The sequence below is a fragment of the Phaenicophaeus curvirostris genome, chromosome 3, assembly GCF_032191515.1.
Source record: "Phaenicophaeus curvirostris isolate KB17595 chromosome 3, BPBGC_Pcur_1.0, whole genome shotgun sequence".
NCBI lineage: Eukaryota > Metazoa > Chordata > Aves > Cuculiformes > Cuculidae > Phaenicophaeus > Phaenicophaeus curvirostris.
In genome coordinates, this window is record NC_091394.1 from 80,465,742 (window position 1) to 80,609,920 (window position 144,179).

Here is a 144,179-nt window from a genome sequence, read left to right on the forward strand (position 1 = left end):
TTATTACTTCATTGTGGTGTGCGTAAATAGTTCTGTGTTTCAAAAAGTGTTTCCCCTTTGCATTCCAGATAAGGTTATTACCAGCTTTTTATACAACCGTAATTTTGAGTCTAGATGGAATGTATTTCAGTCAATTCAAACTGAAAGAAGGAGTGAAACCATCTTCTCAACGTAGTATTTTTCCAGCCAGAGCTGTCTCCTTGGAGTCTTCCTTTTAACCACCACCTCAGCTGGCCTTGCTCTTTTCCAATATGCTGAATATTCAAATATTAGCTGTACTGCCCTTGCCACCTGGCATATCTGCCAGAAGGGCTGGGAGATTTAAAAAGGGTATTTCTTTTTTTTCTGCTTGTACCCTGAGGCTCAGTGGACAAACCTTGTCATAATGTAGTCTTCCAGAAATGCATTAACTTCACTTAAATGCCTCTGTAATGGCCCTGAAGAAGACGACTCTTTTCCCCAGAAGCAGTTGCCTAGCATGCATCATTCTTGGCAGTATCTGCAAATAAACTTCTTGTAATTGATTTAATAATTTTCAAATAAAAAAATTATGATAGCTGCAGATAGCTATAAATAACAGAAATGAAACACATTATTTGCACTGTGCCTTCACATGCACTTGTTTAGCTCTTTTTACTGTTAAGTCAAAACATCTGTTTCTATGGAAGTGGAGCATTCCATGCAACAAACACAGCACTGGAAGTGACCCACATATTAAATGACAACATTTGACAAATTCTAGCAGTTGATTACTGGGGAGGAGTAGACTGTGGTTATAATCAGAGAAAACCAAAAAAATGTGTACCTTTATAAACCTAAAGTTTAAATGAAACATCTGTACTAAATCATGTTTGTAGAACAGCACTGTAGCCAGCTACCAGACCGTATGATAATGGGGTGTTTTGAACAATCCTTGTTTCCATTGCCATCCTCCAAATCAGATCCAGACTGTGCCCACTGGCACGAATTCTGCTGGAAACCAATTGGGATAGTGTCAGGCTACAGTGGATGCTGTCAGCTTACATAGAGATACTCATAAATGTTAGTGATTCTAACACATAATAGAGATTATAAGCACGGGTAGAAACTCAGGTGAATATCTGTAGAAGATAGAAAGCTATCTGTGAAGCTTTGTAGGCTACAGTCTTTTCTATGCATGTTTTATCTAAGGCTTACTCCCTGGAAAAGGTAGATATGCTGTAGGGACTGTGAAAACTTAAGTAAATGTGACTGCATAGCAAGAAAGCGGGTATTAGAATAGCAGCAGCAGGTCAGCTGGCGATAAACTAAGAGTGCTCAGGCTGGCACCAAACCAAGGTCTGGCAGCTCAATAAACACAATTTTCTGGGTCCGTGATATAACAATGTGCACTTGCATTGGTCCAGAAGGCCAACTGCATCCTGGACTGTGTCAAAGTAAGAGTGACAAATAGGTTGAGGGAGGTAATTCTGGGACTGGTACTGTTCAATATGTTCATCGATGATATTGACAGCGAGGTTGAGTGCATCCTCAGCAAGTTTGCAGATGACACCAAGCTGAGTGGTGCACTTGCCACACCGGGAGGACAGGGTATCATCAAGATGGATCTGACAGGCTGGACAAGTGGGTCTATGTGAACCTCATGAGGATCAACAGGGCCAAGTGCAAGGTCCTACACCTGGATTGGGGCAATCTGCAATTTCGATACAAGGTGGGGGATGATGCAATTGAGAGCAGCCCTGCGGAGAGGAACTCGGGGTGCTGGTTGATGAGAAGCTTGACATGAGCCAGCAGTGTGTGCTTGCAGCCCAGAAAGCCAACCATATCCTGGACTGCATCAAGAGAAGTGTGGCCAGCAGGTTGAGGGAGGTGATTCTGCCCCTCTGTTCCTCTCTTGTGAGACCTAATCTGGAGTACTGTGCCTAGTTCTGGAATCCTCAACACAAGAAAGATAAGGATCTGTTGGAACAGGTCCAGAGGAGGGTTACAAAGATGATCTGAGGGCTGGAGTACCTCCCATACGAGGACAGGTGGAGTTGGGCTTGTTCAGCCTGGAGAAGAGAAAGCTCTGAGGAAACCTTATAGTGACCTTCCAGTACCTGAACGGGGCCTACAAGAAAGCTGGAGAGGGACTATTCATAAAGGCTTGTGGTGATAGGACGGGGGGGAATGGGTATAATCTGGAAAGGGGCAGATTTAGGCTTGTTATAAGGGAAAACTTCTTCACTATGAGAGTGGTGGGACACTGGCACAGCTTGCCCAGGGAAGCTCTGGATGCCTCATCCGTGGAGGCGTTCAAGGCCAGGTTGGATGGGGCCTTGGGCAGCCTGATCTACTGGGAGGTGTCTCTGCCCATGGCAGGGGGTTGGAACTAGATGGTCTACAAGGTCCCTTCCAACCAAACTGTTGTATGATTCGATGATTCTATGATTCTGCTACTGTACTCAGCTGTGGTGAGACCTCACCTGGAGTACTGCATCCAGCTCTGGAGCCCTCAGCACAAGGAGGATATGGATCTGTTGGAGTGGGACCAGAGGAGGGCCACAAAAGTGGTCCAAGGGATGGAGCACCTGTCCTACGAAGATAAGCTGAGAGACTTGGGGTTGTTCAGCCTGGAGAAGAGAAGGCTCTGGGGAGACCTTCCAGTACTTAAAGGGGACCTATAGGAAAGGTGGAGACAGACTTTTTATCAAAAGGCCTGTTGTGACAGGACAAGGCATAATTCTTTTCAACTAAGGGAGAGTAGATTTGGACTGCATATAAAGAAGAATTTTTTTACAATAAGGGTGGTGAAATACTGGAACAGATTGCCCAGGGAGGTAGTGGAGGCCCCATCCCTTGAAACATTCAAGGTCAGGTTAGACAGAGCTCTGAGCAACATGATCTAGTTAAAGGTGTTCTCTGTAGAGACCTTGGACTAGATGGCCTGTAAAGGTTCCTTCTGACCCAAAGGATTCTATAATTCTATGATTTTATGATTCTAGATTGGCATAGAAAAGTCAAGTAGGTGCAGTTTTGTTGGAGAGCTTCCTGTTGCTGAGTGGATACAAAGCAGAAGAAAACTAGTTTACTCCAGGTCTTTACATAGATTCTTAAACAGACAATCATTAGCAGCATCTGAAAATGCAAATGTTCTTGTTACTGTGGAATGTTTCCTGAATTAATTTTAAAAAACTAAACAAATGCCCAGACTTTGCATTAGCTTTACATAGTCACTACAATCTTTCCAAAAATAAGAAAAAAAAGGCAGACCAACCCTGCAACTGCATTATTAGTTTTGGATGGCCTATAATAAAAAAGTTGCCTACATATTAGGAAAATCTGTTCAGAATTCCTTGAACAACATGGGTGATACTCAATTAAAACTGAAATATGGAAAGAGTGAAATATTTCTTGAGGGACAGTCAAGAAACAGTAATTAATTGGCACATGGGAAGTTCTCACTCTGAACAAGTAGATGAGTGCTGATTGGCAGGAATAAAAGGACAGGCTACGTTAACAGGGAACAAAGAATATAATGAGTTGTGCTGTCTAAACATACATTTATCAGTTAGCAGGACATGCCCAAAATACTATAACAGTCAAATTATCTTATTACTCAGAGCTGATGTGGCATGGCATTATGCTGATGCAATATGTTGTTTTAAACATTATGTTTAAGTTTGAAAATAATGTGTAAGAAATTTAAATATTTAGACCACAGCCATAGTACAAATTTTGACTGGTAGGTCACTGAATTCAAGAATAACAGGAAAATGGGCAACCAGTGCAAGCATTATACTTGAACATGCAAGAAAATCTCAAAAAAAAAAAAACTGAATTACTTTGAGATAAACAAAAAATAGGAGGGCTGGGGAAGACTTAGAAATACAAGACCATTTTTTGTCTCATATTTTATTTAAACTTTTTCCTAGATTTATTAATGTTATTGCCATGAGGGACTATTAGATCATCCGGCCTGACTCAATCTTGTATAAAAGCAACACCAAGAGAGTCCTGTGAGAGGGCTTTTCCTCAATTTATTTGATACGGTATAACTAGTAACATACAGTGCTCTTATGCAAAATGAAACACTTCGTCATATAGATATATAATGACATAATTCTCACAATATATTTCTTGAATACCCATTTTTATGGTGATGTTTATTTCAAAATCCAACACAAGACTTAATTCCTAGTGTTTATCTGAGTTTCAGTTTAGGCTGGTTGCTTCTTCTGTCAGACCATCTGACAAAACCACTTAATCAGGGCCACCTAAATTTTCCTTATTCTTTGACCTCTCTCAGTGTCAAGCCATCAGTATATACTTGAGTATGGTACTTTTGGAGTAGTTTATAATGGCACGGATGAACTGTTGTATAAAGTTGAAAAACTATCTCTGAACTTGTGAACATCAGTGTCTAGTTTCTTAAGACTAACATTTTGGTTTGGAGGATTTTTACAATGGTTGCAAGTCTGACTAATGACAGTTGTAAGCTTAATCTCCCTCATCAAATACACCGCTAACTAAAATTCTACTTATAGTGAGGAAAAGTGTTAGTAATTGATGAAATAATTCCAAATTCTATATAAAGGCAATTTCAGAGGTTTTTTTACACCACAATATGAAGGCCCTAAGTTACATGCTCTGCCTCATTACTTACGATCAGAAGAGCTTTACATGCACAGTAAATAGCAGATAAATTATATGGAATGGGTATTTTGAGCAAGTTAGCAGTTCAGATAGATTTTGGAACATCTTTCTTAAAATACATTAGGCAGGTAGAGTTACTCTTTTCTCAGCAAATGCGGCTGCATCTTAACCGCATGATTTAATATTAAGTCACACTAGCAGAGAAATTTTTGTAAAGACAGTGAGCATGACCACTACAATTTTGTAACTATTGCATTTTTTCTTCTTGAATCATGTAACATTATTTAATTCTATCTTGCCATGTGTATGTCATGTGGAATCCTGCCTGTATGGCATGACAGTTGAAAGTCTGGCACATATTCCTGACAGATTTTTTGAAGTGAAGACTGTGATGTGTGCTGCATCTGGAGGTGCTGAGGTTTGAGTGCAGACAGTGGAAAAGTCCAATTTCTCTTTAGGGATGACTGGGATAAATTTACAATATCTAAGCTCTCATCCAGGAAGGGGACTCCATAAGGATCTACTCAGACAAATTCTGTGGCAAAATCAAAGCCAAAGGATCTATGACACATTTTGTGATACAACAGTATGTGTTAAATAAAAACAAGTTAAATATTCAGTTAGGGGATGTATGAATGTTGCCTATACTATTATGAAATAACAGCCAAAAAGTATAAGTTTTCTGTCTAATTTTCTTTTAATTTTTAAGATACGTTTTGTTTACGTATTGTGTATCAGTGTAAAATTGGATCTAGTCTTCATAGCAGAATTTATGGATGATGGGAGAATTGTTGAAATGGAAATAATATCAATCTCAAGAAATTAAGACCTAATTAATTAAGATGCAGTGTGTCTTAAAGAAGTGGAGTGGAAAGGAAGGAGGTTGGCAATTTATTTTTTTAAACTTGTTCTGTTGACATTTTTGTCCTGGAAAAAGGATAATCCTTTATTAATGATTTCATGTCCTGTCCAGTCAAAACCTCTTAATTCACACATTTGTGTCACATAAAAGCTGTACATTTTTATAGTTTGTTCTGGTTTTGTCTGGTATAGAGTTAATTTTCTTTCTGATAGCTGGTGTAATGCTATGTTTTGGATTTGAGATGAAAATAATGTTGATAATACACTGATGCTTTTAGTTGTTGCTAAGCAATCAAGGTCTTTCCAGCTTCTCAACCTGACCTACCGGTGAGAAGGCAAGGGGTGCATGGGAAGCTGAGAGGGGACACATCCAGGACAGCTGACCCCAACTAGCCAAAGGGATATTTCATACCATACGACATGTATGTATGTAAATTGGGGAGTTGGCTGTGGGCCAGAAATCACTGTTTGGGGATGGAATAGGCATTGGTCATTGGATGGTGTGCAATTGTATTGTGCATCTCTTGTTTTGTATATTCTAGTAGTAGCATCATCATCATCATCATCACCATCATCATCATCATTCCCTTTTGCTGTCCTATTAAACTATCTTTATCTCAATCCACAAGTTTTACTTTTTTTTTCATTCTCCTCCACATCTCACTGCTGGTGGGAAAATGAGGAAGCAGCTGCATGGCACTTGCTAGCTGGAGTTAAACCATGACATGTTACAAGAAATATTAAATTTTTAGTGCAATATAAAAATACAATCAATTTTGCTTAATTTCATAGCAAAATAGAAATCCACTTTATACACTTGCATATTTAAAAAACAGCCAAGGTCTTCTATACACTGTAGCATTGAAGGAGTAACGCATTTTTATTCCAAATAAAAATATTTTCCAAATATTTCAAATTTCTATTTATCAATCCAGAATGTTCCTTCTAAACGACAAGTATTCTGGGTGTTTTATAATGCATAAGGAGAGGACAGGATTGGCTGGGACAGTGACTGGTTTGATTACTGGAATTTTCTTGACTTTTTCCTAAACATTTTCATCCTCCTGTCTTTTGGAGACATAGTGGTTCCAATGAACTGAGAGCCAGCTGTGGATACTGGATACATCCCTGAAGTCACTTGGGAGCTGAGAATCTCTTTTGTCCACATCATATGCCTCTTCAAGGCTGTGTTGTGCCATGTAGCAACAGTTTGGCTTCACCGTACCTCATTGAGGTCTGGGTGGAGCATTCCCCTCGTCTGCCCAGTTCCACCAATCCCCTTTGCAGCAGAGGAGCTGGCAAGGTGTTGAAATACTGCTTTTTTTCTCCAGCACAGGTACATCAGTGCCCAGGACAGTGAAGTTTCACGTGGTCTGGAAACAAGAACAGAATATTTGATAAAACCAATTGGGGATGCACTTGGGGTGCACTTAGTCACTTTGGTGATCGTTATTACTGAAAATAGACTTATCTTCACCCTTGTGCTTAAAATCATGATTCCTGCTGAGTGCTTCATTGTGGCTGCACCAGAGCATCTTCTTGTTCAAGCACAGTATTGTACTTACTCTTGTCAAATCCTTGCCAAAATCAGCCAACTAAGAATAAGGCAATCATCAAAATAAACTTCTACTCTGGTCTCATTTTAAAAAAAATTCAGGAGTCTAAGACGGCCTGACAGCATGACAGCCCCTTGCTGAAGGCCCTGTAGCACATAGAAGTACAAAATGTATGTAAGTGTCAGATTTTGCGGATGAAATTTCATCCAAATAATTCCAGTACATACAAATCTGCAGCCCCAACAGAAAGACCTTCTCCATCTGAAATAAAATATTAGCATCACTGTTGATGTGCTTACTTTCCCCGAGCAAGCTTTGTCACCAGATGGTCTTAATTGAGTTCTGACAGTCTCATCAATCTGTATTGAAGAAATAGGAAAAGAACTTGACTTTAGTTTTGGGAAAACTACATATTTAAAGTATTCGAGTATCAGCCACAGAGTGTTTTTACATTAAGTAAAAGCTGCTGTTAGGAAAAGAAAGTTGAGGAAATCTCAAAGCTACGCAGTCAGCTCCATTGACTGCATCTTCTAAGAAGGGAAACCTTGTTGATCATAAATAAGCTACTGTTTGTTAAATGAGAGATCTGTATATTCCTGATTGATGTATTATTTTTAAGAAACTTTGTTTCTAATCCACATAAATATCAGGGAAAAATCAAGTTCCTATTTTTCCTCTATGAAATGTTCATTTTCTGCTTTCCCCAGTCCAGAATAACTTTAGAAGACTGTGTAGTTCTTCAGACTCCTAGAAGCTGGGAGGTTTACTTGCAGAACAAATGGCCAAATGATGGCTGAGCAGTCTAAAGTTTACCCAGCACCTAGATGTTACATGTTTTCCAGAACTTCTGTGGTTGAATTTGGATATTTAATTTTTTTATTCTGTGCACTAAATCATTAATGCGTACTATTCAGGGTGTAATGGAAAACTGTTGGCTTCAACATGATATAAAAAATACATTGAAAGCCTGATTTATAATTTCTTTAACATTTAAAATGTTACTGTGTGCATTTTAAATTATTTATATATTATGGATTCATCAATACGTACACTCGTTTGGGGTAACCAGGAGGTTTCAAAATGACCAGTTAAACATCATGGATGCACACATGAACCTCCTGCATCCTCACAGAAAAGTCAGTCTTTTGTCCTTTACTGTTTTCCATCAATGGGCTTTTTCAGTGGGTTTTTTTTGTCTGCTTTTAAGCATTTTTTTACAGATTTATTTTTTGTACAACTTAGCTTCATGTTGCCTAAACCTATCCATCTATATGAACATTTAAAATTATCAATGGTAGATTGCAAAGAAAAAGCTAAATGCTAAATTCTGAGCTAAACTGCCAATTCTCACTGGTTGAAATTATGCAGTTTCAAGAGGTCTTGAGGGCCCCAACAGTGGAAGCCATCTGCTACAGAGGCTTTAATGTCTCAGGGACTCAGAGTAAAAGTTTCAAAACATACGAAGATTTCTTTCTACATGATGTTGTTAATTTTTAACTTGCTGTTACTTCTCTTCCTATGCAGGAAAAACAATGCCATAGAAAGAGCATTCTAGTCCTTTTTAGTTTTAATTATCTGGTAGCAAAATTAGTGAATTGCAATGAAATTTTCTGTAGTTAGTAAATCTGGCCAAGATACATTCCACTCACTATCTTACCTAGCCATTTGTCCAAGGTTACTGACTGGCGTTGGCCAAACTTTTGAAAGATCACATTGACTGTAGTATTAACAATCCTAACCATACCATCTGTCTTACCTGAGTTTAATACACAGAAGCATTAAGAGCCTATGAAATTATTTATAGCAATCAGGAAAGCCAACGAGAAACTCCAGTGCCAAGACGTATCTCAAGTTTTTGTTGTTACCCTAGACTTAGTTGTCTAACTGGTTGGATGGCCGGGCCCAGAGAGTGGTGGTAAATGGTGTGAAATCCAGCTGGAGGCCAGTGACAAGTGGGGTTCCCCAGGGCTCAGTGCTGGGTCCAGCCCTGTTCAATGTCTTTATCAATGACCTGGATGAAGGCATTGAGTGCACCCTTAGCAAGTTTGCGGATGACACTAAGCTGGGTGGAAGTGTCGATCTGCTGGAGGGCAGGGAGGCTCTGCAAAAGGATCTGAACAGGCTGGACCGCTGGGCTGAGTCCAATGGCATGAGGTTTAACAAGGCCAAATGCCGGGTCCTGCACTTGGGGCACAACAACCCCATGCAGTGAAACAGACTAGGAGAAGTCTGTCTAGAAAGCTGCCTGGAGGAGAGGGACCTGGGGGTGTTGGTTGACAGTGACTGAACATGAGCCAGCAGTGTGCCCAGGTGGCCAAGAAGGCCAATGGCATCTTGGCTTGTGTCAGAAATGGTGTGACCAGCAGGTCCAGGGAGGTTATTCTCCCTCTGTACTCGGCACCGGTGAGACCGCTCCTCGAATCCTGTGTTCAGTTCTGGGCCCCTCACCACAAGAACGATGTTGAGGCTCTGGAGCGAGTCCAGAGAAAAGCAATGAAGCTGGTCAAGGGGCTGGAGAACAGGCCTTATGAGGAGCGGCTGAGAGAGCTGGGGTTGTTTAGCCTGGAGAAGAGGAGGCTGAGGGGTGACCTCATTGCTCTCTATAACTACCTGAAAGGAGGTTGTAGAGAGGAGGGTGCTGGCCTCTTCTCCCAAGTGACAGGGGACAGGACAAGAGGGAATGGCCTCAAGCTCCGCCAGGGGAGATTTAGGCTGGACATTAGGAAAAAATTCTTCACAGAAAGAGTCATTGGGCACTGGAACAGGCTGCCCAGGGAGGTGGTTGAGTCACCTTCCCTGGAGGTGTTTAATGCACGGGTGGATGAGGTGCTAAGGAGCATGGTTTAGTGTTTGATAGGAATGGTTGGACTTGATGATCCGGTGGGTCTCTTCCAACCTGGTTATTATATGATTCTATGATTCTATTCTATGATTCTAACTTGCTGCTCTGAAGAGCAGAGTCACAGTCTAAACGCACCTAGTAAGGCAACGCTTATGTTCTGACAAACAGCTTGCTTTGTTAAAGCACAACAAAAAAAGGATGTCTTTACATATACTAGGTTGGCAGTTGGGATGCCTGTAGGAAACCTAAGTGCAGGTCCATCCTCTATCTATTGATGTTGAGTCTATATCTCATATCTCCAAAGATTACCTGGGTTGGGTTGAAAGGTCTAAGCTTTTCTTCTCTTCTCCTGACAAAGATGGACTACCATGCAGCAAATTGCAAAATAAAGGCTATGAGAATTTGGTAGACAAAGGGTAAATTAAAGCAGAAAGAGGTAATGTTTTTCTAAGGATTACATACCTCTGGATCAGGGATGGGTTTGAAACATACTGCTCCTAGTAGGTGTTGTTACTATCTTCTATACATATCTCTTGGTCTTGTCTTGAGACTTCTTTTTTGGAGGCAACAAATCACTATAATTTGGATTTATTTATTTTTTTATTATGAATGTACTCATTTGCTTACTCATGAAACCAAATGACTGAAGCACAATTGAAAAAAATTCCTCAGTTCTCATCTGACACATTTCCAGCCTTCTCAGTTGCTCTCATGATCTTATGTGTACCAAAATTAAGCCTTTAGAAAAGTCTGCCATTTTAACCTTAATTTGAAAGGGAAATTTGTGTCTGAATTAACAGATGGCCCTATGATGATATCTCAAGCTTAAGTCCGAAGACATCATCTTCTGGTTGTGAGTACCCATCTATAGTGAAATTCTCATATCTAAACGGTCATCTGGAATCAGTTCAGGAACCCAGAGTACCATCACTGCCTCTGGCACTCTATTGCACAGTCTGACACCTACATCTGTTTATAAAAAAAATAAAAGGAAAAAAGAAACATCCTTTCATAGACTCAATGTCAGTCTCTTCTGTTGCTAGTTTAGTCTTTCTGCCTAAGGACAACTTTTCTCTTGGTAAAACAACAGGATTAGGAGAAAAGCAGATCAGTGCAGACATCCAGATCACCCACATTTACACACATACACACACCAAAATCAACTGTGAAAAATAGTCAGATCTGGAGGTAATCAGAGATAACGCTGCTCACCTAGCTGTTATACTCAAAACTTGCTAAAGCACATTATTTGTGATTTAACTCTCTTTTACTTGGTGCTGTCTCCAACATTAGCACACCACCAACAGTCCCTTGATTATTCATTGCAGCTTCCAGGAGGCCAGCTGCCACTTTTGCCACTGACTCATAGGTATTAGACTTTATTAGGATTGAGTACACATGATGCCTCTCTTGGCATAGTCACATCTGTGTCATGAAAATGAAAAAATATGTTTAGATCATTTATTGATTCACTGATATAACTCATTCACTCATTTAAGGATCTCTCTTCTTTCACATTCTATGTCATTCTTCCTCGTTACAAAGAATAAACCAGCCTTGTAGAAATACTCACATCAATCTTTGGCTCTGATTTTACAGGAGTATCTGTATGGAAAGGTATGGTAGTTTTGTCTGGGATAGAGTTGATTTTCTTCATAGTAGCTAGCACGCAGCTAGGTTTTGGATTTGTGCTGAAAAATGCACAGATAATACAGAGATGTTTTAGTTATTGCTGAGCAGTTCTTTCACAGAATCAAAGTCTTTTGTGCCTGTCACGCTGCCCCACCAGCGAGTATGTTAGGGGTGCACAACAAGTTGGGAGGGGACACAACTGGGACAGCTGACCCAAAGGACGAGTGGGGTGTTCCATACCATATGACATCATGCTCAGCAATAAAAAGCTGTGAGAAGAAGGAAGGGAGAACATTCAGAGTTATGGCATTTGTCTTCTCAAATAACCATTACACATGATGGAGCCTGGCTTTGCTGGAGCCAGCTGAACACCGGCCTGCCAATGGGAAACAGTGAATGAATTCCTTATTTTGTGTTGCTTCCTTGTGTGGCTTTTGCTTTACCTATTAAACTGTTTTTATCCCAGCCCATAAGTTTTCTCACTTTTCATCTCCCTGTTCGCTTCCCCACCCCACTGAGGCAGAGTGAGTGAGGGGCCACATGGTGCTCAGATGCCAGCTGGGGTTAAACCATGACAGCAGATTGTTACAGAGTCTCTTTACTGAATAAGGGCCTTAGATACTGTAAAACCCTCCCAGCAGTCCTGAAAGAGAAATTGTAGTTTTCCACCATACTTTTCCACTCCAGCTGCACCAGATGTAGCACACATCATATTTGTAGTTTCAAAACAGTTGTCAACAGTGTGTGCCAGAATTCAACTAGTATTGTGCATGGCATTCAAGTAGTATTTCACATGGTATAGAAGTGGCAACATCAAATTAAAAGAATAATAGCACACAATACTACAGAAATAACTAATGGATTGATGGAACAGTAAACCAGATTGCAGGCATCTTCAGTGGTACTCTTTTCCATTTGCCAACTCAGCTGGAGCACTTACATCTAGGACCTTTCCCACTAATGTCTCTTTTTATAATTTTGGTATTGGTATATACTCCTTTTCTCTCAGTGCTGGTGTCGGATTATGTTTATTCCTTCAATTCCTGTTGCAGAAATCTTATCTATGTTAGGATTATTTCTTTAGTTATCTACTGAAATTGGCTTCTTCCTGCCTTCCCAGAAACTTATCACATTGGTCGAAATATTGAGATAACTTAGCTGTTTGTTACACATCTGGAGGAAGGCATTTACTATCAACCATATGAAGTTCCAGAACAGCCTCCCAGGAGAAGTGGAAGCCAAAAACCATATCAGGTCTAATGTAGGTTTTGCTCCTGAACAGGAGTTATTCCCAGCAGAAAGAGGCAGAAGGATTGTTTGAAGCGTGTTTGCTACGTTTTGCTGCTATTCCTATATGTGTAGGAGTAGAATCTATCTCCGTGGAAGAGTCTATTTTTGTGAAGCATGTGGATATGGACTAGCTCATCCGATGCACACCTGAGTAGCCCAACTTACCAGCAAGCATCTATATCAAAGAGCTGCACTTATGTCATATCTATACAGATACTGTAGAATGGGCCCCGGCACATCTTGCTGAATATCCTGCCTATCCTGCATGATATAAATTGAAAATTGCTTGGTAGCCTCAGGTCATGGAAACATGAATCAAGAATCTGGTGATGATCATGCTAGTGTTGAAAGTGCTTCAGAGAGCAGTGCCTCATACAGCTCTCTTTGGTCCTCCTACTTCATGATTCTTATGTGTTGTGAGTAGTGTTTTCAGTCTGCTGTCCCTCTCCCCCTCATCACTCTTCTAGTGGCAACCAGAATCCAGCTGCCTGGTCCATCCTCCTTCAATTCATCGCTATTTTTGTGAGTACCAGGATAACACGGTACTCCCTTCAAGAGGCCATGGGACTGCCTTCCTCCATCTAGGCTTAAAAGCCTGGCCAAAGAATGTCAAGAACATCTTATTTTACAACTACAGAAAGCAATACAGGAAGTTTTTCCCTTTTATATGCTAGAGCTAATACTTTTTATCTACAAAGCCTCTAAAACATGGCACAACCATCTCCCTTTTGCCTTCCCCTGTTGGATCTTTGCTGTGTGAACATCGCACAGGGTAAAGTTTGTACAGGTCTGTGCAATACCATTTTACCGTACTACACTTCAGCCAGATGCTCCACGAGGCAGAGACTGAGCCCAGGAACTGAGATTTGGCAAAGTTGCCCTGGGATCAGCAGTTGGGAAGCCAGGCCCTAAACTGTAGATGCAGGAACTGCTCGTGTTTCTGAGTAGTTCACTGTGGCTCTAGTGGGCAGAGGCAGGTTCAGTGGTGGCTTTGCAGTGAAGCTCTTAAGAACAAAGAAAATGCTATTCTCAACAGAAGGATCAAGCATCTCCTTGTCAGGGAATTCAAGACTAGTCTAAGAACAGCTGAAAAAGCGTATTCACAAAGAAAGAATGAAGATGTCTTGTATGATGCATTCCAGCTTTTCTTCTGGATGCTTTTTTCTCTAGCAACATTCTCATGACTGAAGCAGCAACAGGTTCAGGCTAACCCACTGACCAGTTTCCCATATTGCTTAACATGATCTTTGAACTGGACTAGTATATAAACTAGTACAGTTCAGTACGGCTGCAGTGCCCAGAAAGGCCAGGTCCTTACCCACACAATATTTCATTCCTATATCCAGTATATAATATAACACTGTTGTGTTAATGCTGCATATGAGAGCTGTTACTTTATGATAAATGGTTGTATTTACATTGAAAAAAGGTATTTTAAGAAGACAAATGTCTAAGATAGTTGTGCTGCAGCTGAGGCAGGTTTGATGTGGATTTTAAGAAAAGAGAGAGAGCACCATTCTTAGCCAAAAGCTGTGGGACAGAAAAATCTTCATCCCCAAAACTCAAGACAAGGATGAACAGCAGCAGGAGATTAAATGAGAGCACACAGAAAAGTGCTTTAAAACACCTTCTGCAATGAATTGTTTTCTCAGGCCTACTGTGAAAAATTCAGATTTCTTCCTCCTTTCTTCCCCTGAGAAAAGCTTTACAGAGGTTTTAAGCAGTGATAAATAACATGATTGCCATAATACCTTAGTCTTGATTGATTGTTAAGTGTATTGTACATGGAATGTTATATGCTTTTTCCTTGACACTGGTTTCCTGTCATTAGTCAAATGTGATTTCATCTGAAACAATGTGTGAACTTCTAGATGAAAGGTGAGGGCTCCAAAAAAAGGACAGGCCAATCATGTTTTAACATTGGTGAAAATCAGGAGGAAATTAATTTCAATGTAGTCGCTCTGCATTTACAACAGTGTTAAAGTATAATGCAATGCTGCACACATTTTGAGTTAGAAATAGTTGTTCAAATACAGTGCTTCTTGCCATATATCATGACTGTCATATACATGGAAATGTGAGTGCTTGCTTGAAGGACACTAGGGTGATGACACTGAAAGACTTGTTTTACCTTCCCATCTGGCACAGGGCTCAGAAGGGTTAAATGCATTTCTCTCCTAAGCCCAAATCTACCCAGTCTGTGACAGTAACACCTTTGGTCTGATCACTGTCAGTGGTTGTGCTGTCAGTCACAGTCCAGTGCATAAGAGCAAACAGTTCACAGAAGTCATAGGAGGAAACAAGTATGAGAGGCTTGTGTCTGACTTGACTGTAGGGAGTTCTTTGTATTTGGTTGATTTTTTATCCTATTTTAAAACATTCTGTGTTATAAAAATGATGTTGAAAAGCAAAATAGTAAATCAGATTCCATGCACTAACTATTTATTGGAGAGACTAAAACGCTTATGCTGGGATTACCTGTTACAACAGATTAAGATACTGCAGTAAGGCTTTTCAAAGATTCCTTGAGCACAGGCATCTCGGAGGGCATGGCAGCATATGCGTTTAGTAAGGGTAAATATAGTTTGGCAGAGCTATAACGATAACTGAAGGAGACACTATAGGCTATGGCTGATGATGAGTTAGTTCTTTTCTGGGGTGTACTGGAAGTCACAAGGCCAAAGGCCAGGTGACTTCATGTTTCTCAGAAGAGGCCATGACACACATCCTGGAATGGCACAGGGAAATTTCAAAAACATATTACATGGGCAGAGGCCTCTTACAAACACCAGTGTGAGCCCCAGGACATTTTTCACTTATGACTGTTAATTTAATAAATTGGCACATCTCTCTGAACAATTAGGAACAGATATTCAGCTACTGCTTGTAGATCACCCTGACACAATCGCACAGTTCCATGCTTGTCTGTCTACAGCCTTTTGAGGTCACAAACCCATTTAGAGAATTCTAAGTGCCAGCCTGTGGAAGCTCAGTCTGATTCTCAATAACCTTGATAAACATGCACACCTCTCTTAGATGAAGGAAGAACCTTTCTTAGAACCAGTTTCTTAAGAATTTTAAGTCACAGAAAAACTGCAGTCCACATTGGCAGCACAAAGTAGGCAAAAACAAACACAGCCCTAAGTGTAATACTATCAGAAATGCAATAATTTGAAATAAGGTGTCTTGTTAGAAAGCAAACCTATGTGGAACAGAAGTCCTATCCAATGTCTTTCTCCTTAGCCCTGGAAGTGTCGAGGCTCGTTTAGTTACACTCTGTACAATGCTGTGAGATCCTCAGGTAGTGCTCCGTAAAAAAGCAACTCTCACATTTTCTGTCGGAAAATGATATAGTAATGCTTGTCTGAAGCATAGAATCTAGGAGCCAATGGCAAAGGTGAGAAGGACATCTAGGAGCTTGGATAACAGTTAAGGTCAACAAGCAATCATTGTATAATTACTTCTTTCAGTACATACCTCGACTTTCAATGAGAACAAGGTATAGTAGCAAATCATTAACACCAGCTGAGTTATGCCACTTTGTACCAAGAGAGGATGATGGCCATCCTATCTTCTTAAGAAAAAGACACTTCCTTGTAAATTCGATATGTGATGATTGCTAGGAAAAACAAATGCATTTGGTTTTTCAAAGCTTTTCTGTCAGTAATATGACAATCACAGTACTCAAAAAAAATTATCTAAACAGTATGTTGTTAGAATGTATTTTTTAATACATCTACATGAGCACGGAGGAAATAAAGAAAAAGAGAAAGCAGAAGAGTACAAGGGTCCATCAAGTTCCATGAGGATCTTCATTAAAATAACTGATTAGCTTTGGAAAGCACTGCAGTCTATGCAAACGAAAATGCCTCTGTTGACTAAGTTGCTGCGGTTTTTTTCAAAGCTTTATAAAAAAGATGCAGCCTAAATTCTCTTCTGATTAGTAGTCAGCTAATGACGAGTTTGTATGATCTCATGCACTGTTCTACCAGTGCCAAGTGTACTCATTCGCTGGTGAGTATCCTGAAGCTATAGTCCATGTGGTTTGAAGAGGCTCCCCTTTTGGAGGACAGGCAGCTTCAAAGTGGGAGACATCTCTGTGAAGGTTCACTGCAGAACTCAGAGCCCCTCTGGGTCATTGGTCTGGAAAGAGTTTAACCCATTCGGAGCTCAGCATCAGGGTGCGTCACAGCAGGGAGCCAGGCACCAGCCGTGTGGGATTAGAGACTCATTTTCCTGGCTGAATGATACAAGGAAATCAAACTCTCACTGTGAAAGTATTTCTTAGCACTGGAGAGCCTGCTTTTTGTTTATTCAGCTGGTTTCATGTTACATTCTTCAGAACTGCAATCACATCTAAGCAGAAAAAGCATTGTCTTCCTGCATTATCCAGATTTCAATGCTGTATGAGACTTGCAATAAAGATGGGAAAATAGGTTGGGAAAATTACCTGCAAGTATGTGCTTACCTAGAAGAATAGTATTGGCAAAGCTTCCAGAAACACAAAAGGCATTTGCTTTGCTTTGCTACTGGAGCAGAAGCCCAGGAGTGAAGAGCTAAGGAGAATCCTCAACTACTGTAAGCTGTTATGCTTCAGTGCCTTCAGTAGCAATATAAGACAGCTGAGGGTTTCCCCAGAAGGGTTCTCGCTCTCTGCTCTGCTACTGACTTTTGATACTGACAGTCTCAATTTACTAATTTGTGAAGAAATGGCTGCAGCAATGTTGACCAACTTGCCACGCTTTTTTCATGATTAATCAGCAGTTTGGAAAATATTTGAACGTTGTACTGGAAAAAAAGCACAAAGAGTTTAGGGCAGTTTTTATGTGCTATGAAAATCAGTATGTTATTGCTTCTGTTTCAGATCAGTCTTGGAATTAAAATGAGAAGAATGTGTACTACCATCCTTCCTCTTAGGATAGTCAAATGTATTCACCTCTACTTAGAGAAAAAAGCAATGAAATGACCATAAATTGCTTCAGCAAATTTCAGTCTAGACTTGATGATTTGTTTTAACTACATGAGATATCAAACCCATATGCAAGGATTATTATAACCTGCTGTTCCTAAATGCCTGTAAACGCATTGTCCTGTAGACTAAGTATCACTGTAGCCAAGTAATTACTTAGATTTAATGTGGAATTTGTAACAGGAAAGGAGTATTCACTGTGTCGCTTGTAGTAGTCTGGTTTTCCTCTTCCCTTGACATCTTTAGACGGAGTGGCTGGGTCATCACTATTATTTGACAGCAATGCAGCTTGCAGAAGATGAGAAGGCTGTTTGTGGTTAGGTAACACTGACACAGACAGTGAGCTGTGTACCTCTGAAAGGAAAATGAAACAAGAGTCAGGCTGCATTTAATTTTTAATGCTTTTTTGTGGTTGTCCAAATTTGTCTTTATAATTCATAGAACCCACAAGATGTACTCATTTCCTTCAGAACTACAGCTGTGGAACGCATGGAGGATTACCTTTGTGGCTTCCCCACAACTGAGCTTTGTCTCCTTCTAGAAAGTCATGAAAGCTACCACTGACCACAGTGGTCTCTTTTTCCTTTGATAGGCTGTGGTGTTCAGCGAAGTGCATACACATCAAGTACAGGGCAGTTACAAATTCATAATAATTCCCTATGAAAACAAAATGTGTATGAAACCTTTGCTTTTCATCAGCCAAGGTTTTTTACAAACTATTCATTATAAAACAGATTGGTACAGCTCTTCAAGATTTACAAACATAGGAATCTAAAGCTGAGGGCAAAGCCAACCAATTCTATTGTACCTGTGACAGTGGCTTCTTGGGCTGAGACTCACTGGTTGCATCACTGGCTTGTTAATTTTGGAAACTGGAGCTGTTAAATGCACGAAGTAATTGAGATACTGAATTTCTGTAGTAAGTTAGTGGCCTTTGGATTTCAAAATTAAATGGAAAATCTTACAAATGAGAAAACATTGAGTAAATCTGCTCCCTACAGTAAAATTCGGCAGAGGTGCATTGTAAACATGGAGTCACTCAAACTGAAACTCCCCCTCCACCGCGGTGTTGATTTTGTGGTATGTGTTCATTCCCTTGTGTTCCGCACGCAGTGCTCTCACAAAATACACAGGCAGAATGAGGAGGCCAAGGTGATATTGTAACCACACTGCTTCTTATACACTCTAACCTTTTAAAATATTCACTGTGTAGTACAACATCCAACTAACTGCATTTAGTTCCTGCAGGATTTTCCACCCACTCCCTCAGGATAAGGCAACAATTTGCGGGAGAATAGATTGTTCTGAACATAGCAACGAGGCATTTGTAGTCTTCCTTATACAATTGCTTTTTTGGTCTCAGCTTTATCAAACTCAGCAGATAAATAATATATGCCCTTCCCATTTCCTATGTGAGATCATGAGTGAGGGGGTGCTTCTTGACAGATGACCAATAAGTATTTTCAGAAGTGATTTCTCAGTCAAATGTAAGTGTTATAGCTGTCTAGTCAAGTTACCAGTGACATCTCAGTTTTCAAACTTCAGCCAAGTTTTCTCATAGCTGTGACTAAAGAAGTTCAGATAGAACTTCCTAACAGGACAATAGAGCTCTTTTTCTCTGCTTAAAATTACTTCAACACATTTTTTTTTTACCTTCATAAAACTGAAAGGTGATGTGTCTCAACCGGGAAGGAAAATAACAAGGTATTATGATAGTCTGAAGAATGTAAAATTAAAGTAAGTATGGCAAAAATCCTAGTCTTTGCTTAGAATTACTATGGATATTTAGGTAAAATTGTAAAAAGACATTGGTTAAATATCAATGCATACTAAGTTTGACCTAGATTATTAAAGTTTCAGTTACATTTGCTAAGAACTCATATTGACTGTATGTAAAAATAAAAGGAGTAAATCCACATAAACTACAAATTAAGAGTTACAAACAGCTCTTATACTATCTCTAGCACCCGAAGGTGTAATTTCTAATGAATGTAGACATTCCTTGATTATTACAGTTATGAAAACATTAATTTTCTTGCTTACTAGCAGGAAGCATTGATATCTCAAAGCACGTTCTATCTAAAAGTGCCCTCTCTAATACGTCCTGGACCATTTGGTGTGAACTCCCTACAAATGCCCAAATATGTGATTCCATCATTTTATTAGTACATATACTGTGCTTGAAGCATAAGGATCAGAGCAGAACAAAATGTGACCAACAGAATGACCTAAGAAACTATTTGTGCTGGTAATATACCATGTTCTCTCTTCATAACAAGAACATGGAATACAAACTGATGACTTAACGTTAACACTTTGGGTATATATTGCTTCTGATTTACTGGAAAAATACATTGCATTATATTGTAATCTCTTAACATTTATAGAAATAGAAATCAAGTATATTGAGTCAGACAAAGTCCAGTAAATTCAGGACCAAATAAATCCCACGCATTGTCTGTGGATCTCTTCAACAAGCTGGTGAACATCAACTGTTTCATGAGATCGTACTTACTAGTTTGTCATCAGATTGTAAAGCATTTTACCTGAACTGTCAGTAGGTGTAAACTAAAATAAATGCTGAACGATGATACTGAAGCTAATGATAAATTCCTTTCATTAGCAAAGACTTTTTCTTTCATTCTGATTTTTGAGCAACAGCCTGAACTGCTCAGCCAAGAAGCAAACCAGTGACAACACTTAATATATCGTGAGGTTCACAGTAGCTACTTTTTTGACAACTTTTGCACATTTTTAGTTCAGAAATAGTTTGCGGTTTATGTAGCGAAATAAGTTCTTTTTCCTTTGCATTTAATAACCCTGGGGTTTCTAGCAGTGATACCTTTGAGAAGAATGTTGTGGTTGAAACTTTCAGTTGCTGTACTAATGCATCTCTGGTACTCATTGCAGAACTACTGTGCAATAGAGGGGAAGAGAGTAACAACTATTATTTTTAGCAGTCATTTATTTGCCAGGCAAAGTGCTGATGACTAAATAATTTATTACATATGTACTGGTCCAAATTCTGCTTGTCTTTTGCAATCAAAACTCTCCTCATGCGTCTAGGAGAACTGAGACTGCAAGCATGGCCAATTCATTATCCTAAATATTGAAGGATGTGTTTTTCTACTTTTCTGCCCAGTGAGTATGCACATACCCTGCAAATAATATTTGTAGGATCAGTCACAGAAAGTGAAAAATTCTCCCTTAGATTTATAACATGCTAGTACTGGCAGAAAAAAATATTAAGCCCAAACCCATTGACAGTCCATATTATCGTGTAAAAGGAAGCATATCACAAGTCCATTGCCACTCACCAGTCAGTATCCGAGCTCAGTAACTGATTGCCATTCCTTTGATCTCCACCATATCTCTTAATTTACATGTGCTGGTGGTCTCATTCACTCTTTTAGATGGTATCCAGTGACTACAACTGGGTTAGTAACTCAAACAGTGTCCCCAGGAGCAGGAAATCAACTGCCTGCACTATTAAACTGCCTGGCAGCCCCTGGGATGGCTGTGTCCAAGGCCAGCTAGCAATTTTCCACCTAATTCCTCGGTGCAGTTCAATAAGAGGCATAGGCCAAAGACTATTGCACTTGAGATGGGGCCGTCATGTTTTGGAGGACAAGAGAGTTTAACAGTAGAGATGCAGACCATTCAATGACAGTTTGCTTCAGTACCAATGAATGGTCCTCTGCACACGGATTTACTTGTATGGGCGTAACCAGAGAGGACCACATCAGAGCCCAGCCTCTGAGACCTCACACATGGTAAATTCAGTTCTTTCACCAAGAATTTCAGGATACAGAATATCACAGTCCAAACAGCAACACCCAAAAGCATGAGCTTTTCGGCATTACCGGAGAAGTACATAAAGTTTCAAAAATCCTCTTCATTCTCAGTATGATCTCTTGCACCCTCATATCTGTGTTTGAGTTCAGATCTTATGATTCATTCACTAAAAGCAACTCTATTGTAGGAGTTTCATGAAGATTTTCTCTCCTAACCTCCAGATGGTTGTCATTACAGTTAGGGGTGATCATCCATCAGCTCTCACTTCTGTTTCTTTGATGCCAGTTCTTCAAGAGATGTTATGAGTGTAAAAGACAACACAGTATGTTTTCTCACGCTTGAAAGGGGCTGTTAAAATGTATATATTCACCATTTTTATCTTCTTGCCTGTGGAATGAGGCTAAAGACATATGCACACATTTTTTGGGTTTCCACATTAAGCAATTTCAGCGCATAAGCTGTGTTCCTCCCTGGCCAAAGTTTCCATCTGCACCTTACTTTCAGAAGCTGGAAGACAAGAAGTTGTTTTGCAAGGAAGGGCTGTTGACGTCAAAGCTGTGTTTGATGAAAGTCTGGAGTGCAGCTTGAGATTATAACTTCCCTTAAACTTTGGTGTTTTCAAGAAAAGCTGTAGTTAGACAAAAGGAAGTTGATTATTTTATGTGGTTATAGAAGCTTTTACGTTCCCTGGTAAGTCTGGATGTGTAGCTGCTCACAATTACCTGTAGATATTAAGATTTAAGACCTGGAGATGAGTGAAGCAGAATTTAAAAAACACTACCACATGCAATTCATTTTGGTGTCCTTCAGAGATGTTACTTTTTACATATCTTGCAGCAGAGTTTTACTTACCCATCTCTAAAGACACATCATGCATTTTTATGTTCACTCCTGCCTTTTCAAAGAAATTGCAGTTCCATGGAACAGCAAAAGAGTAATAAAAAAGAAAATATCTGATCAGACACTATGCCCTTGAATTTCCTGGAAGCTGGATGTCTGCTTATGACAGCTTTGGAAAGGCATAATATTCAATTCAACTAGTTGCTATTGACCTTTACCAAAAACTAGTGAGATGTGACAGAAGACCAAAGAGTTGCCTGCAGATAAAGTAGCTTGTTAGGAAATTTAAGAAATACTTCCAAATACTTCCTTATGCTTATCAACCTGTGTATGTAAAATGAAATAATACACATTGTACAGTGGCTTGTTAAGAAGTATATACTCAAGTATATATATCAGCACCTAATACAATTTGTTGTCATTTCAGTTGGGCTGTCATGAAGCTGGGGCTACTTATGCATGGTGTGAAGTATAAAGAGGATAGATACCCCTCTGATTTCTGGCTGTGCATACATATTAAGCAATGAAAAAGCTAATCGGTCCACATTTGTGTAGCATACAGGATCTCCTCCATAGGTGCACAGAGGATTGATCAACTGCCCTCAGGATTTACTGCAGGCAGACTCTCTGTTGGACACCTTAGTAGACCCTGATAGAAAGAAGTTTCTTCTTTGTAATAATAGGGCTTCGTCACAGAACAAGCAGGAAATTCCAGTGGTCCATTTTCATCCCCAGCTGGAATGGTCATCACTCTTAATGCTTTTGTGGAAGGAAAAGCTCTGCAACTTTTATATTTGCCATTGTCAAATGTTCTATTTCCAAAGCGAAACATTTATTTTGAACCAACGGCACTTAAAACTTAATGTGTCAATACATGAACCCTTTAACTAAGGACAACAGCTGGCAGGCAAGAGAAGGAGGGAAAGGTGGGTTGGGCTCTAGTTTTTGGGATTGTTGTAGTGGGTTTTTTTACAAGCAATACAAAGAAGAGAAGGCTGTAGCTGCTGAAGTAGTGGAATAGATCTGGAAAAATTGCAAGGATAAGGAAGATTATCTTCACACAACAGCTAAGGTTTGACCATTACCACTGAACATTCAACAGGAGTTTATGCCACATCAGGTAATAGGCTACAGGGAAGAGAAGATCCAGAAATGTATCTGCAGTTCATAGTGAAGTCCAAAGAGGCACATAATGAAAAAAAGGAGAAGTAAAACAAGATTTGCAGATATGTATTGATGAGAAAACCTGAAAAACTGATCTGTGAGTGGTAACAGTAACCCATCTTATGACAAGGGGGACAACACAGAATAAAAAGGAGAATTATTAGAATTCTTTCATGGTATAATAAAAGAGAGAAACAAAAGATTGGATAGAAAAGAGATTCTGTAACAAGAAGTAGAGAAGAAATATGGTGGACATATTCGATGGTGACAGCTTAAGCAGAAATCACCATGATACTTAGAAGATCATCAGAAAGAACAAAAGGCAGGATGATACTCAGAAAGCTGTGAGAAAAGAAAAAATGGAGCCTAATATCCATGCTAAGAAAAGGCGGGTCTGCCTTCCAGAGGAACCCTTGTTAAAGATTAATAGGTTTGCAACAGCAGAGAGCAGAAGTGAAGAACTTAAAGGTGAGTGCAGTGTTAGTTTCAAGTCTTGTAGGAGTAGGTCAGCAGGCAAAAGGATCCTTATGGGACCAGAAGAAGTCCACAACCCATACTTCACTTCAGGAGTGCCATGGAAAAGTTCTCGTTACAATAGATGTGAAATGATTGTATCATCTTATAGAACATATTCACAGACGTGCTTTAAATCAAAGGACAAAAACTAGCCATGTGGTATGAAGCAACAACCACGCATCCATCAGAAGAATTTCCTAGAATGTGAACCAAATGTTTGTGAGGCAGGCAGATGGTCAGAGAGAAGCCAAATGACTTTGGTGAATATTCCAATATGTTCAAGGCCAGAAGATCTGGAACACAGTGACAAAATGTGAGAGATTTGGACAATTCGTTGCTCCAAATGATCTTCTATCCCTCAGTCAACCTACAAAGTCTATCCATCATCCTACTATTGAAGCACACAAGTTAGACTTATAGCAGCAGAAGAAAGCCAGTCAAGATCACTGGTTGTACCTGAAAACCCCTTGCATGCATTAATACTTATTTGTGATGGTGTTTTAAAAGTTTTTAACCTCTAAGTAATAAATAGTGGAGTCTGGCTTTCAGAGAGCAGAACTTACAAACTTGTTATTTGCCCTTTCACTGAAGAAGCCAGTGAACCATAAGAGGTTATTTAAGAGCCCTGAGGAACACAGAGCAAACTTATAAGCACCAGTCTGGGAGGAATTGGCAAGGTATACAACGTCTGTGTTTGAACAGATAAGACACACATACCCTTGGACAAGCTGAGATCTTTATTCTCTCCCACTAATAACATTCTCAATAGGGTGCAGGTGCCTCCTGTTATTTTGAGGAATTCCATCTAGCTTCTCCTGCCAGTTCTTAAGAAGCCAAATATACACAAAGTGCATCCACTCAGTGCATACTCTTACAGCCTGTAATGGTTGCAGAATGGTGGTAGATTAATCACTAGGAAGGCTTGAAGCGAGAAGACATGGTTTCTAGTCACTTGAATGCTGATATTATAAATATACTTATGATGATGATGACTTGTTTTACCTTTTTGCAATATAGGGGACACTGGAGGTATTTTTTTTTCTGTTATTGGAATATCTCGATAGTGATGAACTCATTAGCTGATCTGAAACCCTGGAAAAGGCTCCAAAAGGCAACACAGGCCTTAGTTCAAGGGACTGGGGAAATTAGGAAAGTCACACTCAAAATTTAGTGTACAAGAATTACAAATTTTTCAGGATCACTTTATGGTCGATACCATTTTTATAGCAGCTTTTGTTATTGAAATTCTTCAAATTTTTTCCCTGCTTATTTTCTCTGCCTTCACCAAAAAGTATGAGAAGGACAAAAAGCGTTTTTCAAAAAAGCAACAACACCTGTTTTATTATACAAAATGTAACACATATACTTCTTTCTCCTGTGCATATATACACCAAATAAATACAGCCCATATGGCATTCTGAGTATGTATGTGTTCACATTCATGCCACACATAGTTATCCTTTCAAGAAGTCACCTGCTAACTCATGTACTATTCTGCAGACTGGGAGTGCTCCTACTGTTGCAATACTGCACTGAAGAAGATGCTGATCTGTAGGGCAGATGTTATCCCTGATAATTTCTAAGTCTGGTAGGGTATAAAACATTGATTTCTTTTCTGCCAGATGAAGTACTGGTTTAACTGGAGCTTTTTCTGCCTGCAATTTCGAGATCATGGAACACTACTTCTGAGGCTTGTACATATTTCTTCATGGTTTGTAATATTTCAGTAATGTCTTGAGGCTTTCTGTTTCATTGCAATTGCATTTACAGCAATAAATTGTTCAACAAACACTGAATTTTATTAAACTGGCGAAATATGTGATAAAGAAAGCTAAACAAGCCCACAGTCAGCTGTGCCAAAAGCAAACAAGTCTTTTCTTTTAAATGCTAAAATAATGTGCAAATGAGGCTTGGCAAAACTAAAATGCAGAATAATTCCAAAACTGAAGTGTGTATAAAATTAAAGTTCAAGAGAAGAACAGTCACATCATCCAGCTGCAGTTCCACCACAGGAGGAATTCATCATCCTACATGTAAGAAAATCCTTAGCCATTTTTTCCTATCTTTGGCCACAGTGTATTTCTCCTTCAATAAGGTTAACTTAACTGAGAGACTAGATCCCTGGCCCTGAGCTGGAGCAAATGATACTCCTATTCTAAAGCTCTTTTGGGGTCAATTTTCATCTGCCTACGTTTACTGCTTGAGAACCAGCAAACAGTTTGACACACGGAGGACACACTCTGTTTTCGAAGACGAGACAATAGGCCTGGACAAAAGAGGCCACTCTTCACACCAGCCTTTCTGCCTGATCTTACATACAGCATATCATAGAATCATAGAATCACCAGGTTGGAAAAGACCCACTGGATCATCGAGTCCAACCATCCCTATGTATGGGCCTGTCTAGAAGTGATGCCCTCTACCATCTTTTCCCTTTGCTTTCTACTTTCCCTTCCCATTTTTCTCCTGTCAATGAATGTGAAAAAAGAGGGGACAGCCTTGGCCGCACTGCTGAGCTTCTTGAGCACCCTTGGAATGACCACAAGGGTTCATCCTCTGGCCACGTGAAGCAGCAGTGCCATATTGATGTTCATAAGCAGTCAGCTCACCCCCCAAACCCCATGTGTTTTCAGTGTGAAATAGAAATACTTCATTCAGCATTTTGGCTTGAATTAAGTATACACAGTTTCTCCTCCTTTCATCTTGTACCCTGTCTTGAGTATTACAAAGCTAAGGTTTGCATTTTCTGGTTTTATCATGCCAACACATATCCAAGACAATAGGTAATTCAGAGGTGAACACTGCAAGGCAAAGCAACTGCAGTCATATAGTTGTTTTCTTCTTTTTTCATGCAAATAACACAAGAAGAAGCACAAAATCCATCACTTAGTGGTGATGGATTTCCTATTTTTCCTATTTTGCTTATTCTTAATAACTTTCAGTGACAAAGACTCCATAATCTGCCCCAGCAATCTTTTACAGCACCTAGTTATCTTCACCAATTTTTTTTCCTTGGTGTCCTATTTTAGCGCATTGCACCTTTCCTGTGCACAGTACACACTTACGGCTGATATAGAAGATATCGTCAGGGCTCCATTGCTCTCTTTCAAGCTAATCATCTTGTCAGGAGGATAAACATTTCACAGGTATCTGGCTGGAAAAGCATGGTGGCACTTCACACCAGTGAAGAACTTTTTTCAAAGACACTCTTTTACAAGTCTGGTGGCTGCAAAACATATACACAAACAAAGTGGGCGTTACTATTTCCTTAGCTCACCAATTAGTAGATGTATAAATACTTGCAAATGACACTTCATTACAAAGGCGAAAGAAAGGAAGAACATCACCCAGGCGAAGGAAGAAAACTCTCAGGAGCTTTGCACTGAGAATTTTATTCACTCATTCCCTACGAGAGAAAGATTTGCTAAAAGCATTGTTTTCTCTTTCCCATTTTCAGTGGCGTAGCAAGGCTCAAGCAAGGACAGGAGATACTCCTCTAGTGAGAATTCCTCTAACTAAACACAGATACTGTCAATGAAGACATCTGCAGCTGACCAAGTCCTCTAGATGTCCTTTATGGTTAATGGAAAGAAAACATTGCTTTTAGTTTGTGATTTAGCTTGTGCCTTGGGCACCTACTTTAGGATGAGATATACTGTATGAACGCATAGTTTGTTCCACTGACTATAAAATGAACCTGAGAGAAATAGCTTCTAAATAGACAACTAGAATGTATGCATTTGAAGTGAAGTAAGATGAATCCTTCTGCTGCTGACTTTCAACAGGAACAGTTTCCGTGGAAGAAAACATATTATTTGCAGGCAAAATCACAGCCTTGTTTTGATTATTTTTTTTTTGAAGCTGCAGTCCATTAGCACTCACTCATGCAGATTGTAATGATGTATTGTATATTCTTTTTAAATCCGATATAACAGCTCTAGTGTGTAACAATGTCGTGGTAATTAGAATCACAGTTTAGATTATTATAAGGCATTTTCTGCTTGGGTTGTGCTTTTAAAATGTTATTTCTCTCATTTGGCAGCAATACTGCCAAGGATGTGGTGAGGAGGGGGAGATGTGCACATCACCCACTAAACTTTCTATTACAAATCAAAGGTAGTGACACCCCAGGGAAGTCAGAATCCTCTTTAGCTCTGTTTTCATTATCATTCCATGAGAACACTTCCTCCCCTCCTTGAATTTTTCTTCCAAAACCAAGCAATGACAGGAAAAATTGAGAATGCCTGATAACTTGGGATGCAGCTGAGGCTGCACCACCAAAGGCATCTGCAGAGATCCTCCCCAGGTCACCGTGTGAGGAAGGTTCAGAGCATATCACTCTGCACTTGCTGAGGGATACTTGCTATTGCAATGCCCGTATTATGGCGTTGCTCTTCTACAGTCTGCTTCTGCCTCCAAAAAGAAACCTCAGGCTGAAGAAAAGCTGAATGAAGCAACCAGTAGAGTAGGGTTCAGAGAACCAGCAAATGTGTAATTCAGGTTTTTGTAGCAGGGTATGTAGTCAAGGCATTCTTGGTCCTTTAATTATTTTCTTTTGATTCCTGTTACCTGTTTCATATATTTGATGTGCTCATGGCTCTGGTAAAATAAAAACACAGCTGAGGAGGATGCTGCCAATGCTGATGTGTGTAACTACTGCCATGGAGGTGTTCACTGTAGCTACTCCAGACATGCCCTGTTGTTTGGGTAGAGACTCTACTTTTCTAACCAGTGACTTGGACTGTGAGACCAATTGGTTGGACTGGTAAAAATGCAGTCAGCTGGCAGTGCGGAAACTCATAAAGGCTGGCCAGGCACCTGGAACTGTTTGTAAGGAAAATAAGGAGTCCTGGCAGTCACGATAACCAGTCTCTGTTTCCACTTCAGTTTAGCATCTTTTAAAGGACAGAATCGCTGTATCCATGAATAAAACACACTGCCCCACAAGCAGATCATTTCCCCTCCAAGTCCAGCGGTTGTCTTGACAAAAGCATCTCAGAAACATAGCAAAAATAATGAGATGTAGCTGAACACAAGAATGAACCTGGAAAAAGGAACAAAGTTAATAAATAAGGATTGGGGGAAAGCACAGGAGAATTCTTTGTGAGACAGACACGTGGTTTAGAAATAAGAAGATTTTTAAATGATCAGGATGTCAGGAGGGTGTTAGAAAAGCATTGTGAGAGCAGACTTCAGCCTGGGGAGAGTGTTGTAATTCCCTTAGCTTCAGTACAATTTATTTCAAGTCAGTCAAAAAAGACCCCAAATGTATATGACACACTATGCTGCTATTAGGAGATGAGTAACCGGGCTGGGAGCTGGAGAGGGGAGTGCAGGAGGGAAGACTGAAATCCCTCTCGGACAAAGGCCTACAGGCATGCAGCTGCCTGTGATGTCCTCCACCACCTTTGGAGGCAGTTTGTGAGACCTGCTCAGCTGCACATCATTGGCCCCGAGCCCTCTCTGGGCTCTTCCCCATATGCTTGCCCTACAGCCAATGGTTTGGCAGCACTGTCTGCTGCCCCGGAGAGGGTCTCTCTCTGGTCCTGCTGCTTTTTGTCCTAATTTCTTGTTCAACAGAGAAGGACTTGTCCCGGGAAGCACATGGGCAAGACCTTTATTTCTTCTACTCTGCCCTTAAAGGGGTCTTGCTGCTTGCTATGAGCAAGTGCCAGACTGCCAAGCCCTGCAGGTTTGCTTAAGGAGAGCAGTGCATTCACGCTGCCCAGGGAGCAGACGAGAAATTGGATGAAAACTGTGGCATTAGGTCAGCTGGTAATCTGCACACATGGATCCCTCCCATGCCCAGCACTGCTCTCAAGGCCTCCGCCCATCTCCCAGCAGGGCTGGCCATGTTCTTGGCATCCGCCTGGAGAAGGAGGCGAGCAGGGAGTGGGGTGCCTGTGCCAGCCCCAGGCTGTGCTCACCCTGCTGCCCCCACCTCAGCTCCCCACCTGCACCCCAAAGATGGCTCCGTATTGTGAATCTGCTCACCTCTGCTGTAGGAAACAACAGCTTCCAGTGCCAAATTTAAAGCCTAACAACATATTACTATTAATGTGTTCCCATGTTTAATTAATGCCCACAGGATCTAGTTAAGACTCTACGAAAATTCTTAATTAAGCATGCAGAGAGCTGTCTTTGAGGCAGCAATTTTAAGCTTTTATACACTCAGCTAGTAAATGCTAGAACAGAAGCACGTACTATCTCTTCATACGAACTCAGAAACTTGGATCTGCAGTGTTTGTTCACTTCACTGCCATTTTAAAATGGATCTCAGGAGGCTCTCAGGATAGAGGTTAGAGTATCAAGTTGTAGAGGAAGTGCTGTTCAGCTTGCTTAAGGATTGTTAATATTGTCAATTCATCAAGTTGATTTACCTTTATTGTTTTCCCCAGTTTTCCAAATGTGTCTCCTCTTTGTCTTTTTTCATGGCATGCTGAATGATGTAATTCTGGCAGTTTTCTCCATTTGTGTCAATAACCAGGAAGATTTATAGCTCAAGGACAAAAACCTCCTCCAGCTATGATCCTTTCTTGTCCTTTAGTTTAGGAGTCAGAAAGAGAATTCATTTAAAATTGACTGTAAATACTAATGCTGAATTAGAAATTAAAAATGTGACTGGTTTGCTATGTGTGTCCCAATATATAACAGTTTGTGCTAGTCAGAATGATCAGGAAAAGCCCTTCAAACTTTTAAAGATTACTTTACAAAATACTTGGAATTTCTTATTTGTTGTGATGTCATGATAAACTTAAAAGCATGTTGAAACGTTCTCATCTACGTATTACCTTCCATAAAAATTCCCTTGAAGCAAATGCATTATTTGTTTTCTTGCCTATATTTCTGTCATGCTGGGAAATTTTAAACCTGATGTAAGAAAATACCTGAAGTTCCAACATTAATAAATGAATGCTGAGTAGGATCAAGCTCAAAGGCAGTGACATTAAAACACAGAGCCCTTAAGTTGTATGATTCAAAATTCTTGAATTTCCTGTATTTTTCATCCATTGATTTATGTTCTGGGACTAACCTTTACCATTGCTACATAAGTTAACAGTATCTATAGATGCTCCATACATAAAATGAAGTTTATCCATACCCTTGCACAGTGGGAAAGTGCATCTTAACAAAAAAATGAACCATTTGGTTCATGTAGAAGACAAGATACCACTTTATTAATTCATAGCACATGGATCCTACACAGGTATATTTTTCCTTGTGCCCTGGAGTTGTTTTCTCCTATGTCCTATGTACTTCAAGGATGCCACCCCATTGTTACATTACTAAACAAATTCCCCAACATTACTGAACTAAAATAGGTTCTAGATCCTTTTAGGTGGTGAGCCCAAATATCTCAATATGCCCCATATCTCATGCACAGGACACAGACCTCCATGCCTTGCTATATTGCCAAGTTGTAAATTAAATCAGAATGTTCTTCTTTTGTAGGTATCTCTTCTCTGAACTGTAACTCTGACTGAATTATTACTGAACTGACTGATCAGTTTTATCGTAAAAGAGAAAGGTCTTTTAATAAAAAACTGAGCAAACCAGGATATTTTGGTTTGGGGTTTTGGGTTTTTTGGGGTTTTTTTTGGTTGGTTTTTTGGTTGGTTTGTTTGTTTTAATTTGGTAATATGTAGAACTAGCTGTGCTACCTACAAAAAGCTTATGGTGAGTTTTTTTGACTTTTAAACTGTCCCCTCAAAGCACCTTCGTTTACCATTATTATGTGAGTTTTGGATCACTACCTCTTTGTGGTTGGTTCCTGCAGAGTGGCACCAGAGAAGAGCATGACAGATCCACAAAAAGAGATTTCACAAAACTATTCCTATTTTTAGAGCATTTTAAGCTTTATTGACAAAATACTTTAGACATTGGATTAAATGATGGAGTTGCCTGGCATTAGAAAACAACTTTCAAACCCACTGTTTTAATTTCCAAGAAGAAAAAGCTTAATACCAAAACCATTTCTGTTTCCAGTTATAACAGTATCTGGCATAATGGGACATTGTAACAATAATACCAGTCTCTTGGTGAGTGTGGATGGTTTTCTGCTCCATAGTGAGAGAGAGGAATGCAGTGGAAGGGTCAGTTTTGAGCTCAGCAGAACAGGGTGTATGTGATTTTAGGCAGTAGTTCAAGACTACGTCCAAAAAAAGGCAGCAGGCAACACTTACAGTGCATATCTTCAGGCTCCAGTCTCCTTTTACAGTGCAGGTGGAGGGCTGTGTGTCTTAGGAAGCAATCCAGCATAACCAGAGAACTGCCTAAATCTAGCTAGGAGAGCGATCAAAGTTATTGCTGAGAACAGTAACTGTACTGAGTGCCTGTGAGGTACAGTCTCCTGCTGCCTGCTGAGACCTAAAGTTGTGGGCAGGTGCAGAAGCACAGACCTAGATGTCCAGGGAACTGAAAGTCTGAACCCCTCCCAAACACTTCAAATGCACATTTCTCAGATTTCAGTTCCTGTAGCACTAGGTGGCAGCTGACAGGGCTTTTCAAAAGATCCAAATTTTGGATTTATATACTTATAAGTTCTGTCTGCATCCCACGTTAGCCATTACAGCTAGCTCAGTAATCCAGCAGCACTGAACTCTACCAACTAATTTCTCATTTTACCTCAGCTGTTTCAGTGTTACCCTGCAATATGTAGAGCAGGTGTGTGGTAAATCCTTTATGGATCTGACACATAACCAAACTGCATTCATTCCTTTACTTATAAACTAGGAGTAATAGTTCCCTACTTATAGGAGCAGTATGAGAACAAACACAAAAATGGTTTTGGAAGTTTTCAAGTAACGCAGACTCTGGTGTTGTAAAATCAGAAGGAAGTACAGGGGTGCCCTACAAGGTCTGACCAATTCAGTGACTTAGAAGGTCAAAACCCACTTTTGAGAGAAGAAAAATCAGGCATGCACAGTCTTGCTAGATCACCATCTGAATTCCACTTGAGGCTTTTAAGCTGTCGAAATTATTACTTGTAATGACACTGTAAATCGGACTAAGAATTAGTACTTTATTCTAGCTCAGAGGATGCAACACAATAATTACAGAAACAGTTCTCTTGACACTAGGGTAGGTACTAGGTAGGGGATTAATTTTGAGTATGGAGTCTAAGGCATTTCCCAGAGAGATCTTGTTGGAGTTAAATTTCATACAAGTAAATTTCAGGTGATATTTTCTAAAAAAAACATTCCTTTAGCACACATGAAGTTAAAAACCCATCACCATTTTTGAACACCCACAGTGGAGATACATTTATTTGTTAGCAAATACACAGGACTGAAATTGGAAGGCTTTTTTTATTAAGAAAGCCTTTATCTCTGTGACAGGTGGCCAGCAGAAGCCACGGTGTCAGAAAATAACTGGCAGAGAGGAGATAGAGGTGGGCATGGCTGGCAGTGGGCTACTGGCTTCTCTGACTCATCACCAGAAATTCATCAATGTGGTGGTTCACTGCACATGGGATGTCTGGAGCAAATGTCAAGGAATGGATAATACATCCTCGGTGGTTCAATCCTGCTTCAGGGGGGCTGCGCATCAGGCGTGCGTGTGTTGGGGGTGCTGGGTGTCGTGGGGCGGGCGACAGCGACACGGGGCATCAGGGACGCTGGGCGTCAGGGGAACCAGGGGTCTGGTGTCGGGGGCACGGGGTCAATAGGGCCAGGTGCCAGGCGGGTGGCACATAAGGGGTGCTGCGAGCCAGGGGAGCCCGGCATCAGTCTGGGCGGGTGCTGGGCAGAGTGGGTGTCGGGAGTCAGGGTCGGGGGGCGGGCACCAGGCAGGTGGCACATCAGGGACACTGGGCATCAGCTGTGCCGGGTGTCAGGGACACTGGGTGTCAGGCAAATGGCACAGCAGGGCCACGGGGCGTCAGGGACACTGGGTGTCAGGCAAATGGCACAGCAGGGCCACGGGGCGTCAGGGACGCCGGCTGTCAAGCAGGTGAGTGGCGCATCAGGGACACAGGGCGTCAGGGACACTAAGTGTCAGGCGGGTGGCACATCAGGGACACCGTCCATCAGTGGTGCCGGGTGTCAGACAAATGGCACTTCAGGGACATGGGGCATCAGTGGTGCGGGGCGTCAGGCGGGTGTCACTCCGGGCACAGCCGGCGCTGCGGGGCGAGGCGCGGGCGCAGGCGGGGGCCGCCCCCTCAGCCCAGAGGCCGGGTCGCCGCCCGGCGCCGCCAATGAGGGCCGGGGACGTCACGGCGCGCGTGACGCGGCCGCCGCCAAGATGGCGAAGGTGTCGGAGATGTACGACGTGACTTGGGAAGGTAACGCGGGCGGCGGGGCGGGGACGGGCGGCGCTCGGGCCTCGGGGAGCGGCGGCCCCGCCGCGGGGCCCGTGTCCCCCCGAGCCGCCAGAGCCCCGGGGCTCGGCCGGGGCCGCGGAGCCCGCGACTCACCCCATCGCACGGGGATGTTCGGAGATCCGGCTCCCCGGGCCTTTGTAGACTTCCTGTCTGATCGTAGCGATTATGGCCTTCCCTTAGAGCGATACTTTGTGAGGTTTACCTGACATTCCGAGCGGGCCTCTCTTAAGCAGGACAGGTTCAAATGTGAGTCCATACAGCACTCGAGCCCATTGCTGGCCGCGATCAGGAATAGATCAACGTTTGGGGCAGTGGATGTAAACTGGAGTTGGGCAGGTTTAGGCTAAGGAAGAATTTCTTCACCATGAGGGCGGTGAGGCGCTGGCACAGGTTGCCCAGGGAAGCTGTGGGTGCCCCATCCCTGGAGGTGTTCAAGGCGAGGTTGGATGGGGCCTTTGGTAACCTGATCTAGTGGGAGGTGCCCCTGCGCATGGGAGGGGTACTGGAACTAGATGATCTTTAAGGTCCCTTCCAACCCAAACTATTCTGTGATTCCATGCTTCTCCATGGTTTTGGTTACAGAGCAGTGATTCAATACGTTGCAAACATTGTACAGTAGAGAATATAATGCAGAGGGAAGTTGTGTTATCTTTGGGTTTTTTTATTTATTTACTGCTACTCTGTGAAGGAATAGTTGAGCGACAGAATAATTCCCTAAGCACAGGTTATCGGATAGTTTGGTTTTTTCAGGATGGCGATGAGAGGGGTAATGTTGCATGGGATGTGTTTTGGCAGATGTCAGTGACTTGCCCATCAGAAATAGTGCCCGTGCTGACTTCCCTGCACCTTTTTCTAGAGCACTCCGAAGGGAAACAAAGTGGAATTTTAAATCTTCTGTTTTCAGCTCAGATTGAACTAATCCCAGAAAATATTTTAGCTGGTATTGAAAAAAACTAGAGGTGTAACTGAGTGATTAAGGATGGAAAAGACTGTATCCTTGCCAGCATGTCTGGTTGTTGGCTTATAGGTAGTTTTGCTCTTATACTTGGTTGCATCACTGTGGTGTTGTTAGACTGATTTAGCCCTTTGGGAAAAGATCGATTGCCTGTTCTTTTACATCTCTTGTGAGAAGCTATGGCAGTTGTGAAGCTCAGCTTGTCTGAGCAGGCAGGCCACTGCATGGGCAGGGAAGTTAAATTTAGTGTTACTAGTTTTATTGTTAGGCTTTCCCAAAAGTTGCTTTAAAAACAGCTTGTGTAAAGAACTTTTCCAGTTTTTATTTTGCTTGACTATAAAATGTTATAAACATAGGTAAACATAGGATAGGTAACATGCACTGTGGATGTGTTCTCTCTTCATTTAGCTCTGTATTGTTTTGGCTGAAAGTATCGTAGACAGAGTTGGTGTGTTTATCTTCTAATGTTAAGGTCAGATATAGGATGCTCGAGCTTACTGCTCTAGGACTTTGCTAGTTCTCCATGAGGTGAGCATCTTTCTCTTGGAAATAACCTCGGTATTCTGTTTCCAAGAGTGTTGATTGACATTTGTTTGACATGGTCCTAGGTGCGTGGTTTTGCATATGGGTTTGCTGCACAGGAAATTTTTAGGGACAGTCAGGTTCTTTGGGATGGAGGTGGGAGTTTAACAATGATCAAATAAATGTTAGGTAAATGCATTACAGAGGTGCTTAGGATGAGGTCCAAAAGTAGCTTTGATTTTACTGTCTGTAACAGAAAAACAATCTACAAATGAACTCTACAAATATGATGATTATGGGGGTCCCCGAGTATCTGCTGGTGGTAGCAGTTTTTATATGTCAGGGTAACATTTTGGAGTATGCAACATATGTCTGCTAGTCAGAGTAACTTCCTTCATTTCATCAGATGTTCCTAGATTTTGAGGACTTGAAAACTATGATCAAACAAACAATCGAAGTATAAGTATATAAATAGTTATGGGATTATTTCATATCTGGCTGCCCAGACGGAATTAACTGATGCCTGAACAGAAACAATAATAAACACCAGGTTATTTCTTTTGGCTTCCTGTAGACTGCTCGCATGGTTTTAGGGAACAGCAAACTTTGTGGCAAGTGCATCTGCTCCTTTCAACTTGTAATATTTTGACTTCTGTGTGCAAAGCTTGCTAATTACAGAGAACCTACGACTAAAACAAATGTTGTAGTGGTTCAGGACCAGCCCGTATATATGACAGGAGTAATTGTAATTAAAACTAGACATTCCTTTAACTTTTTTTCTTTACTCCCCAGTTGCTACTGCCCAGCATTGCATTAGATGCTGTTTGTAGACAAGGCTTAAAATATTATTGGCAGACTCTTCAGATTGCTTTGTTAGTGAAATATTAATTATAAACTTTGACATTATAGAAAGCCTTGCATAATTTTTACAGCAGTTTTTAGCATTTTCGTTCTTCTACATTTAACTTAGAATTCAACATTTCTAAAACAAATGAGCTTTTTGATAGGTTCACATGAATAAGAACGTTTATTTTTACTTTGGTTTTTTCCATCCGTCAGCTGATTTACTGTTCTCTGTCCTGCAGTTTTTTCCATCTTTGTAAATGCTGTACTTGGGTGATGAATGGTGGATGTGCATTCTATTATACATAATTCAGACACTATTCCATTTGGAATTGCACTCAAATGGAGGCATTGATAATTTCCAAGTAAATGAGTAGGTAGAAATCAGACAGTTTATTTTTGTGGGTTTAGCTTGTCAGTTTTTGTGAGTGTTTGTATTCTTTCACATTCTGGCTGTCTAGCTTTGAATTTCCAGGGGCCATCATGTGTCTAGAACCATTTAACTTTACCCATGCATATGAAATGCAACCCTGTGGTGGTTTTGGTTCAATTTCAAAATATAAAATGTAGTACAATAACAGTCTTATGAACGATCCATGATCAGCTCAGGTAGATGGAAGAAAGTTCAAAGCTTAGTTTTTGCTGTCAGTTGCATTAGCAGTGTGTTTTGAACTGCAAGAAAAACTGACAGTGTTTAGATCTATGGTTGTGTTTGGTTTTCCAGCTGCAGTAAAGTTTAAAAAAAATATTGGCAACAGTTGTACTGGTACCTTTGTAAAGCCACTATCTAGTAATGAAAACTATTTTCCTTCAGTTTTCCTAAAATCTATTCTCGTATGTGGAACATCTATGTGTAAATAAATGTATATGTGTATATAAAATCATGCTCTTAGCAATATCCTGATCCAGAGAATAAATAAAAGTTAGGCTAGGTAGGGCTCTCTGGCTGACTTCATGAGTATGCCTGCTTTCTTGGAAATCTGATCCATAGTAAATGTACTCTCCAAACAAAAATCGTACTACTAAAATAAATCGTCTTTTGTCTTACTTAGTAGAGTGATAATTTTCATACCTTTAGGCACTTCCCTGGCACAGAAAGCCTTCACTTTCATGTCTTCTTTTATTGCCACTCCTTTCTGTAGGAGTGTGTAGATTCTTCTCAGAGTGGAAATTCACAGCGTTTTTGCTTATAACACAGTGATTGAGTTCTTACAGTTTTTCTAATACTTCCAAGTGAAAATTTAGTCACCTGGAGCAGAAATGCAACTTTAGTATTCTTTGGAAGTCTAAGTGTGAAACTACTTGGGAGAAGACTGTCATAGACTGTTTTTCCTAACCATGGGTAATATCCAATAAATAATAAAATTTAATGGGCAACTAGGTTTAAGGTTTTTTTTACTGCATATGTTACTCAACTGAGAAAGTGCAAACTTAGAAGTTGAATTGGTTATATTACAGCATGAGCACGCTTTGTGTGGTATGGTTGCAGAGGTCTGGTACACCTATCTGTTATCGAGTAGTTTTCTAATTAGTAGAAGTCACTTTTTTATAACTATTAGTTGCTAAACCCATTCTTTATGTGAATATTTTCCAGAAATAAAATTCAAATTCCATTACTACCTGGAAATCTCAGTGGTTTTGGTTGTGTTTTTTTTTCTCCTCTTTGCCCCAAGATATGCGTGATAAAATGAGGAAATGGAGGGAAGAAAACTACCGAAACAGTGAACAGATAGTGGATGTTGGAGAAGAGTTAATTAATGAATATGCATCTAAACTTGGAGATGATGGTAAGTAAACAATCATTATTTTTAAAACTTCCATTGCCTGATTTTGCTTCTATTTTCAGCTTCTCTTTTGTATGTTTGTGTTGCCTTTCTGTATCTTGATGAAATATATGTATATTACTTTCTTAGTCTAATAGACTGCCAGAATTCCTAAATTTTATTTCTGTCCCACATACAGGCTGCAGTGAAAACAAATGGAAAAATTACCTTCTAGAACTGTTAGTTTGCTATATTTGTAGGTAGACCATTATGTGAAAATTTAGCGTGAAACAGTTATCTCGCTGTTATTGGACTGATTTTCTGTTCTTCAGCACTGTGGCAAAAATCGAGAGGTATCTTTTTATAACAGAGAAAGCTATTCCTTAATGAGATTATACATACTGGAGGAATTAATATTAAGGCTGTTTTTATTATAGCATTGCATTTGTGATATTATAGTTGAAGGTAGTTCTAAGTTTCCACTATTCATGAAATTATTATTTTCAGGGGATTTTAACTACCTCATACAATTTTTGGTAGCCACAAGCTTGGACGTAGCGTTTCTTACTAAAAAGAGGACTGTTTAGAAACTTGTCATGATACAATAGCAGTCTTTAAGCATAAAATTAAACGAAGTGTGAAAGTACAGCAGGCTGCTATTTAAGATTGTATAGCTTTGCGTATTAATCTCACACGGGTTTTTATTTTAGTGCTCATTTTTCTTCTTTTTCCCCTTTTTGTAAGTCAGGTAATTTAATGTAGACACTCTTCAATATATTTCTCTTGTAGTTCTTTTATTTTATTAACTGTTTTTATATAGTCAGAAGTGGATTTTAGCAGCCACTGCAGTGCATTTTATTTACTAGTAAAAGTTACAGTATTCCATATGATTAACTTTATTCAGCTTTAGTAAGTTAGCTTTAATTTCAAATACCTAACTACATATAATGTTCCAGGAATTAAAATCCACATTCAGAAAGACGTTTTACCTCCCTTTCTTGTCAGATGAGGTATCTTTCAGTACTGGGTTTGGGGTACTGCAGATGGGATTTGTTTTATATCTCGGCTTAGCTCTGGTTGTCTTGCACGCTCCAAGCTCTAATTCTGTTCTGGGGTTCTTTCCATTATAAGGAATTTGGCTGCTGCAAATGCTATACTTTTTTTGGATGTAAGTACATGGATATTTTACCTAAAGTATCATGTACTGAAGACACTTGTATGCGTAGGAGTGAGTCATGAAGTGTGTTTGGGGAATCAGTGCCTGAAGAATGGACTGCACTGTGAGAGGGTCTTGCACTGAACTGTGGGGAACGTGCTTCTTTGTAGAGTGCATGGGCAAGCTTTATTAAGCCCATCAGCAAGAGAGTTTATTAACCCACCAGCAAGAGGGTTGTCACAGGTTCCCTCTGCTTTAGAAGAACTTTGAGAGGTAACATTTGTTTTACTTTCTTTTTACCGTATTCCTAGTAATTTATGAGAATTATATTTTGGTAAGAAAGTTTTGAGGAGCTTGATATTCCTCTCGGATTTTACCAAAGCCTTTCTGAAACACTCTTCTCAGTAATACAAACTGAGTCATTCCTTTCTTGTCAATGCTGTGTTTGTTCATCTTTTCAAGACACAGGTTCTTAGCAATTGCACAGAAGTATCTGAAATTTATTTACATATTGGCATTCTGTTTAATTTTTTGTTTAAAATGTAGTATCAGAATGGTAACTGTATGTAGTTTGAAAAACAAACAAAAAACAACCACCAAAAAAACACCAAACACGTATAGTTGACCTAGAATTCTTTTTTGTGTAGCCACAAAAGGTGAATGAGTTGTCTGTGATGGATGTTAAGTCTTGTTGCTTCGTGTGTTTTTAGAAAATACCTGGATATTACAACAGCTAAATTCAGAACGCATATAGAAGGGAAAATAATAAATGCAATGGGATAAGTTATTTCAGTATCTCTATAACTTCCCTCCTCAGACAGAAGATATACAATGTAATCGAGGGGAAAAAAAGATTTTGTCATTATTAGAGTTTTTTAAATAAAAATAACTTACTGAATATTCAGTCTAAAGGGCAGGGATACTATTATCTACATCATAACTGTAATGAAAATTTGGAATTTACCTATGGACAATTAGTAGTCCAAAGCTATAGGGTTGGACTTCAGAGTAACGGAATAAGATCTTTGGCTTTGTTTTGGCTTCTTTTTTAAGCTTGAACGAGAAAGCCCTATTACGGTTTAGAAAAACACATCTCAATGGACTGGTTACTTGATTGTTTTACAAGTGTTTGTATTGGGTTTATGTGGCAAGGTTTTAGTAGCAGGGGGGCTACGGGAGTGGCTTCTAAGAGAAGCTGCTAGAAGCCTTCCTCATGTCCGACAGAGCCAACACCAGCCACCTCATAGATGTTCTGCTGCTGGCCAAAGCTGAGCTTGTCAGTGGTGGTGGGGTGGCATATTTAAGAAGGGGAACCCCACCACCTCTGCCAGCAGCAGCCAGAATAGAGGAGTGAGAATATGTAACAGAAACAACTCTGCAGACACCACGGTGAGTGAAGGAAGAGGTTCTCTAGGCACTGGAGCAGAGGTTCCCCTGCAGCCTGTGGTGAAGACCATGGTGTGGCAGGCTGCCCTCCTAGAGCCCCTAGAGGTTAATGGTGGAGTAGATATCCACCTGCAGCCCGTGGAAGACCCCACAGTGGAGCAGGTGGATGCCTGAAAGAGGCTGTAATCTTGTGGGAAGCCCATGCTGGAGCAGGCTTCTGGCAGGACCTGTGGACTTGTGGAGAGAGAAGGCCAGGCTGGAGCAGGTTTGCTGGCAGAACTTGTGACCCCATGAGGGACCCACACTGGAGCAGGCTGTTCCTGAAGGACTCTATCCCATGGAAAGGACCCATACAGGAGTAGCTCGTGAAGAGCTGCAGCCTGTGCTCAGATACTCACACTGGAGAAGTTCATGGAGGACTGTCTCCAGTGGGAGGGATTCCACTCTAGAGCAGAGGAGGAGTATGATGAGTCTTCCTCCTGAGGAGAAAGGAGCAACAGAGACAATGTGTTGCACCCTTAGCAAGTTTGCGGACGACACTAAGCTGGGTGGAAGTGTCGATCTGCTGGAGGGTCGGGAGGCTCTGCAAAGGGATCTGAACAGGCTGGCCACTGGGCAGAGTCCAATGGCATGAGGTTTAACAAGGCCAAATGCCGGGTCCTGCACTTGGGGCACAACAACCCTATGCAGTGCTACAGACTGGGAGAAGTCTGTCTAGAAAGCTGCCTGGAGGAGAGGGACCTGGGTGTGTTGGTTGACAGCCGACTGAATATGAGCCAGCAGTGTGCCCAGGTGGCCAAGAAGGCCAATGGCATCTTGGCTTGTATCAGAAACGGCGTGACCAGCAGGTCCAGGGAGGTTATCCTCCCTCTGTACTCGGCACTGGTGAGACCGCTCCTCGAATACTGTGTTCAGTTCTGGGCCCCTCACCACAAGAAGGATGTTGAGGCTCTGGAGAGAGTCCAGAGAAGAGCAACAAAGCTGGTGAAAGGGCTGGAGAACAGGCCTTATGAGGAGCGGCTGAGAGAGCTGGGGTTGTTTAGCCTGGAGAAGAGGAGGCTGAGGGGAGACCTCATTGCTCTCTACAACTACCTGAAAGGACGTTGTAGAGAGGAGGGTGCTGGCCTCTTCTCCCAAGTGACAGGGGACAGGACAAGAGGGAATGGCCTCAAGCTCCGCCAGGGGAGATTTAGGCTAGACATGAGGAAAAAATTCTTTACAGAAAGGGTCATTGGGCACTGGAACAGGCTGCCCAGGGAGGTGGTTGAGTCACCTTCCCTGGAGGTGTTTAAGGCACGGGTGGACGAGGTGCTGAGGGATATGGTTTAGTGTTTGGTAGGAACGGTTGGACTCGGTGATCCGGTGGGTCTCTTCCAACCTGGTTATTCTGTGATTCTGAGCTGACCATAGCCCCTGTTCTGCATCCTCCTGTGCCACTCAGGGGGAGAAGTAGAGAATTCGTGAGTGAAGTTAAGCTGAGGAAGAAGGAAGGGATATAGGGGAGTTGTTTTTAAGATTTGGTTTTATTTTCTCATTATCCTACTCTGATTTCATTGGTAATAAATAAAACTAATTTCCTCAAGTTAGGACTGTTTTGCTCATGACAGTCATTACTGAGTGATCTCCATGTCTTGATCTTCACCTACAAGCATTTTATTGTATTTTCTCTCCCCTGTCCAGCTGAGGAGGGGAGTGACACAGCAGCTTTGGTGGGTTCCTGGTGTCAAGCCAAGGGCAACCCACCCCAGGGTTCTTTTGCCTAATATCTGACACTGATCTACAGTAGAGGTAGAGTATCGAAGAAGTGGTTTTATTGAATGGGGAGAGCCATTCCATAAACTTTAAAAGTATCTTATTCTTGTGTTTACAATTTTTAAAAAACCATATTATATATTTTATTTCGTGGATATGTTAGCAATATTTTGGTTTTCTATACAATAAAAATAGAAAATACTTTTTTATATGTATATATACACACACACCCCCCCCTTACCACCGTACAAATAGTTCCAATGGGACGTGGGTTTATGAGCGAATTAATGCCTGTTTCTCTTAATTTGTGTACTTGGCAAGAAAGAGCGTTTTTTTTTTAAAGTGGAATCATAGAAACTAATTTGAAAAATGAGAGGGTCTTGTTATTTTAATTTTATATTTTCTTTTTCTTTTATAGTAGTGGAAGATGTTCGCTTCTGTTCCAGTTCTGTGAAATATTGGGTGCAGCTAATGGGATATACATCAGTTCAAAATGCTTTGTACTTTAACACTGTGTTTCCCTCTAGCAAAACCTCTTTTTTATGCAGCTTGTGTAGGTACATTCATTATGTTCAAGATCTTGTTAGGCCTAGTACATAAATTATGTAATATGTCATTGATTTAAAGAAATTGTTCAACTCCAAGAAGAAGACAACATTTGTAGGATTTTCAGCAGTGAAACTGTTAAGGGAAATTTGGTTTTTTTCTAGCCCAAATTCTGGTTCTCCAGGTCTGATCAGAGAGCAAGCCCTAATGGGGATCTGTTTACAAGACCACAGCTATAATGTTAGGAAAAGGAGAGAATTAGAGCTTTTGTGCCTTTCAAGATGTCAAAAGGTACTTTTTACAAAAAGCAATAAAATTGCTTAAATGCATGTTTAATTAATTCCAGCAGTTTCTTAAAATGCTCCCATTTCAGTAGTGATCCGTGGGAGCAGAACGGGAAGAGTATCCAGACAGAATTCATTAATCTTATTTACATTCTAGGTGTTTCCCGTTATCTTAAAAAAATGAATTATCTACATTAAATGTCTCTTTTTTTTGTCCAGTTTGGATAATATATGAACAGGTGATGATTGCTGCCCTGGACTGCAGTCGAGATGATTTGGCATTGGTAAGTTTTTAAGTTGACTTTTCCCTCAAATATTAATTTTCTTCCTAGGTGTCTCTTTCAGATAGTTCTTTGGGCAGTTACAGGATTTTGTGAACTCCATAGCTTGGACTTGTCGAATATCTATCGAAAAATACACTGCTGGGAAGAAAGTGCCTCCACCCACCTCTCTAATATGTAACTTCTATTTAGACAGATCATGTCTCTTCCAATAGCCATGAAAATATTTACAGCTACTCTGGTATGGGATAAATGTCAAGAATAATATTGAAGTTACCATATTGTACAGAAGGTGTTTGTTTATTGAAAACCTCTCAAATTATTTTAGTTTTTTGAATGTTTTGAGGGAAAATGTCCTGTCATGCATATCATATTATATGTCATGTTGGCTATCATCAAAGAAAGTCATTGACTTACTGGAGCAAGTCTTCAAGATGAATAAGGAGCTGGGCTGCATAATCTATAAAGAAAGGTTGAGAGATCTGTGTTAAGTCTTCAGAAAACTAAGAAGGGTTTTTTTGCCATCTTTGAGTATTTACTAATGGGAAGGCATAAAGAAGACGGAGACAAATTTTTATAGATGTGTAGCAAAAGACAAATGTGAGAGACATATGCTGCAACAAATGAAATTCCCATCAGATTTTAGGAGAAGTTTTTTAACAACGGGATTAATGAACACTTAGGGGATTAATGGCACAGAGGAGCTGTTGAAATGTCCTTGATGATGCTCAGAAGGGAGTTGCCCTTGCACTCACTTGGAAGCTGGCTCTTATTTGAGTGGAGGATTTGAAGCAGATGGCCTCCAAATGTCCCTTGCAATCCAAATTATTCCATGATTTTTGATAAAACTGTTTTTAATGGATATTTGTGTTCGGTCAATTTGTATGCAGATTTCTTTGAATTATAACAATTTAGATAAAATGAGTTTATTTAGAACTGTAACACCTGTTTACTAGATTAAAAATGAAAAAAACCCCACTGAAATAAACAAAAAGCCCAACCAAGCTTAGCTAATATTTTAGAGGAAACAACTGAAAAAGGCAAAAAGTGTGTTTTACTGGCAAATGGTAATAATCTTTTCATCCATCTTTCACAAAATGCTGATGAGAAGAACATGAGCTTGTCTTGTGCCCTGAAAGCCAGCAAGCTTGACCTTATTCTAAGTAAAAAGAAAGGTATTTTCAGGAGTCTGGATCTTTTGTGAATATTATTCTTGTAGTCCCTTGTTTTCTGTCAGATGGCAAAATACACTATAAAATCTTCTAGCTTCATGTGATGCCATTTAGGAGAAGCTTAATGGCTTGGACATCAGACTAGAGGATGTAGTTGGGAGAAGGGCAATTTGAAGGTAGACAATCGACAAGTTTATCTCGCATCCCATACGTGTATGGGAAAATGGAGTACACTGGAAAGCACAGCACAACACACTGAACTTGTCATGAACCCACTGAACTTCCCTTTCTTTTGTTCCTCAGAAGAAAATACTGTTGTAGTGTAGCTGTCTATTTAAACAAAACTAAATAGACTTACTATTTAAATAAATATATTTCTCTGTTCTGATTTATATCTAAAACAGTTTTGGTCTTTATTTTCGGGTTTTTTTTAGGAAGACTCTCACAAAAGTGTTGAGGGACCCAGTGTTGAAAAATCAGTTGTGAAACAGTGTTTATTTTTACTAACCCTGGCAGGAATTTTGAATTTCAGTTTCTGTGCCTTCTAAGGGATGTTGCATGAGATGAGGAAGTGCAACATTTTATATACAGCTCAGGAAGGAGGTTAAAAGCTTAGAGGTAAACATAGTTGGGTTTTGTTGTTGTTTTTTTTTTTTTAAAAAGATTTATTTATAAAAAGAAGTAGTTAATTTAAGCGAGTCAACATATGTGGCTTTTTGCTATAGCTGTAGTCACAAAGTAGACAAACAGCTTTGGAACTTCTGTTTTTTTAGCAGTGAGCTTTTGACAGCTGTGATGCATTTTATTTAGAGGGATAGGTCTCATCTGCTGCAAATGAGGAGGCTGAGACGTTTTTCAGAATAATTTATCTGAGTTTTGTTTCTTCTTTTTCTTTCCTCTTTTTATTACCGTTGTCCTCTCTGTCCTGCAGAAAATGGCTCTGTGTAATGTGTGCCCCTGCTGCAGTCAGACAGTTCTTTCCCACACATGTTTTGGTGAAACGACCAACTGTTGGCAAGCACTTGCACTACCAATGTTTTACATGCCAAAGTCCAGGTTTATATGTCTTTGTTGTTGTCAGACATTTAAAATTAAAAACTGATACGATTAAAAAATCAGAAAGCACATTAAAGTTTCACATAGAAATGAGATTTGCCATTTTAACTGTTAGGTTTCTTAGAGAATCTCAAGTGTAGATGATTGGCATAGTGCAGAACCAGTCCTCAGTGACACCAGTGATTATGGGGACTGCAAGTTAATTCTTTTGTAAACAGACCATATTTATACAGTGCTGCTGAGTCCAGAACATTTTGAAGATCTAGCTAGTGTAGTTTATTCATGCACTTTTGCTTTCAAAAGTGTTGCAATGATGTTGCAATGAGTTGTTTGTGACTGTCTCACAACTTTTCACGTCACTTCATCTTGTCTGATATTTCAATCTACAGGAGTTTACTTTGGCCTTATGGCTGCTGCATTCAATTGAACAGTGATTGTGTAGTCAAGTCTAACAATTCTGCTCCTGGAGTACTCCTGCACTTGAGTACTACATCATCAGCTTTTTTTATAGTGTCAGTAGAGTTTGTTTAGATGTGAAAGTCCATCTACAGATTGTGGAGATCAGTATTGAAAATGTTACAGGTTTTGACATTTTAGAATTTTAGTGGAGAATAGCAGTGTATGTTTTTATACTGAATATCATTGTCCTTCAGGATTCCCAGATTACTGGAGCACAGAGTGTATTTATTGTCTGCAGAAGTTCTTTTTAAAATCTAGAAGGTTGTTTGGATTGTAAAAGCTGGAGTGAAACTACTTTTCTGGAGTTTGATGCAAGTTTTCCTGTCTCTTAAGAACATTCACAATTAGTTGAGAAGTCACATAGGTATGAATGCTAAGTATGTGTAGGACTTCGTGATAGTTTGTTGTCTGGAGCTGAAGCTGTTCACCTAGACATTATTCAAAGTGGCAGTAAACTGTTTCTGTACTAAACATGATCCTCGCTATGTGAAATTACATTGTTGAGATTTTGGCTCATTGGAAACTAAGATGATCATGATGAAAATAAGTCTGTGCTTGCTTGAGGCTAAGCATTACTTCTTTTGATTTCTGTTTCCTTTCTCTCTTCTCTATTTTTTTGCATCTGGAAGGGATGTGAATATTTCTCCTTGCTGCGCCTTAGCAACCTGTTTTTCTGTAGAAACAGAGAAGGAACCTAATTTTTACTGATTTGCTTTTGTATTTTTCTGTTGACCAGTGGATGTGGTGAGATGTAGCAGATTATGTAGGTAGGCCTCCTCTAGTATCCTAGGTCTGAAGAACAAGTTTATAAACTGGGTTGTATAAACAGGCGCTTGGAAAAGGAGGGTTCTGTGTGAAGCTCTTAATATGATTCAAACCACTCATCTTTTAGAGAGTCTTGGGACTGTCATGCCTCCCACTGCAGTGAGTCAGCTACAAACTTTGCAGTGCTATCTAGCCACATTCATGAGATGGTCAGAGTTAGTTTGCTCTGGGGAAGTTGTGACTCAGTCCCTCTACCAAACATGCTTTTTAGCTAATCCAGAAAAATCTGCCTCAGATGAATTCCTTTTATCCAGCCCAGGTGCCTCGTTGATTTCAGGGGTTAGAAGCTGTGCCTCTTATGCCAGCAGGTTCAACCCAAGCCAGTGACAAACATTTTCTTTGGATTTCAAAGTTTTATTTTAAAAATAAACACAGAGCATAGTATTAGCATAGTTTTTTTCCATTGTGAGATATCCATTTATTAAAGAAGTGTCATGTAAGCTCTTGCCATCTTTTTTTTTTTACTGTCTTGTGTTATTGTGAGGCAGCTGGGTAGACTTCAAGTTTTAATAGTATCAGAACTGTTTTAGTAGGCTAAGTTTAATTTTCTTGTCAAATAAGTATTTGCATGAACACCTGATAATCTAACAACCTGGATGGAAGATATTTTTTAGTATGAATCTAGTAACAGACAAAAGTTTCAATTTCTGAGCTTTATCAACACATTTTATTGCTTCTTTGAAATACTGATGTTTGCTTTTACTCAGAAGTGCTGTTTCAGGTTTTTGAATTGTCAGTCAAGGACATCTTTTTTCTTTGTTCCGGCTTCTGTGTAGATAATTATATTCACAGTAGTATTTTCTGTTTTATTTGTATAGTTCTGTCTTCAGGAACTAAGACGGCAGTTTCCTGGGAGCCACCGGGTCAAACGATTAACTGGAATGCGATTTGAAGCTATGGAAAGGTAAAACCTGAATTTAGAAAAATGTACTTTCTGTCTGGAAAGGTGCTTGCTATTTCTTAAAAAAGCATTCAGGCACTGTAGAAACATAACAAAACAATGCTGGGCAGTTTCTTTATCAAAAATAATGGTGTGCATAATCATACTATAATGTTTAGACATTTTTACTCCATTTTTGCATATACTATGCAATGTTACATTTTTGTAACCTTCCCATCTGACTTCACAGATTAAAAAGATCTCTTATTCAACAGTGTAAGTCATTATACTCTAAAACAATAGGCACTTTTTTGGCAAAGTCTGAGTGTTGTAAATTTCATCTCACAGAGCTAGAGCAGCACGTGAAAATCAGTACCAGAACTTTTTTTGCCCTCATTATTCTCCTGTGCTCCTAATTGCCACAGGATGTAGCTCTTTTCCCTAGTTTTCTGAGTGTGGATAAATCTAGCAGAACACAATAAGGATTGAATCTATAAACTTTGTTATAGAAACAACTCAAATAAGCATGGAATAGAATGGCAGAACTTAAGAGTCAGAATGAACTTTTTGAAATATCCTGTAGGAGGATTATAACATACGAAGTTGAACAGGAATTATTAAAATAACGTACAGCTTAAAACTTTACAGATTTCCAAGATGAATGACCTCATGGCCTGAGATTAACCTTTATTGTCCACCTTTTTCCTTAAATACTTCTTTGATGTCATGATTTTGTTCTGAAGCATGTGTCTTGGATGTTGAGGACTCTCAGCTTCCATTGCCTTTGAATGGCAGATCAGTTCCGTGCCACATTTTGCATACAGAGTTGGTGAAATTTGAAGCTTTTGGCCCATCTTGATATGAAGGAATTAGAACTTAAAAGTAAACCCTAAGTGCTTGCATTTGTTTGTTTATTTAGCAAATGTTTTTCAACCATTACATTCTTGCAAAATTAATTTCAAAAATGTTATTTGATATGAGCCACCAGTGAATGTCCATTCCTTGGATCAAAAAAGAGTTGAAAACTGGACTCCACAGCCACGAGAGCAGTCTTGAAGCAACTAGATGTTCACACTCACTTTATGTCAAATATACATTCATGGAGAATTTCATTACACTTGGCTCTTTTTCTGTCTTCATCTGACATAGGGTAGGAAGACAGCGAGAGAATGGGAGCAGATTTCCCCCTTTCCCGAAAAATGTGCAGAAGTGCAAAAGATCATAATTCCGTTCAGGCTTATGTGACTACATTGCAGATGTTATTGAATGGGAACAGAGCTCTGTGGAAGGTGACTGCTACGCAAACATTGTGTGTTGTTTCAGCAGTGATGTGCTATTGAGCAATGATTGAACTGTTGAGCGATAGTTTTCTGAAAATTCTCATAAAAATTCTTGATAGAATATCTCTGTCGGGTTAGATCCTTGAGATTAGAATATCGGGGGAGCAGAGGCGTTAATGAAAGCTGAGGTTTCATCTTCATAGATTTTTCTCCAGAAGTCAGATAAGAAAAAGGCTGCAGCTCTGGGTTGTCTTGAACAGGAACGTGTGTGCATGTGCTCTAAGCCATGCCCTGGAAAGGCCTGTCTCTCTCTACTGACTGTAAATAAAACTGAGGGAGTCTTCGTCTGCAGTGTTCACATTTTCAATTGATGTGAGCTTCTTGTTAAATTCTAGTTGAGTTCTAACATCTAGAAAGGATCCTGCCTTCCCCAGCAGGAAGAGGAAACATTGAAGAACATCCCTGTAGACTGAGTCATCCCTGTAAACTCTTGCTAATCAAAACAATATTATTCTGGAACTTCACCCTGTAAACCTGGGATATGGCCATCATGTTCAGTTTTGTAAATTACTTTTAATAAAGTAGTAATTAACAAAAAGCATGAATACAGATTTTTTTCAGCACATCTGCTCAAGTTGGTAGTTGTCACTTTCTACTCGTTTCTGCTTTTGTGCTTCCATTCACATTTGTTTTCATACCTTATGGTAACTAGACTGGACAGCTGAACTATGTTTATGTCATCTGTGCTCAGGGAGCAGTGAGAGTATGTAAGTGGACATCCAAGGTGAGAAGAGGGTATGCAACGTCAAAATCAGTGAGCAGTACCTCTGAAAAACTACTTGACAAACTATACATGAAGACACAAAGTGTGCCCTAGTTATGTGGTGACAGCACATCAGCTGTGTAGTCAAATGTTTTTTGGATTGAATTATTTCATCTGTCCAGTTCAAGTTGTATAAACAGCTGGCTGAGCAAATGGATCTGTTGCCCAGAAAGTTTAAAGTCTGTCACAGCTAGAGTAACCTGTTTTGAGCATACTTCAAATAGCATAATTAATTAATTAATAAAACTTATGTATTGATAGTGGAAGAATTTTCTTTCAAAAGATCTTTCAAGATTTATGGTGTAGTCTAGAGGTTGACTATTCTTTGAAGCCCCTCAGTTTACTGTATGCGGCTGCTTATGCTTTATAAAATCAAACAGAAGAAAACTAACATGAAGCTTAAAATTACAATAATAAAGTGAAAAGTCATTATTTTGGATGGCCTTTCAAATTTGGGCTTTTTTATTTCTTGGGAGAAGTGAAAGGGAGAGTTGGGATGTGGTGATTAGACCTGCTAGGTACAGAAAAGAAGAGAATAGACAGAACAGTAAGAAAATGGGTGTAATATATATGTTGCTGCTGAAACAGTATTTAATGAAGCAATTGTCATCTATTTTTTTAACTTGGTGACATAAAATACTGCTGTTCCTATTCAGCACTTGAGAATTTTGTGTGAATATAGTTTGCTTAAATATATTCAGTATAAGAAGTGCAGGAGGGCTATTAACTATTGCAAGGACAGTCAAAAACTCAGGAGTTGTGTCTTATCAGAAATAAATGGGAATCATTTCTTTGAACAGGTATGATGATGCTATCCAGTTATATGATAGAATTTTACAAGAAGATTCAACTAACACAGTAAGTAAGTTTAAAAGATTTTTCTTACTGCAGTGGTTTGTTTGAAATTGTGATTACGTTTTGTGGGTTTCACTGTGGAAAAACTGTCTGTATTACTGTAGTTGTTTCCCTTAGTTACCTAGTATAATTTCTTATGTTGCTTTCATTAGAACAAAGGAGAGTTTTTTTTCATGTTGAGAAGGTGTGATTTAATACCTGCTTACACACTGAATTCAGGAGACAGAATTGTAACTAACAACCTTTCCAGCAATCTTAATAGTGTTTAGATTGGGCCTTTTAAGCTTTTACATTCTCCCTGAATATTCAGTATTCAATGGACCAGTATAGTCTGCCATGTGTCTTCTGTTTTCCAAATGCTTAATCTTACTTAAATATTAAGTATGAATACACTCAGGTAGTGCTTGAACAGTAGTTATTTTGATTAATGGTCTGGGACACTTTACTAGCTTTTGAATCAAAATGCTATAAAGCTTGCCAGTCATATAGTACAAAATCTGAGACAGACTGTACTTTTTATTTAAGTGTTTTTTGAATTCCGGTTGTGTAAGCCACCTTGAGCTATGAGATGCCAAAATTAAAGTCTAGAGAAACTTGTAGCAATATGTTTAACATATTTTTTTCCACAAGGGTAAAACTAGAAATATGAAGGAGCTATAGAGTTTCAAATATTTATGTCACATGTTGCAAAGCCAATTATTACTAATCATTGTCTGTTTGAGGATATATGTTTATGTTACTTAGTTTCAAGGAACTAGTTGTCTTTATTGGGTAAACTTCTATGTAAATGTAATACTTGTGCTATTGCAGATGTTTTGGCAGTCTCTTCTTAAACCTCCTTCGTGCATTTTGAACCTTTCTTTAGTCAGTGACTTGATATGGTCTGCTATTCAGGAGGGGAAAACCCACAGGAACATGGATAACTGGGGTTGACGAGGGTATAGCAGAGCTGTATATAGATGAAGTGCCATCATTGAAACAAAGTAAACCTTTAAAAAAAGCCAGGAAACAAATTAAAAAAACCACCAGACACTAGCAGTCATAAAACTCCCCAAACCACCAAACGAGAATATTTTTTTCAAGGCAACATGTCTGAAAATGTTAACAAGTTAAGCATTTTGACATCAGTGATATAGTAAAGTCTGTGTCTTTTAGTAGTGGGCTTTTTGTTTGTTTTTTTAGTGCAAGGGTAAAAAGAACCATTTCAATTCTGCTCTTTTATCTTTTGCTCTGCTTAGGGTAGTACTCTTTGGTTTTGGGTAGTTTGATCACAAGGTGTATAACTGTCTGTGGTAGATGTTGATGGGTTTTATCAGTGTGACGCCACAAGAGCAGGTCATGGAGGTGCACATTTTATGAACTTTTGCGGAAGGCAGTGGAAAATGGAGCAACACATTACAATGACTTCTGTGGGCCACGGGTCTTTGAAGTGTGTATTTTGGCAGTTTTACTCTTCAGCTGTCTCAACGTGACTAACATCATCTGACTGAGTTGTTGGATGGTTTTATAAATTAAACGATACATTTAAAGAAGTAATATGCCTAATTTGGATTTCCTCCTTAACAACATCATAAAGATCCATAAAATGGTGATGTTTAGAAGCATAAGACATAAATACTAGAATAGCTGCATGATCTATTGGATTTCTTAAGATCTGAGAAAAGAAGTAGAGATTGCTAAATGCCAAGCAAAAGTTTCTTGCTGTGCTGCTACAGAATAGCTTGATTAAGGCTTGCATGTGAAGAGTGAAAAGTTTTGATAAATTGTCATGCGTGGATTTCTTTGTGTCTTTTACCTGTTAATTATTTCCATGCACACATGTGGCTGCTGTAGGAAAATAAATATTTCAAGGTTTTAAAAAACAAACTGTTGCTGAGTTTGTCTTGGCACTCACCTTACTTCATTGCAGTTTCTTCTGGTCTGCTGACACATGGAGTTGCTTATATACATTAAACATTTTGGCAAGTGCTCTCAGTGAAACGTAGACATTTGTTCACACGAACCATGTAAAAAATCACATGTTGAATCAACTGACAGATTCAAACAGAAACATGGAAAAATCTTTTTTAAAAAATTATTTATTTTAGGGACCTAGCAGGCTTTTTAGTTATGAGAAGTGAATTTTGAACTCAAATTATGTAATGGACACTTATGTTTTTTGATGAGGTTTTGTTGCATGCAAAACACTGAAACAAAGGTAACAATAATTATTTTATTTCATTTCTTAAGATAGAATTCAAAGTAGTCCTTGTTTTTAAAAGACTGTCTCTCTGTTTTATCTCACTTTGAGCTTACATGCTGAAAAAGATAACTGGTTTGATGATGGAGCAATGCTAATATTGTTACTTAGAATCATAGACTAGTTTGGATTGGAAGGGACCTTAAAGATAGTTTAGTTCCAAGCCCCTTGCCATAGGCAGGGACACCTCCCACTAGATCAGGCTGCCCAAGGCCCCATCCAACCTGGCCTTGAACACCTACAAGTTCCCTGGGCAACCTATGCCAGTGCCTCACCACTCTCACAGTGAAGAAATTCTTCCTTATATCAAGACTAAATCTGCCCCTCTCCAGTTAATATTCCCCCTGGTCTTGTCACTACAAGCCTTTGTAAACAGTCCCTTCGCAGCTTTCCTGTAGGCCCCCTTTAGGTATTGGAAGGTCGCTATGAGATCTTCTCGGAGCCTTCTCTTCTCCAGGCTGAACAAGCCCAACTCTCTCAGCCTGTCCTCGTATGGGAGGTGCTCCAGCTCTCTGATCATCTTTGTAGCCCTCCTCTGGACCTGTTCCAACAGTTCCATATCTTTTTTATGTTGAGGATTCCAGAGCTGAGCACAATACTCCAGGTGGAGTCTCACAAGAGAGGAATAGGGGGCAGAATCACCTCCCTCAACCTGCTGGCCACGCTTCTTTTGATGCAGCCCGGGATATGGGGCCAATCTTCAGAGATTGTGTTTCATTTCTCAAAGCATGTAGGTGTTAAATAAGAGCCTTTCCCTCCTCTAAAGAGTTTAACATAAATGGATGAGATGTGACTACTGTGAAAAGCACAGCTTGTGTGCATTTTAATAGGATAAGAATGGGAACCTTTTCCATTCTCATCCATTTTGGTTGAAATCGAGGGTTATTTGAGCTGTACCTGGCATATTATTCTGTTATTAAAGCTGCATAACATTTTCCATCATAAAGACTTTTTTATTAATTAAAATTTAATGTAATATCCAATTGAAGATGTTTATACTGATCCTGAGCAATGTCCCAGTTGTTTGTAGATATTCAGATAAAATGCTTTGTCTGTTTCTCGGAACAAAATGAGAGGGACATTGATTTTTCAGCAGGGTCGGTAGAAAGGACATTTTTGTTTGTTTTTGCTGTTAATATGTTTCATTGAGAAATCCTCATACTGCTCTGCTTTGGAGGAAAGCCTTGGATACCAGCAGGAAAAAAGCTCTTAATAGAATGCAGCTTTTATTATACTATGAGAAAAACACCCAAACTGGCTACGTTGCAGGCATTTGAAAATCTTCACTTTATGTTCTCAGTAAAGACTGATGGAATTTTTATTAAATACATCTTAAAATCCCGTTTGTATTGAGCATGATCTACTCCAGGCTGCAGAGGTTAAGCAGGACTCCTTGCAGTTGCTCTGCATGGCTGTAGGGCTATGGGAAGGGGGCCGAAAGCAGGGAGACTCCTTTCTTTCCTGAGTTGCACCCAAGCATTGATCTGGAGAAGGAAAAAACATCCAGGAGGAACTGAGTCAAACGAAGAGAAGGCAGAACTGTAAGGACGAAAAGAGAGAGGGACCGATAATGGAAGGTTAAGTGTTTAGTTAACAGGAAAGGTCAGGTCAGATGTAGGGGAACAGATTAGATAGCTTAAAGTCTGGGAAGGAGATTAGAAAAGAAGGATTTCTATTAGCGATTAAGTCTTGGGCACTTTTTTTTTTCTTTCCTAAAAAATAAAAATAATCACATTTTTCTTGAGGCATGTTCTTTTCTACGGTCAGCCTTGAGACCTGCTGGTGAAATGTCTCTTATTCCCTGTAGTACGTGGTCTGTATTAGTTCTGTCAATAGCTGTTTTAGCTCCGATACTGAAGGCACGTATAGTTTGAATGCTATAAGTAACCAAACTTGTGGTTCTGCAAGATGGAATTTCTGTTCTTTCGCTAAAGAAAAACTCATCTACACTTCATGCCTGCTGGAAATAAGGCTGAACACTTAAACATGCTACTTAAAAAAGGCCAGAATCTCCTTGCTCTTAAAATGACTGGTAGTTGAAGTAAGTAATTATTGTTTAGTGATATCCTTTGTAAATTCAGATAATACAAAGGCTCAACTGTGGTATAATTTTGTAATATGAAATGTAATACTGCATTCGAACTTTAGTCACTTTTAAATTGCAAGTTGATTTCACAGTATTTTCAGTTTCTTTATTACTGGATTGGATACTTCGTTGGGGTTTGTTTTGGATGGATTGCTTGTGTATGATAAAATTCAGTAGGAAATTTGTGTGCAGTTGATACATCCATATTTTGTTTGATACACAAGTACTCATTTCTGGGAATGGGGCTCTTACTACTTCTATTTGTGAGTTTCTTATGTATCTTGTATGTTTTTTTCTCTCATTTGTCCTATAGCAGCTGTGTGAGGTGGAGCGCTATTGACAGTTTACATATAAGGAGCAGATGAAGGCCCAGCTCTTTAAAATTATTTAGGTTCATTTCCTAAGCAAGCAGTTAGCCCGTTTTTTTTTTTTTGCTATTGATTTCAATTCTGTAATAAATATTAATTGAGGACTTTTTAAACTGTGTGTACATATCTGTGTCAGATTAAGTTGAATAGCATTTGACATTATTTTAGCCATGCAAAGATTTTGGTTTTAGGGAGCAATTTGAATGTAGACCTATTTATTTTAATTACATGGGTAAACATTCTGTCAGTCAGGCCCTTCTTGAGTTGGCCTGTCCAGGAGCACAGACAAGACTGGTGATGAGAAGGGAAACTGAGCTCATGTTTTCAATATTTAGGGTGGTGTCTGACCCACTCAGCTGTCATCCTAGTACCTCTGTAGTTTTCTCCCGATTCTTCAACTCAGCAGTCAATATTGCAGACCACTTGGTCAATACCAGGGGAAAGTGAGATGAGGCACAATGTTCTGCCTTAATTCTAATCCACAGAAAATATGATGTCTTTATTTGGATCATTTTTCTGTTTTTCTTGCCACTTTTTCAACTAAGCTTTTAATATAATAAGACACTGAGTATGCTTGCTTAGCTCAGGGCACGTGGATAATCTCATTAACTTCATGGGTCTAGTAACATAATCGTGTGAATGAAGAATTAAAAACAGAATTTTGAGAACAAGATAGCAAAACATCTTTCATTGCTTTCTGGGCAAAGCTGTTTTTCAGGGTTCGTAGGATACTTCACTAACAACTCTGTTGTTTATGGGAATGGTCAGGAACGAGGATATAGTCAACAGCATGGTCATATGAAGTTACACTTTCCTGTACTATTTTGAGATTCCTTTTCTTGCCAATCTGGATGCATTTCAGAGAAGACACAGGAGGTGGTTGAAGACATATGGGAATCCAGATACTAGAAAGATTCAGAGCAAAATCATAGTACTTAATATCTTATAAGTAGGTAGCAGTTATATGTTATGAATATCTGCGTTCACTGTTCCTAGTATCTCCTCTGTCCATATACATTACTACCATTTTCACTGTATAGGTAAATTTTTTGGTTTCCCTCAGCTTCTTGTGTCTGTCGACTGAGATAAGAATAATGAGCACTAAGTCTGAGCATTGGATATCTGTTTTTTACCTGAACAGTGATAGTTCTTTAACTCCTGCAGCAGCTGTGCATCCATTTTGAACAGACAAGAGACCTCCTCTGAACTTCTTGCAGATTTGTATATGTATCTACAGTTTCTAAAAGGAAAATTTGTCATCAAATTAAGTACTTGCTAACAGGGACTTTTCTGAGGTTGTGTCTATGTTTCATTAAATATGTTGTTAGCACTGCTAGGAAAGACACAAATAGTCCTAAACCTAAATTTGCATGGTCGTAGTTTTAAAGGGAGTTGAAAAAAGAGGGCTTGGCACTGTCTTATACAGTATGGAGCTGGCGAGAGATATGAAGAGCTGCAGTTGCTGCTTCAGATCCAAGGACAATGGATGATTAAGCTGGGGATGCAGTACATGGGTCCTAAAAACCACTTTTTTCTTTTGACAGTTAGAGCATCATTTACCTTTGCTAGGTTGTTTTTGCTTCTTGTTGAATCATGATTGGTTAAGTGAGAGAGCAAAGGGTGTTCTAGCATTTTTCCCATGTTTTGCTTCTGTGAGTGTGGCACTTTTAAATGTTGAGAACATAAGAACAGCTATCCTGGAGTCATGCCAAAAGTCCATTTTTCTTTTCCTGTTTCTGACAGTGACCAATAGCAGATAGCGGGAAAAGTGTATAAGAACAAGGCAGTCTTAGAGTATACTCTGGTCTCTTCTGCCAGTTTCTATTCATCTTCATGTTACCATTGTCCTGTGCCAGAACTGCTAACTGTTTTTAATAGCTTTTAATGAAATTTCTGCATTGATTTTTTTTAGCTGATTTTTGAACTTATATAAATTTGATTGTGTATGTCTACAATGCATTTCAGAAATGGAATTTCGTCATTCATGAATTGGGCAAATCTCTCCTTATTTTTTTTCCAAACCTTCAATCTAACAATTATATTTCATGTCCCTATTTAATCTGTTACAGTCAACAATTATTTCCTGTTCCTTTTATTAATTCTCCTGAATGTAGGGGTCTCTTACATTTTTCTTCCCTCTAAGCTGAGAAGTCTTAATCTGTCTACCAGTTCTTGTTGCCATTCTGTATCCTGAAACCCTGCTGCTGTTCTGAATGTCCTTTCTGTTTGATTTTTTTCCTGTATTTGAATGAGGAAGGAGAGGACAGAACTGCAGTCAGTATTAAAAATACAAAAGCATGATGGAGTTGTACAATGGCAAAGTGGTGCCACTGATGTGTTGTGTTCTGTATTCTTTACTGAAATTCCAGCATCACAGTGTTGTTGGTTTTGGTTTATTTTTTAAGACCTCTTCTGAACATTGAACTGGTGTTTTATAAAACTGTTTATTGCAACTGCAGCCTGTCCTTCCCAGCTGGGCAAATTCAGAGAGCTTTGCTGTGTACATTAAAATAGTATTATTAGTATTCTTTTATCCTATATGCAACCTTTTAACTTTCAGAGGCTGCTGTATCATACTGACATTCACTGTTGTGAATGCTATTATTTGCAGTTAACTTAAGTACTTTACGCTTACATAACTTGTTATCGTCAGTTATCTTTAGCACATCACTGTTAATTCCCGTGTTAGATCAGTTATGAAGATGCTGAGCAGTAGCTTTTAGTACAGGCAACTCTGCTATTCTCAGTGCATAGAACTCGCTGGAAGACAAGAATTCTTTTCTCCTTTATATCTTTTGGCTAACTTATCCACAAGAAAACCTTCCCGTTTTACCCTGTGGCACTTCAGTTTCCTTCAGAGCTTTCAGCTTTTTGAAATTATTTTTGAAGTTGAAGTTGACTTCTAAATGGATACTTATTTATCCACAGTCTCAGTGATTCCTTCAAAGAACTCCAGTAGATCTGGGAAACCTTCCTTTCCTCTGAGTAAACTGTTTTTACTCTTCTTTGATATATAGCATTTTCATGTTTTCTGATTCCAGGCTTTAGCTTTTTAGCCTTTGTAGCTTCTACCAGTTTGCTGTGTGCTGGTGTCAGACTTTATGGGCTGTTGTTTGTTAGATTTGCACTAGAACCTTGTAAGAAGTTATGTTAACCACTGATACTTGTGCTTTGACATTGTCCCTAAAGGTGCAGCTTCAACTCAGCTGCTCTGTGCCTGTATAGATTAACTTGCAAGATTTGGCCTGATTTAAGTCTTCCATGGTTGACTACGAAAAAACTCCAGGTCTGATAAGAGTCCATTCATTATTGTGGTTGTATGCAGATTATGTGGTATTTTATTGATGCCTGTGTAGTTCCTTCCCTTTATCTGTTAGAGTTGTTTGAACTTCTGTTTTGATTTTCATCTTGAAATTTGAAGGAAATTATTTTAATGTGTCAAACTCGTTAGTCTAAATGCACATTTTCTAAATATTAATCCTTGATGAAAACAAATTTTAAAAGTTGAAGAATTTAATTTTAAGATGCAAAATACAATTTGTTCAATGCTGCAGCAGTTATACAGATGTAAAACTCTTCCTTTCTGAGTCCCTGAAAATTTTCCTACTAATGCTTTCTTTGCAGAACGATCTTAGGCTCTCTCTTGCTCTGTTTTAGTAATTGAGTGCAGAAGTTGATAAATGTTCAAATCCTCACTTCACTTTGAGTCTACTTAATGCTAATTAAAAAGAATTATGATAAATGCAGGATTAGTTCTTGTGCCAGATTGGGGATTATTAGTTTTAAAAAGAAATAGCTTGGAAAGTTTCACTGTTTAATAAATATGTGACATGCTGAAGTACCTCACTCCATATGATACTGGTTACAGTTTAAGTGTTTCTTTAAGATGGCATATTTATTTCGATTAAGAATGCTGGATTTACAAAATCTGCCGATAGCTATTCCAGCTTTTTTTTTTTTAAACTCTGGATAATTGATGGGGGGACTTCAGAGTTGTAGGTTCTGCATGGTCAAACACTACAGATCTTGTTGCAGCACTGAAATTTTTTATCTTTCCCTTTTGATTTAAGGTAGAAGGAGAAAGAAGATTGAGTTCACTTTTTTATCAGACTTGTTCTTAAAATTCTTACTGTTGTGATGCAAAGAGTGGAAATGTAACTTTTGAACATTACTTTCTATCTTTGTTAATAGAATGATTACAGCTATTTTAGCATGCTTCATAGATTTCAAAATAATCTTAAATCTTGTAGTTAAAAATAGTTTTCTCATGACTACTCTTAGTGAACTTGAAATTTATGACTGAACAGATCTGTAGTTTGCGCTCTGCAGTTTTTTAGTATCTTGCAAGTGGTCCCTTCAAAATGAGCTTATATTTTGAAATGTGAGATTTTAACTAAACAAAGCCCTGAAACATAATAAAACATATTAAGTGGCCTGGTTTTCTTACATCAGCTGATACTAAAGCAGGCAATAAATAGGATGTATGAAATAAATGCTGGTTAAAGTTTCTGTAGAATTGATGGGAGTCTGCTTTTCCTTATAAAATAACTAGATTTTGTCTGGTAAAGTCATTGTTAGTGTTGGCATTGGTCCTGTGCAGTAAAACATTTTTTTATTTGATGGAAGTAAAGAAAAATTGATGCTATGTGTGTAAATTGTAGTTCGTTATACTGTTTTCCTCAGGAGGCTCAGTAAGCATGTTGAATGCGAGCCCCAGCTCATAGGGCAGGAAGCTGATACACACAGGGAGCTAAGTAGGGACTCAGGGACTGTATAAATCAGAATAAGAATTAGAAATTTACAGCACACAAAATGGCACATGTCCTGTTTTTAGTGCAGGCCTTTTCATATGCTTTTCTTTAAGTACTGACTCCTGGAGTCATACTGAATTTCAGTTTATATTTATAAAAAACCCTAACTGATAACCTTCATAATTCACAGCAAAGCTAGAAAGTCAGGTGGAAGAATAGTCTGTGAATACAGATAAAAGCAATGGTGTTTTGTTTTAATTTGTTTGGGTTTTAGTCTGTATTATCACTCCTAGTAATCACAGATCTGAATAATTCAGATCTAGTGAACACCTAGGTGGTGTCTCCTGGCAATGCATTTAGACTGTTTGTTATAGTTTTATTTATATGCTTGAAAAAACGCTAGTAATTACTTAACCCACCCCACCTCCTCAGTTCCTCATCAACTTCTGTCTAGCGGTTTTAAAGAGACTTTCAAAAATTCTGTGCTACTATACGTTTTGTTCATCCTTCGAATGTCAGCGCTGTTTTGAGTGTCTGAGCCTTTTTTGTAATCTAAGAATTCTCTGTCTTCTGCCAGCACTTTTTAAGGGCTGAGGATGAAGAGTGCAGATTTCAAGCCCAAATACTGCTTATTTTTAGTGATAAGGAAGGTGGATAAAAAAAAAGAAGCCTTTAAAATCTATTTTCCTCAAATAAGAAACAAAAAGTGCAATTTTGAAGAAAAAATGTGAGATTTGGTGCAGTTTAGAAGCAAATAAATCTCATCAAATGCATATGTAGTTCATTTTACTCCTAAGCATTACCTTTGAAACATGTTAATTATGTCTGATCCTTTAATTGTTGTTATTTGATTGCATTTAAATGATGTGCTAGTTTTAGGTAAACATCAGTTTGTGTTTGTGCCTAGAAATAGTTGTAGCTTTTCATGAATTCGTGTCTTGAGGTTACATTGATTTATGTTATTTGGAAGTGCTGTGGTTAAGAAATAGAGCAACCATGGAGAAAATCTGTTTCTGGACTCTTTTGAAGGACTGATTTGCATGTGATTGAAGGAATTGCATTAGAAATGAAAAAAGGAGAGTGGCTTATGTAGAATGTTCCTGTTTGTGCTTGCAAATTAAGTTGTCAGAGGCATTTATTGATTTTATATATTAAACACATTATTTCAGTTCTCAAGCAGTTTAGTTTTGATCAGTCTCTTCATTGTTTTTTTCTTTAAATTTTGAAAATTACAACTGAATTTTTAATCCACAAGCTAGATTTTAAAGTAGATAATCTGTCACCTGCAAAAAAACTTATGTCTTCGTAAGCCGTAATTGCATGATACGCTTCTTTGGCCATGCACGCTGTCATCCCTGTTTCCCTTCTTTCAGTTTTCAGGCTCAGTGAGCAGGTCACTGGCTGTGTATAATATCAGCCTTGGCTAGTGAGCGTAACACTGCCCTGGTGTTCCCACCATAGCAAGGGTGCTGACCTGCTTTATGAAAGGCTTTGAGACCTCTTCATAAAATATGATAGACAACAATAGCATTGTTTCTTTGGGTTTGTTTAAATTTTTTTTTCATAGTAGCCGTATGATATATGCATGTGTCTTCCTTTTATATTTTTTTTAAGTAATTGTAATTACACCATTATCTTTATTTTAAGAACTCAAAAATAAAATAAACAGAGTGTATTACTGTTAAAGCAATAAATTTAGTCAACTGTTAAAATTTCCAGAGTCAGTTATGGCTTTTAGCCAGACGTCTTCCGGTAAAAAGCAGAATGATGAACCTAACTTCATAGGTTGCAGTTTGACAGAGCAGCAGTGGAAACAAAATGACTGTGGGTAAACCCACCATGCTGCCTCTGTCCTAGTTTGTCTCTTGATTGTTCTCATGAATTTTCTCTCTGCCTGTGCCTTGTGTTTAAGCAGAAGAGTGGATATTTTTCCTCACATGAGACATTTTCACTGCATTTTCATTGACTGTATGTTTGTGGGGGAGGTGAAAGGGTTGAACTCAAAAGAACAAACCTACCATTAGTGTTAAAGCCCTTCATGCGATTTTGGTAGCTTGAACTCATTGACTTAATTGTTACACTCTATTCTTCAGAAGCAATAAGTTTGTTCAAATGATGATCAAAGGATAAGAAATTATTTAAGATAATAGTTATGTTTAAAATACTGTAAAAATGCAAGAACTCTTTCACGTATGTGTGACTGTGATCTTAGTAAGGTACATTTTGACAGAATTCATTTCAGAACTATGTTAAATTCAAAGATTAAAATTGGTTAAGGTTTCATTGAAGAGTTGTCCATTCCTGTGCTGTCAAGGCTTCCATAATGTGATACACAACAGTATAAACTCTTTATAAGACATGAAATGAGATGAGATCTATGAGGGGAGAGAGCAGTGGGACTTTGCTACTGGAAAAGTGTGCTTTGCCACATCCCCCGCTTCCCCCCCGGCCTTAGTATTGTTTCACAGAGAAGTATGTGCAGACACATCACACACACCAGTCCATCTGTCTTCTTGTGTCCAACTACAGCGGCTGTGATCACTGAGGATAACACGGTTTGTAGGCAAGTCAGGGGACTGATGATGCTCATTCTTTGAGGCGTGTTATGCTGGAATTCGGCTTTAGTTTTGTTCTGTCCGGTTCCCAATCTGATCACTTTTAGGCTGGCTGAGGTGTAAACTCCAAACTCTGTCAGACTGCTGGGAAGATGTCAGTTGTTTCGAGTTGCACCTCAAGTGTATCTTGATTCACAGCTCCTAAAGGTCTGAAAACTCCTTTTAGAGAACAGTAATCAACATACTTCAGAAACTGGAATATTGGATTGAAGGGCAGAATAATCAACCATTGTTTATCTTTTCTCTTGGTGGTGTGGAGCAACTTTTATGGTGTTCAAAATTTTTAATACATAATAATTCTTATAACTAATTTTTATGTTGTTTATGTTGAAATATATTTTCCATCCACATACTGAAGTACTGTTCAGTTTTGCCATTGAAGTGGCTATTTTGCATTTCCTTTGCTTTGAAGAGCCTACTTCATGCTCCAAGTATGATGAGAAACTTGTCTAAGAAATTGATGCGTATTCAACATTAATTAAAGCTGTCATTCAGCACTTCAATAAGAATATTTAGAAATGGCTAAAAGCCATATTTATACAGTGGCAACCAAGATACATCTGTGGGATTCTCTAAAACTCAGTCACCATCTCTCCTCTGTGGTCATAGATCTTGTGAATGACAAAGTGGGGGTCTTTGGAATGGCCGAAGATTAGCGTGCCCTGCTGTTTTGTAATTATCAGAATCTGGACAGTCATTTATTTGAATGCAATAATGCATACAGTTTGTGCCTCCAAAGAAAAGCATACATAATGTGATCATAAGAGGAGGTTTTCAGCCTCTCAGTGGGATGTCATAGGGTATGTTTATAAACGTCAACCTAGCAGTTGCTCCGCAGTGGAATTCCACTGGTGTTGAGATAATAATTTGCACAGTCAAATTGCTTTCTTTACAAAAACCCAGGGAATTATGAGACCCTAATCCTTTATTAATGTCAACCCATAGGCAGCAAGAAAGCGTAAGATTGCCATTCGAAAAGCCCAGGGGAAAAATCTTGAGGCCATCCGAGAGCTGAATGAGTATCTGGAACAGTGAGTGTCTTACAAGAATATAGCCTGTGTTTTGCTATTCTGATAAATCTTTTTAATTAAAATGGAATTTGCATTTGATTTACGCTTTTGCTTCCTTGCTGGATATTTACAGAATCCCTTGCACATTCTTTCTTTTTTTCCTTTTTTTCCTCTCTTGTCTTCGCTATACAGATTTGTTGGAGACCAAGAAGCTTGGCATGAACTTGCAGAACTTTACATCAATGAGCATGAGTAAGTTGTTTGCTAAGGCCACATGAAAACTGTTAAATTGAGATCTATTCTGTGTAAGTCAAAGACATTAGTGATTTTTGATTGAAGGACTACTGTTAGGAAGTATGCTGTCTCATTTGAAATGTTACAAAAATCGACAGGAAATAATTACCAACCTTATTTGACTGCCAGATGCTTTAAGAAGGCATTTGATTTTAAAACAGAAATGATTTACTTAACTACCTACATATTTCAGTCATTTTTTTTAAATCTGATATTTTAAAAGAAGTGGTTTGAGTGTAGCAGGGAAGAGCACTTGTTTCCCATAATTTTTTATTCAAATGTTATTTTTTACTAATTATAGATTTTAAATTTTCTACTTCTAAAACCACTTGATCACAGCAACTGATAACTCTGATTTTCTTCTAGGCTACTTCTGCAAGAAGTTTTAGTAACCTTTAAAAACAAAACAAAACATGGATCCAGAGTTGGAGGCATCTGGTCGCCTGGGTACAAAATCCAGTGCAATCAAGAATGCTGAATGTAACTTGCTTATTGGAAATTTAATGTTTTTGTTAGCTTTTTTTTATTGCTGTGGTGACAGGAGGAAATCCCAGTATAAGAGGATTAGCTCAAAGCCTTAGTGCAAGTTTTCTAATATCACAGCATTAATTCTAACCTCCACCCAAAGGCGTATCTCTTCCCCCTGCCACTTCATTTAGTTCCTCAGCTCAGCCTGAATTATATCACATTGTAATAACCATTCTTACTGTGATGAAAAAATTGTTCCCCCATCACCTCTCCTTTCACCCCATTCTCAAGGAAAATAAATATTTAACAGTTTCAAGTGCTGACTAAAGGAATAATCTACAGTTTTGATATCCATTTTTTCTAGGGGTTTTTTTGGAAATTTACGGGTCACTTTTATAAGAAAATAGTTACTTAAATAAATCGTTATAAAGATATTTAGGCTTGTCAAATCTGTTGATACCAGAGTGAATTCTGGAGTAATGCAAACATAAGTATTCCATTACTGGAGAGGTTCTTTTTCTCTCTAATCTTTATTATGAAATTGTGCTGTAAAACCTGAGAAAGAATTTTTTTTTGCTTGTATTTATCTTGGTCTTTAATGCTAATCAAAAATAATATGTAAAAGTTGCTGCAGTTGATTGAAAAAAGTTGTACTTTTATGAGCCTCATTATTATTTTAATGATTAAATGGGGAGAAAAATGGAATCTTGACTAAAAAGCAACTAAAAGTTAATATTAAAAAAGGAAACAATTCATCAACTTATTTATTTTATCAGTGTCACAAATGCTGTTACCATTTTTCATAAACGCATGTAGATTTATGAGATTTCATAGTTCTCGGTTCTGTGGTGTTCTGTTATGAGGACTGTGGCTACTACTTTTGGAGAATGAGATGATTATGCTTTTATCTCCAAATTAATATTTGAAATACATACACAGCTATTGTAATGTGCACAGGAGAAAACCACAGTATATGGTATACAAGAAATAAGGTTTTACAGAGATAGGGTTTAATATTGTCTTATGATTGCTAAATTGCTTTTACTCTGATATTTAATATATATCTGTACTGTTGTTATAAATATTACATCTCTGAATTCTGAAATCTGGTCATGTAAACTCTGTGCAACAGTGCTATCACATATCTGTAGAAGGTGCAAATTCTGCAGGAAATTATTGGTTGAAAGATTATGAAGCTAAGAAATTTGTAATTAAATAAACCTACATTTTGAGTTTGACTTAATTCTTTCTGAAAGCTTTCATTTAAAGAGCAAGCGCTAACCTTTACGCAATGATAAGTTGTTGCCCATTTGGACTAGCATGATGCTGTTTTCATATGTAGTTTGGGGCTGTTTGATTTTTAGAACTGTTCTTAATATGGCTTTTCAATCCCACTTCTGTTGCCTTCTGTGAGTAGATAAACTTAACTAACAGCTTAAGTGCTCTGGCCTCTAGCTGGTTTTGTGAACCCTCAGGTAGCGGAATTGTCTTGTAGAAAAAAACGAGCTATTCTATAGTCTTGAGTTAAGTGTCTTGCAGTACCTAATGCCTGTTTCAATTAATCACTTCCATTGATAAGAAATGGCACTTATTAATAAGGAATGGGAATATCACATGCTTTCCACGAGCTGTTGCATATATACCTAGACCATTAAATATTGTGTGTTTTTACCTGTCTGTGATGTAAAAGTAGTAACATGAGGATTCAAATATAATTTAAAAATAAAACACTTTTCTAAATTGTGAATCATGAAGTTACAGGGGTAAATTTAAGACTTCTTATATTGTGCTGCAAGAAACTAAAGCAGAGAGTTATATATTCTGTTTCATTTTGTCACTGTTTTTTATATCCCTCAGCTATGCAAAGGCAGCCTTTTGCTTAGAGGAGCTTATGATGACTAATCCACACAACCACTTATATTGTCAGCAATATGCTGAAGTAAGTATTTTCAGAAAAATCAATTATGTTTGAAAATCAATTATGTTACTGAAGTGATGAAAATGGAATAAAAATTGTTTATGTAGTTTTTCCGTAGGAGATTTAAGAGAGTACACAGAGTGTTATCATCTTATAGAACTTTACATGTTAAAAAAGCTGTGTGTTGTTACTCAGTATAACTAAGCTAAATGTAAGAGTAAGGGCAGGAATTATTGAAGATAAAAATTTATTTTAAATTAGCTATTCTTGTTGAAGTGTTTATGCACTTTTCAAATTAAGTGCATGAGAAGTTAAACTTTTTCAGAACAAAGCTGTCTAGGAGGTTTTGATGTACTGCCTGTTGTTGTGGAGCCAGATCTTGGAATCCACATAGGAAATATTGGCTTAAGGAGCACTGAGGAGAAAAAGGGCCCTCAGAAGTTTTTTCTCGAGGTTTTTAGCCATTTACATTCTTTTTTTTTTCAGATGTATGTTATTTCTTTCCTAAATTATACTGTTAACTGCTTAGAATGGATTTAATTTGTTTTATCAATGTGGGTAAAATTGTGTTAACATTAAAACTTGAAAGTCTAAATAGCTTTCTGGTAGAAAGAGTGTGAAGCATGTCTTAATAGTGTTTATCCTTCTATTTATTGATCTAACAATGGACAAAATTAATAAAAAAAGCAATTAGTAATTTAAATTTTGTGCATTATTTTGCAGTTGGACAGATCACGAAAGGCGTTGTGGTTTTTTTGTGTGCTGTTGTAATGCTGTGCTGAAGTAATTCAGTTAGTATGACTTTATAGTAGTCAGAATTTAGATTTAGGTTTAAAGTTTGTGTTAACTTCTCATAAGAGACAATCCCAAGGTTGTAAGTTTGTATAGGTACAAAATAATAACTTTTTATTCATGTAGCTATAAATCAATTAAATTAATGCTGGCTTTTTTTCTCCTGTTGTTAAGTATTTTAAAATCGGTATATTGAAAAGAGCTTGAATTTCTGTCAAGCCAGCATTTGTTTTTTGATAGGACTCACCTCTTTTGAAATATCATGCAAAACAAACTTAAAGTGCAGTTTCATAATATTTTTGCTTCAAGAGTGTATGCCTGAGGTATGAGTGATGTGCAAATTTCAGGAGCTTATAATTTTTACAGGTTAAATACACTCAAGGAGGGCTTGAAAACCTTGAGCTATCAAGAAAATATTTTGCACAAGCACTGAAGCTTAACAACAGAAATATGAGAGCTTTGTTTGGACTTTACATGGTAAGAATGATTATATATTTTCTGTGGTATCATTTTGAATATGATGTTATGCACATGTATTATACTTTACCATTTGCTGGTTTTAGTTTATTTTTTCAGTTTTGTTTTAACTTCATAGCTCAGATTGTTAACAGTGGTTTTAAATACTGAGTATGGACAATTTTATGCTGGTAAGTACTCCTTACTTGAAGTGTTCTTAACCTTTAAGTCTTGCCTGTGTTTTCCAAAGAGTTATCATTACTGACACATGGAAGTACCTTCTTGAAAATATACATCTTTTCTGCAGGATGGAAAACTGCTGAAGAATACCAGCACAGTGTGATGATTTTGAAATGTGTCTTTAGCTTACACAGCATTCATTATTTGCTTGAGTGTGGCCATGACTACAGTAACTACAGGTAGCACATACTAGTACCAGTTCTTCAGTTTCTTTGAAGATAGTGAGGCCTCTACTGAAAATCTTCCTTTAGATCTTTAATCTTTTAAAAGATCTCTTCAGATCTGGACAAAACCAGAAAAAGAAAAATTCTAGGTCACCTTTCTGTCTCTTGGGAAGAGGGCAATGTACAGAGACACGTTAGGTAGATAACTTCGAGTCTTCCTATGAATACCAGGCAATAGGAGCTTCCTTTCAGGGACTTGTTAGGTATCACCTTTAAGCCTCAAAGAGACGTAGACCTAATCTTAGCCCATCTGCAGACATTCTTGGGTTGGTGGTTGTATGTTCAAGAGGAAACTGGCTCCTTGTTGTTCCTTAGGTCACTTAGCTTTTTAGAAGTAGGTTTTGCAGCAAATCTCCTTATTGGCCTAAACTGATTTTTGAGGTATGTATACATACAGACTTATTCACTGACTCTGAAACAGTCCTGTGGGCTTGCTATGGCCAATCTTGGCTTGTCCTCTGTCAGATCTTATGTTCTGCCTGTTGTTTTCAGTCTGTAAAGTAGACTTAGATCCTATTATCTATGATGATTTGCCTGGCAATCATGAGCAAATATGACGCAAATGTTTGAGAAGATTTTTGTTTTGGCATTGCCTGGACATGTGGTCATGTCCAGATTTGGTTTCTAACTCGATATGCAACTAAACTGAACTGTAGTTCAGCTTCATTTAGAAAAAAACAGTTGTTTAAAAAATTTAGCTAATTTTTAATTGGATGCTGTTTACCAGTAACTGGTTTTATTTTTCCTCTTTTTCCACTATCACTGTGAGTAGGGGTCTGAATGCAAAGGTGCTGAGTGCTATCAGTTTATTTCATCCACGTATATTTTATAGTTACACTGTTTTTATTTTTTATTCCTAGTCTGCCAGCCATATTGCTTCCAATCCAAAAGCAAGTGCAAAAATGAAAAAAGATAATATGAAATATGCTAGCTGGGCAGCAAACCAAATAAATAGAGCATACCAGGTTAGTACATCATTGTTTTATGATACTCTTAACATGCTCGCTCTGTACTGCTTTTCTGCACTTTCATCAACTTCTATTCAAGAGGTTAGATATGACATGTAAATTATCATATTTTGCTTGGATTTTTTGCATTTGACTTGTTTGATTTTCTGGAATCCTTAATTATTATAAAATTGATATTTTACAGTTATTAATTAGTATTATTTACTTATCAGCCTTAGACAGATTTTTTTCTACTAACATTAACTGAATGTGCTCTAGTGTAATGTTGACCTCCAAGACTCAGTCTTACAGCTAAGTATTTTAGCAAATATTTGTATGTCTTAATTCTTAAGTGTGACTTGGTTGTCTGCTTCGATTTTACTAGAAAACGGATGAAAATTCTAGAGTTTTATTTTACTTCAGTTTATTGTCAACTTTCAAACTCATATTTAACGGTGTTCCTAATAACTACCTTCAATAATACCTAACTGAATACCTTACCCTACCTTAGTAATTGTCACTGAAGTTGATTTTCTGTAGTTATTTAGAAAAATGCCTATTGAATTGTGAAAATACAGACTTTGCAGGCCACAATCAAAATTTACTGAAGTCATTAGGAGTCTTTTCAGCTATTTGAATAGTTAAGCAAGTAAGTGTTGTTTGTGGAATGGTGACATAACCAAGATTAAGAACCATAAAGAGGCATCTCCTGCTTCTAAATAGAATTAAAGTTTAATTATGGCAGTCCATAGTTATTTGACTCACAGGCAGATATACTTGCCTGTTTTTTTTTTTCCTCTCCAAATGGCTTTCTGTTAACATCACGATATCTCTGACAAAATATGACTTGTTTTGGGAGCGGTGGTAGTGTTGAGGGGGGCTGGATTGGGGGCTGGTTTCTTTTTGTGTTTTTTTTTTTTGTTTTTTAACTAGAAAGTGCAGTTTCTCTTTGTCTGTGAAGTATCTGGATCCCGTGTTAAGCATTTTTGGTTGATGCTCACCAGAACAGATCACATTAACACAACTAACTTTTTTGTGACTTCATACTTTTTGTGATACGTTGTTACTTCTATCAGCTCTTTTTAGCTGTTCGGGGTGTAAACACCATATGTAACGGGAATCATAGGGAAATGTAGCTATACAGAAAGTGTAAGTGCTTGAGCTAGTGTTTGGCAGGGAAAAGCCATGAACACCCCCTTCCTCTTCACAGAAGTACCACAAGAAGCTCTAGTGACTACAGCTGGACAAGACTGCCCCAGCCCAACCCTGCTGAGCTTGTTATATGGCTGCAGAAGGGTTTTACCACTCTAGTGTGTATGTCAGAGACTTAAAACATCCAGCTGGATGGTGTTGGGTGATGTAGTAGGTGGCAGTTTCCCCTATGAGTCAGGATTGATTTGTTGCTCCCATAGCATGTTGAGTTGTTGGAAATTTTCATCTTTTGGACCTAAGGATGAAACCTTGGTCACTTGTGCTAATGGAAGCCCTTACAGCATTCCTCTGTTAGTGGATGGTTGTCCAGCCAGGTTTTAAGCTATATGCTTATGTTATCTCTATAAATCCTTTGCATTTTCCTTGCATTATCCAAAGCAGTTTCTAAAATGTAGTAAGAGCCTTAAGAGCTTGTTGAATTTGGCATTGCCTTGTTTTATTAGTTGTATCTTTTTATACCGTTAAATGCAGTTTTTCCTGTAGTCATGATCTAGAGAATAAGATGCATTTAGAATTGTGACTTGGGTGTGACAAATCATATGAATTTGTGACTTTAATATATGAAGTTACTAATTCAAACAGTTACTTTTGAGCAGTTGTCTTACGGAGAGTTCTTTCCCTATTTTCAGTTTGGATTTGAACTTGAGTTACCAGCAGTTTGGTTAGTAATTTTGGAAAACTGCCTTTATTTTTTCAAATTCAGTTCTGGCTGTAGTTGCTTATTTTATTTTATTTTATTTTATTTTATTTTATTTTATTTTATTTTATTTTATTTTATATGCATTTCACTTGAAATATTTTTACTGGTCCCCTTGTTTTGATTTTTTTCTCTCATACAGGGAGTTTGCTTTGGCACTTGATTTTTGCTTTTCCTGTGCATCCCTGTATGAAATCACAGGAACTTTTTAGTTTATTGTCATTTAAAGAAAACAATCTTTGGGCATAAAAAGAAAACCTTACTTTCACGAATGTTCATTAGGCTGTACAGCAGTTTCTTTACAGGAACATATGGTGATAAAGAATAGTCAAATTAAATAACTTTTTGAAAAGTACATATATTTGGTGTTCCATCTAGTTAATAAACTTATTTTGATGTTAAATGTGTAACCCTCCATGCTGATTAGCGCCTGTCATCTGTGCTTAATCTGGGAGAAACGTAAACTTTCAAGGGAAGACAGGAAGGTTTTGTAGTTAAAGCTGCTGCACAGAGCTGGGATTGCTGGCTGTGAACACACACTGAAAAATAAAAGGACATTATTCTTTACACCGCTTAGAAATAGTTGACCAGGTGGAAAAAAAACCCCACCAAACAACCAAAGAAAATTTAATTTCAACCTTTCATTTCAGATGTTAAAGAAGTACTCATTATTCAAATGAGTATTATAAGTTTTATTATTATTAACTTAGTTTTGCCTTACCACTGGGGAAAATGGATTATTCTCTGTGTGCAGACCCTGTGAGGAATATGTATCTGTTGTGACTGAGAACGTGAGTCACAGTTACTTTAATATCTAAACAATATATGGCTACCTAGTGCTCCTCAATTAGGTAATTGGTTTAGCATGTTTTCTGGAAGAAGCATTTCAGCAGAGACAGGCAAGTTTGATTAATGCTCACAAAGATCTTCAATGTGATTCTACTTATAGTAATTTTCCAGATACATGCTTCTTGGGTACATTGCTAAATTCTTCTGTGTTAGCAATCCACACGTTATTTATTGTTGGAGAGAGGTGATTTTGTTACAAACCATTTGGGAAACATAAAATTAAATCATGATTTTAAGAAATGGATTCCAGCTCAATCAGTCAAATTGCTGTGTAATGGCAGAATAGACAAAATAATTGTATGTCAAGGCAAATTTGAAGTGATTACATTTCCAAGTATACTTCTGTTTGTTATGACGCAGAGTTTGGTTTTATTTGTTCAGCTTAAAGTAGACGTCAGTATCATGAAGGCAATCACTCTTGAAATTAGCAAGTAACATTTTTTAAACTAATGGCTTCTGTCAGTTTTGCTTTCAGTGTCCCTGAAGACAAGTAAAATAAGTAAAATTTTGAAGCTTTCCTTTGTGTACTTTCTGTGTGTCTTGCCAAGCATACTTTTTGACCATGATATATTCAGGTTTCTGTGCTTTTTATTCAAATCTTTGAAAGCTTTGAATTTGAAATAATTTTTCAGAAGAGGGGTTTGAGATCTGTTTTTTCATTTGCTTGACTGTGAGAAGAGTTGGACTCCTCAAGTATCTGCTTGGGACTACTCTTGTTTAGTGTGAACAAAAAGGATGTTGTATGAAGTCAGATCCAAGCAAACAATACTTCTCGGACCTGGGAGACTGTAAATAAACTTTGGTAGTTGCAAGCCACTGTGGAAACTGCCCAACATGAAGAATGGGTTCATACATACTGCTAGAGTCAAAACATGGCACATCAGTTCATCATCTAGAAATATGAAATAGTAAAATACCGTGTTTACAGTACGTCTCTTAACTATAAAGCATTGTTGCAATAAAAACATTTCATTCTCCTAACTATTTAATTTGAAATAGCTTTTTATTTGTTGCACCGAAACTGGGTTGTTTTTTTTTTTTTAGGAAGTCAGTAGTGATTTGGAATCCCAATGTTAGATTGTAGCCTGGAGGTCAAAAGCAGGTTAACAGGTCCTGCAGCTTGTTGCTGGTGTGATATTACCTGGGTTTGATGACTTAATCTTTCTTAACAGGTCATGAAGAGTTTGCTAAATTAAGTTAATTACAAGAGAGAAAGGACACATTATAAATCAGGGGCTAAGTATGCAAGAAACCGGTGGTATTTGAAATAAAAAACATTAAATCGAAAATTTATTGAGTGTTTAGATGTTAACATTTAGGTAAAGAATAGGCTATTTTACTAGCAGCAGGTTATAGTTACTGCTTCTGTAATTTCTTTACCACCCCTTCCAGCCCTAAATGCAAAACTTTTTAAATGCAGGGGTATTTTAACTGGTTGAGAGTTTAATTTGACAGAAGACCAATCTAGTCAATAAATCCACTGTGTTAGATATGGTTGATGAGTGATGGGATTCGTCAGTACAGTTAGAAAAAACCTTTTGAAGTGAGCATCTCCTACTCTTCTACACCTTCCTTTAGCAAACTTGACTGCATGTGTCTTAAGAGTATCTCAAGATGTAAGTAGTATTTATTACGCTGTATCTTTCTTTGCTATAGAGACAGACTTTATTTAAAATGCTCTCTGAACATGCTGTTGTAATTGTAGGTTACAATTAAATACAGACGTTATTCAGAGTTACTTTGAGCCATAAAATGTAATTACATGGTGACTGGATTATTTTATAGTAGATCTTCTGTCTTGCTGTAACAAAAGTAGATGATAGTTTAGCTTGAATAACAAGTCCAAATCTTGATACTATTTAAATTATTAATATATTCTAATTCGGATCGCATAAAAAATCCAAATCTGAAATAAAAATTATTTTAGACTTTACAGAGCAAACAAAAAACCAGGAAGATCTCTTTTCAGATAAATGGTAAATTTCAAAGTGGAACATGTCTTAATGCTGAATATTCACATTCAGAGCAAATGAGTGAAATGAAGGAGCTCTGCTGTATTTTTTGTTACTTATTAGAGGGAGGGTGATATAGCTTGTGTTCTAGTAATACTAGATAATACTAGGTTTTAGTAAATCAATAATGAGACTGCACTTTTAAGTTTGTGGTAGTTAATTTTTGGTACATAATATTTAGAACTGTTATTTGCACAGGATCAATGCACAGTTTTTCTGAAATATGACAAATAACAATAATTTTTTGTTATTTAGTTTGCAGGTCGCAGTAAAAAAGAAACTAAATACTCTTTGAAGGCAGTAGAAGACATGTTGGAGACCCTACAGATCACTCAGTCTTAGGTTGGCACAGAGATCCGATATTAAATTTTCCAGTTCCAAGATCAACCTGTAACGACCTATGGGTTATGTTACTCTAGTGCTGATAAAAGTTAATTTTGTATTGGTTAACCTGCTCTCTAAATGAAAAGTAAAATGCCTATTTATTGCTGCTATGAGAAATGTGATACTCACTGAAATTAATAACTTATCCATGAAGACAACATAAAGAAATGACATGCTGCACATCAATCTCTTTAGATTTTTGTATCTACAGAACCTGCTTTTAAGCCATAATTTGTAGAAATAAACTTGTTAAATGATTAAAAAAATTACAATGATTTATTGGACTTGCGAATGGAAATTACAGGTTTATATATGTAGATGAATAATGTATGTTAGAATTTTTTATCTTATTTGCATATTTAAGAGTAAAAGTATGTTACAAATGTAGACTTTCTCTTAAATATTTAGCATACATCAAGAAGTGATGATGAATACACTTTATTAAAGAAAAAAGTTGATGTTAATGGTTTTATTAATGAGTTAATAACCAGAATTGTAGAAACGGGGAAAACTTATTTGTGTTCTTTGCTTCAGAGGAGCTCTTGTCCTGGCTTAAGGACAAAGACATTCTTGTGTGTGGCTTTGTGGGCAAATGCTTCCATGTCCGTGTAGTTTTCCAATCAATACATGCATAAGCACTATTTTATTACTTCTGTGTGTCTTTTGTTGTACGTGTGTTCCACATTATGAATTTCAAAACCATCTGAATACAGGGCTGCATGCTGATCTGCAGTAATTTTGTACTATGGTATGGGGACCCCTTCACTGTGCTGTGCGCTGTGGTATGTCAGCTTCTCCACAGTAACCAAGGGGCCATAAGGTTTAGAAAGCTTGTTCAACTGCCTTGTACTTACTGGAGAATAGAAGTGTTTTTATAATATGAGCATTAAGTAACTTGCGTGCTGTAAATCTATATCATATTTGGGTTTTAGGTGTTTATTTATTTACTCAGATAATTAGTCAAACACTCTAATTAATGAATTTTGCAGTTCTGATCATTCTGGATGTTGTTCATATGTGGCAATTCACTAGTACAGCTGTCATTTCATCTGTTACTGCTTCACTAAGATTGCATGAATGGCAACAACGTCCCCTTGACAAATTCTAATCTAAATAGTGGTGTCATTTTCATGACTGTTGCCACCATCCAAGATGATTCAGGTTTCGGATTTTATGCTGCCTGCTCTATATAGATGGCTAGGTTAAAGGCTCTATATTGAAATGTCCTTCTTATGACCCTAGATTTGATCTAGTAAAACAAAGCAGAGCTCCTGCTTAAAAACAAAGCAGCAGCAAAAATGTCCCCTGTGAGTTCAAAGCTTTAAAATGTGTTTAACTGATGGTTGCAAGAGACTGTGCCTTTAAAAAACATGTAAGATCTCATCCCTGTTATCTGGGAAGCAGCTTGGAGTACAACACTGTTACAGGATGGATGCTCTAAGATGCTAATCTTAGATTAACTTAGTTCAGTCCCATTGAAATAAAAAACTGCAAATACTGCATAGTATTATTATAGTAAATCACCCGATTCTAACTTGAGGAGATAGTGCAGATCCTTTCATTATATTAATTCACTAATTGGCCTTCGAAAATTATTTGCAGGTAGATTATATATGTTTCAGGTGGAAAATCAAGGAAAACTCATAAGTGAACCTGTGTATTTCTGTTCAGATATGTAGTATCTGCGTGTATGAGTATGGCATCTAGAGTTTTAAACCTTCATTAGTCTTTTTTTTTTTGATTTTACCTATATCTCAAGTAACTTGACTGCATTCTAGAACTAAAAATGTTGGGAAGCTGTGCTGTAGGCTGAAAGTACTTGGTGGTGCATAATGTTTTACGTCCAAGGTATTAAAAAATAGCATTGCAGTATTCTTGTGCAGCAGGCTTCTACATCTATGCTGCTGGAAAATGTTCTGTGTAATATTTTATTCAGAGGAAACTTTTAATGTAACAAGGTTAGACTGGGGCATACAAGTATATCAGTTTATCTGTAAGGAAGTTTGTTCTGTTTCTTGTTTTCAGTGATTTGATGACAAATCTCACCTCATTTGGCTGCTTCAAACCTATTTTTCACTACTGCTCAGCATCTTTTTGAGATTACTGTTTAGCACTTTGATTTGTGCTTGTATTTTGGCATAATTCCTACATAGTAGAGCTTACAAATTGATTTACCAAATATTTCTGATAAATTTCTTTTTACCTCAAAGATAAAATAAATTACTTGTATGAAGATGCATGTGTAGTCTTTGATAGAACTATTGAATTGCAGCAATGGAAATTCATAGTTATTTTTGTATTCAAATGAAAAAAAAAGCTAATCCTGTGCCTGCAGGGGAGGTAACTATGAAGTGCCCTGCAATCAGAGCAAGCAAAGGGTGCAGAAGACCAGCTGTGATACAGTGTGATCTTTGTAAAGTAACTTTCCAGTTCTAGTAAATGATTTTGTAATGTCACTGATGCTGTCTTGCATTAAAGAACAGGTTTTCAAAGAATGGGTTACTTAGTTAACTAATGAACCTTATTATGTTCTGTATTGTGCTCTGACAGTGACAAATGCTACACAAAAATATTATTAGCAAACATGCAGTCTCCTCTTTCCAAAATAAAAGACTATGTTTTCCTATTGTTTCAGTTGACAGAAAAAACGTGAGACTTTTGCAACGCCAGACTGTGTCATGATGACTTTTGTCTTTATTATTTTGCAGCCATACTTCGGTAATAGTCTTGATGGGAAGAGCTTAGTGTTGCCTGTTGAAGTAAAGGTCATTGAAGAGCCAGCAAAACCTCAGCTTCTGCCTTTGTCATACAAGTTACTGGGATTCTTAAAAAAACCTTTTGTCCAAATGTTATACAATTCATATTCTGTAGCTGCAAAAAGCACATCTTGTTTAGAATATATCCCTAAATCTCTTCAGTTCAGTGCCCAGAATATCTTGCTGTTGCTATTGGAAACTCTGTTATTAGTCAACGGAGGACTTCCTCTTGGCAGCGCTGTATTTGTGATGGCATCCATGTTTGCTAGTCACTGCATTTACAGTGGAACTTGCGTTTCAGCCAGCTTTGGAAGGGAGGGGAAAAGGAAAGCAAATTAAACTTGACTTGCTGGCACGAATTTATTAGCTTCTTGTTACTTGCACCCTCATCTTCCAAGAACACCAACTGTAGCTGCAGTCAGGTTTGCAATAATAATTCTTCTTGTAACTTGAGAGCTTCCATATATTCAGCTCTAAAACCAGCACTCCATTAAAATCTAAACTATAGATTCCAGTGAAACAGCACTATGCAATATGCATGTACCCCAGTGTGCAGGGAAAGGAAATATTGCTTGCATCGTTTAGTGTATGAATAGAATTTTAGGGCTGTTGCTTAACTACAGTCTATGTGCAGAATAGTCTTATCTAGAATGACTTTGCACCCTTTTGGATCTGTATCCTCTTAATAGGCTGGAGGTTGGACAAACCCCGAGACTAGTTTTCAGAAATAAATGGTTATTAATCTACCTGCCTCTTAAAAAAAAAAACCAGTGAAACAACAAAGAGAACCCCTGAATGACAAACCCCCAAACAAAACCAACCCAACACAAAACAACCAACCAAACAAACAAAAACCCCACCCCCAAAAACCCCAAGCACCACCCCACAAAAACAACCCAAACAAACAAAGAAACGACCTTCCCCCAAACCCCTGGTAGAGAATGTTGTTTTTCAGCTGCTGGATGCGAGATGGAAAACCTTTATCAGTGCGTTCCATGGAGGAATTTATTTTGTTCTCTGATGAGGGCATCCCCTGTATAAAGCAGTGCACTCCTTTTAATGCTTATCTGGAAGGAAGGAATGCTGGAGAGAGCGCAAAGGGCTGTTCGACCCATATGCCATAGTAGAACTTCCTACAGCAAGTCACAAAGAACTTGCCTGCCATGCATCAGCAGTTAGGATCCCACAGGCGAGCATTCCTGGTGAGCAGGCACCATCACAACTGAAAAGGGACCAGTGCAGCCTGGAGTCTACAGTAGTCGGTGCTCAGATGTGTGTGCTGAGAGACCCGACACAGCACAGGAATCTCCACCCAGCCATCTGTAGGGCCACTTACCATCATGAATCTGCCTGCAGGTTTCTGCCCCTACTAGCAGCTGTTGTTTCAATTTTCCTTTCCTCTCCTTGGCTTCCACATGGCAGGAATCTTGCAGAAAATTGATGCCAGTGTGATACCCTACCAGTTTCACCAGCAGTAGGTGTGGAGGTGAAGGTGCAGGTGGATCAGTTTGCTTTATTGATCCTGGATCTGTGAAGGTTTTGCATATTCTTAGCTTAAATGCACTCAATCACCAGTGCACACCTGAAGGTCAGTGTCTAAGCCTTTGCCTTGGACTGAAAGGACATCAGAGAGCAGGCCTGTCCTCTTAAACATCTGCAGTCTGCTTAGCTCACTTATGGGTGCTTGACAAAGAATCTAAGAGAGTGGATTTTATCCATGCTGATGACACTTATATAGGAAGATCCATAACTGATGTTATCCTGGTGACTGCAGTTCAGTTCTCGCAGTGACTGGACCTTTCTTGGCGGGGGGTGGGGAGAAAGAGCATGGAGTGAATAATGTAGGGAAAACACTTCCAGATGGGAGGCCCTTTATCACAGGTCAAAGGAATGGCTGGAAGGAGGAAAAGCCACCTTTTGAGCTTGCCTGAATCAGCATAGGTCCAGTAGTTCTCTTCCCTGTAAAAGATGACAAATTATGCTGCATAAATAACTAGAAGCGCGAGGCTGTATTGAAATAAAAAATAGAAATTGTGCAAAAAAAGAAAATGTTTCTTTCCCCTTCCCTGTGTAATTTAACTACTTTCAATGCGACCTTATTGTTATTAGGGTTCATTCGTGCCATTTGGCTAGGGAGTAGGCATCTGCCTCAGGGCTACCAGTGGAGAAAGGCACATTTAGAGTGGCGGATCATATGGGAAATATTCCTGATGGGCTTCCATCATGGCAGGTCATGACCTATTTGCATCAGCAATAGAAGCACTTCTTGTCCCACAGAGGGTGATTGCATAAATAAGATTCCTGTTAAGATCAAGGTTAATACTCCCCAAAGAATGAAGGATAATTTCCCAAATCTATACAGTTTTTCCCGTGGAAAGCTTTTAGGTTTTGGACGTGGTGTTTGGAATTGAAACTTTAAACCAAGCAGATGTAATCCTCCTGGGAAGAAACTGCAAAAGTCAACACTGAAGCAGTTCCACAAAAGTGCGCAGCAAGTAAAATTAACCATTACTTCTGTTTATTGAGGTAATTTATCTTGACACAATGGTGTGTTTGACAAGTTAGTTTATTCCACTAAATGCAGATATGACACTCAAAGCTGTCACTGGCCGTCTGAGAACATTTATTTCAGTTTAGACTTTGGAAATCTTGTAAATGTGGATGGATCAAGATGTGGGCAGTGGCATAAGAAATCTACCCAGTTAACCAGTATCTCTTTCCCTGGACAGCTGCTGCACTCTGTTCTGTTTAACTTAGGATCAAGAATTAAACCCATGAAAACTTATTAATAGGTCTATTAAAATTCAATAGCTGCTGCGTTCATTTAATTGTGTAATCAACGTTGTTATTCCTTTCATATTTTTATTGAATGTCTATTGTATGGACTGCTTGGACATTATTAATAGGCTTTATTGTAAGCAGGAAACACATTTGAAAGATTCAAACAGAGGATTAAAAGTCTGAGAAACCTATAAAGATCTTGGTCTTTCTGACTGCAATTGAGATAAATTGTATATAAAATGAACACAGAATTTCTGTTTTAAACATATCAATAACTTTAGTGACATGAACAATATTGTAATTGTAGCCATGCCAAGCTTTTGGATCAAAATTTCCCAGAAATGTGGTGTCTATGTGGAGCCAAAAGCTCTCAAAAGCTTTTAAGTAAACTTTGATTTAGTTAAGTGTAGGCACCGCCTAGACTGAGAAAGAAGCCTTTGCTTAGACAGATAATTTACTTCTCTTGGGAAGCTCCTGTATTCAGGTAATTTTGAGCCTGATTAGCTGTATGGAAGAAACAGCTACACCTATTATCAGAGTAGTTTCAAGGAACATCAAGGCAAACCATCTCAGTAAAGCAGAGATGTAGAGGCTGCCGTATGGGAGCAAACTTTGAGAGCAAATCAATATGTGATACCATCACTTTAGGAGGGCATTGGGTGACGAAGTCTAGCAAGAGATTTACATCTGTTTCTCACTAGGCCTATTTTTATGTAAAGTTTGCTGAAGAAAAAGCCCTCTGCGAAGAAAGTTTATTAAGGTTGGTTGATACCTGTGTTTCAGCTGTCTTACTAGAAATTGAATTTTTAGGGGTAAGAGCCTAACAGGCTGATGCGTGTCCGAGGCTGGTGCAAGAAGCAGTGTGATCTGTGGGTTCCAGCTTGAGACAACCCGGGCTGCCTCTGCCTATCTTACTGTGCTCTGACATCCACCTTTCTCATGTGCTTTCAATGCCTGACTGTTGTATTCAATCTTCTTGTATAATATGAATAGCACTTTTTAAAATATTCCAGAGGTTTTCCAGTTCAGAGGGAATCAATGATCTGATTTACTCCCTCTAACTCCAGCCAGCATACATACAAATATTTTGTTTAAAATGAACTGCTGGGCCCTATTCCTGGATTGCTACTTAGGCAACAAAATAAGGAATGGAGTTCTCCAAGTCATTGGCTCCCATTTGGCCTTGCTGGCACTTGTTTGATTCCAAATCTTTTTAAAAATCAGGCCACATATTTGAGTGCTTGAGTGCTTAGACGTGGATTTGATTCTTAAATTTAGGCACCAATCTTTCCCTTTTTTTTTTTTCTCTTTTTTAGTATTTTGTTTGCCAGACTCCTAAGTGGAAGCAGAATAGAGAGTTGACTAAATCGCCCTGGCTGCACGTTCGTAAACAACTGAAAAATGCCTTTTCATATATGGCCATCTATGCGTAAAAACATAGAAGAAAGCAACAGAAGTGACTGCTGACTAGTGCATCAAGAACAACATTTTAAATTAAATTAACGCAAGAAAGGCTGCACAGGCTGGAAATGATAGAATTTAGTAAAGTAAAAGGTCTACTTGAAATAGAGAAGATGTAAGAAAGCCTGTGCTCTGCTGGGCTTTGAAGCCATATAGTCTTTTTTTTCTTCATGCTTCATCCATTTCTGCAGTCTCTCGCCTGTTATGTCCCACAAGTTACATCTGTGGTGTTTTTTGGGAGCAGGGTTTCTGTCCATATGCTGTGGCCAACCATGACATGCGTGAGAATTGAGGGATGACATCTGGTCATGCCTGGGTGGTGGCTTTTCTTTTGTTTTCTCCTGTTTCCTTTTCAGTGGTGGGTGAGAACGGGTGGGTATGTTCCTTGGCACGGAACAAAAAAACTCCAGAAGGCTGCCAGATATTGGCTATGTTCACCTATTTCTGATCACTCCAGATAAATGAAAGACGGGAGCAGAAGGTGTAAGGAGGTTTCCATCCACTGTCATGTCCCCAGTGACGTGAAGAGAGCTATGGAACCAACTTTTCAGTGCCACTTGATAGGGGAGGAAGGGGAGCACAAACACCCTGAATGAGGAAGACTATTTAAATGGGAAGTGAGAGTATGGAGGACTGGCCAGAATGCAAGAATTTTGGTTTATAATAAATTTGTGGTTTGACTTCTGGTTTTGTTCCATATTTGAAAAAACCCAGAAACCTTTTCATTGCTGAAAGAGCCATACCCACAAGGTTGAATACACATTGGACTACCAGTAACCTGATGACTGAGTCATTTCCCTGGTTTGTAGGAAATCAAGGTTTAAGTTGTCTACCTGATTAAGAGACTTTGAACTTGAGTTTCTCATATTCCCGGCAAGTGACTTAACTGTCATGTTGCTGAGTCAGTCTCTGGCCTAAGGATGGCTGGAAAATGAGAGAACCCAATAGGAGAGACTGGCCAATAGCTTTGATGAGGTGGGTTTCTCTCTCACTAAAATTCTCTAATATAAACCTAATCCTGAATACACTCCAGTGAAACAAATGCTTTTCTAAGGAAAGCATCTGGGTTTTATGGGTCCTAATGACTACACTATTAATTGTGGTCTTTCACAACAGGACTTAGAATTTAGCATTTAATATACAATGGCTCAGAGGCATTAAAAATAATCAAGTAACTTCTGTCTTTTCTAGCTCACAAATCTGGAACTTTAGAGGGAAAGGAAAACACTAATCTGGTCTCAGTGCTTGCTCCCTTTCTTTGCTTGCTAATGCATTTGAGGCAGCTCAGGACAGCAGTCAATGCAGGCAGCTGCACAGCATAGGTGATTTCATGGAACTTTGCCTGTGTCTGAAAAGGCAAAGGTGGGCTGTTTTACTCTGAGCAGCCTGTCTGCCTTCACAGCTTTCCATTCAAACTGTATCTAGCAAGGGAAAGGTCAGGGTTCAAGTGTGGATTTGGGATGCTCTGTTTCCTATAGCTTTCCCTACTGTTCTTTATAGCCTACTACAAAAGCAGCACCTGGCTGCTCATCCTGATCATCTTCTTTTCCTCTCTGGAGGAAGAGACACCTCTTGAGTTGTGGCTGCTCTTGAGAGGAGGCATGAGAGCAAGCATCTGGGGTTTTTTTCCAGAGTGGAGTCAAGGTGGAGGAAGAAGCTTGTGTGGCTCCTAAAGAGTGAGAAGAAGGAGAGAGCCCTGTGTGAAAATCTGCAAAAAGGCAGTACAGACTGCACTATCTATAGGGACCAAAATAATCCTGGTTTCCTCAAGTTTAGATTATCCAGGTGGAGAAAATGTTGAAATCCTTGCTGTCTCTGCAGAGCCTGGTTCCCAGCTTCATCCACTGATAAAGAAAGTCACTACATGTGTGGATATTTGCAGGGACAGGCTGCAGCTCTGGTAATATCCATGAAAAAAAAAGGGACAAGCCAGGAAATATGTTCACCTGACAGATTTCTCTTTATGAGGACGAACGTTGAGAGAAAAAATAAGAAATTATGTTGATGCCTCTGGTAATTTAAATTAATTTTTGTATTTTGTAAACAATATACAGAAAATTACTTCTAAGGAGCGTAAAGGAAGAGAAAGGTGAGAAGAGAGATCCCTACTTCTGTACAGGTCAGTGGGAGCTGGCTGCATGGGTCAGCCTAGTAAGCCTTCCTTCTCTTGGCAGTTTGAAAGGAGAAGAAACATTGTATAGACACTTCAACTTTCTGTTATGAAGAACTTGATACATCAGGAAATACTGGAATGATAACAGAGCTTGAATAAACTGAACTATCTTTCAGGCATATGAACGCATATTCAATCTGTTACAATGAGAGATATCTTGCTAAAATATGGGCTATGCTATAGTTTTGTGAGTTCTGTTATTGACTTGGCTCTGCATCATGATGCAATTCAGTAATTTAGGCTTTTTCTGCTTCAGATTTCTCCAATATAAAATAGGATCAGTGGAATCTGTTGTGCCTCAAAAAAATCACTGGTCATAGGTGTTGCCACGAAATAAATACAGTGCTTATCAGTTTTACTCTGCTTAATTTGTTAAATAATGTATTACTAGTTGGCTGATCGTTCAGCTACACCTGTGTGGGGAAAGAAGTAATCTTAGTGTCCAGTCATTTCTCATAGGTAACAAAAAATTTATGTCACGTGGGTCACCCCAGTCAGTGCTTCGGGTAAAGCAGGAAAGTGTGGCGTAAATTTGACAGAATTCATGTACATTTTATATAGGTTCCAGATGTTTTAAGAGTTCTGTGCATTTGTTTAAAAGAACTGCTATTTTAATATTTGAAGTAGTTATTAATTGTTTTGCTCAAACTGTTATTAATAGTTGATGGATGTGTTATATGGATGAGTTTTGTTATAAATAGTTAATGGATATAAGTTAGCATGTCTTGCTAACCTAAAAATTTCATTAATTATTCATGGTTTATTTTCTCTACACATCAAGAGCTTTTGATCCTGTAGTCGTCACTGAGTTTATAAAAGATAATTTACCACCTAGATTAAAAAAAGATTTGTAATTGAAATATGTTGCAAGCAGAAGTTTCGTATCATCAACTGCAAAATGATAGATCACACAGTAAAGGAATTTGTAATAAAGTCTTAAAGGAAAAGTGGAGAAATGTTTCTGAATGTTACAAGGGTCACAGCTAATCCTGAAATGGATTGTTCTGTATACTGGGAGTTGGATTCAGCTCTGGTTTAACTCAGCAGGAGGTTTTATTTAGAGCTAAACGTGAACTTGGTGTTGTCAGTCATTATATTCTGTTAAAATACTGATTTGTATTCTATCAATCTGCTTTAGACCGATTTAATTTATAATCATAGTTTTCTATATATTGAAAGTGCTGTATTGCAAATACCTTGCAATGAATCAGGTACATAATGATTCAAGTGTGTTCAAAGAGCAAAACAAAATAAGAAACCAATTTAAAATTTTCTCTTATTTTTAAATCACCAGTCTGGAAAGTAAGTGACTGATTTTTTTTAATTATCATTAGGCAGCTCTGGTATAATTTATGTTGAGAAGTTTTGGCCTGTTTATGTGTGCTGGAATTTGCCAAAATTAGTAATGCGATATTCCATCTTTAGCAAGCCTATAGAGCAATAAATAATGACACATGACTGTATGTGAGTGTTGTTAGTTTAATTTTTTTTGTGGTGTTCATGAAATGCACCCATCTTCCAACCCAAATTCTGCAGTATTAGGCAGCAAGTTGTACTCTGAACTAAACCAGATGCTGATCAGCTCTGTTCCTATTATCAACTTGGGGCAGAGATGGTAACCAGACCTTATTTGAGATGTTAACATTTGGAACAGATTAACAGCAGTTAGGCTGAAATGAGAAACCTCCATTTTACTGAAAGGTTCAAAACATGTAATGCTGTAAAAAATCAGGCCGTCTGTAGTATGTTAGATAGGAATAAATAAGTTAACTGTAGGCCACACTTTCCCCTTTGCAGGATGTGTTGTTTCCAGTTTATGAGTTCTCTTTGAAAGGACATGTTTATGAGGTATAGTGAGGTTTAAGTCCTGATAAGCCATCTACTTGATGAGGTATAGTATATCCGAACTGGCTGTGCTTGTTCTTTGTGAGAGAGCCCTCCCCAGAGCCAAGCTGTACAGAAGATTTTTGTCTGGGGGACAAATCCCACAGGTGCTCCTGAAGCTTGGAGGCCCAGCATACTTTTGAATGCCAACCTTCTGCTATATTTGAAAGCAAACCCAATGAGGAGCATGTCCCAGAGGTACCCAACAGAGTACCTGGAAGGTATGGAGTTCGGTACGCTGCACACTGGAAAGTGGAAGGGTTCAATGGGGATGTAGTGAAAGCTTCACTCTTCTTAGAGTAAGGATGGGCTCAATCTCATGACCTATTTGTGAGGGCTGTAGAGTTATGGCTGCAACTATAAACTTCTACTATGTGTTATTTCTGGTGCTGTATTACCTTCCTCCTCGTATCCTATGCTTTTTTATTGGGAATACTGCTTTAGCAAGAATTCAATAGCAGGCTTCAGGTCTAAGGAGAGAGTCATTCTGCAAAAGTAATTCAGAGATGTTGTTGGTTCTCATTATGTCACCTGCTGTGTGGTTTTTCCATGTGACTAGTTTGAAAACATAACATTCAGGTTTGCAGAGAGTGAAAGTTTTTGAAAACTCATATGCAGAGCTTCTATGGATAAGTAGTTATTAACCATGTTGAGAGAGAAGAAGCTAGGACATTAACTAACCTGATAATCTGCTCAAATTGTTCATATAGTAGCCAGGTCAGCCAAGGAAATCACCAGCCATTGCTGCACACATGGAGAACTACACAGGGAAAAGAACCAGCAGTGAGGTGCTTTGTTCATAGGTGGAGGCTGTCATGGTGGTGCTGAGTGCTCGCCGCAGTAAGCTAAATGGGAAATTAAACTTAATCCACTGTAATTACACTGGGTAACCTATTGCATAGATTTCAGTTCAGTTTATGTTGACTTGAAACAGGTTTTGGTTAAGCGTATACCATGGCTGGATGTATACTCTGGAGCAGTAGCTGTGGTTTGGCTATGACAAGTTTTTACATACGAGCATAACTTTTTACAGGTGAAAGTTACAATCTTTGTAGGGACTAGCAAAGGCCACTCTTGTCTTTTGGAAAGAGGCAAATTTGTAATGGTGTATTGCTCTGGCCAGATAAGCAGCCAGGAGGGGTGCGTTTGGCCTTCTCTGTAGGAAGGCGAGAGGAGCCATGTGTGGCCAGGCAAAGCAAAGACACCACTGGGGTGAGAAACACTGTTAGGAAGACATAGAAACATTTACTCCACGCAAGCTTGTAGAGATAATATCTAAAGCATCTCTAAGCACAGACAGCAAAGGAAGGGATCCTGGAAGCATGGGATGACTGGCGGTCTGTAACACTCTGTCCATGTAGAGCAGGTACATGCTTGTGTATGCGTTGACTCATGCTACCGAGAGCCCAGGCTTTTGTTCCTGCTCTTCAGTCACAAAAAAGTAGGCCTTCTGTCTTTGAGCAAAGGCTTGCCTGTGTCCAGCGAGTTCTGGTTGGTGAGTGGGTTCAAACATGCCTTGAACGTAGTGCTGTAGAAACAGGTTTTGCATTTTTCCCTCCAGTAGCCCACTGCTGCAGCTCGCAGCTCCGGAGTGAATCTGCTTAAAAGTCACCTCAGGATTTGGTTTCATGTCATTATTTTTACTCTTTCCAAATTTATTATAGAAAATGTGTTTGCCTTTTTCTTAACCTTCTACGAATTTGGGCCCTATAAAAATTGAGCAAGCTCTTCTTGAATTACAGGTCAGTGTGAAGCCACCCCTGGCCATGGTGTTAACTGGAAGCTGGTCTGAATTTCAGGTTGTAGCTGGATCTCTTCCACACTCCTTATATTTCAAATCAGGAAGAATATTTTCAGATGGATAAGAAAAGCTGTAAATATTTTGCAAGCAATAGTATTTTCCATTTAAAAGTGAAAAAGCTGTTAGTATTTTGAAACATTTCCTCCTTTCAGATGGTGTATATGGACAGCTGAAAGGAGGGATGAATTTTCCCCCCAGATAAGATCCCATTGCAGGGGAGGCTTGAAGGTAAGCAGCTCATGACACTGGTACCTCAGGAACAGGCAGGTGGGCAGCTGTGAAGCATCGTAGATATGGCTGTATCTTCTTAAGGAAGATTTATTTTGTGCCTGAATTTAGAGTATTCAGCATAAGTTCACAGCACAAGATGGTGAAGCAAGAGCATAAGGTTAGCAAATAATCTGTGTTAATATCTCCTCTATCAAAATAGCTGCAATGATTCCATAAAGCAGGGACATTGCTTCAAGCAAGGAAGGCAGCATTTTCAAGAGAAACTCTGCAGCGACACTTTTGCACTGACAGTTCTGTGTGACCAACCTTTCACCTTTTCAGTCCTTCACTTCTCTGCGTTTCTTCAGCTCTGAGACAGACAGTGGGTATAAGGCAGTGCTACTGAGCTGTCATTTCAGCATCTGCCAGACCTCTTACCCAGTCTCATTTCTTGATAGTGACGTTTTGCTCAGCCTTTACCCTGGTCACTTGGAAAGTTGGCACATTTCCATAAGCAATCTTCTGCTCTGAATCAAAAATCATACTATTTCAAGCTACTGCATTTTAACTTCCCCTTGTTTTATCTCTGCATGTAGCATTCCTCTTGTAAAAAGTTCCTTAACCCTTTTAAGCCCCTTCAAAATATAAACCATTGCTGTTAAAGGTCCATTTTGCCTATTATAAGGAATCCAACATAGTTGAATTAGTGACTTTAAATATGGAGTTCATAACACTGTAAAATCTCAATCACAGTTTGCAATAGATTTAGATTTAAAACCAGCAAAAATGTAATTGCAGCATGAAAATTGGCAATGTTTACAGCCTTGAATTATGTTTCAGACTTTGGAAGGAAAATCGTTTGGCTTATTTTTTTCCACTTTCAGGAACACTATTATTTGCTGACTTAATGGTTTCAAATGCTGTTAAATGAAAAAAATATTTCTGGAGTAAGTGTATTTTGCAGGTGTTTTGTTCTGTAGTGTCTCTTGGAGTTCTGCAGTACGGCTATTTGTGAAAGCAACAGATCACAAACCTTCCTGAAGTGGCTTCCAGCCAGGGAGGTGTGAGCAGCCACAGTTGCTGGGGTGCGTGTGTGCAGCTGCCCTTGCTGGGAGTCACCCACCTACCCAGGCCAGTGTTTTGCTGTGCTGGATGGCTGCAGCAGCTGACACCATGCAGCAGTTCCTCTGAAAAGATTGTGCTGTATTTTATGCAAAACAGAAGGGGAAGGGTTCAGCTCTTGCAGTCTCAAGGACAAATGACCTAACATGTTGCACATATGCAGCCCAATCGTAACTGAAGTATTGACTGGATTTAATTACTACAACTGGAACCTAACTGGGCACCCAAACCCATGTTTAGCTAGGAGGATTTTTATCTCAGCAGGAGCCCATGGGACTTTCAAGTGATAAGTAAAAGAATGTTTTACATATTGTGGGATTTTTTTTTTAAAAAAAACTGGTTACTGCCTCAGACATTTTTTATTTTTTTATATATATAACACAATTACTTATTACTTATTACTGTCTCAGGGATGCATTTAGGTCAGCTGTGAGCATCATTGAAAAGAAAAAGCATCCTTTTCATGGTAAGTCTAATTAAAAGTAAACACCTCCTTCTCTTTCCCTCTCTCTCCAAATGAAGAGGCAGCATCCTCAGTGTGAGCTACACTAAAAATGATTGAAACACAGAAATTTGGTGCAGTGAGATTTCCTCCATCAGACATAACTGATGATTTTCCTGTCACTTCACTCCTTCTTGGTATGAACAAGGCAGATTTGATTTGGATTTGATTAATAGACATTTCAACTTCCTCTACTGAAAAACCCTAGAAGGTGCTACTTGGTCATGTGCTCTGAACATGTAGCTACAAGGTGGGAGCCACCTTGGAAAGCTGAGGTCTAGGCTATCCAAGGGCCCCAAGTAAAGAACTTCTTTCAAAGACGTGATTGCTTTTCTGTCTGTTATTTGTTTAGGAAAAGACAAGATAGGGTTTATTCAACACGGTTTTTTTTCTGGCCAAATCTTTTTTCTCAACATTTTTTTTCTTGCCAGAAATTTGCATTTCAAATAATAGAAAATGATTGTTGATGTTGTCGCTAAAATCATGAAAATGTAATTTAAGATTTTTCAAAAAAAGTTTTAACTGACACTTATATGATTAATCTCCTTAATTTTTTAGATGCATCTTTTTTTTCTCCTCTACTTATTTCTAAATGAAGAATCATTTTTAGGGAGTTTTCCTTATACCAGGTCGGATACTCTTTCCTGCCTACATGGTATCATTGCAGTAAAGGACAGAGGCATTAGATTGCAAATGTGCTCTGGGTACACACAAAAAAGAGACTCTTTTTATTTAACAGATTAAGAAGATCAACTATGAATACCTTCAAAATAGTTCCCTTCTGAGCTGGCACACATCTGCATACAATGTTCCCAATGTTCAAAGCAATTCTGCAGATAAATTTTCTGAAAAGCTGTTGAGGATCTCAGTCATTTTTGCTTTCATTTCTTCTACCAACAAAAAATTAGTTCTGTTGAGCATTGACTTGATCTTTGGGAAGAGGTAGAAATCACAGGGAGCCAGATGGGTGCGTGCTCAAACACAGTGATGTTGTTATTGGTTAAAAACTGCTTCACAGGCAAAGTGCTGTGGGCTGGTGCATTGCCTTGATGTTAACTGGCTGTTCACTCTTGCACTCTGACATTTTCTGACCGAGGGTAAAGAAACGTCTCTATTTGAACTTACGTCCACTTGTTCTGAGTGAAATGATCGAGTTGAGCCTTGTCTCTCTGTGACAGGTTACAAGATGTTCTATAACCATCTCTTTATCTCTCCCCTCAGCTCTTGGTTCACTCTTGAGCTACAGGATTAGTCTCATTTTTTGTGTGTCAGACCTCATATGTCGTGATACGTGACCTGTCCCAGGGGAGTTTCTAATTAAGACAGCATACAACAGGGAATGCAACAGAGGTTTGGAGTAAAGAAAGGAGAGCAGGCTGACGTAGATAAATGCACAAGTGGGCATTGGCCATTGTCACTGAGCGTGATTATAATCACTTAGTAATTGTTTTGCTTTTATTTTTCAGAAAATGTGCAAATATGCATTTTGACAGTGGAGTTGGCCAGAAACAGATGGTGATAAACTTCAGACTCCACTGCCTTCCATCCAGGATTGACAACCATCCCTGCTGTACAGTATATACCCAGCACAAGGGTTGGGAGAGCATGTCTTTTCCCCTGGCTTTGGCTCTAATCAAAAGGAAAGTGATTTTATGGATTCACAGGGGAATGCAATGTTGTATGAACACTAGTATAGAGAAAGGTTGGGAGACAACTTCTGGCAGAGGCTTATACATTATAATTTACAGAAGAGTCTTTCTGCTCTGAAAACTTAAAGTAAAAAATACAACTGTTTAAATTCAGCCATGACTATGTTGATATAGATCAGCACTTTATACCATGTTATCAGTTTCTGAAGTCATCTATATTTTGTCTGTGTTGGTAACATTCTGGGGCTGAACCAAGGTCTAAGAACTGGTTTGCTTTGGTTTTGTTTTTTTGTTTTCAACTTGTGAATTGCGAGGAGAAATGCTGGTCAAAGATTAAAGTTTTACAAGCATTTCTCATTCTCTTGGTGTAAGATAAATTCTTTACAGCGTAACTGGAGTGTCTTCACACATATTCCAGGATGGTTGTACCCATTGAGGCCAGTGCCTTTCCAAATAACACACAATTAACTTGCTGCCAGCTTTACGTATAGCCTTTAGTCAGAGATGTATGTCATTTCTATTTTACAGCTGTCCAGACACACTTTTAGAAAACCTAAGCTCTATACACCAGATGTTACTTAGTCTGGTGTGGTCTACCTTGGACCCATTCCAAACCTGCCTGCACATAATTTTCAAGCCCCAACAGCCCTGCAGTGCTGGAAGATAAAAACTGACCATAACCATACCCTTTCTCATACATTACTCAGAGTTCAGTTTAATTACCTGAAACACTACCAGATAAATAGTTCAATCAGAAGAATTCCACCTTAATGCTACCTACTACCACATCAATTTTTTTTTTAATTTGAGGCAGATTTTTGATTACTAGCTCTGTAGTCTGTGAAGTTCCAATCAATGACTAACATAGCTATCTAGAGAGGGTTTTTTTTCCTTAAATTCTAAATAATGGAGTATGTTTATATGGCCTTATTGGGCAAGGCATTCCATGAATTTATATGATTTAGTTTTATGTATAGATGGGTGGGGTACGTGTGTGTGATTTGGACTTGATATTTTAAAGTTTCATGCCTTTAATTTTAAATAGAGTCACCTCCAGGAAAAATATGATTTACAGAGCTGCTAAGCAACCAGTGGTACTGATAATACCCTCTCAAGAAAACATGTTTTTTCCATCAACGGCATTTAAGCACTTGCTTATAGTTAAGTGAATGCTTAGGTGCTTCCCTAAAGAATATGTCAGTAACCCAAAGATGGTTTTAAATCAATGCATTTGGTGCCTGTAAAGTCTCTTTCATAGACCCACTCCTGACTGTAGCCTCTTCAGAGGTATTTAGGTTTCTAGCCCTCCTTGAATAGCTTGTGGGCTTGAGCTTTTACCCTGAAAGCATAATTAGGAATACTCTGAAGTTATGTGAAAACCCTCCACTTTATTTAGACAGCATTTTCAGTGTGTCCATTATTATCCCATATTACATCTGTATTTTAGTATAAAAATATTGCAAAAACAGTTTAAGAGTTTGTTTAGTTTTTATTCCTTACTGATTCTCTTACTTTTCCTCATTATTGGTGTATGAGTTTTCTGCATATATTGGCTGTGATAAATTTGTCTCACTTGCCTTTGATGAAATTTTTAATTTGCATTACAAAACTGTTCCTTTAGTTTTGGAGAAGAAAGGTGTTCAGAGAAACAGCAAACCAAGGAAAAGATGAGTTAGTATTTGTAAGAAGTGATAACTGATGCTGAAAATGTGTAATCAATGGAAGCAGAAGCCACTTGGTTACGTATTCATTTTATCAGCACATAGAAGCAAGTTTAAGACCTGTGTGACAAATTAGGGTGAACAAACAAGTTTGATTTTGGATATTAACCTAACCACATTCCTTTTATGGGCAGTGTAAGGGTTGGCTGTTATTTCCCTGAATGAGGCATTACATTTTAAACAGTACTACTACTAAACTCAGATAAAACTGTTTAATGGAGAAAATAGATATTTTTGGCTCACTGTGAATAGCTGTTTTTCTTTAAGTGTTTAAAATAGAAATTTAAAAAAGTAATAAGAAATATTTCCAGCTAATGTATTCTCTTTTATCTATTTCCTTTAACTTGGGTTAATTAGACCCTTTGCTTCTCCCTTTTGATATAGATTATCTTCTGTTTCTGCTTTCATTTAAACTTTCAATTTTGTGATCTCCTTCATGGGTCAGAACTACCAAATGTTGCAGATTTTTGCCTCTTTTTGCCTAGTATTTTAAGAACACTTCCATTTGCCAAACTGCCTCCTCATTTGTGGCTACAGCTCCCTACTCTGTTTTCTCAGTGCTCCATCTGAGCCCGTGCTAAAATTGAAAGCTTTGGGGTAAAATAAATCTAAGATGTCAGTGACTTAAACCCAGTGTTGTAAGTTTAAGATGTTTGCCTAATATCACATCACCGAAATGGAACAGATAAAGATGAAGTGTAAAGTATATGTACTGTGGCTTGCAGTTAAGTGCAGTAATTGGAGAATGCAGGCAGCAGATCTGGGAAGGTGATAAGGTAAGCAAAAGCTTCTTGAGAAAGGTAAACTCTCTGAAGAGCTGACAGTGATATGCACTGACTGGAAGGAACCCAAAATTGTTTTAGCCTTTAAGCATCCAACAGACATTGGAGTAATTGAGTAATCATACACTCTGGGTCCAGTATTCCTGTCACTGATACCCCATGCATCTCAGTTATTGGTGTAATTAAAATCTGATAGCCACATAATGGACCAAATGCTCTTCTCTACTTTTCGTAAGTTGCCCTGTTGGATTCAATATGAAGAATGTTTGCTTAAGTGTGGTGAGCAGGGTTTGTGTCATGAGGCTCATTTTCTTTCTCAAAGCTGCATGCACTGTGCAGTGCCATAGAAGACAGAATACTTATTTGAAAGGAAAATAAATCAAAGCACCACAGATTAGTTTAAATTCTCAAAAAGGTGTAAACTTTTCAGTTTCTTCCAGTGTTTAGGCAGTTTTCCTTAACATTTATGCCAAAATTGTCCCCAAGTCTCTCTTACTTTTGGTGCCAGCACTTTGAAATGTGTCAGATTCTGCATCGTAAAAGATGACGCCTCCTCCTATGCATTTTTCAGAATGACAGCTTCTACCTTTCAAGGGTCATATGGGTCAGAAATTTTCATTAAAAAATATTTGAGTACATGCCACATACCTTGTCTGTTTATTCAATCTTAATATTCAACAAAAAATTTTCAATATTGCTAAGCAGCCAGATCAGAAAAATCTCATTGGAGCATGGGAACATCTTTTTGTTCTAGTTTTGTATATAGCACCTCATACACTGAGGCTTGGGGCGCATAGGCTGCACTGTTGGGCAGATAATAAATACTAATAATCAGGAGAACTTTAAGGTGTGACTTTTGCAATGAGCTTATAGCTTCATGAGACAATCTGGCCCTGTTTTCCCAGTAAAACAGGGTCAGTGGGCTTGCTTTCTTCTCTCTATTAATATGCATGAAGTGCTGTATCACTAGTAAAATGGATCTGATCAGCCCTACACTCTGCAGTGTGTGGAAGGGCAGGCCCACAGCTTAATGCAGATAATTGTCCCCTGCAGAATTTTTCCAACTAGTATTAAATATGCATTGAGGAAGGCTTTTGGTAATGCTGTTTCTTGAGATGATGTGAGTTAGTTAAGCTCTGGATTTGTTCAGGAGGCTTCCTTTGAAACTACCTCCACCTCTCTGCTTCCCCCAGCAACAGGGATGTTTCAGGTCACCTCTAGTAAAGTGACACTGATCTGGAAAACTTAATTAGTCTTTACAACTTCTAGCAAACTAAACAAAGCATGGCACTGCTGTGCAGTTAGTTGTATGGCATGACTCTTAGCACATTGTTTCTTCATAGAAGGATGCACATGGAAAGGGCATCTCCAGCAGTCTGGGGAAGAGGATGGCCAAGGGACTGCTCTAAAAGCCAACATAGATGAGAGGACCCTCTTGAAGGAAAGAGAGGGAGGATACAGCTGCATGGACGCAAGCTGTGCTGTGCAAAGCCAGAACACAAGCCAGAATATTTTATGTGACAAAATAGCAACAGCTATGTGTGCATCGGGTGAAGGGAGACAAAAAATTGTTCTCTCATTTTAACCTCCATTCACTGAGGGTCCATATGTAGCTGAGATGTCTTGTTCCCTTTATACAATGAAGTAGCGTACCAGCCTCCCAGCCTCAAATCCTGCCCTCCATTATGATTCCTGCAGATAACAGCACCTCATGTCCACGTGTGGGTCACTCCATCTAAGTGATAAATGCCACAACTTTCAAAGTTTTCACATCTAGAAAGAGGAGTGAAGTTGCAGGAAGAAAAAATGTTGCAGTCTGCCTAGTATCTTTAAGATGTGGCTTTTCCTCTCTCTCTGCTCTTGTGAGACCCCACCTGGCATAATGTGTCCTGTTCGGGAATTCCCAGTGTAAGAAGGATATGGGCCTGTTGGAATGGGTCCAGAAGATGGCGACAAAGATGATCAGAGGGCTGGAGAATCTCTGCTATGAGGACAGGCTGATAGCGTTGGGGCTGCTCAGCCTGGAGAAGAGAAGGCTCCAGGGAGACCTTATAACGACCTTCCAGTATCTGAAGGGGGCCTACAAGAGAGCTGGAGAGGGACTTTTTACAAGGGCATGTAGTGATAGGTTGAGGAGGAATGACTTTAAATTGGAAGGGGGAATATTTAGGTTACACATCAGGAAGAAATTCTTCACACTGAGGGTGGTGAGGCCCTGGAACACGTTGCCAGGGAAGTTGTGGATGTCCCCTCCCTGGAGGTGTTCAAAGCAAGGTTGGATGGGGCCTTGAGAAGCCTGATCTAGTGGGACATGTCCCTGCCCATGGCAGAAAGGTTGGAATTAGATGATCTTTAAGGTCCCTTCCAACCCAGACCAAACAATGATTCTATGATTCCTATCTAACTGCACAACTAAAGCTTACCCTGTGGCTTTCATCAGCTCATATCTTGATTTCTCTACATACTTTTTCTAGTTTTGATAAATGCAGTCTTGCCCTTTGCTTCTATCAAGCATGTTGCTGCATGTGTAATTTTTCTGTCTTGTTGCTTTGTCCATGAGATTTCTCTTTGCAATACTTCCCTGTCTCCCTCTTTATCATTTAAAAAATAAGTTCATTTGTCTCTGTTCTTATAAGTTTTCTAAACTGTGTCTTCATCCTGCCCATCATTCAGTATAAAGGCTTGACTTCATCTTCTGTTACCTACCTGTTAGATTTTTGGATAGAAGTTCCCAAGCTCTTGGTGTTTAACAGTATGGGCAGGACCTTCTGACCACATGCCCTCCCTCCTTAGAGCTGTATGCAGATCTTACAATAGAAAATAAGACAAATATGAATATTAATTTCTGATATCTTTTTGATCTGTATCTATCCATTACCTTTTGTTTAAAATTTGATTGAAACCCCAAGTTTTGCAAATAGGATTTGCCTCACACCTTGAATTTTAATATGTCATATGAAGCTTGGTATTTTTTATGAATTTGGGTTTAAATTCTTCTGAGGGAGGGATCATATATTTTTTAAGTGAGACAGATTTAGCTGTTATTCTAGTACAGAATATTTTTAAAAATAATAGTACTTGGAAAAATGCCTGACCCTACTTCTTTCTGTAGGAAATATACCCTATCTTTTGCTGCCTCACAGTGTTTGTCTGTTTACAGATGTACTGCTACACTTTTACAGGTCTGAAATAGTAGCTCCTGACTACTATTTCTGATTTCAAAGTAGGTGTTGATTCCAGCAGTTTCCCAAGATGACTTTTTAAAGTTAGAATCAAAACAGAATCTGGTTCAAGTATATGACCAAGAGGATATGGGACATATTTTCCTCTGTTTAATTCTGAATGCTGCTAGAAAAAAACAGATAAAATTAAAGCCAGTCTCTTCCTAAAAGTTTCTTCTAGAAAAATTCACCTGAACAGAAATAAAAAATCTATGTGATTTTCTGCAGCAAAGTTTTATTGCTGCTTTCTTCCTTCTTTTGCAAGCACACAATTAATTCCTTCAATGCAAATAATGAACCACAAATCATACAATATGTATGATTTTATTCTAAAAATGGATCCAGCTGCCTTAGAGATTTGTAAATGTTGGAATAATATATGAGATTGTCTTTCCCAGTGCCCCATAAAGGTTAGACTTTTCCATTGAGACACGTCAGCTAAGGTGATTATGCTGTAAGCAGACTAAGCCTTGGGATTTCACAGCAGATCTCAAATGTATTTAGTAAGCCTAATTATCTCATTTAAAACAGGAATTTGCTATTTATTAAAAAAAGGAATACCTTTATATTCTTTATAGTATTTCTATAGGACCAGTTAAAGGTAATTAAATGAAAAAAACAATGTAATAAATTCTTGGAAACAATCCCCTATAAATATTGCTTTATCATTTGGCATTCTCCTCTCATTTCCACCGGATACCAGTGGGATTTGTATATCCGCTTCCTTTATGTTTCTAATTAAGAAACCACATCAGATTTGTGGAAAACCTACACAATCTGTCACTTTGCTGACAAACGAGCATGCTTCTCTGACCCCTATCCCCATCAATCTGAATAGATCCAATTTCATTGATTTATATCAAATAGAATTTCATTGATGGCTACTGCACAAATCCGTGGTGACTTTCACATTTTGTTTCACCTAAATGATGATTGGGTGGAAAGTCTGTTTAAAAGTGACTTTGCTCCAATTTTTGAACTTTGGCTTATGGCAGAGAGGGGAAAAAGAGTTTAGTCATTTTTATTCCCAAAGAGTCATAAAAGTCATCACTAAGTTTTGCAAGGTATTTGGTTCATGTAAACTCAACACCCCCCTCCTGAAGTCTGACATTCTATCGTGCCTAAAATGCAATTGATTCAGAAAGTGGCTTTAATAAACGTAAGATGACTAATTAGGATAGAGGTATTGCTATTTTTTAAAAAAAATCTTTCTTTGTAAAAACTTACCTCCTGCCAGCACCACACAACTTCCAAAGCCAGGCTGAAGTGCATGAAAAAGTTGAAAACATTTTGTTTGCTTCCTTGTAAATGTTGAGTTGAGCATTTTCTCCTCTCTGAGCCGGACTTGTGCCCAGAAGCAGGAGGGTTATGGGGCTGCAACACTCTCTCTCTCTCTCTCTCTCTCTCTAACTGTGCCCTGCACATTACACTCCCACCCTCAGGATGGACGCGCATCCTTGGCTGCCCACCCTCTCCCCCCTGTCCCTGCTTTAAATTAAACAGGCTGAGAGCAGACGCCATGGCTTGGGTTGTGCTCTTGCAGCTCAGCTCCTTTCATCCCCTGGACTGCTTCCTACTGGGAAAAGTCCTTGGGTCCAAGCTGCTCCTGTGGTGTGCCCAGGCACTGCCTGGAGTGGGAGCAGCCTGATAAATAAACAACATGGACAACTACATGCCTGGCCTGGTTTGATTTCCTCTTATAACTACTGTGAGTGCTACTGCATTGAGTCCCACCAGCAACAGGGCACAGAACTGAGAAGGAAGCAGGAGTGGACGGTAGGGCGGTGAGGTGAGTGCGTGATGTGTCTCCCCTCTGCTCCTTGGCTAGCCCCATGTTTTCCAATTCTCACATTTTTAGATGACACTTTGCATCCCTTACTCATATTACACTCACTGGTTAGGTGAAGTTCACTGGCATCCAGGCTGTTGTGTGATGTTGAGTACTGATGTGGTGCCGGCTTAAATCCTGCTTTCATTTTCCTGGACCTCAGGTACATCTGAAAAGGAGCTGACAAGTGAACAAGGACAGTTCAGCTGCCCAGCATTCAGGGCCTGAGAGCACGCCACCATTGCCTGAGAAAGCAGGGTGGACTATATTTTTGAAGCACCAGAATGTGCGTGCAATTGCCTCTATGCAAGTAAACTAGGCAGTAGCCAGGGTCCTCCCTGCCTCAGGAAATTTTGGAGGGCCTCTAGTTGGCAAAGGAGTTGTCACAGCCTGGATGTAGCCTGCGTAGTTTGGGATGAAGGAGTTCGATGGTGCAGGTGGGACTGTCCAGCACCCACTGGCCTCAGTGCCAGAGATCACACCTGGGCACAGTTACATCATCAGCCATCACATCACACAATCTTCACAGGCAGCAAAAGCATGTAACAAACTCCATGTTTATACGTTAGAGTTTTATCCATTGCTTGCTTCAGCCTGATGAACGCATTTGTCATCCACAGAGCAAATTCAGGTTCCTCTTGCAGTTTCAGGACAGAAGCCCGCTACTGTTTTACTCCAGCTCACCTTCTGTTTGCAGAAGGCATTGGGGTGTCTCCCCTCCTCAATAACAGGTCACTGTGCAGACAAGATGACAACCCCCTGCACGACAAGACCTGTCAAAAGCTCAGTTTAGTTTAACAAGAATTGAATCTCTTCTGCGTGAATTTGGAGCACACAGTCAGAGCCAGCTAGCCGCCAGGCATATTTTATGAAGTCTTCCAAAGCACCTCTTTTTGCTTCTAGAAGAGAATACTTAGGTTAATCTTTGGTACTTCTAAAGATCAGGTTTATTCTTTGTGATTTATTCAGATAGATTTTTTTTTTTTTGCATACTCAGATACTTTCCTTCTGGTCACTGTAGTGCTTGTTCCCAGTCCAAAGCACTGAGAAGTGTGATTTTTGTTAGTACAGGGTGTGCTGCAGGAAGAATTTTTGTAGTGTGGGATTTCATTACAAGAATCTGGAAATGTTAAAGCCTTTCTGTTACTGTTTTAAAAACACATAGGAGATGGATCACCACTGGGTTCTCCAGGCTCCAGGAGCAGGCTTCTCTGTCAGAGGCCAGTTAGCTAGTATTTAGCATGCTGTTGCTCTCCTTAATTATGGTTACTGCAAAATTCCTCGTTTAGATTAACATATTGCATGTTATTAGTTTCAGTTCTGGAGTACTGCATCAAAAAAAAATTTTACTCCAAAGATGTAAATAACATCTTCAGCCACTAAACAGTCATGTAATTTTAACCTTTACCTTTCTTTAATCCTGATAGCTTTCTTAGGTCCATCTACACTGGTTATCGTATGTCTTCTCTAAGTCTAGTGTTGCTTTGCAAACATACACATTATTGAATCCTGACCAGCAACAAATCCCAGGCTTGAAAGAATGATTGGATGAACATGCCTTGATATTATAAACATAATTCCTGTATCTTTGCATTCTTTCCCCTTTGGCATTAGAGAAAAAGGGAAGAGAAGCAATAATAATGTGACATAGAATTTTTTTTAATATGTTTTGTCTCCAAACACCTGCAGAAAGACCTTGAGCAGCCCATCTGGGGTAATACAGCAACAGCCAGGAATAAAGTGTAGAAACACTTGCATATGCTTGGAAATGGTGTTTTAAGTTGTTCAGGAATGCACTGTATGCACAATCTGCCTGGCAGCCGCTCAGCCACTGCCTGTGCCTGATGCTGGTGGGAATGAGGGTCAGAAGCTGTGGGGTGTAGGTTTCCCCTGAGCTGTTACCTGTCCTTTGGTTCTAGCTGTGGGGACAAACTTTCAGGTGGAAGTTTGGAAACAGCTGGAGGAAGATTCAGGGAAAGACCAATAAATACATTGATCCTAGTTCTGTGCCACTTTAGCTAGAGATGTAGCTTTGGTTAATATCTTGGGGCTGGATGCTGGGGGCTGTGAAGAGTTACTCTTTGTTTGCTGGCAGAGCTCTGAAATATTTGGATAAGAATGGATATTATTTTTATCAAGCTGAGAAGTCCAAGGCTATGTAATATATTCATCCTCTCGAGACAGAGGAATCATCTGACACTTTCAAGTGGAAGAAATCTTATATGCAAGGCAGTGCAAATTTTATGCTGGAGATGTATTTAAATATGTGCAGTAGTGATAAAATAAGGAAGTCTGTTTAAGGAATACAAAAATTATATGTGTGTAGTCTCTATTTAAAAGAGGGGAAAATTCTTCCAGCTTACCCCAGCTCTGCTCATCAGAAGCCAGAGGTGATTACACCAAGGGCAAGAAAATGTCATGAGGCTGCAGATGAAAAACATCATGCATCTGATTTGCACACTATGGAGAGCAGCAACAGTCAGCCTCGCAAATGAAATCTTTCCAGCCTTTATGGTTATCTGGTGAGTTGAACCTGGCTGAATGACAGATGCCCACAAAAGCCGCTCTATCATTCCCTCACTTCAGCTGGACAAGGGAGAGAAAATGTAACAAAAAGACTGGTGAATTGAAATAAAGACAGGGACAGATAACTTACCAATTACTGTAACCAATGAAACAGACTAATTTTGGGGAGACTAGTTTAATTCATTACTAATAAAATCAGAGTAGGATAATGAGAAATAAAAATAAATCTTATAACACCTTTCCCTGACTCCTCCCTTCTTCCTGGGCTCAACTTCAGTCCTGATTTCCCTAACTCCCTCCCACCAGTGGCACAGGTGAAAGGGGGTAGTGGTCAGTTCATCACATATTGTCTGTGCCGCTCCTTCCTCCTTAGGAAGACAACTCCTCATACTCTTTCCCTGCTCTAGCGTGGGGTCCATCCCGTAGAAGACAGTCCTCCATGAACTTCTACAGTATGGGTCCCTCCCATGGGCTTCAGTTCTTCACGAGCTGCTCCAGCATGGTTCCTTTCCACAAGGTGCAGTCCTTCAGGAACAGACTAGTCCAAATGCTGCAGTGTGAGTCCCCCACAGGGTCACAAGTCCTGCCAACAAACCTGTTCCAACCTGAGCAACTCTCTCTATGGATTCACAGGTCCTGCCAGGAGTCAACAGTCACAGCCTACTTCAGACAGCCACCTGCTCATGTGTGGGGTCCTCCATAGGCTGCAGGTGGATATCTACTCCACCATCAACCTCCGTGGGCTGCAGGGGTACAACGTGCCTCACCATCATCTTCACCACAGTCTGCAGAGGAATCTCTGCTCTGGTGTCTGGAGCACCTGCTTCCCCTCCTTCTTCACTGACCTTGGTTTCTGGTGTTTCTCTCACATAGTCTCACTCCTCTCTTCTGGCTGCTCAAGGAGGGGTGATTCCTCCTCTTACATATGTTATCCCAGAGGTGATATGGGACATGAGGGGGAAGCATCAAGCAGCTTCTCACAGAAGCTACTCCTATAGCTCTGTGGCTACCAAAACCTTGCAGTGCAAACCCAGTACAGTTTATCAAAAGGAAGCCAGCATGCTGCAATCAGAAAACGTTAATTCTGGTCATTAAAGCTTTGCCACAAAACCAGTGAGATGCACTGAATACTGTAATTCCTCTGGTTGCCACAGAGTAACTCAAAACAGGACAGCAAATTGGCAGTGATTGTTCATACCCTTGCCTGGCTGTTCCCCTGGAGCAGCCAGGGGCTGGCAGTGCTGGGCAGCTGGCTCTAGGTGGTTCTGGGTGACTTGAGCAGGGGGCTTGGGCAGGGGACCTGCGAAAGCCCCTTCCTACCTCAGCTGCTCTGCAAAGCATGGGCTGTGCAAGGTATGAGTTGTACTCAAGATGTGCAGCAAGAGAAATAAACCCAGTAGCACCAGCTCAAAAGTCATTGTAAGACAATTATTCTCTTGGGATTGTGCTACCCAAATTGTGAGAGTCCTTTCTAAATGCATTTTAGCAAATTTGTGTAAATAACCTACAACACCCACTGGGGCTATATTAGGGCTGTAGTATATTTGCTCCAACAAAAATATACTGGACCCTCCTTGTGCTGAGACCCCTAAGTGGGCTGTGCAGGGTTCAGCCCTCAGTGAAAGTTCGTGTTCGAGCTGTCCTGGAGATCAGGACTATTCAGTCTCCAAGACCTGCAAAGTGGAGCTTATGAAAATGGTCATATCTGGTCCTGCAAGGTCAGGAAGACTGTTCACATTTGCTAGGGTGCATGAATCCTAGATTGATGAAAGTCTTGAACTAGCAGTTCATCTCATGAACCAGGCAAGTGGAAGAGCAACAACGATAAGGAGAGTTTGCAGTGTTACTTAGTCTGAGTGTCTAGGTATCAATGCAGAGCGCACAGTACCCCAGCCAAATGAAGCAGTAGGGCAGATGACACCACTCAGTGTTGCTGCTTTGCAAGTGGCCCGAAGGATTTTAAAAGTCTCTGAACCTTTGGACAAGATCTTGGCAAAATCTGACGATCATTACAGAGATTAAAATTATAGTGCTTAAAAAACCCACACAATCTGTGGTGTGTTAATGAAGTTAATTACCTCTACCTTTTCCTCGTTGGCTTTGGCTCTGCAACTTTGCACACAGCATTGCAGTGGAGCCTGTCATTACAGCATCCTTCAGCATAAATGCTGCCATTTCCTTCTGGATGTCATTTGGCAGCTAGAAGTGTTTGCACTGAAAACAAAAACCACTCATTGTTCAATAATGAAAAATAACAGCAGGTAGGCTTGAGTATTTATATAAAATAGGAACCCAATATTTGCTTGAAAACCTTTTATGTTCTTCTAAGGTGATTTTTTAAATACAGATTCTGAATTTTTACTGTCAGCCCATGAGCTTGATTACTCTTCACTCTTTACTCCTTAAACCCAGTTGTAACTTTTCAAAATATTTTTCTCTTAATCATGGTTTTCTTAAAATAAATTCTCTTAAGAAACATTGGGCTAATCAAGTCCACAGCTGAAGCAAATTGCTCCAGGTACATTGACTTCATCGGTGCTATGATGATTTGCACCAGATGGCCCACTATGTTTGATATTACTACGTTAAGGTATTAGCATGTGTACAATTTGCTTTATACTTTTCTTTATCAGTAGTATTTGGGTTTTGTCAACTTCAGTGGACATTTTCAGCCTTTACTCAGGGGAATACAATTCATTCTATGTGATTAATTACGTACTGTGAAGGACAAATATCAAACTATTGTCCACTGATGTAGATAAAACTTATTTGGTGAAGGGTTTTTTAGACTTAAGCTACATTTTGAGTGGATGGATTTGTAATAGTAGGGAGTTATGACTGTGACTGGAGTGTAAGAATATTGTACTTCTCTGTTTTAAAAGTATACGTTTAATTTGAAATGGACAGCTCTATAGTAAATACAGGCTACATAATATCATACATTTCACATACATTTCCTCTAGGGCATGAGCCTTTTTCTTATTAAGAGACATAAAATCATATTTAGGTTGTCTTAGACTACAGATAAGGAATTCTGCCTGTTATAGTAAGGGGAAAACAGTAAAAGTACCTTCATAAATAGCCTATAGCTTTCCAAAGATGGTCTTTTGGTTTGTCGTATTGACTTTGCATTTATGAGACAAATGTAAGAGAACATCTGGTTTGTTTTATCATTAATTCTGGGAATGTCCATTAATAATGCATTTTTGGGAATTGTTTTTGTTATTCCTGGAGAGCACTGTAATGAACAATCCTATGCTTGTACTGCCGGGAGACACATTTCAGTTTAGAGGTTGTTTTGCAGACTTAATTATATTAGTTGCTATCTCCTTTTTATTGCCAGAAAGTGTGTACTATTAAAATAAATTGCTGAGAAAGCTGCCAGTGGCCATTGTGGAAAACGAAACTTCCTCGTAGTTTAAAGAGGCATTTTGCCTTTTTTATTTTTTTTTCCAAAATTAAATTAATTGATTTTTTTTCTGTAATTCTGGCCTTAGTCACACAACCAAAACACACACCTTTTTCAGTCCCAGTTATCAGTCCAGCTATGAAACAATTATGAGTGGAGATATTTTTCTTGCTGCTGGCAGGAAAATGAGACATCAAACACCTCAGTGTTCTTCTAGAATTCCTGTTTCTAGTATAGCTGAACCACATAACTCCATAAACTGAAGCAAGATTTTCCTAGGTCAGTTAGGCAAACAGCAGTACACCTTGGGTTGTGATGGAAGGTCCCACCTGTGGCAGCTTGGCATGGTTGAGCAAAATCTGGAGCTCCCATTGAATACCTAGGCAAAGGAGTTATGGGATTCAGCACTGGAAAAACTGTATTATCTGGTGGTTAGGATTAGAGTCAGGAAACATAAGGTCTATTCTAAATTTTGGTCTGATATCTGATCCATGCAAAGTGTCTCTACTTTATTTATAACATGGCAATAATGAACCTAGCGTGAAGCTAATTAAAATTACATGAGGTTCTATCCCTTAACTTCCTGGGCATCAAATCAGACATACACATAGCCTGGGGATATCTTCCTCCTGTCTCTTGTGAGCTAAACCCTAAACCTTCACCCTCCTTTCTTTCTCTTTTCTTTCTGTTTATTTACCTGAGAAAATGCCTTCTGTAGATACCAACTGAGCCTCAAGGGGCAGGCAGCAGTGATGTAGTGGTGACGTTGACTGTAACAGACAAGGTCTGTACGGGAAACAACACCACAACATGCAACTGAACTCCCAGCAGTCACACTAGGGCTCAGAAACAGCGAGAAAGACCTGATTCAGACAGTTCAAACATCAATTTGTTAAGGAACCATGGGCATTTAAAAAAAAAAAATAGTTTTTCTAAACCCAGACTTGTATTAGCAACCTTCTCTTTAGTTCATTTTTCCTGGAAAAGGGGTGACGTTTCTTCAATTGTTTATGCATTCTACCAGCCCAGCAATGTATACATCACTTACTGCACTGGCATCACTTACTGCACTGATTTTATATTTTTCCAGAACCAAACATAGCAGCCTCTGAAGAGATCAACAGCTGGGCAACATTTTGGATATCCAAATTCCTAATGACCCCAAAGCAGTATTCCCAAACCTCTTGGCAGTTCCGAATTTCATGCCAAAAGTTGCAAGCATCTGTCTTACATTTTAAACATTTGTCATCAATATTCTTATTTAATTTAAACATCCGCTTTGGGGGGGTGAGGGGTGTCACATATTCTCAGTGAATAAAATTAGCTGCATGTAACCAATCTGTGAATTTGAATTTAATCACAGAGCTCTGGTCTGGTTACAGATGTCTTTGTCCAAAGACTGTAGTTTACTACCGAATACCTTCACCATTAGCTTTGGGATTATCAAGCAAGGATTTATATTGTGTAGAAACCTTTTTCCTTTCTAAATACATAACTGAATGCTCTCACTGGGGGGATTATATTCAGGCTCTCTGAAAGACCTACAGCTGGTTATCTCCTTTAGCACTGACTTTGCAATCCACACTAAGGTGAGAGGCAGGGCATGGTCTCACTGCCTCGGGAATGCAGTAAAGATCAAATTGCCAATGAAAGTCACAATTCAGTTCCTACTCCCTGTTGCTCTTGGAGGAAGGAACAAGGTTGCTGCCACCTTTTCTTCTGGGTCAGTTTATTACTTGCTTTCACCCTCTCGGCTGAATTGGCTGAAGCTTTGGGGTTGCCAAGTCAAAGCTCCACTGCCTTTTGCTCCTTCGTGTCTGCCTCTGCTGTTCCCTTTGCTGGTGGTGCCTGCTCACTGCCCCGTGCAGGTGCAAGCAGGAGGTGTGCAGCTGAGCTCGTGGAAAATGACTCAGTTACCTCTCTCTTAAATATTGTTGTTAGGATGTGATAATTGGTCCCAAACTCCTCAAATCTTTCTCTGTATCATAAACATCCTGAACAGATGTGATTTCCAGTTCTTCACATAGCAGTAGTTAATTAATTCATCACTGCATTTCATTTTACCAGAATTATAGCTTTGATGTGACAGTAATGGTAGCGTACTAGTAGTGCATAAACTACAAACATTTTAATCAATATACTTCTCATATCATCATTCCCAAGGAAAAGGCAGAAACAAGATCTAATATTCAGCCTCTGCTCTCCATTCTGATGTAAATAGCGTCTATGTATTTTTGTAATGTTTAGCCCATAACACATGTAAGCCATCAAGAATGATGACCTATTCTGCAGACGAAACTGTGGTCCATAAGCTAGACTTTCCCACTGTCATTATTAGATCTAGAACCAACCCTCCCTGAGGAAGAAATCATCCCTACTACCCTTGGAGCTGAAGAGTTTGATTGTGGTCTCCACATCTCCAGAATCCAGGATTATGTCCATTGAATCACACACAGGACCAGATGATTTTGATGTAGTAAGAAGTGAGGATGAAATAAATCTTAAGTCTCTTTGCTGTGATGATGATACATATAGGTTTTGTTTCTCTGAAAGACAGTGGATTCTTCAGTCAATACTGAGTTTCCCTGTGGAGCAGCATGGTTTTATTCTTGTTGTATTAGGAAGGATGGTGGCCTCAGAGCTGAGGCCTCAGAGATGGTATCTCTGAACTGTGCTGTGAACACTCAGTGTACCAAACTGAGTTCGAATGACAGGGTGAATACTTGCTGTACATTTTTCCTGAAACTTTCATATTTAAAAAACAATGCAAAGCATTCAGAACTCTTTGAAATACTGAAAAGATGCAAATAAGCACATCTCTGTTTTAGAGGATTGCTCTGGGTAATGCCTGGAATTAAATATTCTGTTGCAATAATAAATTAATACAGACAGTAGAAATCAAATGTCATGAAAATTACTTTGCTAAAGGATCCATGAGGAGTGAAATGATTGAGCTGTGGAATGAACTAATCCTCCTTCAAGTAATCCTGAGATGTCTTCCAAGATGCATACTCTTCAGCCATTCATTAACGTCACCAGACCAAATTCTTGAAGTGTTTTTACTTGTTACAGTGGATTTAATTCAGTTCTGGCTTTTGCACTCTTTGCATTAAAAACCTCTCAGGAGCTGAACCAAGGCTGCACAATGCAGCACACAGACACTTCAGGGCCAGAGGAATATGTGTACTATTTATCTTCCTCAGTTACCACTGTCTGACAGAAGAGCATAGAGTTGTAATGTGAGATATGGGATGTAAGCCTCCACTGACACTCCAACACTCAGCTGGTCTGACAAGGAGTGGTTTTCTCTTACGTGTCTTTTCACTGAGACCCTTCGGATATGAACTGGTGCTACAACTGGAGATGGTACTTTTGCACGCCCTCACAGTTACAGTACAGTCCATAGTGGCTACTTCAGATCCAAAGGTCAAAATTTTCTTGCTTGAAATCCCATTTGGGAGCTATTTGAACTCACGTTGCTAGCAATATCTAGTAGGTGTCTGATGTTTTGCAATGGGTATGTGCTATGTTGCACTGTGTAACACTTCTCATATCCCAAACTGGACATTTCCTTTCCCCTCCAAGCTTCCCTGTTGTCCACTCAAGTGCTGTCTGAGCACACAATTCTCTCCCACCCACAAAGTCTTTCCATCTTGTCCCAGCTGCTGCAGAACATTGACATCCCATCTCCTGGGACACGGCGTGCTAGCATACAAATCTGTGTCTGCTTGGCTAGACATAGTCGAGACTTTCCTATCTCACCTGGTACTCTGGGGTTCCTCTGTTTCTGTTTTGCCTGTCCTTGTTGTTCCTCTTTCTATCAATTTACTATATAGTTATTAGCATAAAGCCTGGACCCTGATGACTTTTGTATTCCACTATCAGTTTCCCATCTGAGATTAAAGCAAGTTCTGCTGGTATTTTTTCTCCTTTGCCTCCTCCAGCTTTATGTGACCATGACTAATACAAACAAAACCAGAAAATGGGTTTGATGTTGTCTCCTGGTTTCAGGATGAGAACACCAGAGCTCTACTATTCCATATAAAAGGTACAGAGCTCCTCTCCTTACTTACTGTTTTCTTGGTAGAAAAAGGAGATTGCTGAAAAAATCACTTTTCTTCACGCTTGGCTCTCCAGAATAGAAGGATGTTACCCAGTAATTTTGCTGAGGGATGAGTATTAATCTGTACCCTTATTGACTGCTTTTTCTGTTATATTAAGTACAAGTTGAATTTGGAATTTGAGGCTCTGTGCTGAGAAACCTGAATCCTCCCCATTTGCTGCTTAAGGCATCATGAACTACAGCCCAGAGAGGGGATGTAATTGTCAGGTAGGAATCACTAGCGACCCCTCTGTGCCTGTTGCCACTGGTGCTCTCTGCGCTGGGGAAGCTGTGATGATGCACAGGGTACCCGGAGAAGAGTAACAATGGTCAGGGGCTGCAGGTAACAGGAGTTCCAATGACTGTGTTTTACCATCTCCTTATCAGTGCTACCTGTGTGGTTGCCAAAAGATCTGTTAATGGGAGCAGCCAGTGAGGGCTTATGCCCACTTTCCCCCTCCCAAGCTATTTTATATGTATGCAAGCTGCTTGGACAAGAAGCAGAAACCAGTGAAGCAGAGAGAGATAAACTCTCATCCACATCATCCTGCTTCAGCCCTGAAGCAGTTGGGAACAAAGTGAGAGGTCTCCTGATGTTGGAGTGAATGTGAGCCACTGTTCTGTATTGCCAGCCATCCCACTGGGGCAGACGGCCAGGACACAAGGTAGGAGGCTCTGCTGCTGGCTGCACCCAGAACTCTGCTGGAAGAGGTGCACAGGAGGCCTGCAGCTGGGGACTAGAGGCTCAGAGAGGGGTAATGAGCATGGCTCAGGAAACCTCTGAGGTGCAGGACTTGAGAACATGCCCCATCCTGTAAGGACACTAAAGAGCTTTGTTTTAAAGCCTTTTACTTGACCAGGCTCATCCAGACATTCCAAGTTTTCTCCTATTTACTGAATTTAATGTTTAGTTCATTATTTTGGTCTGTAATAAAAAATGCTTTAGGGATTGGAGGTCTTCTGGTATGCTGGCTTCACAAACAGTCTGGCGCAGCTTCACTTCAAACCTCTTGCCAGTTCAAGTCCCATCACAGCATTCAACAGGGAATTGAAAAGCTGGATATGTTTCTCCTGTCTCCAGGCTTAGCTCGTTGTCTAGATTTATGTCAGCTCAGAAAAGCTGGGATAATTTAAAAAGCTGGAAAATAATATCGGCTGTTTTAAAAGAGCCCAGTGGACCTGGGGATTGGTACATGTGGGATTTGTGGTCTGGACAGGGTCTGTATCTGCTCTCTTTAATGTCATTCTCATGGTTGCTAGAACAGTGCCGAACTTCCAGAGACTTTTCAGGCAATCTCAGTAGTCTTCCCAGTCCTGCCAAAAACTAGTCTCAGAATTAATATTTTCTGTCTCTCAGCTGTCAACTTTCCTTTTAAAGCTCCTAGACCAAAAATATATCAATTTTTGTTAGCTGTAATAGTGACTTGGACAAGCAAACTCTAAGCACAGCTTGGATGCCCCTGGCTAGGGAAGGTATTTGGCTCTGCATAGATTCTGTAATCCTTTTGAATTTAATTATTTTTTGCTCTAATCTCCACTGAAGACCGCATAGCCACAGGACTATAATAGAATCTCCAAATCGTAATAACATCCCCAAAACAAATCTCTAGGTTCTCCTCTGAAGTACGGAATGAGGACAGGCATCCATGAAGCTGACAGCATTGCCTTGAGCAGACCAGTCTCGCTGCAAGTGGAATACACTCAGGGCAAGGATCTGTCCCAGATCACTTGCTTCACCCCGCAGTGTGAAGACTAATTTCTTTCCTGCACAGGGCCTTCAACTCAGTGCCAGCAAGGCATTTGGAAATCAGTCTGTGGGCTGTTCCCTTCCTTCAAAATATGGCTAATCCTTTCACTGGCTCCAGTTCATGTTTAAAGGAAGAAGTGGTGCTCTGTTCTTCTACACCCTGGAAGAAGGAGCACTTTCTCTCGTTGGTGGGACAAGAGAATGAAATAAGCAGGCGGAGACTGGCAGGGAGGCCACAGCTGTGTCCTGTCCTGGTCTGCATATCCTAAGGCACCCTGGCCTGAGCGAGTGTCCTGGATGCACCTCAGCAGGACTGGGCAGCTGCCCCTCACCAAATTCTTAGCCCTGTGAAAACTGAAGCGCTTCTAAAATGTCAGTGCCTCCTGGGACATGTGGTAGCTGAAGGAACGTGTTGTGAATTTCAGCTTTGGTCTCAGGCATTTAGCTTGGGATTCAGGCAGAATTTGTCCTCTTCTCTCTGTGGTATGACTCTCTTTAAGATCAATTTAAACCCCTCAAGTTGCCTTTTTTGGTCTTGTTTTTTTCTGAAACCAATAACCATAACTAATTCTCCAGTTGTCTGATCTGTAGGAACTTTGTATGCCATCAAATGAGAGTGTGATATTAGGCCTGCAATAATAGGGCTGTTTTACACGAATATTGCCCTTTTTTGGTTAACAGTTGCAAAGGGTGAGATGCAAAGGCCTGCACATGCTATGAAGTGATGCAATTTTTAAACTGGGATCTCTTTTACAAGATACGACATGGATTTCCAGGACATTTCCATTAAATTATTAGTAGATAAACTAATGCATTAAGCACAGGGAAACGGCCAAGCGTGTGAGAGGACCAGGGAAAATGTTGTAGCCGAGGGTTGTGTGATTTGTCTTGCCACTCCTCATATATTAGTTAGCTACAAGCACTTTTGTTGCTCATTTGAAGCTAGTTGAAAGCAAACTTTGAGGAGAAGGTCCACAGATGAGGTATGAACAAGGGAAGATGACTTAGAGTCTGACAAGAAAGCGTGCTCTGAAGCACTCCTTTACCTGGGAGCAGACAGCCAGGAAGAAATCTGCCTTGGAGATTTTCTCTCTGCAAAACGACAGAGAGAAGTTAAACCAAAGAGTGCATAAAGAGGTGAACATTATGAGAAAAGCATCGCGGTCAGCAGTGTGAGAGTTTCAGATAAGCTGAAGAAGATAAAGCAAGAGGGTAAGGTCAGAGATCTCTCTTAGGCAGGTCATTACAGACAGGTGAGTGTGGTGCTGGGGGCAGCAAGGGCGGGCACTGCGCTGAAGGCAGTTTGCAATAAAACTGGGAAAAAGCATCAGATGGTGGCTGCAAACAGAGCTGCTGGTGCTCTCTGGGAGGAAAGGCTGAGGAGGTGATAACTCCACAATCAAGTGAAGTCAAAGACCTTGTTTTCAAAAGCAGAGAGATTAGTTCTCTGTTTTGAAGGGAGAGAAGCAAATGAAATTGACAAAGAAAAAAAAGAAAATCCTTATTTTCTCTGTTCTAAAGGAAGGCTGCAGTACTGCATTAAAATCTCCTCCTGAGCTGTTGTTTTGTCCTCATAGTCCAGCTTTCTGCCATGGGCAGCTTTAGGTCTGGCAAAGCCTCTCAGCTCCTGGTTACATTCAGCTTTTGTAGGGTGACTCACTGGAAACTCTGCTGCAGCTACTTCTGGTCTGTTTTTCCTTACACTGGAAGGACTCCTTGCAAATTAAAAGGCTTCCTGATGAAGACCTGATTGCATATCAGTCTTCTCTGAATTAAATCTGTTTTTATGTTTTATCAATATCATATCAATTATATTTCTTTTCCAGGGCTGGTTGGTGGCTGATCTAGGGAGGTGATTGTCAGGCCATCCACGTATTTTCTTTTAGACCAGATCCTTGCTTATAAAGCAACATTTAATATTATTATCCATAGATGATTTCATTTACAGAATCACAGAATAACCAGGTTGGAAGAGACCCACCAGATCATCGAGTCCAACCGTTCCTATTTAGTCACATCATTCAATGATTATTTCAAGTTGTCAAGACTTTTCTCCAGATAGTTAGAAAAAGGTTTTTTTAAAAAAATATACCATTATTCAGTTTTCGTTAGGAGAGTAAGCCTGTAAAAAGTAGAATTTTTAATGGATAATTGGGTGAGATTTAAGAAAGCATTCCAAGTGGATTTTATGATCAGGTGCTTCTTTACAGCCTTTATACTCACTGAGGGTAATAGATTGAATCTGAAGGGGGATGTGAAGATCACTGCAATGTTGAACCAGTCTGGAATGAGTGAGTGACGTCAAAGTTCAGCTGTAAAATGGTACTTATAACTTACTGAAATTCCTTTAAGCAGCATGGTTTGCTAAGAGCTGTGAATGAAACTGTGAATCCATTGCTTGACAAGGTTAGAGGCTGTATCCTAATGATGGGTTATGAAAGGTAATTATGATATTTCTTGGATATTTTCTACTCCTGCTTTGCAAACCTTTGAGGTGATCATACATATCTGACCTAATGGAAGCTAAAATAGTGTTCCGTCTTTGAGATCTGAAGTTTGCTTTGCACTCCAGATAGTCGTTCATTAAAGATTGCCTGACTGCTCTCTTGAGACTGTCTCCTCAGCTGGTGGAAATCCATGCCTCTTTCCTTTCTACTCTTATGTGTGAACAGCCTTTTAAACTAATGAACAGAGGTCTCAGGTTCACGACACAACTAGAAAGGAAAAGGAAATAAGATGAACTCGTGTAACATTCATATCTTGATGCTTGGTTTTTTTATTATTTGGTATATCACAAACAGAACTGTAGCACTTCATACGGGCAAAGCGTAGCTCTGGATGGGGCAGGCAGTTGGTTTCAGCACAAAACCAGGAACATTATATTCAATAATTTGTATTATGTACTCCTTGGGCTAAATCTATGCATTGGAGAGGAGAGCTGCTTCATTAGCTGGGGACTAGATAGTGAAAGGGGGGTGCCTGACTATATGTAGGGAGTGCTTCATAATTTCTGAGGTACGGGATGAGCCACAGCCCAAAGGTAGCTGCAATGGGAATCTACACAGGAAAGATTCTCTCATCGCTCTTCAAGCATCTACTTGTGCAACTTGTGTTTTGTTCAGGTCTCAGTACTGCACCCAGAACTGCTACCTGAGCAAACAGTCTGAAAGCAGACACTTGTCTCCACCTGATAAAATGTCTTCCGTGTGGGGACAGTGTCTGCTCTATCCATCACCCTGCAGGGATGGTGGCAGTTTCTGGAGTGTTGTAGCAAGACTGTAGGATCTTTAAAGTGGTAGAAATGTCCATGCTCTACTCAAGACTATGCCTATAAAGGAAATCTGGACAAGGATAGCTCATAAATGGTTCTGCTTTTACTAAATTTGATATCAATGAAGTTTAACTGGTTAGAAATGTACTTACATACCAACTCACTGATTGTTTTAAACCAGAAACAAATAATTTTGCACGCTACATATAGCAATTAATAGCCTTTTAATAGCGTTCAATGATGGTTTTCAGGAAATAATGTCATACTATTAACATTCCTGTAAAACCATTAGTGCTAAATGCATGTAATTGATGGTAGTACTAATGTTTGTAAAACGAACTGAGGCTGATTTATAAGTCTGATAATAAAATAGTTCAGTAAAGGGCTTTGATCTAAGAGCTGTGAAAACAATACACACATCTTAGAGATTATTCTTGCAGATATCCATTCTCCTTTCAACTTTTACTAGCTTCAGACGTGATGATTTGGAAGGGAAAAATCCCAGCTAAAGACATGTTGATGAAGATGACCATTGATCAGTTGCACTCTATTTTCCTTCCAGATGTGAACACCCAGTAGTACACTGACTCCTTGAACCATTTTCAGTGATACTTTATTCATTGCTTTTGACTGAGATTAAAGAAAATAAACACCTTACCTGCTTTCTTAATTAACAGATTTGGTCAAAGATTTCCCCTACCCTGCATATAGTGGTCTAGCAAACTGGATCCTCCAGCATGATCTTTCGCCTGCAAAAGAGACTTTTACCTAAAATATTATCCATGGATCCATTCACTTTACCAGTTTTTCTTTCCTTTTCCTGCTTCCTTGTATAAATTGTAATTTAAAAATAAAAATCAAATAACTCAATATTCACTCAGTTTTTCCATAGTATTGAAACAGTTCATTTTGCTCACTAAGTAAATACTTTCACATAATTTAAAAAACTTAATAAGCTAAAAAGATTGCATTCATAAAGTTAGCAAGAGGCAATATTCTTCTCATATATGCCATAGTATTTACTGTGCTTAGCTAAGAGTCTCTCCTCTGTTTCCTAGGACTAGGACTTGATAGTACACCACAAGGCTTTATGGGCTGGTTGTCTTTATCCTTCTTGGTGAAGATATTGTCCTTTACACAAGTAATTCCACATTTTTGTAGGCGTTCAGTATGCTGGTTGTCTTGGCTTTCTTCTCAGTAACTACCCGCTACAGGTTTTTCTTCCTCATTTAGGCGTGTGTAAGCACTTTAGAGTGGGGAAATGTTGAACAGAAGAGCTCCTCCTCTAGTCTAGAGTCTCCTCTAGACCTCCTAGTCTACAGGTAGAACACCCACATGGAGAGTGGAAGACCTTGCATCAATCTCCTGTGCTGAATTAGGCAGCAGGAGGACAGGAACTTGGATCTCTTGAAACCCATGTGCATCTTGTTAACTACTAGGCTGGAGAGGACAGGGGGAATGGAGAAGTTGGCAGGACTTCATGCTTCCTCTGCTGCTGTGCATTCAGCTTTTGAGATCAACATATCTGATTTGGAAAAGTTGATGTCAACAGGTCTTCTTCTCTCCTTCTCTTCCCTTCCTTTACCTTGCCCCATTTTCCCTATATATAGACATATGTAGATAAGTACATGCATATATATGTACAAAATAGAACAGTGGAGTTTTTTTCATCGAATTACCAATTATCAACAAAAAAAATACTAATTGTCCTTCCATATAGACAATCTTATATAGATCAGTAACTTTAATGACAAACTAAAACTTAGGCCTGTATTTATCCACCTGCTTTAATTAGTTCTTGAAAAATGGGAATAGAATTTCTTGATTTTAATAGCATAACTTTAAAGGTATGTAGTGTGGTATCAGTCCTCAGAATTCATGGGGGTAAAAGGCGTATATCACATTGCAGGTAGTATTTAATTCCAATTGCTTTCTTCTGCTCCGAATGAAAGTACTTCTAACAAGAATCCAAATCTTGTTCCCTGCACAATGAAGCTGTCGTTCTCTATGCAAAAAAATACACTAAAATTGCCTCCAAAAAAATCTTTGGATTTGTCATCACTCTTTGAGTGATGGTACCGGGAAGAATACTTCATGGTCGAGGTGACTTCAGCCAGGAGGAGGGCTGAGTAAACCCTGTGGGCCACTTGCAAGCTGGATGTTCGCTCCACACACGGCTCCACAGTCATTAATAACATAACTGTGCACGGCTGACTCACCCACCCGTATAAATCTGCTGTGGACCAGGCCTGCATTTCTGTCAAATTAGCCAGAGCAGGGGCTATAGTGTTTATGCAGGCTGCGTGCCGGCTTCTGGCTTTCAGCCAGCCATGGGAAGACAAGGCAGTGCTGGAGCTGGCACCAGCTCCCAGCAGCCCCAGCACACGGTATCTGATCTGGCATGAGGTCTGCTGAGACGAATTCACCCTGTCAGAATTTTTTTAATGTATCTGACCATGCAAAATGAGTTTGTATTGGTTGAACACTTGGACTCATATGCCCTCAAAGGTTTTAGTCTCATTGGAGGGCCCCAGGAGCTGGGTTTGCCATGGAGATGCAGGGCTGCCCTTGTAGTGCATAAGGCAGGGTCATAGTGCTGGGGTAGATGGGCTTAGATCCTGAGATCATGGCTACAGTGAGGCATGCGATTCTCTCACAGCTTCTCCTACTCCCTTCCTGCTGTGGGGACTAAACAGTTACTCTAAGTGGTATAAATTCGTTAAATCAGGAAGAACTTTGAATCTTGAGTTGCATAGAATGCAATAGTGCAAAAATATTAAAAAATGTAAATGTATAATTAAAAACTTGAAGCTAAATAAAGAGCAAGAAGCTATCCCTCTAAAGAAAAATCTAATAAGTTTTAACTTCAACTTGCCAGTGACAGGGAAAAGCACACTGAGTAATGCCTCTCCATGAAGCATTTTCATTTTCTCTTCATTAGTTACTTCAGTAGGGAAGGACCACAGCTCCCAAGATTTACTTTTGCTTAAATCAGAGTGGTAAAATTCAGTGTTTTCTGCTGGAATCGTTCTATATACAACCTGTCCATTAGTCACCTAATACATTTTTTATCACTTCATAGTTCATTTTCTTCCTTTGACCTTTGAGGATTCCCAAGGAATTCTTAAACCCATTAGTATCTATGAACACTCACAGTAAATCCATAAATGATTACTTAATGGTCATTACTAATCAGAATTAAGCAATCTTGGCACAGCTAAAGCTTTTGTATAGTATTATATTTTTCCGTGGCACACACATTTTTTATTTATTTACAATAGTTATTTTAAGTTTCAGATGATAAAATAAATGTGTATTTCTCAGAAAAAGCCAATAAAATACTGTGTGCATCAAGTGCTGAAGTCATAAATACATTTAATGAGAGACTGCATCTTTACAGATGATAGAGGGACTGTTTATGGGCATCACAGGAAGCTTACATAACTTTGATAGGGATGGATGCAGGATCTCAAAGCAACAGATAATATTACTTAGTGAAAGGGATAGATGAACTTCAAAAGTTTTGATTTCATGTGGATAAACACCACAGTGTTCAGATGTTTATCTGCAGTTTATCTAATCTGGGTAGTTTAGGGTGTTGTAAGTCTTTTTGTTCACTAAGTATCTGGTGCCTCTGCTCCCAGGTAGGCTAGAAATTAAGTGAGAATGTGCACAATTGCAGTATTTTGGCACTTCTGCTTATATTGCCTGCTACAGCCTTAAAGTGAGTGCAAATTGAAAGTATTGGACCAAACACAGCCTCATCAGATCTCCTTTGTGCTAGACACTGTACAAACATACAGGCACAGACAGGGTTGCCTGCTCGGTGAATTTACCATATACAAAGGAAATGACAGAGGACTGTATTGTGCAGAGTGGAAGAGTGTTGATTCACAAATGTTTTTTAAGTTCTGCAGTTCTCTATTTCTGCAGTGAGGTGCAAATATATATTTTTTTAAATTAATTTTGTAATACTGAATTTAAGCAGAAGGTATATATTATGCAAAGCCCTGAGACATAGTGAAAGATTCCTGATGATTTCAACAGACACTTCATTATCCCATCTCTGGATGACAGTAAAGTTACGTATGTGAAACACATATGCTGAAGCACCAAAACAGTGAGTTGTTTCAGTGCAACCTGTTTCTAATAGGCGAATCTACGCTTGATCTATGTTTAACCTGCCTATGTGGAATAGTGAAAACACAAGCCAGTCTTGCAAATGTATTGCTGGACTCAGAGTTGCTCATTGCTTCTTTAAAGCCCCATCCCTTGGTGCCAAAGAAGACCCTCAGATGTGTTTTAAAGATGTGAATTTCCAGTTCTAATGACTGTAAAAGTATGAATGCCCAAATATAGAGAAATTAATTTAAAAAAACCCAGCTTTTATTATTTAAATAGTCTGAGTTCTTAAAGCCAAATGTTTGTTTTCAGGGTTTGATTCATGATTTTGAATGTCTGACGCTGGAAGCATTGGCCTAGTTATTCATGATTCACGGGGCAATTACAACGCTGTAAATATATTTTGCTTAGTTTTGTTTTCTACATAGTTGCATTTCCATCGTGCACCAAATAATCACTGCTTGTATTTAAGATGAACAGCATTGGAAATGGGAACCGATAAACTGAGGTTATCTCCTGTTGGGTGTCTTGGAGAAAAGGCAACTGCATTCAACATAAGAATTGCTTCAGCCAGAAGCAGATGTCATGGTCTAAACATCTGAGGCTCATGATATTTTGGCTGCCTCATTCTGTGCCTTTGTCACATGCTGTGTTCCAGCCTTGCTTTGCAGGGAGCGACAAGGGAGCGCCAGCGCTGCTTGAAGTCGCTGTGTGTTCTCGTCTTCTACCATCATTTATGGCCAGCGAGGTCCAGTGAGAGCCCTACACCAGCCTCTGTGGTGTCAGAGCAGTCCCTGTGTGCCCAGTACATCACATTTGCTTGAGGATGGATCACGCTGTGCTTAGCCTCTGTATGGAAAATAATTGCTTTTCTCTCTTATAAAGAATACAACTTTAAAACCAGAAATTTCCAAAAATTTTAATGTACATTTAATTTAACATTTCAAAAGAAACAAGCTGTTAGATGGGCACCTACCTTTGCCTAAGCTAATCCATTCTCTAACTATATACTTAAGATGAATTGCCGTCATCACTTGCCATATCTGTTCTGTTTTTTCTTTTTTGTTGATGTGATGAAAAAGAGCTCTTGTCTTCCTTTTTATTTTTATTGGTTTCCTTTCCTGGTTATCATGTACTGCCATGCTGTTGAGTGTGATGTGGGGACACAAGATGACTGTGAACCAAAGTCAGTGACATCCCTCGGAAAGCAGTGATGCTCACGCAGGAAAAGGCCCCTGCTTACGGTCACAGTCTCCAAGGTGCAAACTAGCTCAGGAAATACAACACCTTGAAAGCTTGGGCCCTTCACATAGAGCAGCAGGGGAAAATATTTTATTAGTACTTCAGCTGAATGATTTTGTTTCAAGAGACCATAGCAGAAACAAACAGAATAATTGAGGAAATTATAATAATAAACCCTTTTCTGAAATGGTATTTAACTACTGACAGCTGATGAAATGAGTCCAGAAGCATGCATAAAACAAGAAAGGAAGAAAAGGAAAAACATGTTCTTGTTCATGAGCATTGAGCAACTTGGCCCAGACAAGTCTCCATTTGGCTTTTTTACAGCAAGAAATTTTTTGGTAAATCATAAATTCTTTCCCAAAATATACAATTCACTAGTTTAAAAACAATCAATTATTCATTAGAAATTGAGGACTCGTTTGTAGAGATGGCTGTCTCATTTTCAAGTAGCTCATCAGAGATACAAGCGGGACTCCTGCCTGCAGAGCAGATTGAGTCCCTGCAGTCTGGCCTCCACATCAGGGGCTGGGCAGAGAAGCTGGGGAGGACAGCAAGGAGCTGGTGGGTGCTGCCAGCTCAGTGCCAGGAGCCCCTCACCTTGCCTCAGGGCACACGACCTGGCTGCGGACACTGTTCCCCAGTTCTGTAGGTGTAATTCTATTTCATATGTCTAATGCGGGCAAAGAGCTTGCAGCAACTACAATTAGGTCCAACCTTGCAGATACAACTTGCAGGGCACTCACAGACACACACGTGGAAAATTTCAGTGAAGTCCATGCAATCGCTTCCAGGCACAAAGATTACAAGCTCAGAGCTGGGATGGAAGGAGACAGCTGTTGTGGCTAAGGGTGGTCGAGGGAGCCCTGGAGAAATTTTCATGATATCTTCAGAGGTTCTGGAAGAATATGTACTTTATGTAACTAGTATTCCCTAGTGCAAAGGCAGCTGATAGGCTGTGTCCTGATTCAAACTGCAAAACTGGTCTCCATCTTCTCCACCCCCTCCCCTCTTCTGCTTTTTAATACATCTTTATATTTGTTGCTTCTACATTGATTTTTAGACCTGATAGTTGTGTGTGATTAATGACAAACACCTCGATCTTCATATATAGCAAGCTTTGTTATAAATCTATTGACATGGGTGGAACCAGAGAACAATATAAAATCCTTGAAATGGTGAGACAGTGAAAGTGAAGAAATAATAGACAGTCCTTTAAAAAATAGAAGAAATTTAAAAGCTTCCTATTTAATAAAAGGACACAATGTTTGAAGCATATGCCCACAAAGATCAAACAAAATTCTTACATCAATATTATTGAAAAAGGAGACCTCCTTTCCCTTTTCTTTTTCTTATATTAAGCTTTTTGAATCACAGCCTAGAAGGTTTTGGAATTACTTTGGATTTTCACCAATCTAACAAGATCAGAATCTTGTATTGTTTAAATAAATGGTTTAAAAAACATATTCCCCAATGGATCAGCCTCCACTAGATACTGCTGTTGAAAGGCTGGCCCCTTTGTTTGTTTGCCAGAAATATGACTGTCTGCATGTGCTTTGTTTTTGAAGTCTTACTATTAGTGGACATGAGTCTGCTTGTCCTGTCAGGTCCTCAGCCAATACTGAACTAAAAGTTTTCTGTTCTGTTTCAGATCTGGTGAAAACTCTCCATTTTGTCTAGATATGTTTCATGGCCTAGTGAGGGTATTCTCTCTATCCACAGATGTTATCTTGCCCCAGCCCTTTAATGAGTTTTTTTTATCATTTCTCAAGTGGTTATGGAAGGTTTGTGTTGGTCTGTTTGGGTTTTTTTCTCTACTTATTATAAACATGATTTTATTGCCTTTTGGATCTCTCCTTTTGCCTTTTGGGCTCATCAGTCCAGAGCTGTGTGGTCAAGGTGCTTCCCCATCCCAGATGGAAGACTGTGCTGTGGCATCTGCAGTTTGAAACTCTTGCACTCACAGACACAAGTCAGTCATGGGACTGCCCAGAAAGTATTCCCAGATACCTTGAACTGAACATGTTCGTACTAGTGCCCAGGGATCCTAGATGAACTGTCTAGACCTTTAATTGTACCCAATGGACGTACCTGCACATAATTTGAAATACTGGCCTTTTCCAGGAGAACTGTATGAATTCTCTGGTAACAGTTTCTCACTTTTCCATATTAAGAATGTCTCATAAGGAATTCTATAGTACTTGGTTCAGTGATGATGCTCACATTGCACTAACAGGGAATTGCAGAACAATAGTTTCAATGCATTTATAGGGAAATTTTATTTAAAAAATTATTAATAAAAGTATCAGTATCTTACTAACTGATTTGGAGTAGTTGTACTCTGAAACTACAATTGTATCTAATCTCTTCTGCAGTGATGCAAAGTCCATGACACTTTTACCCTATAGGCAAATAAACTTGTATGTGTGGAGACTCGAAAGCCAGAGGCTTAACTTAGAAAAATGCAAGTTTTCTGAGCAACACTGGGTCAATTATGGCAGTACAAATGATCACAGCAGTCCCATTTTGTTCAAGACTGACTATGCTATGTAGGTAGTCTTATTTATGTAATTTTCCCATTAAATGATGTCTTCTGTAACAAAAGCAGTAAGAAATGGTTGAAAAATGTAGTTATCAATACACCTCAGCAGCAAAGCAGTTCTCCAAGTACAAACAATTTCATAGGACTAGAGGAGACTTTACATCCTCAGGCTGCACACACAATTGCACAATCCTTTAATGTCAAAACCAGCATGTATTCTGAACTGCTGAATCTGAAAATTAAAAGCAGGCAAGGTTTTTTCCCAGGCTTCCTAATAGGAACTGATTCAGAATTTATTTTCTCTGATGGTCAAAAAAATACTTTTCATTTTCTTCAGAATGCATCCATGGCAAGTTGACTTTTCTTGTTTTAATGCAAGTGTTGCCTGGTCCCTAAATTTTTTTTTCCCTTCCTGTCCTCTCCTCTCTTAAATAGCTTCTAGATAACAATCATATCCTCATAAATAAGCCGTATTTTTTTTCTATTTATTCTGTTAAAGCAAATCTGTATTTTTTTCTTGGAAGGTAGATACGACATTTTCCTTGTTGTGGGATTAACCCTTATGTCCTAGACAACTCATTCTCTGCTACAGCTTTCATTGATCTATTCTGAACAGGGAAGGTAGAATATGACTGATTGCTCTGGCTAAGGTCTCACTTAGGCATAACGGCATAAATGTTTTTCAATTCCTTTCGGATATGATACATTCTGCTCATACCTGTTGTTTTCTGGGTTGCAAATGGTTAATGGTCATAGTCATCCATTGTCAATTATCACTACCCAAATTTATTTTTTATATTTCTGGTTTTTTTCAAACAGTAGTAAAAAGCCACCTACCTTTTCAAATTTTGAAATATCAGTTTTGTTACTGGAAACCTTTCAAATACAGGAAGTTCTGGGCATTTTTTACCAACAGTTTTTTCAATCTATTTTTAATGATTTTAATTTGAATTTATATTTTTTTAAAATCAGGAAAACAATACTACTTGAAATGATTAAATATTGACAGATATTATGAATATGGAGAATATTCTCGTACAGCATTGTCTGTAGTGGGGAACAGCAACACCCAAATGTCTGCATTGATGCAAAATATTGAAAAACTGGATCACAGTGACTCTTGTCCAGGGATAATCTTTATGATTCCACAGAATATGGACGTTTTATTAGTCAAAATATGTTAAAAAATACAATTTTTATACATATCTGTTGGCTGAGGAAGATAAAAAGTACTGCATGTGAATTATATGATAAGTATAATATATTCAGAAGTATTCCAGCCTGCCAAGCTGGCTTTGCAGAATTCCTGTGATACACATGACAGATTTAAATCTTCAAACACATCAATGTGTTTGAAAGTATCCAAAAAAATCACAGAGTGGTTAACCTTTAGTGCAAACTGCAGCTGTTAGAATGAGGGAATATTTGGGTTCATTATAAGAAACTCTTCTGTTTCCTCTGATATGTAGCAGACACCATATTTGATTTACTACCATTTTTATTAAAATAAAAATTACACTTTAGTAAGCATTATGTCAGACTAGATATTATCCCAGCCATAGCTTATTTCTTAGTCACTGCTGGCTCTTCAAATTTTGCCATGAAACAGGATAACATAACTGACTACAAAGGACAAGTTACAGAGTGTCTTCAAGATTGTGATAAATGAGAAGGCTGCCCCAATTATCAGTGTTACCTATAGATAAAAAAAATTGAAAGGAATTGTCTCATAACCAGGAAGGGTTTATCACAGGGTTTATAGTAAAAGGTGGTGAGCAACATTTTCTTCCACCCCCTTAAGCTTGATTTATCCAGCAGATTGAAATTTTACATTGTTTTGATTTTTCTAACTTTTAAATAATTTCTCACAGTGAAAGGTTTCAGAGCACAACAACATCCCACTGAGCAACACTGAACTGGGCTGCTTTTACTGAATTTCTTCGGAAATTTTCAGATCATGGAATCATTGAGGATGGAAAAGATCTCTAAGATCATCAATTAGAACCACCAGTCCAACACCACCGTACCTACTAAACTGCGTCCTGAAGTGCCAGGTCTGCATGTTTTTTGAACACTTCCAAGGCTGCTGACCCGCCACTCCAATACAGATGTGTTGTGCACTGTTTCAGCATTCACACTTCAGAACTGGCATTAAAAACTGGAAATGGGTTAAGAATTGCAAAGGAGACACGGGACTAAAATAAACCAACAAACAATTAAAATTGGATCTATAAAGAGTTGCATACACGTATTTAACATACTGAGAAAGAAAGTTTAGGGACATTCAAATGATTTTTTTGTAAATAATCTTGTTGGTAGAAATTGTTGGTAGTAGGTGGAGATTTTTAACAGGCCAGTGCCAGGAAACTGAAGTGAACAGAGCGCAAGTTGTAAGGTCATATTAATGAAGAGGATTTATTTTAAAAAAAAATTTGCAGCCTGAAGCATGTAAAAGAGCCACTTTTCCTTTTGTGAGAGGACTGGTACTGCCCACATGAACAAGATCCAAGTGTCTTCCACTGTGCTGTCAGAATGCCCAGCCATGTGGAGGATGTGTGTGCCATGCAGGTGAGGGCTGCTCATGTCTCACCTTATGGAGAAGTTTCATCTGCTACATTGCTGAAAAAATCAATATTTCCCCCCCAATCTATCAGGCCAAAGAACTCTATTCATGTACCTTACTTTTAATTACCTTAATTTAATTTCTATGCGTTTTTGACAGGAGACAAACCATATGACAGAAATTGAACTCCCACATGTGTTAAAAGAAGGCAGCAGACAGTGAAGCATGAGCTGCCCTGGGCTCTTAACTACACCTGAGAGACTACAGGAAGCCTGGAAACAGGAATACGATCATTGAGTAGAAAAATCCAGCAACTCAAGTAGTTCCATGTTGACCACCCCTTCTCAAGAACAACATTTAACTACACTCAAGAATTAGTGTATGTTTTTGTATGGTGGAAGGATTAGGTTATTATAATGGACTAGCTGGTTTGAGCTGTCAATGCAAATATACAAAATGTGAAATATATGTGAAAAAGATATTTTTAAAAAATTATAAACTAATATGACAGAAAGGCATTTTTAGTGGAAAGGGAGAGATTAAAATACTGAGTTATTTTTAAAAAATATGTTAAACACAGAAGAATAACAATTTCTAGACTAGGTCACACCTTTACACTTTAGTCTATTTAAAATAGTATTAAGGTTTAACAATAGAGTGGTCAGTAATGTTGGAGAGCAGACCATCCATGGGATAATAGGCAAGGAATTCCCTAGTTCACATCAATAAGTGACTTTCACTGTGATGGCTGAGGTTTTTCTTTTTGTTTTTAATTTAATGTAACTGCCAATCTATTGTTTATTCTATATGGCTCCTGAGAAGAGTCTGAGTGTATGTTCCTAAGGCTAGTCTGGTGTCTTTTCTAGTTTTATTTATTAGCCAAAGCATATTATCTTGAACTGACTATTTTTTGCTCTTCTCTGGTAAAGTAACTTTGGACAGTTTGTTTTATTAGTATGTATTTGGTTGCTGGTTTTATCTTAATGTCAGCATTGCCAAAGAGATTTTGCTTGAGATTATTTTGAGAACATATAATATCAGAAAAGAAAAGATGTTGTTAATATTTAATTTTTGTTTCCTCTTTGGCTTGATTATGCCTGTTGGCAGTGAATTCTACTGTGTTAGGTGCTATGGGAAGATGATGTATCTCTTAATGGTATGAATCTAGCTCTCTGTTTTTATTGAAAGTCCTCTGTAGGATGTGAAAGGACCTGGAATATTTGTGTCCCTTCATGTTTATTATTTTGACTGTTGTGTCTCCTAAAATGACTTTTCCTTTTAATAACTCTCGTCACTCATTTCTATATTTCTTTGGATATATTTATATTTCTGTTGTTTGACACAAAAACTTTTTTTTTCTTCTCCAATAACTACCTAAAAGGTAATACCTGGTCAAGATAGTCATCTGGGATCTCCTGATAGGAAGACTGAAGTACAGGGAGATAAAACAGCTCAGACAATTCGCACCCTCAAGGTCTCTCTGTCTATCTGTTAGTTACAAAGGAAGAGTAGTCTCTGTTATGGGACTTCACACGGACATTTTAGATAGCTAAAGTTAGGTGAGATCAGTCCTACACATATGACCAAAGCTGATTCACAATCATGAATGTGTACATCACTCAGTAGTCTCAGCATCATATTTCATACCATTCTTTAAAAAAAATAAAATTCACTTATTTTCTTTTTTTTAAAAAAACTCCATTGTATAGAGTCATAAAATTATTAGTCATAGAGTTATGTTAGAATAATTGGGATATCTAGAGGTCATCAAGCATAACATTCTACTCAAAACAGAATCAGTTTAGGTGAGGTTGCTCAAAGCCTAGCTCAGTTCAGTTTTTAACATCTTCAAGGACTGATACTCCTCAGCCTCTCTAGGTAGTCCATTCCAGTGCTTGACCACTGTCACTATGAAGATTTTCCCCTTGTAACTACTTTATACTTCCCTTGCTGTTATTTATGTCCTTTATGTCTTATTCTTCCACTGTGCACCACTGAGAAGAAGCTGGCTCAGCTTCTCTATATTCCTTCATTAGGTAGACGTAAACAGCAATAAGGCCTTCTCTTAGCTTTCCTAAGACTGAAAAATTCCAGTTCCCTCAACCTTTTCTTGTATGTCCCTCCTTGCTCTAGCCCCTTAATCACCTCCATAGCCCTCTGCTAGACTTCTTCCAGTTTCCTGGCTCTGTTTGTACAGACGAGTCCAGAGTGGGACACAGCACTTGCGATGAGCTTCCCCTCTAGAACCAAAGGGAATAAACACATCCCTCAACCTGCTGGCTATGGTTTTGCTAATGCAGCCCCATATGAGCTTGCCTTTCTGGAATGCAGGAGCTTTACTGTAAGAAAAGCATTCCTAGAGCTGTGCAATATTAAGTCTGGGTCCTTTCGAGGCTGGTTGCAGTTGCTGAAGAGCTCATTTGACATAATTCCAGTTAAGTCTTCCAGCATGCACGGCTTGATGTGAGTCAACATGAAATGCTATGTGCCTTTGCTTAGTCACTGGGAGTGGGATGATTTCAGCTATCAAAATGTTAGGTGTCATGTCTGAACTAAACATCTGTGGTTACCCTATGGGGAATACATACAGAGAAATCTGTAGAGAGTGATTCTTCTCACCTATTTTAGAGCCTTATTTTATGAGGGAATGATGTCTTATTGGAGGGATCTGGCTCTTTTCCTTGGTTACAGAACATGGATGGAGAGTTGGCTTAAACTAAACTCCCAATGATTTGATAGATTTTCTTAGCCCAAGCAAATCTTACCCTTTCTGCAAAGTTTTTGCAGTGTTCTCTTGCATAGTCTAGGGAAAATGACTTTACAAGTAAACTGATGCCCATATGTGCAGTTTTCACACTGTTACCATTCTAAATGTTTTCTGCAAGTTTGACCTCCAGAGTAATCAGGTATGGTGAGATAGACGAACCTACTTAAAATTTTATTTTACTAAGTAAGACAGATAAAACTCAGTAACTGTTCACCTTATTGCTCTAATAGCCACATTTGTCGCATGACCTTGATGAGCTGATCTTTTCCACTCTATTTGACTCTTGTAATTCCTGTAGTAGAGGAACAGAACCACTGCCAAATATAAGCAAGAAGAGATCCTTTCAGAAAACAGTCAGCACTGGCGATATGTTGGTTTTTCTTCCACCTTATTGAAAAATCAGTGGCCATTTAGTTGATCAGTGCAGATGGCTGCCATCAGGACTGCAAACTGATCAGAGCTGCCCAATATCAAACAATGAAAGAGTAGTTGTGTTAGTGTGACTTTGGCTTTATGTTCAGATATTTAAATTTAATAATGTTTTTAAATGACTGTTCTACTTTCGTGTTATATCTTCATTGCCAGAAGGGTGGCATGTCATCCAGAGGGTGCTGGACAAGCTCGAGAATGGGCCTGCATGAATCTCATGAGGTTCAACAAGGACAAGGCCAAGGTCCTACAAAGTCCCTTGGGTTGGGGCAATCTGCAGTTTCAACAAAGGCTGGGGGACAACATGATTAAAAACAGCCCTGCAGGGAAGGACCTGAGAGTGCTGGTTGATGAGAAGCTCAATATGAGATGGCAATGTGTACTTGCAGCCCTGAAGGCCAACTGTATCCTGGGCTGCATCAAAAAAAGTGTGGCCAGAAGGTTGAGGGACCTGATTCTACCCCACCTGGAGTACTTTGTCCAGTTCTGGAATTCCCAACATAAGAAGGATATGGAACTATTGGAACGGATCCAGAGGAGGGCCCGGAAGATGATCATAGGACTGGAGCACCTCTACTATGAGGACAGGCTGATAGAATTGGGGCTGTTCAGCCTGGAGAAGAGAAGGCTCCAGGAAGACCTTATAGCGACCTTCCAGCATTGGAAGGGGGCCTACAAGAAAGCCAGGAGGGACTTATTCCAAGGGCATGAAGTGATAGGACAAGGCGAATAGCTTCAAATCAGTGGCAGAAAGATTTAGATTAGATGTTAGGAAGAAATTCTTCACACTGAGGGTGGTGAGGCACTAGAACACGTTGCTCAGAGAAGTTGTGGATGACCCCTCTCTGGAAGTATTCAAGGCCAGGTTGGATGGGGCCTTGAGCAGCCTGGTCTGGTGGGAAGTGGCCCTGCCCATGGCCAGGGTGTTGGACCTAGATGATCTTTAAGGTCACTTCCAACCCAACCCATTAAATGATTCTATGGTTCTGTGATCCTACGATTCTACGATTCTATGATAATGTTTCAATATTGGAGAGAAAAGTTGAATATTTGTTGTCAGAAGGAAGTATTACTTTTAAATCAATGTAAACAGTTTTCAAATTGGTTGATAAGAAGCTCAAACCACTGACTAAGTCCTATCTGTATAACAAAGTTGAGGAATTCTACATGAGGTGGGCCTGTGCTACCCTTGGATGTCTTGTATCCTTTGGGAGCTTCACACCACTAGCTGAAAATGAAAACACATCACAAATGAAACAACTTAGAAATGTCATAGCCTGCATATAGAAATTCCCCTTTCAGAAGGAACAAAGAAAAGATAATGGTTAAGCATCTCCTCACCTTTCTGCCTGTCATCAGTCATTTTATAATCAAAGCCTGCATTTCTCTGTGAGTGGGGCAGAAGCAGAATGATTGCATTCTTTCCTTACCCATAGGACCAGATGGTACTCTTGTAAAACCCATTGTCATCTTCAAAGGTTCACTACTGTGCATCAACACTTTGTTCTCTCAGTTGCTTCTCATGTTCAAGTTGGTGAGAAACACAGACAGGCAATTAGGCTGTGTCTTTAACCTACAGATGATATCCAGGCTTGAACTTCACTGGGGCATCATTCAAAATCCATAGCTATTGTCAGATATTGTTTTAAATTTGTTAGTGAAACATCTTATTCAGAGGACAGTATACTTGTGCTCTTTGATTCATAGAATTTGTGTTCGTCCTTGATCTGAGAGAAGAGGATGTTTAGCTGAAAAAAAGTCTGTCAGTTAGAGTGTAAGTGTGCAAGAATAAATTAAAAATGCTTACTTTGAATAAATTATTCAAACCATTTCAAGGCAAGATTAAATTATAGCAAAGACTGAATAGATTAACATAGGCTATGGTAGAGTCTCTACCAGCTAAGCACTGCTGAAAAAAAATGTTACTCCTAGAAAAAACTTGGGGATGTAGAATACAATTTACATTATGAAGCAGGAAAAAAATAAGACTAATTAGATGCATCAACTGCTTATTATTTCAACATCGTTATGCCTTCAATGCATCATTTCAACTGTCGATTTTAGATGCTTTATTTTAAAAAGGCATTGTTCTTGTGAGCTTTTGAAGTGAGAAAAACTTACTGGAAGACATGTGGTGAGAAATACATATTCTTTATTTAGAGCTGGAAACTCCTGGCTATGTTAGATTAAAATGAGAATGAATAAACAGCAAGTTAGGTTAGAGACTTGACTTGGAGACAGCAAAGAAGTTGGAGAGCAAACTCAAGGCATCAGTAGGAACAGAAACCTTATTCTCACCGTTATTTTAATGCCAACTACTCCAAACAAATAAAATTATTAAAAATGCATAATCTTTCAGTGTATGTGTAAGAACAGCAGGACTTGAACTGAAAGCAAGACCTGCAGTCTGAATACTGTCAAAATCAAATGAAACTTCAGGAAATGAAAAAATGAAAAATAATTCTTTTTCTACAGTAGAAGTGCACAGTACATCTACACAGGTCGGATGTACCATCTCAGGAGGGTGTGAAAGTAAAAATAAAGATTCAGAGGAGGGCAGCAAAGAAGAACATATGTGTGGAACAGGTGTAACATCAGGCCCAGGACTCCTTAGCTTGGAAAAGAGATAAATCAGGGTAAATGGGACATATGGGACATTATGGGATAAAATAATGAATAATTTAAGTAAGAAATGGCTGTTCACTGTCTTTCTACATTAGAAGTAGAGAACATTGATTAAATGGCCAAATGACAGTTTTGATTAAAGAGAAGATGAGGTTTTTTTCATCCCTTGCTAGCAAGGCTGTGGAACGCATAGTTGTATGGCCAGTGATGGGTGCCAAAAGGCTTACATAGCTTCTAACTTGAGTAGCCAAATTTGTGGGGAAAGAAAAGGAAAGAAATCCCCCAAGGGCTATTGAACACATAGATTCTTGCCCTGGAAAGGAAGTTGCGGAGCTGCAGACTGCTGTAGGCTGGAAGGGGAGACTGGGGAATCATCACTATATGCTTGACCTGCCCTTGGACTCTTCTCTTGGCCTCTGTTACTGGCTGCTGAGAGTTTGGCCACTGGAACTTTTGTTTGACTCCCAACAGCTGCTCTTTTACCACCACACAGAAACTGACAACACTGTTAGAACTGTCACTGCAGCCTCTATAAACTTCTTCATCCGAACACCTTAATTATAAGTGTGAACTTACAGTGGTCTCAAAGTGAGCAGAATACTTGTGCACAGCAGATCATTACAGTGATATCCATGAAAATGTATTGAAATAGATCCATGGGCAACTGTAAGACTATTCGTTTTTTGCCCAGGACATTGAGGATCTAAAATGCTCTTTTAACACTGGTCATAATAGGCTTCTAGCCATTAAAACTCCTTCCAGTTTATAGCTGAGGTAATGATGAGTGTAATTCATGACTTCTAATTCAACTGAGTGTTTAAGTGATAACTAAATCATCATGCCGGTGTATTTTCTTTGTTAGTCCTTAGTTAATTGCAAACAGAATGACATCATTTGTGCATCAAGAAATAAGTACCTATTCTTCCCCTACATCCTACACTGCCAGTGATTTTTTTAGTGATACTCAATGGCAAGGAAAAGGTTTGGCAGTAGCAGCTGCTTTTCTAAAGGAATGAACTGCCCAAGGTGTGAATGACAAAGTGGCTCTAAGTTTCTTCTTACACTATTCCTGCCATCCATAAAGCAAAGTTGCAAGGAAAAAAGCTCCCAATGTTCCAGTAATCCCAGACTGCATGCATTTTTCTAATATATGCCTTGCTGACAATGGCAGACTTCAGCTTGTGGGTGAAGATGATCTGGGAGGATTGAAAATCCAATCAACTTCAGAATTATATCTTGGCAAACTAAGCTGAATTCAATGAACAGGATCCAGAAAAGGCCAAGATGAAGTGGTATGAAGGAGAAGAAATCACAAGATACATAAGAATAGCTGAAGAAATGGAAATTGGTTCAGTAGTAGTTTAGTATAGAGTCTGGGAGTGGGGGGATTATTGCTGAAGATAAATTGAACAGGAATTAATGAAGAGTGAGACACTGTCATAATAAATTGTTCTTACTGGAAGAATAATTGAAGTGGCTCTGTTAGCATCAGTGAGAATTGGATCAGGCTCTGTAAACTGATGAAGGAATATTTAAGTTAGCTTTTGGCATTCAGTTTTCATGTGGATAAAAATACTTTCAAAGGAAGATCCTAGGACTTCCATCATCATGGACAATTTTACAATATATGAATAAGTTTCAAACTAACTGAATTAACGCTGCTGAAATGTAGGAATATCTGTGGCTGAGTTCTCGTGAAAAACACTTCATTCTTACAGTTGTTCTAGTAAATCTGTGAACTTCCCTGATTCTCTATTTTTCCTTAAATATCAAAGCCCAAGCACAACAGTGCATTTTAATATATAAAAAAGATGATTCACCTACAAAAGGTGAAGCTAAAATGCTAAAATTGTCACATCAAATGAGTATTCAGTAGGTCCTGATCCTGGCCCTGCAACCTTTGGAACAAAGTTGCTGATGCAAGTATCTCCAGTTAGGTGACCAGCCTTTTAGTGTTAGTCGTATATGCTCTGGCAAGGTCATGCCCAATAGTTTTGATCTATGTCTGTAAATTTTAAAGTGTTTTTAAGTGTCTTCTCTGGATAGCTGCTCTAGGGGTTGATGGTATAGAAAGGAAAGCATTTTAACAGAGCTGATGAGTGTAACAGTAGGCAAGTTAAGTGAGATGAGTAGTCAAAGCAGGAGGGATATCTTAAAGAATAATGTACAGGCACTGGACATCAATTGATTTTTTTTTGCCCCTCACATTTTAATATGGTTGTAAAGTCAAGTCCAGAGAAAGACAGGCAGCAGGGTTATGTTTTGTCAGACTACCTTGTTTGAAACGAGTTCCTGTTTTAATTTTATCATTTTGGATGGCTAGATAACTACTAGAACATCTGTTATTTCAACAATATCACACCCACCCACATTCCAAATAAGCCTTGTTAACTTGTGTACACAGTCTGACATGAAAACAGGTGCATTTCAGCTAAAAAAAAATCTTCTCTGTTTTGATGAAACTGTGCCTGAAATTGGCCTTTGCTTAAGAAACAACACTCACGAAATGTTCTTCTACATAGCGCAAGGAGATATTTTCAGTGGTGTTATTGCTAACTGGAATATGACTAATGAAAATGAAAGGCCACCTCTTGTTTCTGACCATACAAACCCCACAAAAGTACTCTGCTGATTCTCCAATACCTCTCTCCACCTTTAGCTAAGGAGCCTGCATGTCTATACAGTCTTACTGTAAAGAAGTGAGCAATGTAGATTAGATGCCAGGCAAATGAGACAAATCATACGTCAATATGGCAAAATCCTGTCTGTGACAAAAGACACAGTGAACACTGCAAGAATACCTGGGGGTAGAGGGTGGACCGAGGTGGTGGGTTGTGGGGAGTGGATTTGGAATTTAAGAACAAATACAGAGGTCTTTTCATTTATTTCTTTGGACTTCTTCTTGTAACTGCTCCTTCTCCCATATAGTTCCAAACACAAAAGGAATTAGACATTATTGCACAATTAAATGAAAGAAAAAAAACCCCACTCTGCAACAGTCACTAACAATTGGCAATTTGTTATAGAAACAAGGACTCAAGAAACCAGATTCTTTGTAAACCCATGAGGCTTTCAAAACCGTACCCAAACTACTGAGGCAGCAGGTAATCCGGCATCATTTGGCATTCCAGCAGATTCTAGGAAGTAGAAGCAGCGAGGTGTATGAACGTGAAAAGTACGCAGGGGTTTTTTAACCTCAAAATATTTCCTTAGTTCTGAATTATGTTTCAGGTCAGTTTGTCAGTTATATGAGCCAGTTTGCTGATCCCTAGATATGAGACTCAAGGGAGATAAAGCCAGACTCCAAAACAATCATTCAGAATTCCAGTCAGAAGAAGGATGAATATGATACTTTGGGGGATGGTGGCCTGTGGAGGGAAGAAAAAGTATTTCAAATGGGAAATTACTCAGAATATCATAAAAATGAGAAGGGCAGAAAGAAAAAAGGAGAGCTCTTTGAATTATGGGAAAATATTTTCATCTGCAAATCTTTGTGAAATAAAGAGGTATCTGTCTTTCCAGCTCATTCTTTTCCCTGAATTTCAGGTGGATCTGCCAGAGTGTGGGACTTCTCAATGTGTGTACTTCCTGCTCATTACAAAGATCTGCACTGCCCTCATTGGCAACAGCGTCACCAAAGGTCTCTGTCAAAGCTTTGCTTCGGGAGATTCAAGATCACACAGCTTTTGTCAAAAAAAGGATATTTTTGTAGTAAAACAGGCAGGGTCACTGAAGCTATCTGTCAGGCTGCTCCAAAGAAACCTACAGATTTCCTCCATGACTGTGAAGCCTGAAGTTCAGGATTTTAGAGGTTGGAAATATACATGCTTCTTTTTTATGTCTATTTTGGCCAAATAGCAGCTGGATGTGGGTTAAAGTGACCGTTCACGTTCTGGTCATCTGCACCTGTAGTTAGTGAAGTTACGAATAGTTTTCAGTGATATGCCTGCATTGTACATGCATATTTCTGCACTGAAACCAACTGAAAATTAGGCGTATGACCTCTTTGCCAATGTTTCTGTCAGGAAGTGTGGGGAAATTGTTTCTTCAATAAGCACCCAGGGATATTGTGAGGCTAAATGAGTTCTTTTGGAAAGTACTCCAGTATCTGTGCAAGGAGAGCACAGTGTAAGCGCAAAGTATATTTTTATGGAGGCTGAGTCATATTCCCCTGTCCTATGTGTGCAACTGAAATAACTGTTTAGTCTTAGTCTTAATTAGGAAAAGCCTGCAAAGTGTTCTGTGTGATGTATGGTATGATCGTCACTGATGTAACAGCACTGGTGCTTGAGGCCCTGTGTTCTGAATATTTTCTTATGAAAAAAACTCAAAAATGAGAGTAGCGCAAAAACACAGGTGAAGCCCATGTTTACCAATGCATACATCTGCTGCAGATGCCTTGAGCCTGCCATTTATGTAGATTCTTTCCACATGGAAGAGGGTTATAATATTTAAATTGATGACATATTATAAAAAGGTACTGATTATTAAAGCATCTGACATAGGACAGAGGACTAAAATAAGCCTCCATATAGCTGCTTTTTATCACTCCTGAAGCACACTATAACTGCAACAGCTATAGCATCACATTAGCTTCAACTATCAAATGGCATAGGAAAGTTGGAGAATCAACCTCTATCGAACTCTGTCTGAGATTTTCAGAAATAGATGTGTACATTTGGGAACTAATACATCCACATAAGCCTAATTTTTAAAAATACTCTATATGTTTGTGGAAGTTAACATCTACTTAGCCTACATGTTATTAGCATGAGCAAAACAGGGTCATAAAGACCCTGCAGGCTTCTTACCTACCTAAAACTGCCATAAACACATGTGATACAGTGTGCTTTTTAAAAAAAAAAAAAGAAAGAAAGAAAAAAAAAAGAAAAAAAAAACACAGAAAAAACCACCCATCTAGAAGCCAAACATTCTGTCCGGGACTCCATTTGGCTGCAGTGCTGCAACAGCAGCTCCTGACCTGCCAGGCCAGTTCCAGATTTCAAGTGGTCTAGTGAATTGTGACAGACTGGCGTCAGTCTTGTATTCCTATCTTATGAAACATTTTCAATGGAATATTTTAATTAAGATCAGCTTTGCATACTGGCATCAGAAAGCTCATAACCTTCCCACAATCAAATATCAACTAGAGAAGCAGTAAGCAGTTGATTACATAGATGTTGTTTAACTTACAGCCAAGGTGGGAACCCGCTCCAGTTTGTCGTGCAATGTCTAGCTGCTGCCCTGGTCCTCAGGTTCAGTTTTGACTCCTCTGTAAGATAACAGTAATGTACAAAACCCATCAATGTATCCATTCCCCAAATATACAACTAATTCCCTGGATTTACATGGATTTTCCGATATTTAACAAGTAAATCTGTAATGCAGTTGAGAGTTTAAATTAACTAAAACCAGGGCTCTTTAAGAAATTGAGTGTCTGCATTGATTTGTTATTGTTATTTCCCCCGTGGATTTCAGTCACTGAACCCTATTTCCAGCCTGCTGTGTAGGCGGCATTCATGGGATCTCTGTGCAGGCTGCCTGAGGAAATCAGGTTGATTTTTAAACAAAGATACCGACAGTGGTCACTCAGTTTTTTAAACTTATAGTTTTCTGGGTACTTAAAGTTCCTTTTAAATGTAGATGTAGTGCCCAATCACCACTTCTCCTGTTAATTTGCATATAATGAGTCTATTGTTTGTAAGGGAGTAGCATCCAGAAACTGCTGGCTCATCAGGCTGCTCTTTGGCAGATTACTTAGACCTGTCACGACTCTTTAAGGATCCCTGCTAAGAGGCAAAGTAAATAACCCTCTGCTGAGCTCTGTGCTGCTGTGGCTAGGCTGTGGTTAATTTAAATCAAGTTCAGCTAGTACCACACCACACTGCAGCATATCCTGCAGACAAAGAAATCTGGGAGTTTGTGCAGCATGGGCGGCAGGGCTTGAAGGGTTCCTGGAGAGTGGTTGGCTTGTCTTCACTGTGCACAGGTGGCAGATCCTTAAGGGCTGTTCACGATTGTAGCCCTGACAGTTTTGGTAGCCCTAAGTGTCCTTGGCTGTCCTTTCTTAGTGGCTGGTCACTTCAGGGAGTCACACCTATCAAGAAACAGCTAAGTGTTTTCAGCACAGCAAGGAGACCACTGAGATGGGTGGTAGAGAGCTATAAAGTGGGGTGAAATGGCATAGGTGAATACATTTTGTCACCTTACCTGGTACAATAATTGAGGGTATCGGATGAAGCTAATGTGTGATAGGTTCAGACACATGAAGGGGGCAACGCATTTTTCAGGTAGTGAGGGAGTTGTGGGACTCCTTGCCACAGAAGACTGTAAGAATATGGTTCCCATGAATTCAAATTGAAGTTGGATCCATCACTGAAGAAAAAAATTGCTGAAGATATGAAGACAGTGACTCTTCCTCAGGAAGTTCCGAAGCTATAAGATGCTGGAGACTATGAGAGTGCTTGGGCACGTCACACTAAATCCTTGGCTGTTCTTGTGGTCTTCCCCAGAAATCTGTGAAATCTCCATCAGCAACTGATGGAGACAGACACCGGGCCAGAATCACTGTCCACCCAGAATGATTATTCCTTCATTTTTCATGGATGCCACTTGCTCCTACCCACTTTCAAGCCACACGATAGCCTTATTGTTCACAAGCCTCTTAGTTAATTCAGGTACATTTACTTGATCTCTACACTGCAAATTAAGAGAAAGGTTTACCAAGGTACATTGGTCACGTAACATCCGTATTACAAAGTTACTGCCATTTGAATCATGTTGGCTGACGCTTTGTGGAGACTCTACTGACAGTTCTACTCCCTGAAGCTGAAATTTTAGAAGGAATTTAATACTAAGTCTAGCAGTTTTCAAAGTAGAGAAAACACACTGTTGGTACTCAGTTTGGGTTTGTCATACAGAGAACTTATATGCTGTTTCAGTTATTTAAAAGCACTTAAGAGGTGCCAGGAAAAAAAGCTACATTAATCTGAGGTTGATGCTAAAGGAATATAGTAATTTGAGGCGTAAAAAAATATTAGAGGAATGTTGCTGTTATCTCAAAACAAAGCCTTATGAATCCAGGACATGCAAAGTTAAGTTTACACAAGGTAAGTTTATACTTAAAAAATAAATCTAGGTAAATGAAGTTGTGAGAATATATATTTAAAACAGCTGAATGATTATAACAATCTTACTAAAACAAACCTTTAGCCCCGACATGAAGAGAAAATATCATGAAAGTGAAATGTGACTGTAGAAGTCAGTTTAATCTAATTTATGGCTGTGCACATTTCTGACCACACTAGAAAGTTATAGAACATTTTAGTCAAATGTAGGACTGTACTTGCTTTCAACTACTTAATGTGGGGATTGAAAGCCCAAGGTGTCAGTGGCACAGGCTTTATCAGTTAAGCACACACTGAGAGTCCCAGGATCTTGTAGAGGATCACAGAAGCACAAGCTATTTTAGCTTCACTCCTCTTGTAATTTAGCCTGACAGTTTAAAGCCAATTTGGCTCTGTCTATGTGAACTATATTAATATATAATTACCAAACTCTGCATGGACTAATTCACCTGCTCTGAGACTCTACTGCTGGGATGCAGCCACTTAATAGGGGTCTGGAACAGGAGGTTGCTGTACAGAGCTAGGGTGTATTGACTGGTGCAAGGATAGGTAGGAAGCGTTGCAACAATACCACAAATGCTGTTAATGAGTTACAGAGTTTTTCTAAAACTGATTTTTATATAACGATGTTTCTGTAGCAAAAAGGGGTTTTCACTATAGTTTCCAAGTACTAAAATATTCTTCTTTGCACTGTCAAAGCCTGACAATTTCTGCTGTTGTGGAAGGCTAATTTCAAAGGTGTTACATTTTGAGACTGTAGATTTGAAATTATTAAGATTTTATGGTAAGAAACAATTCTTTAGAAAGATTTTTTTTTAAATTGAAATCTTTGAAAACAGACAGTAGCCTACAAGGATGAAGAAACCTATTAGTAGTCTAAGAGCAAAATACACTATATTCTTAGGATTGTGGTACTGATATGCACATACTATTAGTGAGAGCCTAATCTGGATGTCCAGCACCCAAAGTAATAATTCTGAACCAGGGAGAACACTGTGAACTTTTTGATGAAAATATTTCCGTAAATGGGAATGTTTTGATCCAGCTCATCTGCTGGCACTGCCTCTGAGCACCCAACCTTTCTTAGCCCCAAATACCAAGCTGTGCTCACAGAGGCATCACACAGATCAAAAGGACAACAGAGGCCTAGTGCCACTTGTTTAACCTGCCCTCCCTCCAACACCGCTCACACTGCTGGCTGCCCATCGATCTGCAAATATTTTCTCTTCAGCAAGGGATTTCTAAGTCTATATTCCATCTTCGGGTGACTTTTCAGGCTGGAGCCTCTTCACAAATGAATAAATGCTGCTCCCTGCTGGAAACTCTCAGTACATTGCAGTCTGCTGATAGCTTCTTATGAAAAGAAGGTGATGGAAAGTGCAAATATTTATTAAAAAAAAAAAACCAGACAAGTGCAGTCCCCCAGGGAATAAACTCTCCACGGATCAACGTTAGTGTAGGGCTGCCAGATCTCATACTGTTCTGCAGGGCTGCTCTTCTGCAATGCTGGAAACATAACCACAAGTGCAGGGACACTGTCTTTACCAAGTACTTGGCAACACAAGAGAGAAATGAGAGAAGTCATACAGAGACTACCTGGTAGCTGCTTTTGTACCTGAGGTGAAATCCAGTACATCTACATGGCTACAAATGCACAGCTCTTCCTAGCAACTTACTGTGTAAAGACCTGCATTACCTAGCAGATGAATGAACTCTTGACTGCCTATCTCACATCAAGCACAGGAATGCAGAGAAGCAAGCAAAGAAGAAGTGTTTCTTCTATGATTAATGAATATTGCCAACAGTTATGAATTTGGACCCTAAATGTATGACATTTCAAGTGTGTCAGTTGATGTCTGAAGGCTTTGGTGTCACTGGGGGAAGACCAGGCCATAATGAGATTATAGATCTTATTTAAAAGAGGTGAGCTAGCTTGACAGGTTGTCATACAAATCCGTTTTATGTGGGTTAATTTAAGCAGTAAATACATTCAAATGCTGCCCGGGATTAGGCCAAATCCTGAACATCTGTTCTAACCTACTTGACTAGACTTCACATAAGGCAACAGGAGTGGAACTCTCTATCTCCTCTTGGGAAGAAACGTTGTGCTAAGATACTTCCACAAAGTACAGAGAAATCCATATTAAACTGTGTCTAGGAGCCCTCACATCAGTGAGGATGTTACATCCCAGCACTCAGAGTACTCCCGTCTCATCTTTCCATGGGTTGTGGTGTCATCATGCTTAGATGTGTCTATGTTAGTGAAGAACTGAAAAAACTGGGAGAACTCTTTTGGGGCAGACAATGTGAATTAAGGTGTTAATTTAACAGTGTGCATAATACAGCTGAAGACAGGAAAAGAAGTAATAAATATCAGACATGGATAAAGAAATTGGCAGAGGCAAAGTGTTTCAGAGAATAAAAGGCACACAAGCATGTGACAACAAACTTGCCACTTTCTAGCAGTAAGTGATACTGGACCAGCTTGTGTCTAGCTCTCATGTCTTTTATCTTCCCTTTCATACCTCACTTTGGTCTAATATCCATGTTTTTCATCCCTCACCTCTCATAATCATTGCTTCAATCTTTGCCTCTGCCTCCTTCTCAGTTGTGGTTACTGAATTATTGAGACATCTTTTTTTTGCACCCACTGTGTACAATGAATCCTTTATAAATACTGTATTTACTAAGGCCTTAAGCCAGTACTTGTTGACGTTGGTGGGATTCATTCCACTGACTTCAGAGGACTTTGGAACACACTTGCTTTGTGAATTACAATACTAGTTTAATTTCTTAACCCTTTTCTTAAGTGATGGAATATCAATGTGGAAGCCAAGATGTTCCCAAATGTGAGCCTTGTCTGATGAGTTCCCGCAACAAAACCTGGAGAAAACGTACCGTGTTGAAAGGAAGGCAGCCAAGGCAATATGGAAGAAAGCTGAAGATCTGTTTTTCCAGTTTTGCGGGAAGCGGATGGTAATTGTGGTAATTATTGTTAGTTTCAGGCCAGCGTTATAGTTCCTGAATTGGGTCTCAGTCCCTGGTTCCTCTGAGGTCAGATTGGAAAGGATGAATCAGAGGTGAGATCCAATGATGCATTAAGAGCTTTCCCAGCAAAAACAGAAGCAGAGGAACAAGCAAAACCAAACCCCTCAGTTAATGTTCTTTCCTGATGTCCAAAAAAAACCAAGGGCTTCACATGAATATATCAGGCTCCCAACTGATCTGCAACCTGACACAGAAAATAAAGAAAAGTAGGTGCATCACTATGATATTTTACATTGAAACTATGAAACAAGTGAGCATGTTGCACTTCTCTCTCTCTTACCTTCTATCTCTTGATTCTCTCCAAAACTTAGCTTTACCCCCGTGCAACCACTTCTGTGGACATCTGCACCTTCTATGTCTTCTCCACTAGGCTCCCATTACCTGTGGGTGCTGTTTGCAGTTGTTTCTCCTGTTCACACAACTTGTTGAATTTCTCTTAACCATTGTCCAGTCAATCCTGCTCTGTCTAAGCAATTTTCCCCCACACTGGCATTTGGCTTCTCACTTCTTGTGTAACTTCTGGTAATTTCTTTTCTAAGGGTGAGAGTAAACAAAACCAGATATCCTCCTGAAAGTGATGTGAGTGATACCTACAAAACTTTGTGGATTATTATTACAGACTCTTTAACTTCCCATTAGAGGGAGCCATGTTATTGAATGTGTGTTAAATGTCTATCTCTGCTTTTACTTGGGGTTTTGTCTTTAGTGTAACACCCTCAGTGTGTCATCTGAGCATTTTTATCTTCTTACTTCTTAATGTAAGGCCCAGTCAACATGGGTTCACAAAAGGCAGGTCTTGCCAGACTAACCTGATTGCCTTCTATGACAAAGTGACCCGGCTACTGGATGAGGGAAAGGCTGTGGATGTGGTCTTCCTGGACTTCAGCAAAGCCTTTGACACAGTTTCTCACAGCGTTCTGCTTGAGAAACTGTCAGCCTCTGGGCTGGACAGGCGCACACTCTCCTGGGTGGAAAACTGGTTGGATGGCCGGGCCCAGAGAGTGGTGGTAAATGGTGTGAAATCCAGCTGGAGGCCAGTGACAAGTGGGGTTCCCCAGGGCTCAGTGCTGGGTCCAGCCCTGTTCAATGTCTTCATCAATGATCTGGATGAAGGCATCGAGTGCACCCTTAGCAAGTTTGCGGACGACACTAAGCTGGGTGGAAGTGTCGATCTGCTGGAGGGTCGGGAGGCTCTGCAAAGGGATCTGAACAGGCTGGACCACTGGGCAGAGTCCAATGGCATGAGGTTTAACAAGGCCAAATGCCGGGTCCTGCACTTGGGGCACAACAACCCTATGCAGTGCTACAGACTAGGAGAAGTCTGTCTAGAAAGCTGCCTGGAGGAGAGGGACCTGGGGGTGTTGGTTGACAGCCGACTGAATATGAGCCAGCAGTGTGCCCAGGTGGCCAAGAAGGCCAATGGCATCTTGGCTTGTATCAGAAACGGCGTGACCAGCAGGTCCAGGGAGGTTATCCTCCCTCTGTACTCGGCACTGGTGAGACCGCTCCTCGAATCCTGTGTTCAGTTCTGGGCCCCTCACCACAAGAAGGATGTTGAGGCTCTGGAGAGAGTCCAGAGAAGAGCAACAAAGCTGGTGAAAGGGCTGGAGAACAGGCCTTATGAGGAGCGGCTGAGAGAGCTGGGGTTGTTTAGCCTGGAGAAGAGGAGGCTGAGGGGTGACCTCATTGCTCTCTACAACTACCTGAAAGGACGTTGTAGAGAGGAGGGTGCTGGCCTCTTCTCCCAAGTGACAGGGGACAGGACAAGAGGGAATGGCCTCAAGCTCTGCCAGGGGAGGTTTAGGCTAGACGTTAGGAAAAAATTCTTTACAGAAAGGGTCATTGGGCACTGGAACAGGCTGCCCAGGGAGGTGGTTGAGTCACCTTCCCTGGAGGTGTTTAAGGCACGGGTGGACGAGGTGCTGAGGGATATGGTTTAGTGTTTGCTAGGAACGGTTGGACTCGGTGATCCGGTGGGTCTCTTCCAACCTGGTTATTCTGTGGTTCTGTGAATGTGCAGAAGTATATTTTTTAGGTAAATGCTTATTATTGGTGGAAAGGTAGAAAGCTATTACTGACAGACTCAAATAGAAATGTGGACAGAATACAGACAAGAAGGTGTGGATATATTCTGCTCTTGCTTTTTTTTATCTTGCCATTTAATTAAAAAGTTTACAGAAGAATAATTACAGTTTTAATCAATTTCACAAAATACTATGCCAAGTAAAATGTTAAAATCTCATTTTTACATAAAATTATCAAAACAAAATCCTTACGGAGAAATAGATGTTTGATAGATGGTTGATATGACATCAATGCCACTCAGCCTCAACTATTTTCTGTTTCATTTGTGGTATTTAAAACACAAGAAAATGAAAAAATGCAAGGGAAGCACAAGAGCAGCAGAGAAACAGGTTTGTTTTCGGTTTTTTCATTGAAGAGCATTGAGATGGCATGTAAATTGCGAGGGTCCAGAACTACCGTTCACAACATGGAGAAGAGGGTTCATAGAATCATAGAATCACTAGGTTGGCAAGGACCTACTGGATCATCGAGTCCAACCATTCCCATCAATCACTAAACCATGTCCCTGAGCACCTCACCATCTTCATCACTCTTCACAAGCTTCAATCAGTACTAAATGTTCAAGAATCAACAGGTTAGATGTGGTGGTATAGGACAGGACCTTCTGAAGCACTACAGTATTTTAGTAGGATTTGAGACAATGAGATGACATGACTGTGCTGTTGGCTATATTAATGTTTTTGCTATGTTTTATGTTCCACTACAGAAGAGTTAGAACTCATCATCCAAAATCAGAAACTATTAATAAGTGACGTATTATTAAGACTGCATTTTTCTGTTTCAAATTAGAAGCTAAGCCTCTCAATGGAGATGGGAGATGATGCCCATTAGAGAGGGCAAGATGATACTGACTTTCTAACCCTCCTCTACCCTTTGAGATTCAGAAGCTCCTGCCAAGCTCCGAAGAGGAGATGTGAACCATGCATCTCACAGCTGCCTCCAAAATGCTTTGGCTCCTAAACCATAATGTGCTCAGCACCTGCTATGAGCCATTCAGGGTCTGCCTACATGCTGTCCTTAACACCCAAACTGTTAGGTGTCAAGTACAGCAAGACAGACAGCTACTGTTAGACATCAGCAGACTGGAAGGAGTATTGTAGAAGGTTACCATGATGCTGGGGAGGCTGGAGAACCTGATAGAGAAGCTTAGGGAACTGGCTTATGGACAAGAAGGCATTTCAACTACTGTCTGGAGCTACCAAGTGAGGCGGCCAACAAAGGGACAGAGGTAGCTGTCACAACTTGCAACACAGGAAATGCTGGTTACAGATAAAGAGAAAAAAGAGTCTTCATATGTGGTTCATATGAACCACGTATACCGTCTGCCTAGAGAGTTTAGGGAATGTCCATCTTCAAAACTGTGGGAATAAGGCTGAATGCAGGAATAAAAACTAAGCACAGGAATGGGGCTGAATGGGGGGAGAAATGGGACTGGGTGCCTTCACTTCTCTTCCCCCTCCCTTCCCCCTTCCTTGTCATAGGCTGAGTACAAGGCTTTCAACAGAAAGGAATGCATCAAGGGCATCTGAAGTGAGGGATGAGATGATGAGACACCAAGAAGTAGGTGTAGTCATCTCCTGCTATCAGCAAGTCCTTTGCAAGGACAGGAGCCTAATTATTTTGTAAGAAGATGGATTACAGCTGCTGCTCTGACAACTCAGCCTGCATATGCTTATCACTGTAATATCATTACAATACTAAAACACACCTCCACACCTAAAGCTACCTGCCTCTGAGGCAAAACCACTCCCATGGCCACACCTACTGGGACTGCACAATTCTGGCAGATGTAGCGAGAATTCTTTCTCTGCCAATCAGCAGGGCTTGATGTAGTGACTGCATTCGCTCAAACTTCAGGTAAACTCCACCTCTACATGCAG

The 144,179-nt window shown here is 39.3% G+C and overlaps 1 protein-coding gene across 2 annotated transcripts; it reads left to right on the forward strand.

The window, feature by feature from the left end:
* The first annotated feature begins 34,308 nt into the window (after positions 1–34,308).
* EMC2 (ER membrane protein complex subunit 2) lies at positions 34,309–75,452 on the forward strand. Of its 2 annotated transcripts, none has more exons than XM_069854547.1 (11): positions 34,309–34,364; positions 38,397–38,510; positions 43,830–43,894; positions 48,222–48,307; positions 51,187–51,244; positions 64,246–64,331; positions 64,503–64,562; positions 66,930–67,011; positions 68,149–68,259; positions 69,563–69,667; positions 74,675–75,452. In XM_069854547.1, the coding sequence occupies exons 1-11, from the start codon at positions 34,325–34,327 to the stop codon at positions 74,759–74,761; spliced, it is 894 nt and encodes a 297-aa protein (XP_069710648.1). In that variant the 5' UTR covers positions 34,309–34,324; the 3' UTR covers positions 74,762–75,452. The 2 variants fall into 2 exon arrangements, with proteins under 2 accessions (XP_069710648.1, XP_069710649.1); XM_069854548.1 differs by lacking the exon at positions 34,309–34,364 and adding an exon at positions 36,998–37,096.
* The last annotated feature ends 68,727 nt before the right edge of the window (positions 75,453–144,179 follow it).

Excerpts from the sequence above, each read along its gene's own strand:
- EMC2 (XM_069854547.1), top strand. The coding sequence starts at position 34,325 with ATGGCGAAGGTGTCGGAGATGTACGACGTGACTTGGGAAG. Across the intron at positions 51,245-64,245 it reads AAGAAGATTCAACTAACACA|GCAGCAAGAAAGCGTAAGAT; the intron begins GTAAGTAAGTTT and ends GTCAACCCATAG. Across the intron at positions 68,260-69,562 it reads CTTTGTTTGGACTTTACATG|TCTGCCAGCCATATTGCTTC; the intron begins GTAAGAATGATT and ends TTTTATTCCTAG.